The sequence below is a fragment of the Lactuca sativa genome, chromosome 9, assembly GCF_002870075.4.
Source record: "Lactuca sativa cultivar Salinas chromosome 9, Lsat_Salinas_v11, whole genome shotgun sequence".
NCBI lineage: Eukaryota > Viridiplantae > Streptophyta > Magnoliopsida > Asterales > Asteraceae > Lactuca > Lactuca sativa.
In genome coordinates, this window is record NC_056631.2 from 212321923 (window position 1) to 212466101 (window position 144179).

General features: G+C 37.5%; 4 protein-coding genes and 1 non-coding gene across 8 annotated transcripts; 1 reads left to right on the forward strand and 4 right to left on the reverse strand.

Moving 5' to 3' along the window:
* Positions 1–42432: 42432 nt before the first annotated feature.
* On the reverse strand, positions 42433–45232 carry LOC111899042 (serine/threonine-protein kinase PEPKR2). 4 transcript variants are annotated; one of them, XM_023894925.3, is made up of 5 exons: positions 44972–45232; positions 44731–44821; positions 43646–44537; positions 43275–43548; positions 42433–42968 (listed from the first exon to the last, which is right to left on the reverse strand). In XM_023894925.3, the coding sequence occupies exons 3-5, from the start codon at positions 44319–44321 to the stop codon at positions 42866–42868; spliced, it is 1053 nt and encodes a 350-aa protein (XP_023750693.1). In that variant the 5' UTR covers positions 44322–44537; positions 44731–44821; positions 44972–45232; the 3' UTR covers positions 42433–42865. The 4 variants fall into 4 exon arrangements, with proteins under 4 accessions (XP_023750693.1, XP_042753887.1, XP_023750692.1 ...); XM_042897953.2 differs by having other exon boundaries at positions 43252–43548; positions 43646–44366; positions 44972–45226; XM_023894924.3 differs by having other exon boundaries at positions 43252–43548; positions 44972–45225.
* Positions 45233–52085: 6853 nt separating this feature from the next.
* Positions 52086–53177, reverse strand: LOC111899062 (pentatricopeptide repeat-containing protein At5g09450, mitochondrial-like). The gene has a single exon (XM_052767472.1). It carries the CDS (start codon positions 52919–52921, stop codon positions 52304–52306), a length of 618 nt encoding a protein of 205 aa, XP_052623432.1. The 5' UTR covers positions 52922–53177; the 3' UTR covers positions 52086–52303.
* Positions 53178–77684: 24507 nt separating this feature from the next.
* On the reverse strand, positions 77685–79623 carry LOC111899041 (pentatricopeptide repeat-containing protein At5g09450, mitochondrial). The gene is made up of 3 exons (XM_023894923.2): positions 79366–79623; positions 78973–79285; positions 77685–78699 (listed from the first exon to the last, which is right to left on the reverse strand). Exons 1-3 carry the CDS (start codon positions 79401–79403, stop codon positions 77815–77817), a joined length of 1236 nt encoding a protein of 411 aa, XP_023750691.1. The 5' UTR covers positions 79404–79623; the 3' UTR covers positions 77685–77814.
* On the reverse strand, positions 79617–79700 carry TRNAL-CAA (transfer RNA leucine (anticodon CAA)). Its single transcript has one exon. It is a non-coding gene; the product is annotated as a tRNA-Leu (tRNA).
* A 54715-nt stretch (positions 79701–134415) lies between these two features.
* On the forward strand, positions 134416–135897 carry LOC111899040 (pelargonidin 3-O-(6-caffeoylglucoside) 5-O-(6-O-malonylglucoside) 4'''-malonyltransferase). Its single transcript, XM_023894922.3, has one exon. It carries the CDS (start codon positions 134437–134439, stop codon positions 135751–135753), a length of 1317 nt encoding a protein of 438 aa, XP_023750690.1. The 5' UTR covers positions 134416–134436; the 3' UTR covers positions 135754–135897.
* Positions 135898–144179: the final 8282 nt, after the last annotated feature.

Here is a 144179-nt window from a genome sequence, read left to right on the forward strand (position 1 = left end):
ATAGTAAAAAAACTCAAAATTATTAATCAAATATTTAAAAAAAATATTAATTAAAATATATTTTTTAGTTATATAAAATTATAATCATTGATTTAAATTAAATACGTGACATTATACCACCTTATAAGTTGTATTAATTTAATTTTAATTTTAATTTTAATGTTATTAATTTAATGTAATTAGAGTAATAAATTTGAAATTTGAAATTTGAAATGGAGAATCAATATATTGACAAATGACATTATATTAATTAAGAGACATAATAAGGTGATATATGACAAAAGAAGAATAAACATATTTTTTTATTAGAATAGAGAGATGTCACACAATTGTTATAAAAGTTAAAAGAAAATAATTAAAAATAATAATAAAACTATATTCTTTTATTGCAAATTGTTAAAATAGAGAGGTTCAAAATTAGATATATGATTTTAAAATAGAGAAATTAAATATCTTTCTAATTTTGTTTCTAAAACTCTTTCTACCCAATTAAATGATGACATATGTCATTTTAGTATACTTAATTATCATTAAATGAGCATTAAATTTGAAACATGTCATCATTTAATTGGATAGTAAGATTTATAGGAACAAAAAATATAAAAATATTTAATTTTTCTTTTAAATATTTGGAATTTCACATAGTGGATTTTGGTATCCAAATATGTATTCGAAAATATGAATATGTATTCCAAACTTCGGATATCCAAAATATTCAAAATTTAGATTCGGATGATATCTGAAATTCTCTCACTATTAAATATCAATTGGATTAAATAAGCCAATGTTAAGCACTATATGTTAATTTGTTGTATTAAAAAAAACACATCTAAATTTCTAACCAATATATTTTTGGTTAACTAGACCAGTTTTTCAATCCCTTCATTATGACATAAGATATGAGTTCTGACTATAGATTAGTTTCTATTTTTTGCATGTGAAAAAATTGATGCTTCGTGCCTTCTTCATATTACCATCAAATTATATATATATATATATATATATATATATATATATATATATATATATATATATATATATATATATATATATATATATATATATATATATATATATATATATATATATATATATATATATATGTGTGTGTGTGTGTGTGTGTGTGGTTAACTAAACAAGCTTTTCAATCCCTTCGTATGACATAAGATATGAGTTCTGACTATAGATTAATTTCTATTTTTTGTATGTGAAAAAAAGATGGTGCTTCATGTCTTCTTCATATTAGCATCAAATTATAGTCATTTCATATAGATAATATAATTTGATTAAAATGTTAATTTTACTCCAAATTAAAGGCAGAAATAAGTGTGAATGCTTCCATTCTTTATTCCCGTGACTAGCATGCGTGAACTCAAATGCATATATTATTGTACTAAAGGGTTTAACCAATGCACTTTGAATACTTTTAGTTATTAATATAAGATATTATAAGATATATGTCTTTGAAATAATAAATAAATTTTAAAACGAAATCATATTTTTTGAATTTCGAATATTCGAAATACCCAAAACTTCACAAAATTTTATATATATATATATATATATATATATATATATATATATATATATATATATATATATATATATATATATATATTACCAAAAGAAGTATTTGATAGCTTTCCACTATTCATTTTCAGTTGTTATTTCTAAAGTCAAAACACAAATCAACTTATATATCTTTAACCATATAATACACGGTAGAGAAGAGTTTTTTTGAAAATAGAAATTCAGTCTTTAGTCATAGTAAATACTCAAATTTATATTTTTTCTTCTAAGAAATTTTGATCTAATAGTTTTCACCTTTCATAATTTAAAATTAAGTTTTTGGTATTTTATATGTTACGATTTTAGTCCCTTATTATATTTTAACATTAAGTTTTTTTGTTCCTTATGTAACTTTATATACTATTCATTTTTATTAATGTTACTTTTTATTTAAACACGTTATACGATTATGTTGTTTGGATCGAAACTTTATTTTGATATTTTTGTGATTTAGTTGATATGGTATAATCATCACCGTATTATATATAGACTATTGACATCTATAAATCACATTCTATATACAAATTATAAAATAGTTACCATGCTCATTAAAGTTATGTTTTTGATCCTTTGCATAACTTTCTTCTATGGTTTTCGCTTTTATAAATCATATTTAACAAATAAGAAAATCTTTAGAAAAAATCTTTAAACTTTAGTTTTATTTACGAAAAAACTATGATTATTTATTTTAACAGAAAATTACAAAAACCTATGGAATCTTTACATATTTAGGAATTTAGAGGGTAAAAAGTTCTTATCTAATACATGGGTTCTTTTTAAAATAAAATAACTTTTTTATGGTTTTTTCAAAAAACCACAACAAACAATCTATATAAATTGTCTACATGATTTGTTTAATGAAACGCAGAAAACTTTTTTTGTCTATACATATTACGCATACTTTAATGTGCATATTACGCATAGTAACTATGTTGAAAGTTGTTTAAAATTTTTTTTCTCACAAACATTATCCATGTCAAGCTGCATTTTTCAATATATTGGGCTTCCGCGGGATCGTGCGGACGGTTCAAACCCTAGTTACTATCTGAATTCAACTCTTAAGTTTGGAAATCCAAAATTTCATATTATTTGGGATTGGTTTTTTCGGAACTATATACTTTTGAACACCCATTTTTAAAAGATATATAAGTTGATATGCATATACAAGAAATGGAGCATATCATTACATCTAAATCAAGATCAATCCTTGACATATGCGGGGTGTGCGACCACACAAGCCCCCGTTAGGGGGCTCGAAATTTCTTTTACATGCATTAGTATTAGGGAATGATTAGTGACGTCTTACAGACTAGTAACGGATTAGTGGCAATTTTTGTTATGATTAATTTTATAACAATTATCGACTTACCTATAAATTCATTCTTATATTTAAAAAAAAAAAAAAAAAAAACTATATAGGAGCTCGTCTTTATTTTTTTGCATACGGCATTCAAAAGTAACGAATCAGCCCTTCAAAATTATGACCAATGAAAAGATCTTGTTAGTTTTACCATACATGAATGAAGTGAAACATTTTACATGATTGAATTTTTTCTTGGAAACGTTTTTTTATTTAAAGAATAGAACAATATATTGTAATTATAAATGAAAATATTAAACACGGTTGAAAGATAAAGAGACACATAACAAAAATAGTCAATTTTTTAAGTTTTTACAAAAATTACATGATTCCTATTAATGACCACTCGTTTTGAAAATGGCAATACGAAAAATTACATTTGATTAATTTTTTTTTCATTTATGAATAAAGAAAGTTGATAATATAAAAATAAATAAAAAAGAATTATTTTATCTTAAAACTATATCAATATGGATGTCTATTTGTATAGAATAAAAAATTATGAATTTTGATATATTTAAAATAGTTTTATGATAAAAATAGCTCCTTAATAATTAAAAAAAAAAAAAAAACAATGTTTTTGTATATATTAACGTAAAGATTAATATAATTTAAGGAAACATGTTTGGTTGAACAAATGTGTATTCATTTTCCTTTCCGTCGTACGATGGATGGTTTAACGACAAAAATAAATGATTGGATGAAAATAATTCTTCCATTCTCAATTTTTTTTTTAATTTTTTCAATTGAACTTATCTCTCTCTCTCTCTCTCTCTCTCTCTCTCTCTATATATATATATATATATATATATATATATATATATATATATATATATATATATATATATATAGAGAGAGAGAGAGAGAGAGAGAGAGTTATATTCAAAAGTTTTCACTATCTATTATGTGCATTTATGATTGATTCTAGACCAATCATTTTAGTTATCAAAAAAAAAAATTCAAGAACAATTTGTTTTTAAAAAAATGTAGTTAATTATTTGGAAATTAAGTAAACTAAGCACATTCTAATGTTCTTTTAATAACTTTTTTTTTTTGCAAAATAACCACTCTGTCCAGAATTTACCATCGCATACCACAATACACGGCTCAAACCCAATATGGTAGCCCAATGTTATATATATATATATATATATATATATATATATATATATATATATATATATATATATATATATATATATATATATATGGGTCCCACACATAAAAATCCAGAATACGCGTTCGGATTTTGCAATTCCGAAGTTCGTTTTACCTTCATTTCGGACCTATTTTCAGCATGGATTCTTCAATCCAAGTAATTTCTACTCTTTAAATTACTTGCATTTGAGTTTTCAAACAAATGGATGTATTCCAGAATGTGATGAGCAATCCGGAATACGAAGAACGAGTCTGGAATATCCTATATTTGTATTTTTTTTGTTGTACATGTATGAGGTGCATGTAGGTATCGTTTAGTGTGTTTAGGTCCATGTTTTCATTCGAATCTATAACACTTGAATTCGGTATGTCATATTTAACTCTTCTTGTTTAAAAATCATTTCAAATTTTGGTCCTTTTGGCTAGTAAGAGAGGTGTACCATAGAGTACGCTTGGCGAAAGTGCAATGGCAACATCTCAAGGGTTCGGAGTGGACTTGGGAGCCGGAAGATGAGATGAGGGAGCACTATCGAAAGTTGATTGGAGCAGTGGACTTCGAGGACAAAATCTGATTTAAGTAGGGGGAGAATTGTAACACTTAAATTTCGTATGTCATATTTAACCCTTCTTATTTAAAAAGCATTGCAAATTTTGGTCCTTTTGGTTAATACATGGGGTGTACCGTAGAGTACGCTTGGCGTACTAGTTGAAGATTGATTGCGGGCATTGACCACGTATGTTGGGCGTACGTGGGTTACATTGGGCCTACGTTGGCCAAGGGTAAATCCTAATGTTTATTGTTTTTTTCCCTACTTAAGCAACACTAACCCATCTCCTGGACATTTTATACCAGCCTCCACATCCTCAAACCCAAATTTCGTCCCTTAGCCCTTGTGTGGTGCTTTTGAGCTCTTGTGAAGCATTTTGAGTGTGTTTTGTGCATCTTAAAGAGGAAGATTGAAGACTCATCCTTTGGAAAGGAACTTAGATATCCAGCTTTAGCATCTCCATTTCATGGATTTTTGAGGCATAAAGTCCATAGCTTGTTAACTTACTCCCTCCGTCCTAAATTGATAGTCCACTTTTGAGTTTTGAAGTTTCTTTTCCTCAACTGTGACCTTAAGTATTTTTTATTTGTGTTATATATTACTTGACAAAACTTATAAAAATGAAAAAACATTTAAAATACAATCGATTCATATATTTTGCATCAAGTATTGTCTATCAAAAACAAAAATATTTAAGGTGAAAATTGAATAAAAAAGACTTCAAAACTCAAAAGTGAACTATCAATTTGGGACAGAGGTAGTATTTCATAGATCTACTCATTGGCTTGTTTTGGCTATTTTAGTCCCTTATGGTTGATGCTTGTAAGCTAAGGTCATTTAGGGAGTTTAGCCTTTTAGATCTAGACATATTAAGGGTTCCTTAAGCATAAAGATGCAAACTTTATGGTGTTTATGGACTCATTCATGTGTTAAGTCATTTATTAAGCTCTTTTGAGCTCTAGAGCCCCCATTAAACCATGCATGCATGTAAATTTGCCAACTTTACATGATGAGTTATCTTTTGGGTTAAGATTTGAGAGTAGGGGGTAAGGGCTATGGATTAAACACTTTTTTATGAGGGTTAGCCAACTGTGGAGTACGTTGGTGTACAAGTTGGTGTTGGATTAATGTCTAAGTCCATAACTATAATTGGTAAGACTTGACCCGACCCGGCATGGTCCATTTGGGTTGCATACCATCATGCACTTGGATGAGAGAAATAAGACACTTATGGTTATTAATATATTATAAGTTCTAGTATATTAATAATAAGAATAATAAGATTATTTAATTAGTATTGATCAAGAATTAATCTAGGATTAATTAAGTGATCAAAAGAAGACTAATTAAATATATGGGTTGATTGTGTAAATCATCCATACTTGTATAGTGGGCTAATGCTCCATGGATAATCAAGTTGGGCTAAAACCCATAGGATGGTCCATGGATGCTCCATGGTGTATTTGTACCCATGGATCCAAGGAAATGGAAAGTCATGACAATTAGGGTTTGCCCTAATTGTAACACTATATAAAGATCTTATTCTTGACAAAATTGGAACGAGTATTATTCTAGAGAGGGCTAGCCGATTTTGATGAGTGTAGAATTCTCTCAAGTCATTCCAAGTGTTTTGATGATTGTGATTCCATTTGAGGTGTCACACTTGGGGCACTAGACACTCTAGCTTCATGAAGACTTTCTTCTCCAAAGAGGTATGTATTCTATCTTGCTATAGTCATTGTGTTTGTATGCTAGATTAGGATAATACCTTGGATATTCTTATTTGCATGTATAATAGAGAAAACATAGATCCAAGGTATTTAGGGTTGCATGTACACTTAGGAGTGTTAGAATGCTCAAAACCCAACAGTGGTATCAGAGCCTAGGCTTGTTTTCTTGTTATACCTGCAATAGAAGCTGAAAAAAACGAATCTGGTGCTGTCTGGCCATCAGACTCGGCGAGTCCATCAGGAGACTCGACGAGTCCATGCCTAAAAAGTGATGAATTCGATCCAACTCGCCGAGTTTGTTCATGCACTCGACGAGTTGGACCCCCAGACAGCATATTTTCGAGTTTTTTGGCTAGAAATGGACTAGGAACATTACCCTAAGTTGTTTTTGAACTTATAAACTTATTTTTGATGTGGTAATGTTCATGCTAATCCATTTTCAAAGATAATTGTCAATAGATTCATGTTTTGTATTAGTTTAAGGTTTAGACTAATTACATGAAAAAGTTTGATTTGAATTATCTTGTTCTTATTAGTTGCTTAGATTAATAGAAATGTTGAGTGAAATAGTTGTTTTCAATCCATTTTAATCTAAGAGTTGGGTATAAAATGTGTTTGTGTAACTTGTCCTCAAGTTACATGAAGAGTCACATTAAAGACTCATAAAATTCATAAGAGTTGGCAATGGTTACAAAATGAAGAGTCTTGTGTCATTGAATAACTTTTTATGACTCCATAACTTGTCCTCAAGTTATGGAAGTTCAAGAGTCACTTCATTAAAGAAAAATATGTAACCATAATTAAATCCATAAGTTATAAAATAAAGAAAAAGTTAGTTCTTTTATTAGTTTAAAGTCTTCCATAACTTGTCCTCAAGTTATGGAACTTGAAGAGTTTTTGGATTAAAACTACTTTAAACACATAAGTTATGGAATTAATTAGTTTTGAATAGTTTCAAAACTTGCCCTCAAGTTTTGGAATTTGAAAAGTTTTCAAGTATGAATACTTTAATTCCAAGTTAGCCCTTAGAATTTTAAAAGTTAAAATTCAACCCTTATACTTTATAATATTATAAGTTAATAATATATATATGTATAAGAGTAAAGTCAGTCTTACCGCTAGTACGCCTCATTCACGAAGCCGGTCTATAAGGTGGGTATAAGGTTGTTGCCTATAAAATGGCAACTTAATGGGTGTCCACTCTCACCCACCGCTTGCTTGACTGGTGGAGGGTCGTTAGCCGAACGGGTTTGACAGGACTAGAATTCTCCCTTCATTAAAAGTATTAATGAAAAATACTAAGTAACTAAACTCTTAATAATACCCAATCTTAGTTACTTAGGAAAATGTGAATAAGGTGCTAATCCATGAAATTACACTTTACACTTTGTCAAAGTCATTATTGGAGCGTGTGTGGTTAACCGGCACACTAACTTGGACTTAACAAGGTAGGTAAAGGGTGACTTAATATTTATCATAGTATCGATGGAGCGTGTGTGGTTAACCGGCACATCGATTGAGGGGTAATTTATTAAGGGTACGAAGTGATTTGCATGGTTACTTCACACCTTGTTTTGTGATCCTCGGCATCCCAGTCACAAAACCTGAAGGGCACACTCGAGATTGAAACATGCCTTTGAAAAGTTCAATGAATCTCAAAGATCTAGGAGTTTCAAAACCAATTAAAACCTAATAATACATTTCGTTTATCTTGGTGGAAATTGGTGAATCGTCATTCACCTACCTTCAAATATTCTATAGCTTGGATTACGGCATACCTCTTCTAAGTTATAAAATAGTTTGTTGGGTCCTAGCCTTAATATTTCATATTGGGTGTCATATTAAGGACTTAAAATCAACTATCTTGAATATCTCCCAAAAGATGTCTGGTTTAGACACCTATGATCTTCCCAAATCTCTTGAAACAAGCTTTCCTAATGAAGATGATGTCCCAGGGATATCATACTTCTTTCACCTCCTCCAATTATTCTCCCCAACCCACAAGTTCTTGAAAATTTTAAGGTCACTCAGGCCCTATTGGCAAGGCAAGGTCTAGGTGTGGTCACATCTTGGAGATGTAGTCACATATTGACAAGTCGGGAGAGTTGGGTGTCAAAGTCTTGAGAAAGTTGGTGGTTCAATCACTTTCTAAGTCACATAGTGAGTTCCTATGGGACACCTATGAAACAGACTATGACAAGACCCTTAATGATCTTATCTATTTGCTAAGATCAACTTCCTAAAACTTTATGGACATTGACAATGATGACATTGGATATCCAGTAAAGCATTCTCTTCCCAATGGAAAGGGATCAGCCATAGTCAACTCGGTTGACCAAATGGTAAAGAGAAAAGCTAAGTCTGTGATAGTCCCGTGTACCATTACCAAAGGGTCCATATGTTTATATTGCCAAAGGAAGGGACATTGGTTACGAATCTGCCAAATTTACCTAAGGATGTTAAAGTCAATAAGTTTGACTCTACTTCAGGTAAAGTCCACTATCTAACTCTGTTAAGTTTCTATTCTGAGATTCTTGATACATAATGTGACTGGGTCACATGGTGATGTTTTAAGAATCAAAGAAAAGTGTAGAAACTTAAAGAAAGAATATGCTGAATCTGATGGCGTAGATGGATTTCTATCGCATAGTTTGAAGATCGGATTCTTGAGCTACTTCTTAGGAGTTATGAGATATTGCTTAGGAATAGGTAACAACAAGTTTTCATATGGATTGTAAGGATAAGTTTTCCGCAAAGTTTAAAATAAAAGAAAAATTTTTGATTTTATTTATTTTAAAATATCCTTACAATGGCATTTGAGGAAAAATTGTTGCTAATATGATTCCATTAAGAGCAAGAGTGGAAACATGAAATTGATTCTTTCATTTGTGGTAATGTCTATATTTACCAAATAAGGAAAGATTCTCATCACCCAAGTTTCAATTGGACCGGAACTTGGAATCATGCAAGTTGTATAGCATGATGAATGAGAACTTTCAAGTTTTGGAAAATTAAGACTAATTACTTGTTCACATGGATGTGTGAGTCAAGTAAAGGACTAAGGGATCGAGTACACATTCTTGTGCACTGATTAAGTCCACCACAAAAGATTGATAAGACTATTCGTCATAGTTTACTAAAGCTCAGTAAATATGATTATACTTACAAGCTTAAGTGTAATTCTGAGACATTGGAAAAAGGTTCCAATGTATGGCAGAGCGAATAAGAAGAATCAATTTAGGCAGAAGGGTAAAAGTTTCTCAAATCTGAAAAAATGGGAGAGTACTTTAGTATCAGTTTTGTGATCATCTTAATGATTAAGAAACCATATCAAAATTAGTTCTCTAAGGAAATCTTAGTGCATTCTTATGACTAAGAAGAGGGATCTTGAATTGTTGAAATGGTTAAATCAAGAAGATGAGTCATACTTCGTTCCAATACAAGTCTTAGAGTCATACTCCAAGATTGTAACTTGAGTGACATGTCTTAAAGAAGGTTTAAAACACTTGTCAAATGTAAGAGTAAAAGTTTTCTACTCTTGTACATTTGGAATTGGTGAGTTGTGATGTTTTGGATAAAACAAAGACCAACTTAGGCCAATTGTGTGAAGTGTTTGTCTTGATTAGAATCCACACTATCTCTTGGATATTTGACAAGGGAGTCTTATAGGTCAAGAGGACAGTGGGAGTCTTTAAAGTCTTGAAAAGTCTCAAGAACTAATCAAGAATAAAACCTAAAGTTCTTCTCTAGCACACAATTTGAGGTTTATAATCTATTGTGTTGACATATACTGTGCCCATTCCAGTTGAAGTTGGCTTTGCATATGAGTTCTTAGAGTTCTCAATGTGTTGCATAATAACTTGGAAGCAATGGCAGGCCCTTGAGCTGCCAGGTGGCAAGAAATTAAGATTGAGTTCAGTCCATATGAGTTTGGATTTGTCATTATCCTTGTCTTGTGACTATGATTTTGACAATTCACATGGATAAGAACACATACACCAGTAAATCTAAGTGTCATAAGGTTTCTCTCCGATTCATGAAAATGATGGTGAGGAAACACTTTCACTAAGTAGATTTTAGCTAGATAGCAATTGTGATATTTGCATTCTCAAAGTCGTTAGTGGAGCACGTGTGGTTAACCGGCACACTAATATGGACTTGTGAGAAGTGGCAAAAAGGTCTAACCATTATGATTACGGCATACCTCTTCATAATTGTTTAGACTCACAAGTGTGCTATCTAAGGAAAGGTGTATGATTTTGATACAGCTTTATCAAAACAATCTAGCATCAGAAATCTGAACTTTGGTAAGAAAGTCAATGAAGTATTGGTTTCTAGAAGTCCAGTTGATTTCTGAGTACATGTCACAGCTAGTGGGAGCATAAGTGATATGCTAATAATCATCATGTTAGTGGGAGCATGATAATTATGTTAAGTATTGCAAGCTAGCAATGTTAATTATAGAAAACAAAAGTTTCAATTGGGAAAAAGTTGTTTTGCTATAATTAAGGGAGAGGAAATTATGCTTCATCTCAAATCTATAAGCTTAGATTGTGAGGTTTTAATCATTTAGTCAAGGAAATATATATGAATTTCATGTTGGAATGGCTCAACATAAGGAAATTCTGTATATGGGTCCATTATTTGCGTTCTAAAATTTGATTATGATTATGGCATCCCTTTTCATAATCTGAATTATGAGAACTTGGCAAATTGAAATGGACATATTATAGCAAAAGACTGGTTTAGTCTTTATGTAAGACATCATGAATCGTGTCCCATATGCTTCGGATATAGGATCGATTACATGTGCTATAATCATCCGTTCTAAAATTTTCAAAATGCCTGGGGCATTAAGAAGGGAAAAGGTTTAGAACTGGATATGACTAAAAGGATTAAACAATTGTCGAGGACAATCTAAGGTTTACCAAAGATTGGTTGCTCAAGGACAGTTGGAAGTATAGTGATAATTCTGGAAGGACCATATTGACATAGTCTGTAAGGAGGCAACTCTTGTTCAGAAGTGATGGTCAAAATGGAATATGGAAATGTTTCAAAGTTAAGATTTTTCAATCTGTGTAAGATTAAGGAAACTTAATGCAAGAAGAATATTTCCAAGGAGTTGATCTCCTTTGGAATACTTTGTAATGATTGTTGCCAAGTCTTTATGACTTTGTGCATAATCATTACAAGAGGATCAATGCATATAAGTTTAGAATCTAACAGATTTCAGTAAATGGCATGAATTTGGAATTCTTGCATTTGCGGTAAGGATTTGGGAGTGTGAAAAGAGAATCATTGAAGTTATGTTCAATTGATCTAGTTCACAAAGTAAAGATCATAGACAAACATAGTATGCATACTTGGTATGTGGCATGACTATTGTTTAAGAAAACATAGTGTACATGCTTGGAGCATGGGACAACTATTGTTTTAAATTCAAGAATAAAGTTGATAGCTGAAACAGTATACAATGAATAATGTGTAATCATATGGTGATAAATAAAAGGTGTTTTATTTATGTTCAAAGAGTTGATACCATATTGGATTCAATTATTATTGTGTTTCACTTTGCATGTTTTGACTTCCCGAATAAACTAGGTTATTCTTCCGGAATGACTAAGTTATTCAAACCATCCACAGTCGGTCATATGTTGGAAGTAGATATGAATTAAGACTGTCATGGGTTGGCTTGTAGAGGTCTAAGGTGTTGGACAAGGCTACAACACTCATGAGTGCTCATAAGTTCTGAGTATTGGATTCAACCCGCGCTCATTGGAATCACTTCATGGATTTTATCACAAGTGATCATGAGACGATAATATCTTATATTCTTCAAACCTAGAGATATGAGTTGTTACTATGAGTTGATAGTACATTGATTGCACGAAACCGCATTTGGTAACTCGGTGCTATAAAACGTGCCTTTGTGTATGATTCAACAAGTAGTAGAACAAGCCATATGAGTCGAAGTTTATCCATTCCTTTTACCTTCGGGATAAAAGCGATATCTGTGGGCCCCTCGATGATTTGATGATGACAAATGGAAGTGCTCGGCCGGGCCAGGACTGATTTGATTTGTTCAATTAGTCAGTCGTCATAAATCGGAAATCGGGAAACAACAAATGGACAGAGAGAATGATTATAATCCATGTCTCAGTCCATATGATATCTAGAATGGAGGAATATATGATCCCTTATCTAATGGACAAGTCACTGACAAAGGTCAGAGTTTATCTACAAGGTCAGAGTTCGACAGAAACTTTTGAGAGCTACGATTGCCGGTTGGTTCCTGAAGTCATACGCAATAATAGTTTTAGACTTATCCAAGTGGGAGACTGTTGGATTAATGTCTAAGTCCATAACTATAATTGGTAAGACTTGACCCGACCCGACATGGTCCATTTGGGTTGCATACCATCATGCACTTGGATGAGAGAAATAAGACACTTATGGTTATTAATATATTATAAGTTCTAGTATATTAATAATAAGAATAATAAGATTATTTAATTAGTATTGATCAAGAATTAATCTAGGATTAATTAAGTGATCAAAAGAAGACTAATTAAATATATGGGTTGATTGTGTAAATCATCCATACTTGTATAGTGGGCTAATGCTCCATGGATAATCAAGTTGGGCTAAAACCCATAGGATGGTCCATGGATGCTCCATGGTGTATTTGTACCCATGGATCCAAGGAAATGGAAAGTCATGACAATTAGGGTTTGCCCTAATTGTAACACTATATAAAGATCTTATTCTTGACAAAATTGGAACGAGTATTATTCTAGAGAGGGCTAGCCGATTTTGATGAGTGTAGAATTCTCTCAAGTCATTCCAAGTGTTTTGATGATTGTGATTCCATTTGAGGTGTCACACTTGGGGCACTAGACACTCTAGCTTCATGAAGACTTTCTTCTCCAAAGAGGTATGTATTCTATCTTGCTATAGTCATTGTGTTTGTATGCTAGATTAGGATAATACCTTGGATATTCTTATTTGCATGTATAATAGAGAAAACATAGATCCAAGGTATTTAGGGTTGCATGTACACTTAGGAGTGTTAGAATGCTCAAAACCCAACAGTTGGTACACTGCACGTACTAGCCCTAGAGCATGTACACTAAGCGTACAAAATGAGTACCACCAACATACTCATCAGATGGAATTTAGAAGTTTGGGCTTCTCAGTTTGGGCCACATCTAGACTCTAGATGGTTAGGGCCTTGTTGGGTTGTGAGGTCTATTTTGGGCTAATGCTTTTATGCTGGGTTTACTTTGTTGAAGGCCCACGATAGGAATTAGGCCTAATTTGGAAAATTGGGCCATATTTGGGCTTTGGTGGTTATTTTGGAATTTGGGCTTTTTGGACAATTGGATTGGGGCTTGGCCTTGGGCCATGTTGGATAAAGGGTAAAAAGTTCTTTTACCCTAATTTGGACTCTTAGTGTGAGTCAGGATGCAATTATTAATTGGTTGTTATTTTGTGATTGATAGCACGAGGTTTTTACCAGGCCAACCGCTAGAGATTTATTTATGAGATTCAGCAGCCTGAAGTGAGTTTCCTCACTGTGTTTAGCGGGTCGAAGGCACCAATGTCAGCCCATGATTATTATGATAGGATGCTAGATATATGCGTGACTCTTGCATGTGTTATGTGTTGGTATGTATATCGAGCGAGGCTTGATGTCGGGCGAGGCCCGATGACTGTATTGTATGCTATTGTTTTGTGATTATTGCATGTGTTAGCATGATTATATGTTATATGTTTATTATGTGTACCGGACAGGGCCCAATGTCAGGCGAGGCCTAGCGAATGACATATTTGTAATCCAAGCGGCACTCGATGTCGGGTTGGGCCTTAGGCCAAGTAGGACTGAATGTCGGGCGAGGCCCAATGTGGGGTGGGGGCCCAGTATGTGTTTATTTATATATGGTATGTGGTATTTTGGGGAACTCCCTAAGCTATGAGATTACGGTTTTCAGTTTATGTTTCAGGTACTTCAGGATCGAAAGAGAAGAGCCCGGGGTGATTGCAGAGCACACACCACTTTATTCCGCATTTTGAGATTTACTCTGATATTTGTGATGTAGTAATACACTTTGGTCTTTCTTGGTTGTATTACAATGTTTGGATTACTATTTTATAAAATTTAAAAATGAAAATTTTGGGTTATATTTTTAGGATGTTATAGAAACTATGTTTTCTAGGGAATCTAGAATGGTTCCATAGGTGCCTGACATTGTTTAATAACCCATATTAGCCCAAAGACGAGTTTGCGTGGATGTTGTTAAAAAAAGTGGGTTTTACGGACAAAGGAGTTTTATTCCATTTACAGAAGCTTTCAAAATTGCACCCAATAAGGTAAAAACGAGTAAAATTTTGTTAAAATGGTTGGTTTTATGATAATGTGTATTAAAATGTTGTTGGAATTTTGTTTTAAAAGATATCAAACTAGGATGTTGATTCAGAAATTAAAAAAAAAATAAACCAGCAAAGGTGTAACATCCGTAAAATTTCATAAAAATTTTAACGTTTCCTAACCAATAGAAAATCATAATTGTTTACAATGTAATTTCCAAGACATGTTTAACATCAGAGTTTTCCCAAAATCACAAAACACAACATCAGGAGGTGCACGATCAAGCATTTTCCTTCCCACGATCATCTGAAGTACCTGAATCATAATCCAAAACTGTAAGCCCAAAGCTTAGTGAGCTCCTGCAAAATACTAATACACAAACAAATAGCAAAATATAATAACAACATGCAATGGGTCCACAGCTAACAGACTGGATTACCCCTGAGCCTGTAGCATAAGCCAAGATTCCCCTTGGCCTATAGCTTATGTCTGGCTTGCTCTCCAGCCTTATCAATCTTCGGACTGAATACTACTAAGCCCTCAGTACGAGTCTGGCATGCCCTTTCCGACCCTCATCTCGTATCTGGAATGCTCATGAACCCTCAGTATGAGTCTGACATGCCCTCCTCGGCCCTCCGCTCATATCTGGCTTGCTCCGGGGTTTGTTGGCTACAACACAGGGCAGTACATCCTCAACCCACCTCACACAATATATCGACATATAACAGATAATATCATATAGAGATAAACAAACAATATCACAGGTAGTCCTACAAATCTACCAGACTAGCATATCAAACTAGCATGCATATATATTCCATTCTCAACATATCAACAATATCATGTTATAAAACCAATGGGCCGACCTTGGTGCCTTTGACCCGGAATTATAGTGAGGAAAACTCATGTCACACTGTTGAGTCACACTGAAAGCTTCTGGCTACTAGCTTAATAAATCCTCACACTAACACAGCAAAATAATTCCAATTAATAATTGGATTACAATCCTTGACTAATAATCCATTCATAGGGTAATGGCCACCTTACCCTTTCCCTAGATGGGCTAAGACCCAGGGCCAAATCTTGATCCAAAAAGGCCCAAAAATGAATAATCACTAAATGTCCAACTCCTAATTGGGCCTTACTCCGAGGTCCAACACTTCACTTAGCCCAAAACACCCATTTTCAGATGGACCAATAAGGGCCCAAGCATCCAAGCCCAAAAGGTGGCCCAAAGCTTGAAGCCCAAACTCGAAAACCCAATAGGCTGAGTACGCAGGGCGTACCTAGCAGTACGCTCAGCGTACTCCGCATTAACTCAGAATTGCGCCATTGACCACCTATGCCCAGTGTACGCCTTGGTACATCCAGCGTATGCGGTGGCTATGCCAGACTTCGATTAAGAGCTTATCCCATTCAGTCCAACGTCCAACTTTCAGATCCAGGTCCATAAAGGTGTTCCAAACCATAAAGTTTCCAACTTTATGGTTATGCATGTCTTAATAAGGCCCAATACCAAGAAAAAGGACTAAAAAGTCATAATTTCCTGATGGAAAGATCTAAAAGAAAACAAGGCAAGATTGAAGCTTTATACCTTCTGGAGCTTCTCAAGAAGGTAAGAATCCCATATCCACAAGTTGCTCCCTCACCAAGGCTTCTCCAAGAATCTTCTTCTTCCTCTAGCACACCAAGAACACACCAAAAATCACATACTTGAGCTCTAAAATGCACAATCAAAGATTAGGGTTTGCAAAAATGTCCCAAGGGAGTGGAGGCTGAAAGGTGGAAAGGAAATGAGCCAATATGATGCTTAAGTACCCTTCAAACCTTAAAATTTAGGGTTTCCTCCTGACGTGAGTACACCCAGCGTACGTGAGTCTACACCCAGCGTACTAGGGTGTGCCCTAGTACGCTCATGTACGCTTAGCGTACTCTTCCAGCTCATATTACAAAAATGCTACTAGGGTTCCAAGGCATAATTCTTGGACTTGATCAAATTGGCTTATAATTTAAATCCAAGGGATGAATTTGAAAATACTGAAAACCAGGGTGTTACAAAAGGCACGTATAAAATTAAGAAAGAAATCAAAAAGGTGTTGGATTTAGTGTCCAAGACCATAACTATAACTGGGATGTACTTGACCCGATTGTAGTATGGTCCTTTTGGGTTGTCTTCACCAGTGCAATATGATAGGATGGATTTTGAGAATAACGTTATGTATGGTTTATTAATATATTACAAGTATAATATATTAATGTGAAATTATTTAATTAGTGTTGGTCAAGAATTAATTTGGAATTAATTTTGTGGTCAAAAGAGAGTAATTAAATATATGAGGATTAATTATGTAAATCAATGATTCTTATAGTGTGGGCCAATGATCCATGATTATGTAGATGGGCTAAACCAATGAAATAATCCATGGATAGTCCATGGAGGTTAAACCCATGGAGCATAAGAATGTGAAAGGTCATTAAGGTTTGCAAAGATGTAACCCTAGCACTATAAATAGAACCTCATGAACCAAAATCGATTGCACCTTCTTTGTGAACCAAGTAACATATTTTTTTAAGCCTCCTCTTGCATATTGGTGTTTGTGAACCATTAAAGGCATCACACTTGAGGTGCTCAAGCTTTCAAAGGTCAAGAACTCTACCCTTCTCAAGAGGTAAGCATCCAAACTAAGTTTTATATTATACAACTTCATTTGTATGCTAGCTAGAGTGAATGCTTTGGAAAAACAAAATGCATGTGTAATTAGAGAAAACATAGATCCAGAGTATTTAGGGTTGCATGTGCACCATAAGAGTGTTATAGTGCTCAAAACACAACAAAAGGGTGTTAAAGCCTAAACTGAAAGCAGATAAAACTCCGAAAGATAGGATCGGATCAAGTTTAAACAAACCTGTTATTATAGACTAGTTGCAATGTCATTATATTATTTATGGTTATCTTTTAGCAAGTTGGTTTTATTGTTGGATACCTTTATGAAAGTTGTTTTTTAATTAGTATGTTAATATATTTAAAAAAACATTTAATCTCCAACATCTAGTGACTCGATCAATGAGGATAACTTGCCAATAGAATATGATATACTACGTCTTGAAAAAGAGCAACGTCTTTTTGATACGACTGCATTAGAAATGATTTGTGGTTATCAACGTGCGAAACAACGAATGGTGAAATTAGAAATCCCATTATCGCCTTCTACATCCAAGGAGCGGAGAAAACTAGCATTGTTGTAGGGTCACACTTTATGATCCAATGAATCGAACACTGTGACATCCCCAAATTTCACGGCCAGAAAAGACCGGTTTGTTTATGCTTTATTTTAAAATCAGAGTAATCGTTTAAAGAAAACGGTTGCGGAATTTGTTCCCAAAACAAGATATGATAAAAAAAACTTATCAAAACATTTCTCAAAGAGAATGTATTTTCATTAAATAATAAAACCTCCATGTTCCGATACAGACACAGAAGCATAAACAGAACATACATTCATTTACTCTAGTGATTTACATCTCCTTTAATCTCTCAGTGCAAAGCAGCTTCGTATCGATACCTGTGATACAATTAAACTGAGTGGGTCAGGCTTGGGAGCCTTGTGAGCATATAGGGTTTTCAACCCACAATAATATAATTATTATATTTAATTATAAAATAATCAATCCAATTACCCACCCCTTTATCTCCATTTATTTCTTAAATATTTATCCTAAGAACCGATTACCCTTCTCCCATTCATTCCTAAGGATTGCCCTAAGGAATTGGCACAAAGTCTAGTGTTGACATGGTTCTTGGATCACCTCTGGTGAACACGCAATTCACAATAATTAAAGGACACCTAGTTTAAGAACACCTAAAGAACATTTAGTTCCAATATTACCCAATGAACCTAATTATCTAAGGAACATAGAGTATGAAAGCTCTTAATTCAAACAATGTGACAATAAAGTATATCTCGATCCTGCAAAACCACTGATATTATGAACACATATTATATTTCTAAAACAACATATCCCATCCCGTTGATCCCCACATACTGACCCTATACAATGATCTTACGAGATCTAGCCTAAGGATTCGATATAAATAACAACTGACGAAGCTGCTTCGGAAATTCCCTGGCAGCAAACGAGGATCAATAAAGACATCAAATGAGGGGAATGGAACAAGTTTCACCACGAACCTTCGTTCGTAAAAGAAAGAACCACAAGACATTTTAAGTCAGGGGTAGTTATCTAGATAACAATGCCTAGGCGTGGTCTGACTATCATGAGGTATTATACCCCCAGACTCTACCTATCCCAGCAATATAACACCAGACATACCTAGCAGTGGTCTATTACCAACGCACTTTATTAGGTAGTCTACGAAGTTCCCTTAATTACTTCGTGAAAGAAAACGCTGACATATGAAGCTCGGTCGATCACTTCATAAAAGAAACGCTGACTCCAAAGCTCTCTCAAAATAAAAGTATGGGGATAACTAATAGAGTATTCCCGTACGCTCCCGTAACCGACACACAAAATTGTCGAAAGACTTTGTACAAGATAGTACTTCTTGCACATTATAGTACTCTGGTATGCGAAAAAATCGTACCTAAGAACATAATAGTACCTGGCACAAGCAGCACCCAAGACACAGAGCTTTGAAAAATACTTCGTACATAAAATGTACTTCTGTACGTAGGACGTACTCCACCGATCATCAATCTCACCCCACACGTACTCTTAATAAGAGACTACCCAAATCCCAATCCTATTTGAACTAAACATCCCATTTAAGTCTTAACCCATCACTAGGCAAACCTACAATGTTTATAATCAATTTTTTTTGATACTATCTCCGTTTAGGAAACGCTAACTAGTGTATACTTAACACAAGGTTTTTAAGTAATAGTATCATATATACACATCTTAACACATATTGAACCATATATGATTCGCACGTTGTATATTATAAAATATATCTAACACGTATTTCGGACAATGACAAATACTTCACATACATATGTATATTTCATATTATAATCAATACTCGTATTTAAAATCACGATTCCTAAAAGGGACTATACACATGATACCTTATCGAATGAATACGTAGTTCTAAAATACATAATCTGTACTCCCGGATCTTAAATTTTCCTCATTACCTAATCCATATTCCTGGACCTAAAACTAACCTCTTGATCTGATCCATACCCTTGGATCTAAGACTAATCTCCTGCTCTGATCCATACTCTCGGATCTAAAACTAGTTTATCTCTTTATCCTTTTATCTCATGGTCCAGCCCACCTTTTATCACCTACCAACAACCTCATCTACTCGTGTTCTACCAAACATATTTTTAGATACAAAATACATATATAGTTTAACTTATTAAAACTTATATAATTCATCCATTCCACAATCATCTCAAATAAACAACAATATATTATACACATAGCACGTATTTCATAGCAAATACTTAATATTTATGTGTTAGAAGAAAGTGACCACACACTCACTTGATCAGAAGATGATCGGGCAGCACTACGGCTTGTAGAAGTAGTATCCTTCAGTGAAACTGTGATCTCTTCACACACTGGACTTCTCGCGGGTAGAGCTTCGGCTCGAAAACTCTTGTCTTCTCGGGATCTTCGGTGCTTCAGGACTTTCTTCGGGTCTCGGGGTTGATACCGGGGCTTCGGGATATTTATTGCATGCAAATCGAGGTAAAACGGGAGAGAGAAGAGAAAATAGCAACCATAAATGGATGGCCCTTCAAATCTATTTATAGGGCAAAATTGGCCCTTGCCACGTCGTGGCAACCTTTTTCCATGTCTTGGGCTTGGTCGTCATTGCATGCGTCATCGCAAGTTGCATCTGGGGGACTCCCGGAGGTGTCAGAGGACTTGCCACGTCGTGGTCTCTGACAGTTTTGGGGTTTCGCGCCCCGAACTTCAGAAATTCATAACTTTCGCATACGAACTATGTTTTTGACGTTCTTTATATCGACGCGAAGGTGAGATTATGCTCTACAACTCTCGTTTAGACTCCATTGGCTAATTTTGACTTTATTTTTAATATATTATAAATATATTACTTGTATATTATCTTTAGTAGGCCGGGACAGGAAAACTCCGTTCGAAATTCATAACTCCTTCATCTGAACTCCGTTTTCGTCCGTCTTTCCGTTGTTGCACTAATATCGATGAGATCTTCAATTCTCATTTATATCACTAAGGATATATATCTATCTACCTTAAATTCACTATTTACGTCGCGCTGGGTTGTGCCGGTTCTGTCGCGAAACTTCGACAGATCATAACTTCTTCATTATAACTCGGATTTTGGCGTTCTTTATATGCACGGAAACCTTGTGACATATACTACAACTTGGTTAAGATTAATCCTTCTAAATAATCTTCCATCAAAAAGTCATTTTTGATGCTTATCGTCTCTAAATTGACTAGCCCGGATCTACGGGCGTTACAAACACATAACACGTTGTCCACCAGCGCCAGCGCCAATGACAACATGATCTTAATGATCTTAGTGATAGTTTGTATATTTGGTATATATACTCTGTAAATATATAATGGACATTTGATCTGTAATCTTAGTGATTAGGGTCAGACCCTTACATTGATTATAATATATCCCCAAAATAGTGGGATCTCAGTTTCTATAATTATATATAGTATACTATTAGGGTTAAACCATAATAGAGATTTGTACCTAACTTTGTGAGACTATTCTCTTTGTAAGAACCCTTCATAGTGAAAAACATCTTTTTGATCATCCATGTTTTTCTGTTTTTGTTTACTCTTTGTTCTATTTGTTTGTTCTTCATTATTCATACTTGAGTGTATCCGATCAATAAAAACCTTCAATTATATAATATACAATTTCTCCTCATTACGATGTCTGAAGATACATGCTAGTTTATGAACACAATGCACCTCATCGAAGAAGTACGTAGTACAACTCCAACAATAGAAGATCGAGTCCAACTAACAGATAATGGGTCCAACCTAATTGAAACCTACTTGGAATTGTTTGAAAATCATGTAGACACCGCTAGTTTGCACCGGATGCAAGTTACCGGTTATCCTAAAAATGTAATATAAAAATTAAATATTGTAATGACTTTTGAAACTTAAATATGTAAACGAAATGGTAGGGTTGTCAAGAATGACAATGCTTTTCATTAACATAAATACAAACTTCATTACAAATCCTAATACATACTTATCTTGGTGTAACACCTAGTTCCTGGTATGTATTTAATTAAAGATTTATTCACTTTTATATAGAAATTCGACGAGTTGGAGGCCCCAAACTCATCGAGTAGGAATGGAATTGGACGTGGGATGTAAAGTCTACTCGACAAATTAAGAGCCCCAACTTGACAAGTAGGACTGGAAGAGTGAAACCCTAATTTTCAGGGTTTTGCACCCTATTTAAACACCTTAACCTCCAAAGGTTGGCCTCATTTACAGCCTCTAAGTCCCAAACCCTAAATCTCGAAACCCTAATACCTTGTGTGAGCTTGTGAGTCATTTTTTAGAAAAAACTTATGCATTTGAAGCTTATGGAAGAAGAAGAAGCTTAAGGACCCAAGAGGAAGTGAGTAGATCCAGAAACTTCACTCCATTTGTAGCATTTTCTGGTAAACAAGTCTCAAACTTGCTTAATGATTACTTAGATCTCTTTATCTTCAATTTTATTGAGTTTTTGGTCCAAATATCTTGATCCTTGGAAAGTGGACGTCCCAAGTGAGTATACTTCCAGATCTAGGGCCTTGCAGGGATTTCATGGCATAAAGGTGCAAACTTTATGGCCATTGAAGCCCCATGCAAGCTCTAGGTTGTCAATTTGGCCTTTTAAGCTCAAAAAGGCCACGCATGGAGTGAAAGTTAAAGACTTTACATGTTCATGTAGTGTCTACGAACTAGATCTCAGTTTGTATGCCTTATCTTGAAGTCTTAATGGATTTTGGATCAAGATCTTGGTCTTAAAGAGTTAGGGTTTGAGGTAAACCCATTAAGGGAGGATATTAACGGGTAAATATGGAAACTTTACCCTTAAAAGGACATTTTCAATATGTATATGAAGTATGGAGATCAAATATGAAAGATAGGGGCTTAATATATTAAGATAGCTTAACACACTGGAGAACTCGACGAGTTCATAAAGGAACTCAACGAGTTAGGTTGAAATGCCTTGACCTCGTAGAAGGAAAAACTCGACGAGTTTAGGACGCACTCAACGAGTGGAGTTGGAAAGTCCTGATTTTGATGATAGGAGAATCTCGACGAGTTGGATCACGATTTCAGGGTTTTTGATTTACGGAACTCGGCGAGTTGATGGGTCAACTCAGCGAGTCGAGTCAACCCAGAATGTTGACTTTTACCAGGGGTAAAATGGTCATTTTACACTAAGAAGGATTTTTGGATTTTGACTAAGTGTTATTGTGATAATGATAGTCGGGGAGTCATTGGAGCAGCCGTTAGATATTCCTTACCGCGAGATTCCACAGTCAGGTTTGTGAGGTGAGTTTCCTCCTGTAGGAACGGGTCGAAGGCACCATTTCTAGCCCGTTTATGTATGTTAGTATATTTCGGGATAAGGTCCGATGCCAGGCAAGGCCCGATGTAGGTTTATATGTTTTCGGACTTCGTTCTGATGCTGGGGAAAGCCCGAGGAATGTTTGTATACTTGATGTCTTCGTGATTCTTTCATGTGCTTGTTTTATATGTTTCCAGACTTCGGTCCAGTGTCGGGGTAAGCCCAAGGAATGCTTATATGTTTATGTTATATGCTTCCAGATTTCGGTCCGATGTCGGGCAGGGCCTGAGGAATGTTTATTTGTTTATGTTATGTGATTATGTTTATATGTATTTGTTGATATGTTTATATCTATACTAGATTTCGGTCTGATGCCGGGCAGGCCCGATGTAGCGGACAAGGCCCATGATATTTTATTATGTGATTATGTGATTATGTGTATGGTATGTGGTAGTTTGGGGAGACTCACCGAGCTTCGTGCTTATAAGTTTCAGTTATGGTTTCAGGTACTTCCGGTAGCAAGGGGAAGAGTTCGGGATGACTGCAGTGCACACACCGTTTTGTTTAGCATGGGATGTTTTACTCTAATATATTGACATGTGTTGATATGATACTCTGATTTGATACGATGACTTATGTTTTTGGATGAAATGATTTTGGTAACTATGGTTTATTTTATTATTAAAAATGAAATTTTTGGATTGTATTTTTGGGATGTTTCAACTGGTTTCCATAAATTAGGAAATTGTAACGGATACATATTTTGTTCGCGGTTAATAAAATCTCCTCTAATTCTAACAACATATGTTAGACAGTCCCGTTTTTCACAAAGCTTATCAATCTTTGAATTTTCATGTTGAATCCACTTCTTTGCTTCTTTAACCTTTTTCATAGCTTCAGCAACCCATTTTTATTTTTCGTTACTTGTTACACTAGATCTTCTGCACTTTGATTTAGTGTCTGACTTGTTTCAAAATCCATTTCGTTTTCTTGTTCACCGGCCTTCATAGCTTGAAAAATATCATCAAGCATTTATAAGTGAGAAATCTGGGCCTTCTGGAAACGGGTAATATTTAAACAAACATAGCAATCTTCTTCTTCATAATTCCAAACACCAAACTCAAATAAACTTATTATTAACTTATTTCTATGTTTACGATGCATGATAGGTACATATTAATAGTCCAAATGTCGTGTCCGGAATAATTGTTCGAAATGTGATGTCTGGAATCTGTGTCTCCGGAATGTGATGTTAGAAATGTGTTTCCAGAATATACGTTCGTGACTCATATTCGTCCGGAATCTATGACATATATGATTGATTTGACTATACATGAATGATTGATATGACTTCCGGAATGTCAGTCTCGAATGTCAGTCCGGAATCCGGCATGAACCACTATAAATAAGAGACTGGAATTATAGAGCCTTTAGCACTTTGGAATTGTAAACCTTTAGAAGTATGGAATGATAGTAAATCAACACTAGCCATGGACTATACAGGAAGAGATCACGTTCGTTCAGTCGTAGGTAATAATTGAGGATAATTTGGTTTTCCTCATGCTGCAACATCTAATGTACGGATTGCGATGGGCACGCTTGAAAAATTTTGTTTCACTTTAAGTTAAATGTTCCACAGTAACGAACTAAAGAAGAAGTGGAGGTTAAGTTTGTAGACATATGGTTAAAGGTTAAGAATTTTATAAAAATTATCACAAGGTCGACAACGATTTGATGGATGAAGATGAACAAGTAATTTTACAGCAGGAAAGGGAGGAATACAGACAGAAAAATAATGGGGTTGATTTTTCATACGAACATGCTTGGGATATTTTAAAAAATGTCTTGTATTTTTAAATTATGTATTTTGTAATTTTTATGTTTAATAAGGTTATGATAGTTGTAAATTATCCTTTTTTTATCTTTGTAACGTCTAACAAATATTAGGTCAATGATATTATCTTTCATTAATCACTCCAAAAAATGATTATAAACATAATTAGCTGCATATTGAGGCTAAAAAGAAATGTCTGGAATAAGGGACTGAAATAGTAAGTCTGGAATGTGGCTCTGAAATGCATGTCCGAAATATGTGTTGGGAATATATTACAAGTTTATTGTTCGGAATGGTTACACATAGTGCGGCCTACAAATGTCTGTATATAATTAAATTCAAGTATCTAAACTCGATACCCTGTTAAATTTACTACTAAAAATTAATTTCTCATAAACCAAACAAATGGCATACTGCAATTGTGGCGCTCAAGGTTTAATAAGGACATCAAGGACTAGCAATAACCTTGGACGACTATTTTACGTTTATCCTAAAGAGGTATATGGGTTATCATTTCATTATTTTTACTTTGAATTAATATTAATTTACCCAATATACATCATGTGTTTGATATTATATTGTTAGGGACTACAGTTTGGGTTTATCTGTTGGGTTGACGAAGCAAAAGACAATAATTCGTTGATAATTTGTAACTTAATTTGATCGAAGAAGAAGCTTGAAACAAAAAATTTGCACTTGAAGATTACGTTAATTTGTAGTTGGATTTTGGTTTTTGGAATTTTTGTGTACATGTTGCAAGCTTTATGTTTATCAACTAAGTTTATGTAACACTTATTACGTAAACTATGTAACATATGGTGTTTGCTTGTTTTTTGGAATATCATTCCGGATTCATATAATTAATTGCAATTAAATAGACAATACAACAACCATAATTAATTCCCATTCAGATGGATGTGAAAGAGGGTACACGGTTTGTGTCTGGTAGACAGTCTGAAACACATCAGTACGGTAATATATATGAACCATATTGGCTAATTCATTGATGTTCGAATGATGTGATGTCGCAATAACATGACCGCATGCTATACCTAGACTGCGCCATTTCCCACATGAACATGTATTACGGTTTAGCTCTACAACACAATTTGTTTTTTAAATCAAAAACTCGATCAATGTCGGACGGGAACGGAGGCGGGATCTTTGTTGCTTGCCACCAAACAGACTTTTGCATCCTTTTATGAAGCAACATTTCTGCATACAGGGTGAGTACGGTAGTCAACCTACCTAAAAAGTAAATATAATCCAATAAGGTTCAGAATACATATAACGAAGATTAATTTAATATTGCACCAGGTATCTTACCTCCCACTAAACTGCGTTCAACAAAAGTCCATTGAACGTAGTCACAAGTTGCCTTGGTAAGAGTTATTATTGGTACATTATTATCAGTACATTCCATTGATTAACTAATAACACCAAAAAAATAGGGAACATCGATGTTGACTACATTCCAATGGATGCTAGGGAAATAAGCTCTTGCCTATTTCGCATGACCAATGTTGGCAAGCACTTCACGAGCATCATGGGTTAGATGACGGAAGCTTTGTTCAAAATCAGACATAGAATGTCATCCAGAACAAAGGTTCCAATGTTCTTCCAGAGATGCCTCTTGTGTGTATATACTACTACAAACATTTTGTTTAGGTAGTCCCTTCTTAGACAGACACTATTGATGAATATGGCATGTAGCAAGCAGCTTATGAATGCATGAAGCTGTATTTTTTAGACTACATAACAATTAGTTTAGAAGTAGAAACACTATCTATTTTAAATAAGCAATAGAAAAATGGAAAAAAAAATATAACATACATCTAATAGCCGCAAACTAGCGTGGAAATGATCCATCACATCAGTTTTTATGTGAGTATAAGTATGCAAGTTGGTTCGCCTAAGGTTTTGTAGGTAAATAGGTAGATTGTTAAAGCTTTGTTCATGCTCACTCTCTGAGAACCTCATCTTCAAGCAGTTATAAGAGATAATTATGAATTATCGGAGGTAAGGGTCTAAGTAAATACGGATATATATATATATATATATATATATATATATATATATATATATATATATTTATATATATATATATATAAGAGATGAAAACTGAGTTTCTAATCCGGAATATATGTTTGAAACTTGTATCCATGACTTTGAATTATCACTTCAAAGCAAGAGACTGACAATCGTACATAGATTCGTGTTTCGGACTGCCATAGTCCGGAATGGCAGTCTGGCATGTTACGGAGATTCTTATTTCGGACCAGAGCTCTGGAATGAGTACACATACTCCATAATGCCGTATTCCAGAAAGAGTTGTCAAGGAGGGCTCCGGAACGAATTACCTTACTCTGGAATGACCTATTCTGGAGAAAGTTGTCATTTTACTATATATATATATATATATATATATATATATATATATATATATATATATATATATATATATATATATATATGTGTGTGTGTGTGTGTGTGTGTGTGTGCGCGCGCGTGTGTGTGTAATGTGGTTATTATTATAAAAAAATACTCATTTCTAAGGGTTATATTACTCAATTTCCCTTGTGTGGACCGTCGCTACCCCTAAGTGCTTACCTTATTAGTTTAGTATGAATAAGCAAAAGAAATTTTCAGACAAGTCTCAATATATTGGTCCATTTTATGTAAAAAAAAAAAAAAAAAAAAAAAAAAAAAAAAAAAAAAAAAAAACTCAAGATTTTATTTTGTTAAGAAACAAACTCCTGACTCTCGGATAAAAAAATCAAATTAGTTAACTTTTACAAGTAAATTATTATTTACCCGGTTACCTCTAGAAAAGTCTCATTATTTTGATTTAGTTTATGAAAAAGTCTTAATTTTTTTACTTCAACTCCTTTACTATTTCACTAAAAAATTTGGAAATTTCTTGGTTCCGGTTATGAGTTGGAATAAACGTCATTAAACTCCATAAAACTAATAATAAAAGTATTCTATAACAAATTATTTGCCACAAAAGTATGACGTTAACATCATTTTCAACTCATCATCGTCCATATAATCCATTTTTCACAAACATATATGTTACAATGTAACGTTCCAAAATTCAATCCGTTTTTTAAATAAGAGTATTAAATCTTAATCAATCATCAACCAAAACCTTCATTCATAATATTAATCCATTTGAAATCAAAATATCTCATCATAAAACAATCATACTAAACCATCATAATGTAAAGTTCCAGAAGAATAATATTGTTTTGAAAATCAACATATAATAAGATAAAATGTTGGATAAATGTCATGCCCATGAGAATGTCTGGACGTCATAGTCATGCCAGCTCCTTCATCTTCAACAATGATGAGTTATGAAATTAATATACAATTCAATTCATTTAGAATAGTAAGAACACAACATGTATGTAATTTTTTTAAGCTCGTATGGATAAGGAAAGTAGGAAGAGTACAAAGTGATAACTCTTATTACAAAAGAGTTATGAGCGTGTGTGAACGTTGTCGCACCCCCAAACCGGAATGGCGAAAACGTTCGGGGCGGAGGACATCATGCTCAGTATCACAACAAACGTAGAAGAGTAAAACAAGCAATCACAACCATTGTATAAATATTAAAGTGTTTACATGTATTCAATCCACAAAAGATTTACTCCAAATGTAAATAACAAAAAAAGACATGAAGTTATATGCTCCATCTTTTGAATCCCTGAGCGTGTACCTGTCTACTAGTTTCCTAAGAATACAAGTTATTTTGAAAGCGTAGGTCAGCATTTAAGCTGATGAGTTCATAAGTGTTTAGTTATAAAATGTATACTATAAGTTCTTTAGAAAAGTTCGTCTGTTCCTCCAGAAAATTGTATATTTCCTGATATGATGAATGATAAGTAAAAATGACTTTTCAATTCCTTCTATGAGTACTTAATGAGTACAAGTTCTATTAAATCCAGATCAAACCGACAAATCGATTATGTGAATCTGACCCAAGCCCACAACCAAACAAGAAATAGGAAATGAGGCGGAAGTCACACATCCCATTGTTGGTTAGATCCTCATTGTATATAACGCTGACGTATTCACTAGGTGCTTATGAAATTAACTGTAATAGTTCTTTATAATTGATGAAAACATTCCTTAAGAATATAATAAATTTCCTTTAGTAAAAATGGTAACCATAATAGTTCCTTCTATAATCACTTAGTTTATACAAGGTATATATAATCTAATATCGAACGGACAGTTAAATGTGTGAATTTGCCCTAAGCCCACAACCAAACAAGGAACATGAAGTAAGGCGGAAAGCACACATTCCACTGCCTATCGGATATTAATTATATATAACCCTGATGTATAGCTAAGGGATTATAGGATTAACCATTCAAGGTCCTTTATGTTATACTGGTTTAATAATAAGAATTAAACCTTTTACAGATAAGCTTCTAGTTTCACCTACTTAATGTTTTATCCGAAAAGTATGTTTTTGTACTAGAAAGTAGTATGTTGTTCTTGTATGTTATAACCTGACCCATACCTGTTACTCCCTATGATTACTTGTTGTATACGAGTTATATATATAACTAAGATCAACTAGATAGTAGACTGTGGGAGTCTGCTCTAAGCCCACAACCAAACAAGGAATAAGAAATGAAGCAGAAAGCACACATCCTACTGCCTGTCGGATCCGATTAATATATAACCCTAATGTATCTACTGAGGAATCATAAAAGTTAGCATTATAGGCCCCTTTCAAACTGTATGTTCATGTTAACTAGAAAATAGTTTGCATTTCTCCAAGTGAGAAAATCACTACATGAATGTGATGGAAAAATGAAAGTGTACAGTAGTGTTGTATAGAATAACTACTAAAGCACTAGCTACCTTAAAACCAAGTTGTTAATTAAGGTTAAAATGTGATGTGGTTGTAACCATGCTTGATTGACTAGTATGAAACACGACGTTTAACAGACGTCAAAAATGGTATGAAATTTGTCACCCGTAGACCTACAATCCCATTGTAGCTAGCAGCAAGGTGTAGGATGGTCAATACCGTACAGATCTATACACAAACTCACACTCTCCCTCTAGGAGACTCTGGTTACAAAACGCGACATAACAAGTATATTGTTATGTCGTGAAGTATTGGTTTCACATTATTGTTATCTTGTTCTTGTTATAGTATGTTTGGACTGACTCATGCGTGAATTGACTCCCGTAAGAACTGACTTATGTAAGTTTCACTGTTCTGGAAGTAGTAAGTACTAATCCTCTAAACTATACCTATTATAGTTTACTGGTATGTTTAATTGGACTGTTACCGATTTGAAGAAAATACTCAATCATGTACTAAGTTAAGCATGTACCTTAAAAATGGAGTTTTATAAACAACAATCTAACATCTTTTTAAAAGAGTTTTTGAATTGATTTGATCCCATACAAAAGCATAAGAAATACTTTAATGTGATGGTTATCACAGATAAATATTAACACAATACTATTGTGTTCAACTTGCATCCCCCCCCCCCTTTAAACGCATTTAGAACATTTAAAAGATTGATTATAGGGGTATGAACTCACCTTATGTGGGTGATTTAATTGAAGATTCGAGTAAGGATGATAAGTTCCACGAATGAAGTCCCGAGGCACAAACGAGTCCTAAATGACATATAATGATACAAATTTGGCATGTAATTAGTGAATCTAACTACAAAGGTGATTGGGATACAACCTAGAATGCAAGAATAACTCACCAAAAGAGTGTGAGAAGCAAGTTAGAAGGCTGATAGGGTGTTCACGGCCCAAATTGAAGAATGGTTCCGGCCCAAATGATGAAGGGTTCACGGCCCACTTGAAGTTCACGGCCCAAAATGGTCAAGAACACTTGAAGATATTGGTGTTTTGGTGAGTGTTTAAAGATCCTAGTAAGCTTCTATGGAGTAGCAAAGGAAAGGGTGTTTAAGAGTGAAAGATGGTGTTTTTGAACTATGATACTTGAGAGGGAATGGAGTGATTGTGGCCAAGAGAAGAAGAAGTGAAGGAGAAGTGGCTAAATGTAACACCCAAATTTTCAAATAATTTTTCACATTTATAAAACACATTTTCATTCACGATTGTCATAAAAACATCATTGTATCACATAATCAATTCATAACATCACATCCCAAGATTAAAATATGTAAAAGCTCCTCGAGTGTGTACTGATCAAACCGGCGTCTTCCCGCGATCCTCACTGGTACCTGAAACACATAACACACCACTGTAAGCATAATTGCTTAGTGAGTTCCCTAAAATACCACACACAACACATATTAGCCACTCGAGGCTATAACTCTGTTCGACCCTCTGGTCAATGTGTCTCAGTGGGACCCTCCAGTCCCATAACTCTGTGGGCCCTCTGGCCCTAACTCTGTGGACCTTCCGGTCCTAACTCTGAAAACTTTGGCACATACATAGCATAAGTCACATAGAAATCACATCATGAAAAAGCATACAAAATACTCTGTCCCATAACTCTAATTACCACTCTAGGTAAAGTATAGTGAGAAGACTCACCTCGGGTAACTCGGTAAATCTCGAACTCTGAAAAAAAAATCTGATCTAGCCTCCGCCTAATCATATGAAATAAGCACTCTAAATCAATACATCCCTTAAGGCTAGGCTATTCCCTCTCTTAGTACTCTTAGAATGGTGAAAGACCATTTTACCCCTCTCATGGCCCTAAGACCCAATATTGACCAAACCCTAAAAGTCAACAAAAGTCAACTCCTCGGGTTACGTTGCGCATACCACACATGTATGCTGGGCGTACCCGATGTCTACATAGAAAACGGGGTGCGCGACCCCTTACGTTGCGTGTATTGGGATTACACCCCATGTAACTCCCAATTTCAGACTCTAAGCATTTTGGGGTCTTAATCAGTTAAGACCCACGTCCAACTTCTGGATCTGACCATTTCTAACCCTCTTAATCCATAAAGTTGGTGACTTTAAGCCTTTGCAAGGCTGGACAAGTCAGTAACACCCATAACATTCCATTTCCAACTCTAGAAAGCTCCTAACTCAAGCATGACCTCATAACAACAACCAAGATGGCAACTTTATGGATCTATAACACAAATATCACTAAAATGGGACAGATCTAGGTCCATGGAGTACATTACACTCATAAAGTCTCCACCTTTGGGACTTTTAACCCTAGAAATGGTCCATGCAATCATCTAACCAAATAAGGAGGAAAGTTTTGTGATGGGTTTTGGTCATAAGAACATCCTATGTGCTCATACAAACCCTAATGCTTGGATCTAGGTTTCTCTATTGTACATGCAAGTTATCCAAGACTATAAAACCTAGATCTAGCATATGATAATCAATATGACATATAATTAAGGGTTTAGATCATACCTTGATTGTTATGTAGCAATAACAATCTCAATTCCTCCTTGTATTGACTTTAGAAAGCTTAGAGTCACAAATGTCACTCCTCTAATGGTTCACAAACACCAAGAGCAAGAGGATGAGGAGGAGAGAGGATGGAGGCTGCCCTAAAACGTATGAAACCCTAGAAGGATGCTTAGCCACGTTTTTGGGTCATAAGGGATCTATATATATAGGAGGCTATTAGGGTTATCTAACAAGGAAACCCTAATTTGGATGCTTAAGCCCTAAGCAACCCATGGATCCCTTTCCTTAAGGCCTTGGACGATTTCTTATGGGCTTCCCCATAGAATTCGTCCACTCCTTAATATAAGGCAATCCATGGCCCAAATTGCAACTATCTTATAATTACAATTCCAGTCCTTTAAGTTTAATTAATCTCTTTTAGTTACAAAACTAATTACTAATTAATTCTTGACTAATATTAATTAAACAATATGATTTCTCCTTTAATATATTGTTAATAAATCATATTTAATCCTTTCTCTCCATAATTCATCCTATCAAGTTGCTTTGGTGAAGGCAACCCAAAAGGACCATGCACCATCGGGTCAAGTACATACCAAAATAGTTATGGACTTAGAAACTAATCCAACATTTTGAACTTTATACCTCCAAATGCAGCTCCTTCCTCTGTAGATCTCAGATCCAAAATTGCACTTCAAGCTCTAGCCTCCACAAGCTTCTCTGTTTCTTCTTCACTAACACACCAAGAAACTTTTAGCTCCAAAACACTCACTCTCAAGCTAAGGACGATTGGGAGGCTCTCTTAGGGTTTCACTCATTGATATGGAGGCTGAGAAATGAGCCTTAGCATCCATTATATAGTGCACAAGTCCAATATTAGGGTTTGCGTTTGGACCCATTACGCCCAGTGTAACCCTGGGTACGCCCAACGTACCCAGGCGAGTCCACGTCCAAATTAAGCGCATGAGTACGCGCATCGTACTCCCCAGTACGCCCATCGTACTTATTTGCTACAAGAACTCTTTCAAGGGACCACTTTTGACAACTTGACAAAATGGAAGGATATAATAGCTTTACCTGGATTTCGGGATGTTATAATTCTCCCCCACTAGAAGCAGACTTCGCCCTCGAAGTCTCATGCCGAAAACTACTCTGGATGCTGCTCCCACATCTCTGACTCCGGCTCCCAAGTCAGCTCGGACCCCTTCCGATGCTGCCACTAGACCTGAACCAGTGACACCTCCTTGTTCCTCAGAACCTTGACCTTCCAGTCCAACATCGCGATCGGTCTCTCAACATAATTTAGACCCGCGTCCACCTAGATATCCTACAATGGTACCACTGCCAACTCGTCGGCTATACACTTCCTCAGCTGAGACATGTGGAAGGTATCATGAATCTGGCTCAACTCCACAGGTAGCTCTAAACGATATGCTACCCTGCCCACCCTCGCAATCACCCTAAACGGTCCAATGTACCGGGGCCCAAACTTGCCCCTTTTCTTGAATCGGATCACTCCTTTCCAAGGAGACACTTTCAGGAGTACAAAATCACCAACTTGAAACTCGAGCTCGGATTAACGCCTATCCGCGTAACTCTTCTTGCGACTTTGGGCCGTCAGCAACCTCTGTCTAACCTGTTGTATCTGCTTTGACGTCTGAAGCACTATCTCAGTGCTACCCATCACTCGCTGCCCTACCTCTCCCCAACAGATGGGAGTCCGACACCTCCTCTCATACAACAACTCAAAGGGAGGCATACCAATGCTCGAATGGTGGCAGTTGTTATAGGAAAACTCAGCCAAAGGCAGATACGTGTCCCAACTCCCTCCGAAGTCCAACACACATGCCCGAAGCATGTCCTCGAGCGTCTGAATCGTCCGCTCACTCTATTCGTTCCTCTGCGGGTGGTAAGCGGTATAGAAATGCAGCCTACTACCCAACTCCTCATGGAACTTCTTCCAAAACTTGGAAGTGAAACGCACATATCGATCTGACACAATCGAGATTGGCACACCATGTTGCGATACCACCTCTCTCACATACACTTCTGCCAGCCTCTCTGCGGAAGAGCTCTCACTAATAGCAAGAAAATGAGCGCTCTTTGTTAGCCGGTCGATGATCACCCAAATTGCGTCGACGCCTCTCGCAGTCCTCGGCAATTTGGTGATAAAATCCATGGAAATCTGTTCCCACTTCCACTAGGGAACCTCAAGCGGCTGCAACTTTCCATATGGACACTGGTGCTCGGCCTTAACCCTACGACAGGTCAAGCACCTCTCTACAAACCACGCCACATCCCTCTTCATACAGGGCCACCAATAATCTCTCTTCAGGTCCAAATACCTCTTAGTGGCCCCGAGATGGATCGAAAACCTCGACCTATGCGCCTCCTCCATCAAAATGGAACATGCCCCACCCTCAAATGACACCCAAATCCAGCCCTGGAAGGTCATAAGCCCCCGACTATCTGCAATGAACTCTGATATCTGACCAATCACTCGCTCTCGCTTGTGGTTCTCCGGTCTCATGGCCTCCACCTGGGCCTCCCGAATGGTGTCCAACACCGGAGTCATCACTGTCAACCTCATACAAACATCTCGCAAAGGGGCACTCTCTGCCCTACGACTCAAGGCATCGGCTACCATGTTAGCTTTGCCCGGGTGGTACAGGATCCCACACTCATAATCTTTTACCATGTCCAACCATCTCCTCTTGCGCATGTTCAGGTTGGGCTGATCCATCAGATAACTCAAGCTCTTGTGGTCCGTGTATATGGTACACCGAACCCCATACAAATAGTGACGCCAAATCTTGAGGGTGAACACCACAGCCCCCAACTCCAGATCATAAGTAGGATACCGCGTCTCATGAGGCTTCAGCTGCCTCGAAGCGTATGTTATCGCATGCCCTCTCTACATCAGCACCGCACCCAATCCCGATATCGACGCGTCACAATATACCACAAAGTCCTCCATTCCCTCCGGAAGGGCGAACACTGGGGCTTCGCACAATCTCTGGCGAAGTGTCTCAAATGAGGCCTGCTGCTCCGGGCCCCAACTGAAAGCCACGCCCTTTCGGGTCAGCCTGGTGAGAGGAACAACAATCCTAGAGAAATCCTGAATGAATCTCTGATAATATCCGGCCAACCCCAGGAAACTCCTGATCTCTTAAGGGGATCTCAGTACCTCCCAACTCATCACCGCCTCAATCTTGGCCGGATCGACCAATATCTCATTCTGGTTGACGACGTGTCCTAGAAACTGGACCTCCCATAACCAGAAATCGCACTTGGAGAATTTGGCGTAAAGCCTCTCCGATCTCAGAACTCCGAGGATCTCCCTCAAATGCTCCTCATGCTGCTCTCTGGACCTCGAATACACCAATATATCATCAATGAACACGATCACCGATCGATCCAACATCGGCCTGCACACCCTGTTCATGAGATCCATGAACACCGCCAGTGCATTAGTGAGCCCAAAAAGGCATCACCACGAACTTGTAATGCCTGTAACGAGTCTTGAACGCTGTCTTCTGAATATCTTCATCACGCACCCTCATCTGATGATATCCAGACCTCAAATCAATCTTGGAGAACCAAGACGCTCCCTGCAACTGATCGAACAAATCGTCGATCCTCGGTAAGGGGTAACGGTTCTTGACCGTCAGCTTGTTCAACTCCCGGTAATCAATGCACATCTGGTGTGAACCATCCTTTTTCTTGACAAAAAGGATCGGCGCTCCCCACGGCGAGTTACTCAGCCGTATAAACCCCTTCCCCAGCAGCTCCTAAAGCTGTGAGGATAACTCATGCATCTCTGGAGGTGCAAGGCGATAGGGTGCCTTGGCGATAGGCGCTGCCCCCGGATCCGAATCGATACGGAACTCCACCCGCCTCTCAGGAGGCACACCCGGCAACTCCTTGGGGAAAACATCCGGGAACTCACGCACAATCGGGACCTCATCGACCGACCTCGGTCTCTCTGCACCTACCCTCGTATCCACCACATAATCCACATACCCACTACAGCCTAGCTGTAGACTCTGCCTCGCTCTCGCAAATGAACAAAATGCTGACCCGGAATGGGTACCCTCACCATAAACTGTAAGAACTCCCCCACTAGGGTCTCGTATGGTCACCAGCTGTCGCTCGCAGTCGATAACTGCTCCAAATCTGCTCAACCAGTCCATGCCCACAATGACACATACATCACCCATAGCAATCAGAACCAAATCAATCGGAAACTCCACGCCAAAGATCTCGAGTACACATCCTCGAATCACATCCGTGGCATACACTGCTCTCTCGTCCGCTATGGAAACTCGCAAAGGTCAACTCAACGCCTCTCGACGGATAATGATGTGCTGACTAAAGGCTAACGACACAAAAGACCGACTCGCACCCGAGTCAAATAACACCAAAGCAGGTACAAAACACACAGGAAATGTACCTACGCATATCATAATATAAGCATAACATCAGAACTCAAAATAAATAGAAGGAAGAATACACACCAGCCACAACATCGGGTGCAGCGCGGACCTCCTCCGCTGTCAACTGGAAGGCTCTGCCGCGAGCCTTCAGCACCTCAGCCTTCACTGTCCGACTCTCTGTAACTCGAACGACAACATGGGCAGATCCCTATGATGCTCCATGTGCTGACCCCCACAACTGCGGACACTCGGCCTTCTAGTGTCCGGTCTAGTTGCAGTGAAAACAGAATGCAAATCCCTTGGGGCAATCCTTGGCCATATGCCCCTCTTTGCCACACTTGTAGCAAGACCCTGCTCTGCACACCCCCCTCATGACTCTTTCCGCACTTGCCACAAGTGCGGCCCTTCTGGTTCCCTGATCTCGAATCGGCGGGCTTAGCCCGCTTGGCAGCCGGCTGGGATTGTGCCGGTCGCCGATCCCTCCCCTGAGACTCCGCCTCCTCTCTAACCTGAGTCTCCAGCTCTATCTCCCTCTTCCGAGCATTTTCCTGAAGCTCAGCAAATGTTTGGTACGACGAGTTTGCCACAAACTCTCGTATGTCCCTCCTCAGAATACTCAAATACCGACTCATATGTGCCTGCTCGGTAGACATGTGCTCAGGGTAGAACATCGCCCTCTCATGGAACATCCTAGTGATCATAGTAACATACTCGGTACCCTACTTGAGGGTCAAGAACTCCTGGGCCAGACGCTCCCTTTCCACCGGGGGAACATACTCATCACGAAACATAGCGGTGAACCTCTCCCAGGTCACCGCAGCAAGCTCTGCAGAAGAATAGTGCGTTGTCACAAACTTCCACCAGTCCTTCGCCCCCAAGCGAAGCTGGTTCAGCACGAACCGAATTCTCAAATGCTTCGGACATGAACATGTGTAGAAGCACCCCTCAATGTCAGAGATCCACCCCATCGCAGCTATCAGATCCTGAGTCCCATCAAACTCTGGTGGCTTCGTGTTACTGAACTCCCAGTACAGCAACGCGTCACCCCCCTGCGGCCTGGTAACAGCAACTGCTGCAGTGGCTGCAACAACAGCAGCATCAGTAAGAGCAGCATACCGCTCATCAAAAGTCTCAATCAATGTGGTCTTGATAGACCCGAACATCTCTGGAATCTCAGCGCGGATGGCAGCAACCACCTCATCATGAATCATCTGGCGGAGCTCCTCATCGCTCACACCCCCCTCGCTAGTCCATGGCCTGTGGCGTGTCCCAACCATGATGTCTCTCTGAAATTCAACACAAGATATCAAAGACTCGCTCGAGCATACACATACTCGATATCCCATTCCTACTTGATCCCTGGTACCCTAAAGATTCTTACTTGGGCTGCGCACTGATCCGGTGCCTTCGGTAGTACGGGCCCAATACTACCATCCACACCGCATCAATATTCACCCCAAGTCCTCTTCCTAGGATCCCAAGTCCCAAGTACCCTACTCTCTCTATACATAGCCTACTCTCTAGCAAGTCTCTCATAAGCTCCTCGCTACTATCTATTCACTCTCAAGCATCTCCTAGCAGCAAAATCCCTAGGCTAAGGCATCACAAATCAGGCCACTCTAGTCCTAATAAGAATACCTAGCCTACTCTAGCCTGCATATCATATCATAACATATCTCATAACTCATAATGTAAGGGTATTTTGGGAAATCACCGTTCGGGCGCTAGCTGATCGTACACACTGCTCTGCTCTGCTCTTTCAAAAACTTTTTACTCTTGAGAAAATTTTCTGAAATTTTATTTTGAAAATCTCTCAAATCCTCAGTTTGAGTTCAGATACGCCCGAAGGTGCACCCGAATCCCTCAAACCAAGGCTCTGATACCAACTTGTAACACCTAAATTTTCAAATAATTTTTCACATTTATAAAACACTTTTTCATTCATGATTGTCATAAAAACATCATTGTATCACATAATCAATTCATAACATCACATCCCAAGATCAAAATATGTAAAAGCTCCTCGAGTGTGTACTGATCAAACCGGCGCCTTCCCGCGATCCTCACTGGTACCTGAAACACATAACACAACACTGTAAGCATAATTGCTTAGTGAGTTCCCCAAAATACCACACACAACACATATTAGCCACTCGAGGCTATAACTCTGTTCGACCCTCTGGTCAATGTGTCTTAGTGGGACCCTCCAGTCCCGTAACTCTGTGGGCCCTCTGGCCCTAACTCTGTGGACCTTCCGGTCCCAACTCTGAAAACTCTGGCACATACATAGCATAAGTCACATAGAAATCACATCTTGAAAAAGCATACAAAATACTCTGTCACATAACTCTAATTACCACTCTAGGTAAAGTATAGTGAGAAGACTCACCTCGGGTAACTCGGTAAATCTCGAACTCTGAAAAAAAATCTGATCTAGCCTCCGCCTAATCATATGAAATAAGCACTCTAAATCAATACATCCCGTAAGGCTAGGCTATTCCCTCTCTTAGTACTCTCAGAAGGGTAAAAGACCATTTTACCCCTCTCATGGCCCTAAGACCCAAAATAGACCAAACCCTAAAAGTCAACAAAAGTCAACTCCCCGGGTTACGCTGCGCATACCACACATGTACGCTGGGCGTACCCGATGTCTTCATAGAAAATGGGGTGCGCGACCCCTTACGCCGCATGTACTTGGATTACGCCCCATGTAACTCCCAATTTCAGGCTCTAAGCATTTTGGGGTCTTAATCAGTTAAGACCCATGTCCAACTTCTGGATCTGACCATTTCTAACCCTCTTAATCCATAAAGTTGGTGACTTTAAGCCTTTGCATGGCTGGACAAGTCACTAACACCCATAACATTCCATTTCCTACTCTAGAAAGCTCCTAACTCAAGCATGACCTCATAACAACGACCAAGATGGCAACTTTATGGATCTATAACACAAATATCACTGAAATGGGACAGATCTAGGTCCATGGAGTACATTACACTCATAAAGTCTCCATATTTGGGACTTTTAACCCTAGAAATGGTCCATGCAATCATCTAACCAAATAAGGAGGAAAGTTTTGAACTTTATACCTCCAAATGCAGCTCCTTCCTCTGTAGATCCCAGATCCAAAATTGCACTTCAAGCTCTAGCCTCCACAAGCTCCTCTGCTTCTTCTTCACTAACACACCAAGGCACTTTTAGCTCCAAAACACTCACTCTCAAGCTAAGGACGATTGGGAGGCTCTCTTAGGGTTTCACTCACTGATATGGAGGCTGAGAAATGAGCCTTAATATCCATTATATAGTGCACAAGTCCAATATTAGGGTTTGCGTCTGGACCCATTACGCCCAGCGTAACCCTGGGTACGTCCAGCGTACCCAGGCGAGTCCGCGTCCAAATTAAGCGCATGAGTACGCGCAGCGTACTCATTTGCTACAAGAACTCTTTCAAGGGACCACTTTTGACAACTTGACAAAATGGAAGGATATAATTGCTTTACCTGGATTTCGAGATGTTACACTAAAACTCATCCATATAGCATGAGTTCACGACCTAACAAGGGTTCACGGCCTTGAACATGGTCCTTGTCCGTGAACCTCACTTGTCAGGGTTTTATGGCTCAACTGTTGTTCTAGGCTCTTGGTTCTTACGTGGTTCACTTCCTGACACACAATCCTTTAGTGTATTAGGCTTAGAACTCATAAAACGACCCTTAACAAGGCTAAAAGGTAACAGAAACAAGTATGGCTTTCGATTGATTGAACTGACTTACAAGATAGAAATTTCAAGTTGTCACATCATCCCCCTGTTAGATGGAATTTTGTCTCGAAATTAGCTTTCTTAGCAGTACTCCTGGGGTCGTGCTTCTCTGAATGGCAGAATACCCACTCGTAGACCTAAGCAACTCTGCCCTGAAGTTCATGATAGGATTCATACCTGGTCAATCTATCATCACCTCGTGTATACAAGTAATATATAATTAAGATTGGTAAGACGGTCGGATGTGCAACTCTACCCCAGGTCCACAACCAAACAAGGAACAGAAGATAGGGCAGAAACACACATACTAAATCCGCATAATCATAATTATATACCACCCTAGCGTATACACTTAATAGTGATAGGTGGGTTGTATTCGTCCTTAGCCCCTGTGCTTGAACTTGATCTGTTGGACGAGTGATAGTTCTAGAAGGTTTGTTGAGTATACATCGGAAGGGTTTCGGAGGGCAAGGTACTCTTCGCATGAGTACTTCGGGGTCAAGAATATGAGAGAGACAATTTTGAGGTCTGAGTCGGGTTGTCGTTACGAGTGACGAGGTTCGGTTACGACAAAAAGTTTTCAGAGCATATGAAATTGGTATGGTGAGGACCACGCCAATCCATGACGAATGACAACGTCAGAACTCCTTATAGAGACAAATGTTAGGCTGATTTGAAAGAAACGTTTGTTATACGATGGTGCATCCCTAGTGTACTCGACAAATCTACGCTGTGTAGGTTTTCTAGTGCTTTGAGGTTTCTCCTTGATATTACCACTGCCACAAAGCGTAACACGATAAGCGAGTACTAACAGTGAAAGTGCCTTGATAACTAGTGTCGATACTTTATATTATGATCCTCCTCGGTACCTCTATGATCGCTTGGTATACACAAGTTATGTATAATTAGCTAAAATACATTATTGATTTTTTTAAAAAAAAATGCCTTAGCTAAAAGTTTGGAGCTCCGACTCATTGATTTAAAAAAAATGACTTAGCTAAAATACATCATTGATTTAAAAAAAATACAAAATTATAAAAAAAGTTTTTTGTTAAATTTTATTTGAAGAATTGAAGTAGGTTTGGGATTTGAAACTTTTTGTAATAGCTAAAAGTTTGGAGCATGGACTCCAAATAAACCTTTTATAAGTCTTACCAACAAAATATTGTTATATTAAACTGATGAATTATTTAATTGTTTGTTGAATGTTATACAACATGTCAACAATTTAGATATGAAAAGGTCAAAAACATGTGAAAACAAAAAATTATAATTTTTTAATGACAATAGTTAGGATTTAGAAATTTCTTTTACACAAAAAAAATATCCAATAGGAATCGTTATACTCATCGTTCCATCTTTTTGGTAGAACATAAAAATGAGAAATTGGGTAGATTGGAACATAAAAATGAGAAATTATCCAATCTACCCAATTTCTCATTTTTATGTTCCAATCTACCCAATTTCTCATTTTTATGTTCTACCAAAAAGATGGAACGATGAGGATAGCGATTCCTGTTGGATATCTTTTGTAATGGGTATTTTTCTAATATGAAAAACCCGAATTATCCGACCCGAAACCCGAAAAAATTACCCAATCAACACCCCTAGAACATAAGAAGCACAAATTCTATCCTATTCATATTAATCTCAATCTAATTAAATTCATGTCAAACGTTTGAAACTTGTTAGATCATGTAATGTCAATCCATCAAAAACAACATTGCCATAGCATACCACTAAAATATGCATTCTATTTACACAGTTTTTTTTTTCATATTTTCAGTACGAAAGGGTAAAAAACACATGAAAAACAACCCAAATGAACGGGAATTTACAACACAAACCGGCTCAAAAGCCACGTTTTCTAGCAGTCAAAGTCAATTCATCATCCATCACATAGTCAAAATGCTGCACAAAGACTCTTTATGTTAATGTTAGCCGACCGTTCTTGTTGCACGGGATCATTAGGACCACATATCCTGCTTCTCTTGGGCTCTGATATCCTTACACGTGAAATTGCCAATGCAAGCATATCAACCATACAACAATCTTCATCTTCCTCTATGTCATTTGGGAACATGGAAGTAGAGTTGTCATCAAATGAGGTGTTAATGGTCCTCTCATACTCCATTTCCAGCACATCAGTCAGCAATTGTGTAGTCAAGTTTCCACAAGTTTGCACTCGGGAACCAAAAGTTAGAGGTCCTAATGTCGGGTTCGTGTAAAAAAGTATCCATGGATGTCCTATTAAACAAAAAAGAAAATACGTTAGATGAAAGAACAAGGATTCATAAAATAAAATCACTAGGCTCACATCACACCACAAAATAAGTTGTACTCTGTTTGACATGCATTAACTAGAATCGATGTTAATGGGACAAAATTTTCAATTTTTTTGTCCCACCCAAAAAGATGGGAAAAGGGATTCGCTCTGACTTCAATGTCAGTCCAATGTATGTCAAACACAGTATAACCCGTAACGTCCTTGGGGCATAAATGAATGGACAGGAGAGTATCCACAGCTTACGTAGTACTTCCTCAGCGGTGTACCTCTCGGATACATTTCTTGTTAGCATATGTCCAATTAGATCACAGCCAGGTTGAGATACCGTTTCCCATAATTCGCCTTGGAAATCAAGCGTCACGTTCTTGACCGCCTCAAACACCGTATTTACCGAATCGCCACCGAACGGAAGGTAACCAACCAAAACCGCATGTAGGACCACACCCGCGCTCCATATATCCACTTTCTCAGAGTAACCACCCGTCAAAACTTCAGGTGCCACATAAGCAGGACTCCCAACCACACCATATAGACTCTGACCTATTAAAACAAATACTCCTACATGTGAGTAGACTGTAGACAATAGACAGCAGATAGTAGCGTGTCGCCGGTACAAAACAAGTTTTTGAATTATTACCATTAGCAATTCTAGCAGCCAACCCGAAATCAGCAAGCTTAATCGAACCATTAGCCGAAAGAAGGATATTTTCGGGTTTTACATCACGATGAATAACGCCCATGTCATGACAGTATTTAAGAACTAACATCAATTCCTTGATTAAATTAGCGGCTTTTTGCTCTGAAAACAAACCATCTTCCCACATCTGATCAAGCAACCTCCCACCAGAGCAAAGCTCCATAACAAGATGAAAAGATTGAGCATCTTCATACACTGCCTTCAATGTCACAACACCCGGATGACCAGAAAGATGTTGCATAATCTCAACTTCTTTATGAACAATCTCATCCCCTTTTGGTAAAATCTTGCATGCAAATTGTTCTCCGGTGACCTTACTCCGGCACTTGACCACTGATCCAAACTTCCCGTTTCCGATCGTTTCACCTCGTTCGAAATCTTGATCGATTTTCTTCTTTCGACCGGTTTGTGTCAAGGCATCGAGACACCCGATTTTACGTTTTAGACCCCTGCCACGTGGGTCGGAATACACATTGACGAAAGGCGGTGCGGTTGCGATTCCGATTCCGATTCCGATTCCGATTCCGGTTATGAAACGTTTATGATTGGTGGATTGTTTGAAATCAGTTGATTTGTGTCGAGAGATTCCCTTTCTCTTTCTTCCCATATGGTCCATAAGTCAATAAAATCATGAACGATATATTTTTTTCATACAAAATCCCTAAAAATTGGACTTAACTAGTTAGCTATTTTCTAATCAATCGGTAAGATTAAACAACAGGAAGTAGACAATTTCATGTTCCAATATGATATTCTGAATTCTTAGCAGATACCCACACTGAAAAGCTAAAAAACAATCAACGCAAATGAAGTCCATAGATATGGCTACAATCTGCAACATCAAGAAACATAAAAAGAGGGAAATTTGAGACTAAGAACAAAAAAGAGTTAGTCGCGGGTGATTTAAATCGTTTGTAGTTGGTGGGTATCAATGGAAAACAGTTCCGATCTATCGATTACTTCATGTAATTCACATAAAATTTAGAAATAATGGAGTCTAACGCATGTGAGTAGGGAAAAATAACCTGATAAAATGAGAAGTCTCTTGCTCTTCTTCTTCCAACCCATTTCAACAAACGATCCACACATCGGATTGGTTTCATCCAGAGTCTTAATCTGCATAAATGAAAAGGAAAAGAGGGATAGGAAGGAGCAGGATTAGCAAAGATTCTCAAAAACCAGATCGAAATCGAGGAAGAAACTGCTGAAGAAAAAGAGATGGGGCTATCCGATTAGATTGAACAATCGAGAACAGTGGTTAATTACCTTCATTGGAGGAGGAAAATTGAAGGGGAATACTGGGGTGATGCACGTGATTTTGAGTCTTTACAACACAAAACAGTGGTAGTGGTCGCACTGCCTGCCACTGCTTGCCATATTTATGTCTTCAGTCTTCACGCTATCTGCCGTGCACTCAACTCGCCCTCTTTTCCATACGCAAGTGAAGACAGTATTATGTTTCGGAACGTGTTTACTGTTTTGGTTTGCGTAAATGGAATGAAGGTGTCATTGTGTTGGGAAATAAATTAAACAGTAATCTACAGACTACAGTCTCTATGAATTGGGGTAGTAAATTGGAGTCTCTATCAAATGGGGTGGTGTCTATTTATTCCTAATTTTTTTTTTGACTTTCGTAATGGTTTAGTACTTTAGTTCCTACCAAATTTAAAATAACCCTCTAATAGTATGAACAAAAGCCGAATCAATTGAAAAGGCCGTGTTAGTAATTGCGGTTATGGATGTTGTCAACCCTAGTGATATTAGGTACGATTTTTGAAACATCTAAAAAATATGGTCAAAAATTTTAGTTTTAAAAATCATTTAAAAAACAATAATTCCTCATACATCATAATAAAGATCATAAATCATGCATTTCAATTCATCATAATAAAATACTGTATCAAAATATCAGAGTCTAAACATCTAAGGCTGAAGGAATAGTGTGTGCACTGCGATCATCCCGAGTTATTCTTCTTGCTACCGAAAGTGCCTGAAACAAGAACTAAAAATTGTAAGCACGAAGCTTAATGAGTCTCCCAAAACTACCTCATACCATACACATAACATATAATATGCAACTAAGAGGTATGGGCTTCGCCCACCCTCAAGGAGATACGTGCCCCCACCCCCACTCGGCTAACTATGAGATACGGACATCACCCACACTCTGCTAACTAGGAGGTACGGGCCTCACCCACACTCCGTTGTCTGGGAGATACAGTACCCCGCCCACACTTTGCTAACTAAACATGCATGCAAGTATCACGTAGACAACAAGTATAACCATAATCTACTAGTTCATAAACATACTCAGATAATACTAAGATACGGACTCTGCCTACACTTAGCTACTAATCATAAACAAGTCTAAGATACAGGCCCAATCCATACTTTGCTACTAAACATAAATAATTCTAAGATACCGACCCAGCCCACACTTAGCTACTCTACACAGGCCAACATTGGTGCCTTCGACCCGTTTCTATAGAATGAAACTCACATCTCAAGCTGGCTGCTGAAATCTCGTGTGAGATATCTGTGATGGCTGCTCCAACAACTCCCCGACTATCATTATCACAATAATCACTTAGTCAAAAACTGAAAATCCTTCTAAGGGTAAAAGGACCATTTTACCCCTAGTCAAAGTCAAATTTTGGTCAAAGGCAGCATTCTGGGTTGACTCAAGTCATCAAGTTGACATATCAAATCGCCGAGTCCTATAACTCAAAAATCGTGAAATCACGATCCAACTCGTCAAGTCATCCCCTGACTCGTCGAGTTCCGTGGCTACTCATAATTGCGATTTGGCGATTCAACTCGTCGAGTCTCTTCACAGACTCGCCGAGTCCTATCTTGTGCAAAAATCGGGACAACACGACTCAACTTGTCAAGTTCCTCTATGGACTCGATGAGTTCTTCAGTCTGTTTGGGCCTTCTTAAAGAATTAAGCCCCTACTCTTCAGTTCTAAGCTTCTTATTCCTCATGCACCCTGTAAATGTCCTTCTAAGGGTAAAGTTTCCAACTTTACCTGTTAATAGCCATTCTTCATGAGTTTAGCTCAAACCCTAGCTCTTTAGGACATAGATCTTGGTCTAAAAGCCAAAATACTCCAAACTAAAGCATACTAACGTAGATCTAGGCCTTAGACATCATTTGAACATGTAAAGCTCCTAACTTTCCTCCCATGCATGGCCTTTTGGCGCTTAAAAGGCCAAAAGAACACCTTAAAGCTTACATGGGGCTTTCGTGGTCATAAATTTTGCACCTTTATGCCATGAAATCCCTTCTAGACCTCAGATCTGAAAGGTAGATCACTTGGGACGCCCTTATCCCAAGGGCTAAGCTTCTTGGACCAAAAACTCCATGAAATCATAAGAAGGAGATCTAACAAGCTACTAAGCAAGGTTGAGGCTTGCTTACCAGAAAATGAAGAGGATGAGATGTTGCTTCGGGATCTACAATCTTCTCCTAGAATCCTCTAGCTTCTTCTTCTTTTACAATCTTCAAATCACACAAAGATCACTCAAAAATCACTCACAAGCTCACACAAGGCTCTACGGTTTTGTGGATTAGGGTTTAAGACTTGGAGCCTGGAAATGAGACCATAAAGTAGGGATTAAGATGCTTAAATAGGGTGCAAAACCCCAAAATTAGGGTTTCACTCTAGCATACCTACTCACCGAGTTGAGGGCTCTCAACTCGTCGAGTAGATTGCCTAAAACCTGTGTCCCTTTCTTGTCTCTACGTGACAAATTTGGGGCTACCAACTCGACGAGTTTGGGGCTACCAACTCGTCGAGTTGCTCTATAAAAATAAGTAAATTATAATTAAATGCGTACCAGGAATCAGGCGTTATAATTCTCCCCCACTTGTCTTAGACTTCGTCCTCGAAGTCGGCCGTGTCTAGAAACAACTCTTAGTAGTGCTCCCTCGTCCCCTCCTCGGGCTCCCAAGTCCCCTTTGAACCCTTACGGTGCTGCCACTGCACCTTCACCAACTCAACCCGTTTGTTGCTCAGATCCTTCGTATTCTTGTCGAGAATAGCTACTGGTCTCTCTATGTAATTAAGGTTGTCATCAACCTGAATATCCTCTAGGGGACAACCGCTGAGTCATACACTAAGCACTTCCGTAACTGAGAAACATGGAAAGTGTTGTGGATCTGGTTGAGCTCTACTGGAAGATCCAAACGGTAAGCAACCTGGCCCACCGAGGCCAAAACCCTGAATGGAACAATGTATCTGGGACCCAGCTTGCCCTACTTCCTGAACCGGATGACATCTTTCCAAGGTGACACCTTCAGGACTAACATGTCGCCCACCTGAAACTCCAAGTCAGAACACCGCTTGTCGGGATAGCTCTTCTGCCGACTCTGAGCAGTTTGGAGCCTGCTCCGGACCTGTTGGATCCTCTCTATAGTCTTGAGTACTACCTCAGTACTACCCATGACTCTCTGACCGACCTCGCCCCAACAGATTGGGGTCGTACACTTCCTCCCATAGAGTATCTCGAAGGGAGGTCGGTCTATGCTAGCGTGGTAAGTGTTGTTATACGAAAATTATGTTACACACTGTAAGATATTTTTATGTGTAAAAATAATATTTTTTTATTCTTCAAGAATTTTTAGTTGTTCTATAGTTTTGGTGAATCTGTGTAAAAAGAATATTGCATACACTTCAAAAAAAATGTTATAAAGTAGTAATTGATCGTTCTTAAAGAATGATTTTTTTACATATCTCACTAGTTTTATAAGAGTAGTTCAAAAATATTTATTAGTCAATGCATTCTTAAAGAATGAAATGTAATTCTTAAAAAATGAAATAAGTTTCAAGTAAATTCTTGAGTTTTAAAGAATCAAATCGCCCGATTCTTTAATTTGTACTTTTCTGAACATTGTATAAAACATTGTGTTAATATTTTGTAAAACTAATAGTGAAATTGCCTAAATTTTATAGAAAGAAATATGTTATGAAACTAAGTAATTCTTAAACAATGAAATCAATTTCGTTTTATGTGATTATCTTGTAAAAAAATATTGCAAAATTTTCAATACATGATTTTCTGTGATTTGGTTTTAAAAATAATAATATGGATTTTATTAATATATTTGACTTGGTTTCCTAAAATATGGTTACTTCTTTTTTATCTCATATAATAAAATGTCATAATTACTCTTTAATAACCTTAGAATTAATTAATTGTAATTATATAGTATTTGCTATCCTACATTAATACAATGCTCCCTAAAATCATAGTCATTAATTTTTTTTTATCTAATGATCATATTTTGGTCACACATTCACACAATATTTGAAGTTCACATTTAATCATAACCCAATATTTATTCATAGTATACAAATTTTGAAAAAATCTACAAAAAAGTTCAATTATTTTGGAAAAATTAACAATATGGTCGTGTGACCTGCTAAACAGGTCAAATGGCTAAAATAAATAATTTAATTGTTTCTTGGGTTTTTCTATTCAAAAAGTTAAAAAGTGGGGGCTTTTACATGTTTAAAAAATAAAATTTAAGACTTTATTAAAAAATTTCTCAAAATATTAAGATTTTTCAGGAGATTTTATATGATAATTTATGGTTGATATTTTGTAATGCTAACTTTATTTTTTTTTCTCCCACAATGCTTATTTATTATTTTATGATGATTTGAAATATTTTGGGTGTTTACATTGTTCAAGGAAAATATTAATTTCTTGTACTTCACATATATTGAACTTCAATGTACAAGGCTTCATAAGCCTAATATACATATTTTGATATGTATTAAGTTAAAAGACTTGGACAAAGGTTGATGATAGATTAATATTCAACGGTTACATGATGCCTCTCGATGTTAAGATGAATATAAGGCGTGTTCGGCACAGAGCATTTAGGAGCGTTTGAGAGCTTCTAGCTTTTAGTGTTTGACAAAACGCTTCATTTTAAACAGAAAGCCTTGTTCGGCACTACAAGCTTTTAGCGTTTAGTTTAAACAAAACGCTCCATATCCAAATGCTACTTCATGTAGCGTTTAACAAAACGATACAAGCTATAAGCTACCCACTACATGCTACCAGTTAATTTTGCCGAACACGCCCATAATGTTTACTTTCGAACCTTTTTTCTCTTCTATGTCATGTTACACCTCATACGATTTAACATTTAAATGTTTTCCAATGTTAATATTTTACCATTTTATAACCTTTATCTACAAATGACGTTTTAAACTCTTATAAATCGTTTTGAAATTAGCTAATTCAATTGACATGTGGTGTTTCATATTCCTATCTTGATATTTACACCTACAGTAAACATAATAATAATACAAAATTTAGGAAAAAACTGCAAATTTAATCCTTGTGGTTTGCAAAAAACTTTGGATAGGGTCCAAAAAGTTTTCGACTTGAATGAAATGTCCAAAATCAAGGTTTTTCTGTGTTTCTAGTCCAAAAAAACTTGAAATGACGGTTATACCCTTTTACTTTCTTTTTTATTATTTTTTTCTTTTTTTAAATACTATTTTAATTTAAAAAAGAAAATAAAATAACTCTCTCTCTCTCTCTCACACACACACATACACACAACAAACACAAACCCAATTAAACAATAACCAATATTCCCCTTCTTTCATAAAGAATCTGATGATCGAAAGCACACAAAAAAGAAATGCACAATTTCTACATCTAGTTCAAATAAGAAATCCTCCAGTGCTCAATCAAACTATCCTCATTTTCCAAGTATCGATTTTTGTGTTGATTGCAAGGCGAGGAAGGGGCGCTTAGGTTTAAAGTTGCTAAGAAAATTTCAACCAAAGATCGATATACAAAGGTTGATGACTGTGGCAGGATTCGATGTCATATCAGTGATGCCGGAGAAGAAGGATCATCGAAGACGGTGCTGCAAACCCTAGCAACATCCGACGAAGAAAGAGAGACCACCGAAAATCGAGCCACAAAGATGGTGGTTGCCGCCACCGGCCACCACTAATCGAAAATCACCACCAGCAACACATTAGTAGTGGGTGGTAATGAGAGAAATTCTGATTTTATACTACTTCGATTTTTGTGATGCTTCGCTCCAGATTTGTTTTGATAATGCTTTGAACGAGATTGGATTCTATATGCTTTAATCTTGTTCCATTCATGTATACGTATTCTTGTCTTGTGACCCCCTAAAAAGATGAACAATTTCCAGAACCATATTCAAATTCTAGATTTATGGATCTAGAGGGGACGATAAAGTTCGTCGGACTCACCACCATCGTCCTCTAAAACTGTGTTCATATTTTATCCTCACAAGAAAACCAGAGCATGTTTGTTTGATTTCGTCTCCTCCGTCTTGTGATTTTCAAAAATTGATTATCCCATAGCACCTTTCACCCACCATCCCCTTGCCCTCTTACATATCCCTTCTCGGCCAGAAACCGTTCACCAACACTCATTGATACTTGTCACCGGGAATGGGGTTGAGAAGGAGATGTAGGTACAGATCAATAGTTGAAAACCAAAGAAGAAATTGAAGGTTCTGACTCTGAACTCATTTGATCCAATTTGTTTAATGTATTCCCTATGGTGATTCGATTTGGTTAAGGTATTTCCAATTTGTGGCAAGATTTTGTTTGATTTTCAGACCCACACACTAAATCTTTAAGGAGAATTTGGAGTTAACCTTTTGGCTGGGAGGTGGAAGGAGAAACACACACACATAGAGAGAGTTAATTCATTTTCTTTTTTAAATTAAAATAGTATTTAAAAAATGAAAAAAATAATAAAAAAGAAAGTGAAAGGGTATAACCGTCATTTCAAGTTTTTTTGGACTAAAAACACAGAAAAACCTTGATTTTTGACCTTCCATGCAAGTCGAAAACTTTTTCGACCCTATCCAAAGTTTTTTCCAAACCACAAGGACTAAATTTGCAGTTTTGTCCTAAATTTAGATTAAATGACATAAAAGGTCCTTATCATTGTCAAAAGTTTGCACTCCCGGTCTGAGTTTTTTTAAACAATTTTGTACATAACTTCAGAGTTTCTCACTATTTTATATCTGATGACATTTCTATCATTTTCTGATTTTTTTTATACGTAATTATTATTTTTTTTCTAAAATATCGTAATTTTAACTGAAATGGACAAGTTTGTTGTCATTTTCTCAACAACTTTTTCAACATCATTTATTCGAATAAAACCTTTATCCAAACAATGCCTAAATTCAACAAACAAAACTATTATAACATCCCACCGAAACTAGCTTAAGTCTACCAAAATTGTTGTCATAAAATCCACCTGTAATAGTTTGACTATTTTACCCTTACAATCCAAATAAAAACAAATTTCAAAATATTCACCGATTTTAACAGCATTTATCAATTTTGGAGTTGGGAGGAAAAGAATTTGATAAATAGGTAAATGGGTAATGTCTTAACACATTAAGCTAGATTTTTGGCTTAACTCATTAAGTCATTATGACCAAATTAAGTAAAAGAAATAATTTATATTAAACATTTAAATGTTTAACCCATTAACTCAAAAGGAAACAAAATCCCTAACTTAAATAAAGGATTTAAGGAGTTCATAAAGCATTCACCTAAAATTAGCTCAAATTCATTCAGATAGCAATTTATGAAAAGTTTCTACCTTTTCAATCAACCCAACTTCCTTAAACCCTTTAAAAACCCTCTCACATACAGACACATCAAATTCTGGTGTAGCAGATGTCTTCCATTGATGAATAACTTGTCCCACCTCCTTCAAACACCCTAACATCAAATATGCAGAAAGCATACAACCATAGTTTCTACCAATCATTTTCTGATTTGTCATTCTCAAAGACCTCCATATTTGATCAAGTGTATCCTTATTCCCCAAAGCACAATGCAACAAAATAAGAAAATCATACGTTATCCATTCCCTTTTTGTAATAATCTTATTCCCCTTCTCACTTTCCACCACAGAGTTAGAATCTGAATTCACAAGATGCCCAGTTGAAAGATAAATCTTCACAAGATTCACATATCTTTCCCAAATCTCACTCTTTCCATCCTCATGGGAGCTACTCATTTCATCAAGAATGTTTCTAACTTCATCAATCTTTAAACAGGAAGCACATGAACTTATCCAGAGATTGTATGTGTATATATCAGGTGACACGTTCTGGGTTTTGAGTTCTTTGATGATGGAAAATACCTTTTCGACCTCCCCTACTGACATGTATAGTGTCATTAGTTCGTTTTATGTTATGGGAGTTAGTTTTAGGCCGGATTCTTTCATCTTTTCACAGAGTTCTTCTGCTTTTGTGGTTTGTTTTGATGCAACATATGAATGGAGAAGAGCAGTGTAGGATTCTGTTGTTTTGGCATTTGGAGGTAAACCTTCAAAATAGCGTTCAACAACATCTATGCTAAACACTTTGGTCATTAAATCAATGCGGATTGCATAGTCTGAATTAGATAATTCATACTCGCTATGTGAAACCATCCATTCTTACAACTGCAATGCACATATTCTTGCTCGTTATGTTATAATATCTTGTTGATCAACATGAACATAACTATCATTGATCCAATTGGATAGTTATACAACTAGTAGCATTTTATATCCCGATTTGATAATGGAGAATATAGCTTGTTCAAGAGAATAAGCATCATTGGTCCAAATTTAGGGTTTCAGGAAACTCTGTTATGAAACTAGGTATATATTACTTCTCTCATGAAGTTCAATCACGATAACAATAGAATTAGAGAAGAAATTTAGATATCTAACCTCAAGAGCATGCTTGTAACGATGAGATTTACGATGTTCTTTTGATATATGACGGAGATCGTAGCTTGTAATCCGATGGCCTTCGTTGATCCATTTCTCAATAACATTGGTTGCGCTACGTTTCGGGAGTCTCGGACTCCCAAGTCCCCTCTGAACCCTTATGGTGCTGCCACTGCACCTTCACCAGCTCAACCCGCTTCTTCCTCAGCTCCTTCGTATTCTTGTCGAGAATAGATATTGGTCTCTCTATGTAATTAAGGTTGTCATCAACCTGAATATCCTCTAAGGGGACAACCGCTTAGTCATACACTAAGCACTTCCGTAACTGAGAAACATGGAAAGTGTTGTGGATCTTGTAACACTCTAAAAAAAATTCCAACCAATTGAAACTTTTCAAAAACTACTCAATTTCATTAAGTTATTACAAAAAGGTTTTCAATACATTTATTATCAGAGTATTCCCAGAACCATATCATAAGACATAAACATGATGAGTGGTACGATCACGCCTTTGCCTTGTCACGGTGTCCTGAAGTACCTGAAACATTTAAACCACAACTGTAAGCCCGAAAGCTTATTGAGATACCCCCAAAATACCAACCACATATACCATACACATAACATATCACAACATAACAGAACAGAACAGCCATGCACTTCGGGTCTACTGTCTGACTGGTCCGCCGCACCGGGCCTATAGTCCAACTGGTCCACCCTCCGAGTCTAGCTATATACATCGAGTCTACAGTGTGATTGGTTCGCCCGTATCGGGCCTTCAATCCACCTGGTCCACTCTCTGAGTCTACAATATGACTGGTCCACCCGCACCGGGCCTTCAGTCGGCCTGGTCCACTCTCCGAGCCTCGGCACGTCTGGCCCACCTTCTTGGGCCCTACAGTATATCCGGACCGCTCGCTGGGCCTTCGGGATAACCGGTCCGCCCTGGGTATGTTGGCCTACAGCACAAAGCAGGACCCGTCTCAACCCAACCCTAGTCCAACAACCACGTGCACATAAACATATAATCATATATCAATTCACAACTAATCAAACTGATCTTAGCAGATCACATACATAGCACATCCCTACCAGGATTCCGACCTAACCGGTCACTAGCATAGCATCATCCTATAAATGAAGATACCGACCCTACCAGGTCTCTAACATACACCAACCTAATTACCAGGATGCGAACATAACAGAGCAATAACATAACAAACAACTACCCGGAATTCCATCCGATAAAGGGCCGACCTTGGTGCCTTAGACCCTGTTGATATAGTGAGGATAACTCACCTCGCAACTGCTGACTGAAAAGATAAGATCACGCTGCTCCAACCTCCAACACGAACTCCACCACTGATAATACCAAAAAAAAAACTGAACTCAATAAATACCAATAATTACCAAAATACCCCTGGAAGTCAACTGGCCAACTCTTGGTCAAAGTCAAAGTCCTCAGTCAAAGTCAACCTTCCTGACTGACTCTACTCGCCGAGTCAACCCGCTGACTTGTCGAGTCCCTATACTCTGAAAATCCCAATCCACAACTCAACTCGCTGAGTCGCCCCAAGACTCGCTGAGTCAACCCAACTCTGAGTCACTTCCTGCTTAACTCACCGAGTCGTCCCTCGACTCACCGATTCACCGCTCAACCAAAAAGGTTAGGACCTTACGATTAGACTCGACGAGTCCAAGAACAGACTCGCCGAGTCCAAGGCAATCTTCAACAGATTCGCCGAGTTGTTCTTCCAACTCGCCGAGTCCATGCACATATTCATACAACTCGCTGAGTGTACCCATGTGACTCGCCGAGTCCAGACGTGACATCTTCATCCAGACGATTTCAGGCCATTCCAAAGCTTGGATTCCTAGGGCCAGATTCACACGTAAAGTTTCCAACTTTACGTGCATGCAAGGTTCAACAAGCTCTATACAAGCTAAAATGAAGGTTTAAGGCAATGACATTCTCAAACAAACCCCAAAGCTATCACTTTCCAGATTCATGAGTCAAGACCAGTCTAGATCTGTAGTAGCAACCACCGATCTAAACCCAAAACTCGAAAATAGACTCATATATGACAATTTGGCCCTAAAACTTCATTCATGAACAAACTAAGCACAACCAAGCCAAGACAACAACTTTTTACCTTTAATCTAACGCCAACAAGCAAGGAAATCAGATCCACTTTGCTCCTCTATGATCCCACCAACTCTTGCTTCAAGTATCCTTCTTCTCCATGCTCCACTAGACACTTAAATCCCTCTCACTCTCAAATTAGGGTTTGAAAACGATGGGGAAAGCTTCTGGACATCAAAGGGGGTGCTAAAGAGGTTGTGGTGGGGCTTAAGGTTCCTTATATAGGGTGCAAACCCCAGGAATTAGGGTTTCTCATTCCAGCACAGAATCGTCGAGTCCAGCCTCTGACTCGGCGAGTCCGATCACTTAACATGTGCCCGACACCCACTTAGACTCGACGAGTTGCAGCTCCTACTCGCCGAGTTCCTTTCTTCCAACTTACACTTTTACCCCCCTGAACTCTTGATTCTGACTTTGGGATGTTACAATTCTCCCACACTTAAATTAGGCTTCGTCCTCGAAGCCAGCAGTAACACATCCCAGATAAATACTCCCACAATACAGCTCCTGGTCTCAAACGACCCAGGTTCCTCCAAACACTGCTATCAACCCCCTATATAGTCCAACTCTTTCTCACAGGATCTTGACAACTGCTTCAAGCTGGCCACCGGCTTATTTCCCTGACAACAACACTTATCAACCAATGATCACCCAATGATACTTCCATGGTACTAAACTGCTATCCCTTTCCTTGACTAGCATAACCTTTATCGAATTCACTTCTGGAACACATCCCGCTTCCAATCCGAATCCAACTCTTTTCTTTCCGCGCTGACAGGATGACACATCCTTCAGCTCCTGAGCAACTCTCATGAGCTCTCCTCTGCAATCACATACACATGCTGAACCTGCTCCAACATCCTCGGGCTGGAAAACCCGACACACTGACGGTACCCCCAAGCGTCCCCAGGATAAATTACCAAACATACACCACCACCTGATCACATCCATACAGAAAATCCAAGGCTCCATGCTTGCATCCCCTCCGAACTCCTCTGGTTCTACACTACCGAAAATCCTTCCGCAACCTCAACAGACACCCAACCCGGATGTGTTCCCATACCACTGGTACCATTCCAGTACTTACTAACAATAGTTGAAGTACTGCCGATAATCCACTTACTCCACTTCCTCCTCTGCTGGAGTACCCACGCTCCTTCCGGAGCTACATGCCTTTCCTTTTCAGGAAATCCACTCAACAACCCTTACTGCACCTACATGTGCCACTGAGCTATACTTCACTCTATATTATCCACGTAGAGTAACTGCTATCCTTGTACTTCCATATACTCTGAATCTGCTCGCAAGGACTCCCGAGTCCATGCACTGCTTTCCACTAACACGATCAATACCTAGGGCCAGACCATATAAATCATCATTCCCTGGCGACGCATTTCCTCATTCTCCTCATACCGATCCACTAACACATACAAAGTCTTCAGCATGACTAGACCGCCCTTCCAGGCCTTCAATCTATCTAGACCACTCTCGGAACCTTCAGCATGTCTGGACTGCCCTCCTGGGCCTTCAGCCTGTCTGGACCGTTCTCAGAACCTTCAGCATGTCTGGATCGCCTCTCCGAGCCTTCAGCCTGTTTGGACCATTCTTCCGAGCCTTCGACCTGACTGGTACACCTTCCGACCTTCAGTCTTCCCGGACCGCTCAAAATATCATTCCGAATTATTCCTCCTGTGAATCTCTCCCATACATATTGTTCTAGCCCTTTAGGGGTTCCGAACTCTAATTCCATTCCTTATACTCGAATCCCGGCCTATCCCTAGGCCCAACCCTGGTCTGTATCCGCCCCACTTTTCTGCCACTTACTCATACCAGCCCACACTCTTGGCTGACTGAAACACTGCTGAATCCCAAACAGCTAATCAACCTCAAATACTTGTCGATCCTCCTGAGAATTTTCCAATTCTCCCTACTTAGAGCACTGACTACCAACCAACGGTGACCCAACCAGTATCACTTACTCAACAAATTCTATTATACTTGAACTGGTTCTAAACGAGCAACCTCTACAAAACCACGTTCCGACATCGCACATCTCAAACTCTAAGGGAGTTCGACTCCCCGCTAAACACTTCCCAAAACACAATTGCTATACCCGGCAACAAGACCATACAACCAAATTCTGACCATCGATCCCTTGGATGCTAGCCATTTACAACCCCTTGCTACTATCACTTTCAACCAACCCATGAAACGCAGAACGGCGAAAAAGAATAGAACACCACAAAATAACAAGATAAACAGACAACAACAAAACGAAAACATACCCACAACCGCATCCGGCTCTGCCCTGATCACCTCCTCTGCCATAAGCTGAAAGAAACGCCCTTGAGCCCTTGGGGGCTCTTCTCCACTCCGACATCCACCCATAATCCTCAAAGTGGCTGGTACTGGAGCCTGCACCGGTCTTGCAGTAAGTTGTGGACAGTTGGCCCTCATGTGACCAACCTGATGGCACTGATAACAAATCCCCATATCCTGAACTAGGGCTGACTGACGGCAATCCCTCACATAATGCCCCTCTCTCCCGCACTTACGGCACGCACCACCGGACCTACAAACTCCAGTGTGACCCTTCCCGCACTTCCCACAAGTGCGGATGCTCTGATCTCCCAACCTAGAAGCAACAGTCTTAGACTGTTTCGACGTCGGCTGCGACTACACCGGGGCCTGCCTCTGCTCCCTCAACTGAAGCTCAATCTCCAACTCACGCTGCCGAGCGGCCTCCTGCAACTCCAGTAAGGTCTCACACCTCTACGTAGACACAAACTGCCTGATGTCCTCTTGAGCGTACTCAGGTATCGGGACTGATGAGTTATGAATTAACTCTTTGATCGATTAGATCTTTGTAACAGGTAAGTGATGAACGTAAAACAGTAAACAAAACACAAGTATGAATCAAAATGTGTCGAATGATTAGATTACTCGATCCTCAGCAGAGCTCGACTAAGAACTTCCACTGTAGAGGATTCTAGGGTTACAAAATAAGAACGATAAATATGTTGAACAATACTTTTCTAATCGTCTCTCTAATCCTCTCGTTCTAGAATGCATGCAAACATCTATTTATATTAAACCCTACAAAACTCACGGATGGACAGGCCCATACCGGAGATAAACATGGACTAGCTAACGAGCCCAATAGACGCAACACTATACTGACCCTAACAATCTCCCCCTTTGCGTCAATTTAGAGCGAGACTATCGTTTCTTCTTGCTTGGGCCAGCAGCGGGAGCCTTCTTTACTGTATCAAACAGACGTGTGATAAGTGCAAGGATTGTCTATCTGAAGCGAATGTACCATTGAATCATATCATCAAAGTACTTGATATCATCCGCTGTGTTCTGCTTGCATCGATGGATGATCCCTAAAATGTGTTCCAAACAGGCAGTGATGTAGAGATGTTTGTCTGCTAAGGCGAAAAGACATTTCTGTCCTTCGTTCCTAGTAAACATGACGAAGTTTCTCTTTGGGTCAATCTTCCCCATTTGCATCATGTTGAGATCACTGGCAGAGCCAACAGGAGATATGGTAGGTTTCTTCTTGAATACGCTCGCTATCTCCTGATCCATCAAAGCAACTTCCATGAGATAGCAAACAAGCATCCTCTTAAAGTGGTCGATAATCGGACAATATTATGCTTCATTTGTAAGAAGAATGTTGTGCAAGATAATCCAGTCATGGGGATTAAGGTTGGGCAAATCTGCAAGTGAGATGGCATGTTCGGCCTTGGCAGATCCCCGTAGTACCTTGAACCGAACGTTGGTGAAGTTACCTTCCCTGAACGGCTTTAGGACCTGAACATTGATGATTTTCTGAGCGCTCCAAGTTTGGTATTGAGGTTAAGTTGCCCTCAGATAAAATTCAACTAAGTCTCGATCAACCTGTGGATGAGGATGGGGGAACTCAGCAATGTTGTCAAAGGCATGAAAAACAAACGCCTTTCGGGTCAGTGACATATCGAACTGAGAGTCGACAGTGTTAGAACAATCTAAAGAGATCACAGGTTCTAGCCACAAGATACTTGGTGTTTCGATGGCTTCTTTAATCAGCTTCTCAAGAGTCCAAGGAGGAAAAAGAGTTTTCCTGCTCTCGAGAAGGTTGTGGGCTTCTTTCTGTCTTCTTTCGGCTTCTTCAGCCTCTCTAGCCACACGAGCACTGATGTCAGCCTCTTTATCTCGACCTTGTCGCTTCAAAAGGTCGGCAATTGTCTCTTTATCATCTTCATCACTCTCCTCAGCAATATTCTTGCCCTTGTCTTTTACACCGGAACCGGAGGCTTGGCCTACTGGAGGAGGTCCGGTTACTGTTGAAGTAGGAGGCGGTTGAGACATATTCACTTTTTCTCCCCCTTGTTTCGGAATGGACACGAAATCAAGTAGCCCTTCAAGTTTGCTGAGTAGAGAAAGGGCGGGAGTGAGCTTCTCTGCAAGGTCACGCCTCACAGAATAATGAAGGATGGGGTCATGTGCTTCAAGGATGTTTGAGATTGCTGAGTGGACATCCGAAACACACGATTTAACCACCTCTCTCTCAGTCGCATCAGAGCTCAAGTCGTTCGCTTCACTTCGTCAAACAATTTCTGACGACAACTTAGCTTTCAGAACAACCATTGAGGAGCGTCTCTCTAAGCTTCAAGAAGACAGTGAAACTTGATTTTACTGCTTGGCGTTAATTGATGTCGGTGGTCAATTTAAGAAGTCGAGTTCGCAATCGCTAAATGGGGTCTTGCAATTGGTGCTTCACGATCTTCAGGTTCGCTATGTAATGGATCTTGGAATCGGTGGTTAAGTCAAAATCGGAAGTATGATACGAATGAATGAAATCGCGTTTGGAATTTAACTAGAATTGTTTAAGGGTGTTCGTCTTTTCAGTCAAACCTTAAAGTTAAAATTAAGTATCCAACGTTTGTGATTTCAGTGAAACGAACCTGTAATTGGTTCGTGTTTGACTTTGGTTAACGGCGAACCTCTTACCTGTGAAAGTTCGTTGGCAGAGCTTCGTATTGAGACTGAATCTGTTGACTTGGAGCGAACCACAAATGGATTTGGAAATCGGAATGTAATGCTATTCGGAACTCATGGCTGTTGCTCGGTCTCACAAAAGGCTTAATGGGTTTTGCAAGTTGATTCAGATTTAACATCTAATTTTGATTTCGCATATGAAAGAAAATTGATGCAATCATTACCATTACTGGTGTCGCAAGTTGTTGTTGACGTTCATATTTAATCAGATCAAATGGGGAAGAAAGCTAATGTTCTTCAAATCTAGTCCCCTGATTTTCAAAGAAATGACAACATTAGTCCAATTTCCGAGATTATTATAATTTGTGGAAAAAGATATTATAATTTCACTTCTGGTCCCTATTGTTTTCACAGCTTGGCAGTTTTGGACCATTTCCAGAATTTGTTACAAATGAAGGGGAATATGGTGCAGAATTATTAATTTAGCCCCCTGAATTTCAGCAAAGTGAATATTTCAGCCCATTCTTCGAAAATTTTGCAAATTTGAGAGCTGGTGAACAGTTTTGGATTCTTTAATGCACATATTTTTTCGTGAACAGAAAAATAATGATTCCATCAAGTCTTGGCGGTTCAGAAAGTTGTTTATCGTGATAAAGACAAATTTTCACGACTTTTTTGAATTTTATACTTTATTGTGTATATCATTTTGTCGCGGGGGAGCTTAGTAAATTTTTATCCATTCAAGATCATTCTCATGACCATTTGAAGGCTTTATAATCATGTTTTTGATTATAAATCGGGGGAGAATTTGGTATGGTCATTCGAAATTGGATTTGTGACTTTTCAAAGTTGAAGATTTTTGATAAAGCTTGTGGTAGAATTATGAAGGTAGCTTTTACAGCGGAAGTTCTTCATCGAGCTCTGCTAAAGCTTTTACAGAGAAGTATCCTTTACAGCGGAAGTTCTTTATCGAGCTCTGCTAAGGACTTGTTATATCTCCGACTTCTTGTATTTTCTCGATTGAGTGGCGTTACGAATCTTAAAGTTTGGGTTGTTACATGATATTTTTTGATGGCTTATACCATTAGCTTTTTTATAGATCATTGTGACTTGGAGGGGGAGCTCTTCAAAGACTAGAAGTGATTCGGTTTCTTTGTTCTGAAATGGATTTTTATGGCGGGCTTGGTTTTCATGAAGATTTTTTTTTGGGATTACATTCGAAAATGAAGTTTAAAGACATTACTTCAGTGCTAGATTTATATATCCTAGAGCCCGTGTTTGAAGACTATTGAAGAATCAAGATTCGTGGATTGCTTCATCTATTCCTCGTTGCAAGATCTTTTTATTTGCTAGATGCTTGTTTTGGAAGTTAAAGCATTGTCATCCATTCCATACTTTAAGGGGGAGATTGTAGGGTTTCAAAGCACTCCATGGATGATGGCAATGGGCCCCTTTGATGAATTCTAGGTTAAAAGCCCAAGACTTGTCTTTTCCCTATAAATAGTCATGTATTATTCACAATTAGGGTTAAGAGTAAGGCAAAATGTAGCCGCCACGTGAGGTTTCTTATGTAGTGTTAGATTCTTTAGTCTATGCTTTAAGTGTAATTTATTCCTCTTGTTTGAATAAATCGAGTGATCATTCGACATAATCTTCATATTTGTGTTTGTTCTTATTTTCCGCATCTTGTTCATCAAATCACAATTAGGGTTTTCATCCCAACAGGGACATCTGAGCCTGCTCCGAAGCAAACTCAGGGCAAAACATCGCCCTCTCAGTGAACATCCTGGTGATCTCCGTCACCGACTCTAAATCATGCTTCAGCTCCAAGAACTCCTGAGCCAACCTCTCTCTCTATCAACTTGTGGGACATAATGAGTGTTGAACATCTCCCGAAACTGATCCTAAGAAACCGTAGCCCGCTGCGCATCCGAATATGACCCCGTGGTCAATCTCCACCAATCCTTCGCCCCGAGCCTCAACAGGTTCAGAGCACACCTCACTCTCTGATCAACAGGGCATGAACACGTGAAGAAACACCCTTCCACGTCTGACAGCCATCTCATAGCAATAATCGGGTCCTGAAATCCATCGAAGGTAGGGGCTTCGTATTATCAAAATCACGATACTAAAAACCTCTACCGGCTCCTCCCCCTGCCGTTGCTACAGCCATTGTAGCCGCTGCGGCAGCTGTCTCTGTAAGAGCTACATAGCGCTCATCAAAATACTCAACCATGGCGGTCTTGATCGACCCGAACAGTTCTGGCAACTCGGCCTAGAACATAGCAGCAACCTCATCATGCAGGATCTCACGAATCCTAGCATCCAACTCGTCTGTGCTCATCTGACTGATAACCTCGGGTGGTGCTGATCCACCCTGACCGCCCCCTCCTGCTCCCGATCTTGACCCGGATCCGCTCCCAGCATGCCTCGTAACCACCATACTGAAATTACCGCAAAACATCAGATGCTACTCACTAACTCGAGAACCAGCTCCCAACCCAGCCCTAGGGGTTGTGACTTCCTTGATACGCGTATGGGTCCTGTGCTTTCAGTAGTACATGCCCATATTACCTTCCACACCTACCTATATTTGTATCAAGTATCACCACAATACCCTAGTGAAGAACATACATAACAAGCACTCAACCCTCACTCCTAGAGGAACACTGGAAATCTCATACAGAAAGAAACCCTAGGCTAGCAGGCATCATAAATCAGGAAACTTTATCATGCAATTCCTGAAGATCCCTAGCCTAGTACTAGCATGATGGGTTTAGTACAAACAATCCTATATGTGCATGCAACCCTAGAATTGGATCTATGTTTTCACTATTAGATACACAACATTATGAACACATATAGAAACCATAATACGCCCTAGTATTTTTGAAATACACATAGAAGATTAGATCACATACCTCTTGTTGTTATATTGCAATAACAACTCAAATCTTCAAATCCTAAGTCTTGAAAGCAAGTACCACAAGTGTAGTACCTCTAATGGCTCACAAACACCAAGAGCAAATGGAGAGGCAATAGAGAGAGAGAGAGAGACAGAGGAGGTATGAAATCGGCCCTAAGAACCCTTTAGGAAGGCATGGACGAATTCTTTTGGCCTTAGGGGTCTTTATATAGGTGTAGAGATTAGGGTTTCAGTCCTTATCCTTATCTAGTTGCTTGCCCACCAAGTAACCATAAGATAAGCCTTGAAAACCCTTATCCTTATCCTTTGGACGATTTCAATTACAATTCTATCACATAATCATTACCATATTTTGTAACTATCACATAATTACAATTCAGCCCCTCTAGTTTAATTAATTACACTTGATCACTAAATTAATTCTCAATTAATTATTGACCAATATTAATTAAACAAATATGATTTCTCCTTTAATATATTATTCTTATAAGATATTAATAAATCATAATAACCTCTTTCTCTATTATTTCTCCAGTCAAGTTGCTCTGGTGAAGGCAACCCAAAAGGACCATGCACAATCGAGTCAAGTACTTGACAAATATGGTTACGGGCTTAGACACTAATCCAACAGTCTCCCACTTGGATAAGTCTAGTAACTATAATAGTAAGTACAACCCGATTAGCAATCGTAGCTCTCAATGACGCTGTCGAACTCTGATCTTATCAGGAACCTGTCCTTTAGATAAGGGATCGTATATTCCTCCATTCTAGATATCATATAGACATGAGACATGGATTGAAATCATTCTCTCAGTCTATGTGTTGTTTCTCGATTTCCGATTTACGACGAATGACTAATTGAACAAATCAAATTAGCCCTAGCCCGGCCGAGCATTTACGTTTGTCATCACTAAATCATCGAGGGGCCCACAGATATCGCTTTTATCCCACTTTGGGTAAAAGGAATGGATAAGCTTCGACTCAATGTTTGCTTGCACTCACTCACCAAATCACACACAATAATAAGTTTTATAACACCAAGTTACTGGTGCGTTTACATATTATCAATGTGTAACCGATTCGCAAGATACAACTCACACATCTCGGTTTCAAGAATACAAGATATTATCGTCTCACCAATCGCTCGTGATAAAATCCATGAAGCGATCCAAGTGGACGTGGGTTTAATCCAATGCTTAAAATCATATTCATAAGCACTCATGAACGTTGCAGCAAACCTTTGCTATGTCTAATACACTTTAGACAATCTACAAACCAATTCATGACAGTCTTTATTCATACCTACTTCCAACATATGAACGATTGTGGACCATTCGAATAATTTGATTATTCTGAAATAATTAATTATTTAGGAAGTCAAAACATGCAAAGTGAAACACAAGAATAATACTAATCCTATATGGTCCCAAACCTTTGAGTATAAATAAAACACCTTTTATTTATCACCATATCGATTACTCATTATCCATTGTTTAATGTTTCAACTTTATAACTCGAATCATAACCACAATTGTCCCATGCTCCAAGCATGCACACTTTGGTTTCCTATGGTTCATACTTTGTGAAATAGATCAATTGAAACTTTTCAAATGCAACTCATTTCACAATCCCCAATCCTTATAATTAGTGTAAGAATACCAAATTCTTGCCACCTTTTAGAATATGTCAAATTCTAATATTTTATGCAATGATCCTCTTGTGAAGTCACGGCACAAAAATCACGAAGAATCGACCAACGAAATCACAAGGTACTCTATCAAAATTGTTACAGAACAATTTTATAGATGTGATGTCTCTCACTCAAAGTACATTCCTTTGAACATCCTTTTAAATAAAATTTTCTAATCTAGACATAAATTCTTAATTTTCAACTCCCAATTATGGAAACATTTCCATATTTACCATATGACAACTCATTCTTAATAGAATCTTATCTATTCATAATAATAATATCGATATGGTCCATTCAATACCATACTTCCAACTACTCACAAGCGACCAATCCTCATCGAACTTTAGATCGTCCTTTGATAGTTGTTTAATTATCTTAGTCAAAATCGATTCTTGTCCTTTTTCCCTCTTAATGCGCTAGACATTTGGAAAAATTTTAGAACGGTCAAATATTATAGCACTTGCAATTGATCCTTTACCCGAAGCGTATGGGACACGATGCATAATGTCTTACATAAAGATACGATACTCTATCAATCTTCTGCCATAATATTTTATGTGTCACGTTCTTACAATTCAAATTATGAAGAGGGATACCGTAATCATAATCGAAATTTGAGAAGACACTATGTATCCTTTGACTAAATTTATTAAAATTTCTCAATCTAAGCTTTAGATTTTGAACGAAGTACAATATTCTCTCCCTTAATTATAGAAAAACAACTTTTCAACTCTTACAACTTTGCAAAGTATAACTCTTGTTTTCTATAATTAAAATTGCTCACTTGCAATAATTACCATAATAATCATGCTCCCACTTACATGATGATTATTTCTTTACTAGCATAACACTTATGCTCCCACTAGCTTCGACATGAATTCAGAAATCAGCTGAACTTCTAGAAAACAATTTCTTAAGTTCATATTTCTAATACTAGATGCTTCGATAAGACTTTATCTAAGCTTCTCAACCTCATACACTTTTCCTTGGACATCTTATATGTATATGTCTAAACAATTCTAGGACTCATATCAACAAGTCTAAAATGTTCAGACCCATTTGCCATTTCCCACAATTCGAACTATGAAAAGGTATGCCGTAATCATAGTTGAATTTGAGAAACCCAAATCACATAATTCTATCTTCAAAATCTCTCTTAGTGAAAGCGTTTCCTCACAATCATTTTCATGAATGAGAGAAACCTTATGACACTTAGATTTTGTGGTGTATACATTCCCATCCATGTGAATTCGTCATAATCATAATCACAAGATAATGTCAGTGACAAATCCAAACTCTTATGGATAGAACTTGTTCTTCATAATTTCTTGCCATCAAGGGTCCCACTATTACTTCCAAGTTATTGAGCAGCCGACCCCTTCATTTCAATGTACTTTCCATTGAACAAGGTGTGTTGCCCCTATACAATCCATTGAGAACTCGTAGAACTCACATATACAGTAAACTCAATTGGAATGACACAGAAAACAAAATAGTGTCAACACGATAGGTTGTAAACCTCAAGTCGTGTGCTAGTGATGATTGGTAAGGTTTATTCTTGATTTGTTCTTGAAACCTTTCAAGACCATTAAGACTCCCACTGACTCCTTGACATATGAGGTTCTCTTGTCAAGAAACATTTCTTGACAAACAAATATTCAAGAGTTAGTGTAGTTTTATCAATACAAAACATTTCACATGATTGGTCCTAGTTGGTCTTTCTCTTATCCAAGACATCACAACTTACCAATTTCAAATGTGCAAGAATAAGAAAACCTTTTACCAAATTCCACATTTGATGAATGTTATAAACCTTCTTAAGACTTATCACTCAATTCACAATCTTGGAGTATTACTCTAAGACTTGATGTTGGAACGAAGTATGACTGACTTCTTGATTTAACCATTTCCATAATTCTCGATTCCTCTTTTTAGACATACAAATTGTACTAAGACTCACTTAGAGGATCAATTGAGATATGGTTCTTAATCATTAAGTCCTATCATAAAACATAATAAAAGATACTCTCCCTTCTTCTTAGAAGAGAGAAACTTTTATCTTTCTGCCTACTTGATTCTTCTTATTTGTTTTGCTATTGATTGAAACTCTTTCAATCAACTTAGAATTATACTCAATCTTATAGGTATAACCATATTCACTAAACTTTAGTAAATCATGACGAATATCTTTGTCACTTTTGTGGTAGACTTGATCAACGTACGACCTAATGTACTCGATCTCTTAGTTCTTAAATTGACACTTTGTCAAAAAATTAGTCTAAATTTCCCAAATGTGAAAGTTCTCATTCATCATACAATACTTGTTATACGATTCGAAGTTCCTATCCACTTGAAACTTGGGCGATGAGAAACTCTCCCTATTTGGTAAACTCTTGACACTTCCACAAATAACCTAATTAAGAATCAAATCCATTTTGGTGATAATAGAAGTACACAAACATCAATTTTTCATATATGGCATTGTAAGGATAAACAAATAAGATAAAACCAAAATTTATTTTATTCATACAAGCAGCGGAAAACATGTCCTTACAATGCAAAATTCGAATGAAAAACTATGTAATCAAATACTCCTAACAAATCTATCATAACTTCCTAAGCTCAAAATCTTATCTTCGAATCCATGCGATCGTAATTCATTTCTTCGTGATCAGACTCATCTGGTTCTTCCATCAAACTTCCTCTCTTTTCTCTAATCCTGCAAAACATGCAAATGTAATCTTATCACATTATGTATAAAGAATAGGAATTTAAATGGAGTTAGATAGTGGATTTTATACCTGAAGTAGAGCCATACTTCTTGACTCTTCCATCTCTTAGACTCTTCAGGTCCTTTGGGCAGCTTCGTATCCATTGCCCCTTCTCTTGGCAGCAGAAACAGGTGGGTTCTTCTAGAGTGTCCACAGAAGCATGGTTGGTTGAATTATCAGACATATATGCTCCATTACTTCGCCAAATCATTTCTGATTCAGCAGCAATAAGCATGTAAGTTAAGTCAATGAGGGTCGCGTCAAGATCCATCATATAATACTCTCTTATGAACTTATTATATGATTTAGGGAGTGACTGAAGAACCCAGTCCACAGTCAACTTATTGGGGAAAGACGCACCCAATATAATCAACCTATCAATGTGTGATTTCATCCCTAGGATGTGAGCACACATGGGTTTACCATCTTCATGTTCCATTGCCAATAGGGTTTCGGTGATCTAGAACCTTTCAAATCTTCAATCTTGTGGGTCAGGGAGAACAACGGGAGAAGGAGGAGGGAGTGAGAACAAGCTAGTCTACATTGATCCTTCACTTTGGAACAAGTTTTCACTTTCAACAGGAACACCTTTTCCTTGGGATTCAGGAAGACCATGGTTAGAATCAGACATCTACAAAACGGGAGAAATTTCAAGTTAGTTGATTGAATCCTTAATGAAACACCCAAATGAGACATTAAGGCTAGGATCCAACAACATTATTTACACATTAGAATAGGGATGTCGTAATCCAACATGCAAATAATTCGGAGGTAAGTGAATGACGATTCACTAATTCTTCACCATGAAAAACATAAAGGCTTAAGTTTAAATGTATTAAGAATTCCTGGATTTCCTTTGAGATTCATTGAACTTTTCAATGGCATGTTTAAATCTCGATATGCCCCTCTCGTTTGTGACTGGGATGCCGAGGATCACAAAGTGGGTGTGAATAACCATGCAAAGGTACATGGTTCCCTCATTGTTACAGTCACCTATTCGATGTGTCGGTTAACCACACACGCTCCATCGAATTATGAAAAACATTGAGTCACCCTTTTCCACCTTTGCTTAGAACCAATTAGTGTGCCAGTAAACCACACACGCTCCACTAACTTCTTACCAAGGGTGCAAAGTGCAATTTCATGGGATTGCATCAATTTCACTTTTGCCTAAAGTAACTAGGATTAGGAATTTGCAAAAGCGTTTAGTTACTTTACATAGATTCATTATACTTATTAATGAAGAGGGGATTGCCCTATCCTACCCGTTCGGCTAACGACCCTTCACCAATCAAGGAAGCGGTGAGTATGAGTGGATACCCATTAAATGGCCATTTTATAGGCCATAACCTTATACCCCCTTATAGACCGGCTTCGTGAATGAGGCCTACTAACGATAAGACTAGCATTTAAGTTATACATATATAATATTAGACTTTTAATGTTATACATAATATAAGGGTGTATTTTACACTTTTAAAATACTAGGTGGTTTAAATTTTATAAATTACACTTAAAATATAAACTTTATCATTATGGATTTATTAACTCTCTTTTAATCATACACTTAATTAATTTAATAAAACCATAAGGGTGTAATTTGAACTTTTCAAATTTATGGTTTTAGAATCTAACAATTTTCAAAATTAAACTTTTAATCAACCAATTTAAATTCCAAAACTTGAGGGCAGGTTTTGAAACTTTTCAAAACAATTAGGTTTTAATCTCACTTTAAAATTTTCGAATTCAAGACTATTTAAATTAAAATTTTAAATATTAAATCTCTTGATTTAATAATTATCTTGAATTAAAGTATTAATTTAAATTATTAAATCATAAGGGATTATCTAGATCATAAAGGATAATTACCAATTAAACAATTAATTTATCCTAATCCTTTTAATCCCTCTAAATTTTGAAAATCATGGGATAGGATAATTCAAAATCTTTAATTACCATATATTACCATTAAAGGATAATTACAAGATATAGGATAATCCAAATCCCTAAAATTTAGGATCTTATCTTGGGGATGAGGCTAATTTCAAAAATCATGGGGTTTTTCAAACCCTAGATTTTGAAATCTTGAGGCTTAAGGAAGGGATTTGAAAACCCTTTCAAAATTTCACAAATTAGGGTATAGAAACCCTAATCTCGAAATTTCTAGCCTCTTAGTGTTTATTGGCTATAAACCCTAGTATGTCAAGTTCATACAATTGTATAATACTAATTGAAAACAAGTTAACCAAAGGCCCTGATACCACTGATGGGTTTAGTACAAACAATCCTATGTGTGCATGCAACGTAGAATTGGATCTATGTTTTCACTATTAGATACACAACATTATGAACACATATAGAAACCCTAATATGCCCTAGTATTTTTGAAATACACATAGAAGATTAGATCACATACCTCTTGTTGTTATATTGCAATAATAACTCAAATCTTCAAATCCTAAGTCTTGAAAGCAAGTACCACAAGTGTAGTACCTCTAATGGCTCACAAACACCAAAAGCAAATGGAGAGGCAATAGAGAGAGAGAGAGAGAGAGAGAGAGAGAGAGAGATAGAGGAGGTATGAAATCGTCCCTAAGAACCCTTTATGAAGGCATGGACGAATTCTTTTGGCCTTAGGGGTCTTTATATAGGTGTAGAGATTAGGGTTTCAGTCCTTATCCTTATCTAGTTGTTTGCACACAAAGTAACCATAAGATAAGCCTTGAAAACCCTTATCCTTATCCTTTGGACGATTTCAAGGATATCTTATCCCTTGAATTCGTCCACCCTATATGTAGGATAACCATTACCATATTTTGTAACTATCACATAATTACAATTCAGCCCCTCTAGTTTAATTAATTACACTTGATCACTAAATTAATTCTAAATTAATTATTGACCAATATTAATTAAACAAATATGATTTCTCTTTTAATATATTATTCTTATAACATATTAATAAATCATTATAACCTCTTTCTCTATTATTTCTCCAGTCAAGTTGCTCTGGTGAAGGCAACCCAAAAGGACCATGCACAATCGGGTCAAGTACTTGACAAATATGGTTACGGGCTTAGACACTAATCCAGCAGTTCTATCATATCTCATAAACAAATAACTTGTATGGTATTTTGGGGTTACTTACTGGCTCCGGCCGATCGTACCTCCGCATCCTCCTTTACTCATTTTTAAAACCATTTTAAATTCTCTTTTTGAAAACTCTCCTTGATTTGAGACTGGATTCACACGAATGTTCCTCCAATTCACTCAAACCAAGGCTTTGATACCAACTTGTAACACTCTAAAAAAAATTCCAGCTAATTTAAACTTTTCAAAAACCACTCAATTTCATTAAGCTATTACAAAAAGGTTTTCAATACATTTATTATCAGAGTATTCCCAGAACCATATCATAAGACATAAACATGAGGAGCGGTACGATCACGCCTTTGTCTTGCCACGGTCTCCTGAAGTACCTGAAACATTTAAACCACAACTGTAAGCCCGAAATCTTAGTGAGATACCCCCAAAATACCAACCACATATACCATACACATAACATATCACAACATAACAGAACATAACATCCATGCACTTCGGGTCTACTGTGTGACTGGTCCGCCGCACCGGGCCTATAGTCCACCTGGTCCACCCTCCGAGTCTAGCCATATACATAGAGTCTACAGTGTGATTGGTCCGCCCGCACCGGGCCTTCAATCCACCTAGTCCACTCTCTGAGTCTACAATATGACTGGTCCACCCGCACCGGGCCTTCAGTCGGCCTGGTCCACTCTCCGAGCCTTGGCACGTCTGGCCCACCTTCGTGGGGCCTACAGTATATCCGGACCGCTCGCTGGGCCTTCGGGATAACCGGTCCGCCCTAGGTATGTTGGCCTACAGCACAAAGCAGGACCCGTCTCAACCCAACCCTAGTCCAACAACCACGTGCACATAAACATATAATCATATATCAATTCACAACTAATCAAACTGATCTTAGCAGATCACATACATAGCACATCCCTACCAGGATTCCGACCTAACCGGTCACTAGCATAGCATCATCCTATAAACGAAGATACCGACCCTACCAGGTCTCTAACATACACCAACCTAATTACCAGGATGCGAACATAACAGAGCAATAACATAACAAACAACTACCCGGAATTCCATCCGATAAAGGGCCGACCTTGGTGCCTTAGACCCTATTGATATAGTGAGGATAACTCACCTCGCAACTGCTGACTGAAAAGATAAGATCACGCTGCTCCAACCTCCGACACGAACTCCACCACTGATAATACCAAAAAAAAAAAACTGAACTCAATAAATACCAATAATTACCAAAATACCCCTGGAAGTCAACTGGCCAACTCTTGGTCAAAGTCAAAGTCCTCAGTCAAAGTCAACCTTCCTGACTGACTCTACTCGCCGAGTCAACACGCTGACTTGTCGAGTCCCTATACTCAGAAACTCCCAATCCACGACTCAACTCGTCGAGTCGCCCCAAGACTCGCCGAGTCCAACCAACTCTGAGTCACTTCCTGCTCAACTCACCGAGTCGTCCCTCGACTCACCGATTCACCGCTCAACCAAAAAGGTTAGGACCTTACGACCAGACTCGCCGAGTCCAAGAACAGACTCGCCGAGTTGTTCTTCCAACTCGCCGAGTCCATGCACATACATATTCATACAACTCGCCGAGTGTACCTATGTGACTCGACGAGTCTAGACATGACATCTTCATCCAGACGATTTCAGGCCATTCCAAAGCTTCCAATACATAGATCTGGACTCCTAGGGCCAGATTCACACTTAAAGTTTCCAACTTTACGTGCATGCAAGGTTCAACAAGCTCTAAACAAGCTAAAATGAAGGTTTAAGGCAATGACACTCTCAAACAAGCCCCAAAGCTATCACTTTCCAAATTCATGAGTCAAGACCAATCTAGATCTGTAGTAGAAACCACCGATTTGAACCCAAAACTCGAAAAGAGACTCATATATGACAATTTGGCCCTAAAACTTCATTCATGAACAAACTAAGCACAACCAAGCCAAGGCAACAGCTTTTTACCTTTAATCTGATGCCAACAAGCAAGGAAATTCGATCCACTTTGCTCCTCTATGATCCCACCAACTCTTGCTTCAAGTATCCTTCTTATCCAAGCTCCACAAGACACTTAAATCCCTTTCACTCTCAAATTAGGGTTTGAAAATGATGGGGAAAGCTTCTGGACATCAAAGGGGGTGCTAAAGAGGCTGGGGTGGGGTTTAAGGTTCCTTATATAGGGTGCAAACCCTAGGAATTAGGGTTTCTCATTCCAGCATGGACTCGTCGAGTCCAGCCTCTGACTCGGCGAGTCCGGTCACTTAACATCTTTCCAAGGTGACACCTTCAAGAGTAACATGTCACCCACCTGAAACTCCAAGTCAGAACACCGCTTGTCGGCATAGCTCTTCTGCCGACTCTGAGCAGTTTGGAGCCTGCTCTGGACCTGTTGGATCCTCTCTGTAATCTTGAGTACTACCCATGACTATCTGACCGACCTCGCCCCAACAGATTGGGGTCCAACACTTCCTCCCGTAGAGCATCTCGAAGAGAGGTCGGTCTATGCTAGCGTGGTAAGTGTTGTTATACGAAAATTATGTTACACATTGTAAGATATTTTATGTGTAAAAATAATATTTTTTTATTCTTCAAGAATTTTTAGTTGGTCTATAGTTTTGGTGAATCTGTGTAAAAAGAATATTGCATACACTTCAAAAAAAATGTTATAAAGTAGTAATTGATCGTTCTTAAAGAATGATTTTTTTTACATATCTCACTACTTTTATGACAGTAGTTCAAAAATATTTATTAGTCAATGCATTCTTAAAGAATGAAATGTGATTCTTAAAAGATGAAATAAGTTTCATGTAAATTCTTGAGTTTTAAAGAATCAAATCGCCTGATTCTTTAATTTGTACTTTTCTGAACATTGTATAAAACATTGTGTTAATATTTTGTAAAACTAATAGTGAAATTGCCTAAATTTTATAGAAAGAAATATGTTATGAAACTAAGTAATTCTTAAACAATGAAATTAATTTCGTTTTATGTGATTATCTTGTAAAAAAAATATTGCAAAATTTTCAATACATGATTTTCTGTGATTTGGTTTTAAAAATAATAATATGGATTTTATTAATATATTTGACTTGGTTTCCTAAAATATGGTTACTTCTTTTTTATCTCATTTAATAAAATGTCATAATTACTCTTTAATAACCTTAGAATTAATTAATTGTAATTATATAGTAATTGCTATCCTTCATTAATACAATGCACCCTAAAATCATAGTCATTAATTTTTTTAATCTAATGATCATATTTTGGTCACACATTCACACAATATTTGGAGTTCACATTTAATCATAACCCTATATATATATATATATATATATATATATATATATATATATATATATATATATATATATATATATATATATATATATATATATATATATATATATATATATATATATATATATATATATAAGTACGGTTATTCATAGTATACAAATTTTGAAGAAACCTACAAAAAAGTCCAATTATTTTGAAAAAATTAACAATATGGTCACGTGACCTGCTAAACAGGTCAAATGGCTAAAATAAATAATTTAATTGGTTTATTGGGTTTTTCTATTGAAAAAGTTAAAAAGTGGGGGCTTTTACGTGTTTAAAAAAATAAAATTAAGGACTTTATTAAAAAATTTCTCAAAATTTTAAGATTTTTCAGGAGATTTTATATGATAACTTATGGTTGATATTTTGTATTGCTAACTTTATTTTTTTCTCCCACAATGCTTATTTATTATTTTATGATGATTTGAAATATTTTGGGTGTTTGAAAATATCAATTTCTTGTACTTCACATATATTGAACTTCAATGTATTAGGCTTCCTAAGCCTAATATACATATTTTGATATGTATTAAGTTAAAAGACTTGGACTAAGGTTGATGATAGATTAATATTCAGCAGTTACATGATGCCTCTTGATGTTAAGATGAATATAAGACGTGTTCGGCACAGAGCGTTTGAGAACTTTTAGGTTTTAGCGTTTGACAAAACGCTTCATTTTCAACAGAAAGCCTTGTTCGACACTACAAACTTTTAGCGTTTAGTTTAAACAAAATGCTTCATATCCAAATGCTACTTCATATAGCGTTTAACAAAACAATACAAGCTATAAGCTACCCACTACACGCTACCAGTTAATTTTGCCGAACACGCTCATAATGTTTACTTCGAACCTTTTTTCTCTTCTATGTCATGTTAGACCTCATACGATTTAACATTTAAATGTTTTCCAATGTTAATATTTTACCATTTTATGACCTTTATCTACAAATGACATTTTAAACTCTTATAAATCATTTTGAAATTAGTTAATTCAATTGGCATGTGGTGTTTCATATTCCCATCTTGATATTTACACCTACAGTAAACATAATAATAATAACAAAATTTAGGACAAAACTGCAAATTTAATCCTTGTGGTTTGCAAAAAAACTTTGGATAGGGTCCAAAAAGTTTTCGACTTGAATGAAAGGTCCAAAATCAAGGTTTTTCTGTGTTTCTAGTCCAAAAAAACTTGAAATGACCGTTATACCCTTTTACTTTCTTTTTTATTATTTTTTTCTTTTTTTAAATACTATTTTAATTTAAAAAAGAAAATAAAATAACTCTCTCTCTCTCTCTCTCTCTCTCTCTCACACACACACACACACCAAACACAAACCCAATTAAACAATAACCAATATTCCCCTTCTTTCATAAAGAATCTGATAATCGAAAGCACACAAAAAAGAAATTCATGATTTCTACATCTAGTTCAAATAAGAAATCCTTCGGTGCTCAATCGAACTATCCTCATTTTCCAAGTATCGATTTTTGTGTTGATTGCAAGGCGAGGAAGGGGCGCTTAGGTTTAAAGTTGCTAAGAAAATTTCAACCAAAGATCGATATACAAAGGTTGATGACTGTGGCAGGATTCGATGTCATATCAGTGACGCCGGAGGAGAAGGATCATCGAAGACGGTGCTGCAAACCCTAGCAACATCCGACGAAGAAAGAGAGACCACCGAAAATCGAGCCACAGAGATGGTGGTTGCCGCCACCGGCCACCACTAATCGAAAATCACCACCAGCAACACATTAGTAATGGGTGGTAATGAGAGAAATTCTGATTTTATACTCCTTCGATTTTTGTGATGCTTCGCTCCAGATTTGTTTTGATAATGCTTTGAACGAGATTGGATTCTATATGCTTTAATCTTGTTCCATTCATGTATACGTATCCTTGTCTCGTGACCCCCTAAAAAGATGAACAATTTCCAGAACCATATTCAAATTCTAGATTTATGGATCTAGAGGGGACGATAAAGTTCGTCGGACTCACCACCATCATCCTCTAAAACTGTGTTCATATTTTATCCTCACAAGAAAACCAGAGCATGTTTGTTTGATTTCGTCTCCTCCGTCTTGTGATTTTCAAAAATTGATTATCCCATAGCACCTTTCACCCACCATCCCCTTGCCCTCCTACATATCCCTTCTCGGCCAGAAACCGTTCACCAACACTCATTGATACTTGTCACCGGGAATGGGGTTGAGAAGGAGATGTAGGTACAGATCAATAGTTGAAAACCAAAGAAGAAATTGAAGGTTCTGACTCTGAACTCATTTGATCCTATTTGTTTAATGTATTTCCTATGGTGATTCGATTTGGTTAATGTATTTCCAATTTGTGGCAAGATTTTGTTTGATTTTCAGACCCACACACTAAATATTTAAGGAGAATTTGGAGTTAACCTTTTGGCTGGGAGGTGGAAGGAGAAACACACACACACACACACACACACACACAGAGAGAGAGAGAGAGAGAGAGAGAGAGAGTTAATTTATTTTCTTTTTTAAATTAAAATAATATTTAAAAAGTGAAAAGAATAATAAAAAAGAAAGTCAAAGGGTATAACCATCATTTCAAGTTTTTTTGGACTAAAAACACAGAAAAACTTTGATTTTGGACCTTCCATGCAAGTCGAAAACTTTTTGGACCCTATCCAAAGTTTTTTGCAAACCACAAGGACTAAATTTGCAGTTTTGTCCAAAATTTAGATTAAATGACATAAAAGGTCCTTATCATTGTCAAAAGTTTGCACTCCCGGTCCGAGTTTTTTTAAACATTTTTGTACATAACTTCGGAGTTTCTCACTATTTTAGTTCTGATGACATTTCTATCATTTTCTGGTTTTTTTATACGTAATCATTATTTTTTTTTTCTAAAATATCGTAATTTTAACTGAAATGGACAAGTTTGTTGTCATTTTCTCAACAACTTTTTCAACATCATTTATCCAAATAAAATCTTTATCCAAACAGTGCCTAAATTCAACAAACAAAACTATCATAACATGACACCGAAACTAGCTTAAGTCTACCAAAGTTGTTGTCATAAAATCCACCTGTAATAGTTTGACTATTTTACCCTTACAATCCAAAAAAAAAACAAATTTCACAATATTCACCGATTTTAACAACATTTATCAATTTTGGAGTTGGGAGGAAAAAAATATGATAAATAGGTAAATGGGTAATGTCTTAACACATTAAGCTAGATATTTGGCTTAACTCATTAAGTCATTATGTCCAAATTAAGTAAAAGAAATAATTCATATTAAACATTTAAATGTTTAACCCATTAACTCAAAAGGAAACAAAATCCCTAACTTAAATAAAGGATTTAAGGAGTTTAGAAAGCATTCACCTGAAATTAGCTCAAATTCATTCAGATAGCAATTTATGAAAAGTTTCTGCCTTTTCAATCAACCCAACTTCCTTAAACCCTTTAAAAACCCTCTCACATACAGACACATCAAATTCTGTTGTAGCAGATGTCTTCCATTGATGAATAACTTCTCCCACCTCCTTCAAACATCCTAACATCAAATATGCAGAAAGCATACAACCATAATTTCTACCAATCATTTTCTGATTTGTCATTCTCAAAGACCTCCATATTTGATCAAGTGTATCCTTATTCCCCAAAGCACAATGCAACACAATAAGAAAATCATAAGTTATCCATTCCCTTTGTGTAATAATCTTATTCCTCTTCTCACTTTCCACCACAGAGTTAGAATCTGAATTCACAAGATGCCCAGATGAAAGATAAATCTTCACAAGATTCACATATCTTACCCAAATCTCACTCTTTCCATCCTCATGGGAACTACTCATTTCATCAAGAATGGTTCTAACTTCATCAATCTTTAAACAAGAAGCACATGAACTTATCCAGAGATTGTAAGTGTATATATCGGGTGACACGTTCTGGGTTTTGAGTTCTTTGATGATGGAAAAGACCTTTTCGACCTCCCCTACTGACATGTATAGTGTCATTAGTTCGTTGTATGTTATGGGAGTTAGTTTTAGTCCGGATTCTTTCATCTTTTCATAGAGTTCTTCTGCTTTTGTGGTTTGTTTTGATGCAGCATATGAATGGAGAAGAGCAGTATAGGATTCTGTTGTTTTGGCATTTGGAGGTAAACCTTCAAAATAGCGTTCAGCAGCATCTATGCTAAACACTTTGGTCATTAAGTCGATGCGGATTGCATAGTCTGAATCAGATAATTCATACTCGCTGTGGGAAACCATCCATTCTGACAACTGCAATGCACATATTCTTGCTCGTTATGTTATAATATCTTGTTGATCAACAGGAACATAAGCATCATTGATCCAAATGGATAGTTATATAACTAGTAGCATTTCATATCCAGATTTGATAATGGAGAATATAGCTTGTTCAAGAGAATAAGCATCATTGGTCCAAATTTAGGGTTTCAGGAAACTCTGTTCTGAAACTAGGTATATATTACTTCTCTCATGAAGTTCAATCGCGCTAACAATAGAATTAGAGAAGAAATTTAGATATCTAACCTCAAGAGCATGCTTGTAACGATGAGATTTACGAAGTTCTTTTGATATATGACGGAGATCGTAGCTTGTAATTCGATGGCCTTCGTTGATCCATTTCTCAATAACATTGGTTGCGCTACGTTTCGGGAGTCTCAGCCGTAAAATTCTGCTCTTCAGATCATCAACGCCACCTGAACCGCAGTCGGATTCATCTTCGGCTGCCGAAATCGGTGATTCGTCGTATACGATTTCCAATTTGGAAGCCGTTGAAGACAAAGGCGAAGAAGACAAGAACCTCAGTGAACCATTAGTCCTCATTTGTCTGCTGTAATTCCTAGGGTTCAGAAATTCAAAGCTTTAAGATTTGCAGGGAGCCAGAACTCAAAAGGAGGTAAAGTGTATGAGTTAGCTTACCGGATGAGTCCAACAAAGATTGAACGAGCTGCCGCCATGTTTAAACACTGATTCACCAACAGATCTTCGTCCTCTGTTGATAATGCTTACAAACAGAACAAAATCAACTGTGGAATGAAAAGTGAATCAGCAAAAAAGCAAATAGTTCTAAGTTCTAACACCGATTCGCGTTCAGATTCCTCGATCTTCGCTGAAAACGCCCAAAAACGAAATCAGAGAGACAAATGATTTAACCAAAAAAAAAAAAAAACTGTCAGAAGTGGGATTTGAACCCACGCCCTCTTTCGAAGACCAGAACTTGAGTCTGGCGCCTTAGACCACTCGGCCATCCTGACAACTTGTTTGTGAAGCGTTTTAAATATATATATATATATAACTAGTTTATTTAACTTATTAGTTTATTATAGCTTCGTATTACATTGTTAGTAGCTTATGTTACCATTTTCTAAGTGAATTATATTACCTTGTTTTAGACTCAATAAATGTGTTAGGAAGTTGTGAGACAAAGAAACTATATCACTATATATGCAAGGAGGTGTGTATAAGTTGATTTTAAGCATTTATTTGAACATTATGTACACACTACAGTTGATAGAAATAAAACATGTATCCATGATATTAAATGGTGTATGGAATCTTCATAAAAATGAACATTGTGTAGTGCATTATGTATGCAACTTTTGTAAAACGATTTGTGTTCATCATATAAAACACACTAAGTTTTTGCTAACCCTTAAAACATAAAACCTTGTTCAACGTTATGGAACATGCATTGCACAAAGAAATCTAAATAGTTCTTTCAATCCTTAAAAGTGTGAAACCATGTACAACACGTATAACTCAATGGATGAGTGATAGTAATGTCATTGATGCTTGCGTATTGAAACCTAATTTTGTAAAAATACTTTTTTTTGTTTTGTTTAAAAAAAGCATTAACACCATGACATGCATAACATTACTAAAGATTTGGATTTATCGATAATTATTCTTGTTTAAAAACATATTGTGTACAGTATACCTTATAAAGCCTTTTAAAGAACCAAAGCTAGTGGCTAGTATATATTCTTTTGGTTTAACGTAAAGCTTTTTAGTTATCTTTGTATCTAAGGGTACAACCAATCAACCATCACACGATTCTGTTATAACTTTTAACAATGCTATGTAGTTAAGCATTATCTTATTTTTTGTTGTATTATATTTTCTTAAAAATGTCAAGTTAAAGGTAAGGTTTTCTTATTTTGATGCCTTTTTATATTATTGAGCTTGTTATGTATATGTATAGTTGGAAATCGGGTGTTAGGAGATAATATGAGCTAAGGTGAGCATAATGTCGGTACCCGGCTAAATTGCTAGGAATCGGCGAATCTTGAAAGGATGAAGTGCTCACAAAAGGTTTTTTTTTCTTTGGAACCGGTTCTAGAAACCTTTGGAACTGAGAATTGAGTAGGAGTTGCAGTTTTGTTAATTTTTTCAAATTTAAAAGAAAAAAGGTAAAATGCATTATTTGGATACTAAACCGGACTCATCATGTGATAGGTAGATTGTGGCTAACACAATGTTTTGAAATTTGAATGTACCAATGTTTAAACTCTAAATTTCAATTATAAAATTATGTGCCTCAGACGTTAGGTACTTAGGTTCCATCTTGTGCCTTGGTTTTCTAAAATGTAGTTGTTAGAAAATTTAAAACTATTAACCAACCACTAGTCCATCAAAAAGTATGAACCGAAAACATTCCACCATTATAAATGATAAACACTAATCATATTAAAGGACAAAAACCAAGTAACTAACCAAAAAAATTTGATTGCTATAAACAGTATCTAATCGTCCAATCCAGAAAACTGATCCATCCAAAACATGAAAAAGCCAAGATTCATGCAATGTATAAAATTAATTAATTGCTAATTAGTTGCGCTGCATTTCAATATTTTTTTTGAACGACACATATATTATTAAAAAACTAGTAAGAAGTTAGAAAAGACTCGTTACAAAAGAATAAACGCTAAAATAGGATTGTGAAGGCAGATACTTTAACCAATCTTAGCTTTAACCGGTTAACCAATGTTGGATAGACCCAACAATTCAATACACAACACGACACTACAAAACACGGCACATGTTTTTTGTATATGGGTTTTGAAAATTCATGTTTTGTGTCTATTTTTGTGGACGCATATTTCAAATTCGTATTTCCTTCCTTACACGGACCATACACGAATTTACCAATTTAAACATGTATAAAATCTGATAAAAGTCATGTGACATGCAACACGTATCAGACACTGATAATACACAAATTAATATCTTTTGACATGTTAGTTTTTGCTTCATATGCAGTAGTTTAAGGTAAATTCTTTTGTAATTGTGTTAAATTCATGTAATATGGTTAAAAACATGTTGTGTTTGTGTCATGCCATGTCTTATACAGATTAATTTTGTGGATGCGTTCGTGTTTGATATACATACACGACATGTAAGTTTGTGTCTGACCCGTGACATGATACAATGACACGAACATTCAATGCGAAAATCATGTGTGTGTGTGTGATGCGCTGCTATGCTGCCGACTCCTTTCCCTTGTATGAAGAGGTACCTGAAACCAAAACTGAAACTGTAAGCACAAAGCTTAGTGAGTTCCCCCATCATACCACATACTATACAATCATACATGTTGCTGGGAAATTTTGGGGTGCCCGACCTACCCATGTCAAGCCATTCTGGGGTGCTGACTACCTGTGTCAAGCCATTCTGGGGTGCTGACTACCCATGTCAGGCCATTCTAGGGTACCTGCCTACCCTCCGGTCTATCTTACTCGGTCACAGGGACTATTTCACCCATACTACTATCATATAATAACATATCATAAACATGTTGTTAGACATATCTGGAGTGTCCGACCTACCCTTCGGTCCTAACAACCGATCGGGGGACTAATCCCCTCCTCCTACGACTATCACATAGAACATAACATACTGGCACATAGAACATATCAAGTAATATCAAGCCAGACAATTATCACAGAGACAATCATCTCAACTGTAATCAACTACTAGTGGGTCGACCTTGGTGCCTTAGACCCACTTCTATTGGAAGGTAACTCACCTCGTAAAATGTGTGTCGAAACTCGTGGAGGAAATCTCTAACAGTTGCTCCGATGACTCCTGGCTATCATAGACACATAACACTCAATCAGAGTCTATAACACTACTCAAGGTAAAATGACCGTTTTACCCTTTGGTCCAATTGGGACATACTTAAGTCCCGATTCTAGCTTATCAAGACCAACTCTCTTACGGCCCATTAAGGATTCCCTAAGTGCCCACTCATTGTTCAATTTTTGAATTAGACCTTATTTTCCCCAAATGGGCCCAAAAATCCCCAAGTTTTTTTTTTCAAATTAAATTTTAATTATCATCGTACAACAAGTAAAATGGCAAACGGGCAACAAGCTGCACCGCTAAGCCTTTTTGTATAGCAAAGCTCAATCTTTTAAAGACTACATTCATAGAACTATGGGATATACCATTGCAATGCATGATCCGTTGTACTCTATTAAGAAGCTCTACTGCATCCGGTGTGAGGAAACCAAACGTATCAAATGCAAATGGTATGAACACGTGTTGATTTTCCATGCACGATTTCTCATGTTTGGTGACTTTGCCTGTACCAGCTTTTAAAGTAGCCAGTCCTGCCGTGAAACCCCCCGCCCTCAAGCCCACGAGAGGGGATACCCCTGTAAGGTCCACATATCCACGAGAGGGGATACCAAGTCCAATATAATAATCCTCAAGGGTGCAATCTTGGCCCCAAAAGGCCCAACACCCAGGTTCCTTATTCCTACGTCCAAAATGATACTTCATAGTGGGCCATGGGGACCAAAAGTCCAGACCCATCCACTTAGGGCCTAAAAGCCCAATTTTCCCAATGCGCATGCGTACGCGCGGCGTACTCGGCACGTACGCCCAACATATGCAGGCCTTGACCAAGACGGGGAGTTTGACCCAGTACGCGCGACGTACCAGGGAGTACGCCCAGTGTACTGGCTAGCTTCTTTGGGACTTCATTCATGACTTAATCCGTTAAGTCTTTACGTCCAAAATGCAAATCCAGGTCCTTTTAGACCTCCTAAACCATAAAGTCACGAACTTTATGTGCTTGCATGCAAGGTTGAGGTCAAAACATGCTTTTGGTCCTTTTAACAAACTTTAAGACCCACAAACACTTGCATGTTTGTGGCTTAACTGTTGGATTAATGTCTAAGTCCATAACTATAATTGGTAAGACTTGACCCGACCCGGCATGGTCCATTTGGGTTGCATACCATCATGCACTTGGATAGACTATAATGAGAGAAATAAGACACTTATGGTTATTAATATATTATAAGTTCTAGTATATTAATAATAAGAATAATAAGATTATTTAATTAGTATTGATCAAGAATTAATCTAGGATTAATTAAGTGATCAAAAGAAGACTAATTAAATATATGGGTTGATTGTGTAAATCATCCATACTTGTATAGTGGGCTAATGCTCCATGGATAATCAAGTTGGGCTAAAACCCATAGGATGGTCCATGGATGCTCCATGGTGTATTTGTACCCATGGATCATGGAAATGAAAGGCCATGTCAATTAGGGTTTACATGGTCTAACCCTAACTATATAAGCATCTTATTCTTGACCAAATCGGCCACTAGTGTGAGAGTAAGAAAGGGCTAGCCGATTTCATGAGTTGTAGAATTCTCTCAAGTTATTCTAAGTGTTTTGGTGATTGTGATTCCATTTGAGGCTTCCACACTATTGGGGCTAGGCACTCAAGCTTAATGAAGACTTTCTACATCAAAGAGGTATGTATTCTATCTTGTTACACTCATTGTTTTTGTATGCTAGATTAGGATTATACCTTGGATGTTCTTATTTGTATGTATAATCGAGAAAACATAAATCCAAGGTATTTAGGGTTGCATGTACACTTAGGAGTGTTAGAATGCTCAAAACCCAACAGTGGTATCAGAGCCTAGGCTTGTTTTCTTGTTATACCTGCAATAGAAGCTGAAAAAAACGAATTTGTTGCTGTCTGATCATCAGACTCGGCGACTCCATCAGGAGACTCGGCGATTCCATGCCTAAAATATGGTCAATTTGATCCAACTCGCCGAGTTGGTTCATGCACTCGACGAGTTGGACCCCCAGACAGCATATTTTCGAGGTTTTTGGCTAGAAATGGACTAGGAACATTACCCTAAGTTGTTTTTGAACTTATAAACTTGTTTTTGATGTGGTAATGTTCATGCTAATCCATTTTCAAATATAATTGTCAATAAATTCATGTTTTGTATTAGTTTAAGGTTTAGACTAATTACATGAAAAAGTTTGATTTGAATTATCTTGTTCTTATGAGTTGCTTAGATTAATAGAAAAGTTGAGTGAAATAGTTGTTTTCAATCCAAATTAATCTAAGAGTTGATTCTAAAATGTGTTTTTGTAACTTGTCCTCAAGTTATATGAAAAGTCACATTTAAGTTTCATAAAACTCATAAAAGTTGGAAATGGTTACAAAAGATGAAGAGTCTTGTCCTTAAGTTATGAAGGTTCAAGAGTCACTTCATTAATAAATAAATAAATAAAATATGTAACCTTAATTAATTCTATAAGTTATAAAATGAAGAAAAGTTAATTCTTTTATTAGTTTAAAGTCTTCCATAACTTCTCCTCAAGTTATGGAACTTGAAGAGTTTTTGGATTAAAACTACTTTAAACACAGAAGTTATGGAATTAATTAGTTTTGAATAGTTTCAAAACTTGCCCTCAAGTTTTGGAATTTGTAAAGTTTTCACTTATGAATACTTTAATTCCAAGTTAGCCCTTAGAATTTTAAAAGTTAAAATTCAACCCTTATACTTTATAATATTATAAGTTAATAATATATATATATATATATATATATATATATATATATATATATATATATATATATATATATATATATATATATATATATGTATAAGAGTAAAGTCAGTCTTACCGCTAGTACGCCTCATTCACGAAGCCGGTCTATAAGGTGGGTATAAGGTTGTTGCCTATAAAATGGCAACTTAATGGGTGTCCACTCTCACACACCGCTTGCTTGACTGGTGGAGGGTCGTTAGCCGAACGGGTTTGAAAGGACTATAATTCTCCCTTCATTAAAAGTATTAATGATAAATACTAAGTAACTAAACTCTTAATAATACCCAATCTTAGTTACTTAGGAAAAATGTGAATAAGGTGCTAATCCATGAAATTACACTTTGCACTTTGTTTAAGTCGGTTAGTGGAGCGTGTGTGGTTAACCGGCACACTAACGCGTATTTAACAAGGTAGGCAAAGGGTAACTTAATGTTTATCATAGTATCGATGGAGCGTGTGTGGTTAACCGACACATCGATTAAGGGGTAAACACTTAAGGGTACCAAGTAATTTGCATGGTTACTTCACTCCTTGTTTTGTGATCCTCGGCATCCCAGTCACAAAACCTGAAGGGCACACTCGAGATTGAAACATGCCTTTGAACAGTTCAATGAATCTCAAAGATCTAGGAGTTTCAAAACCAATTAAAACCTAATAATACATTTCGTTTATCTTGGTGGAAATTAGTGAATCGTCATTCACCTACCTTCAAATATTTTATAGCTTGGATTACGGCATACCTCTTCTAAGTTATAAAATAGTTTGTTGGGTCCTAGCCTTAATATTTCATATTGGGTGTCATATTAAGGACTTTAAAATTCAACTATCTTGAATATCTCCCACAACATGTCTGGTTTAGACATTTATGATCTTCCCAAATCTCTTGAAACAAGCTTTCCTAAATGAAGGTGATGTCCCTTGGAAATCATACTTCATTCACCTCCTCCAATTCTTCTCTCCAACCCACAAGTTCTTGAAAAATTTAAGGTCACTTAAGCCCTATTGGCAAGGCAAGGTCTAGGTGTGATCACATCTTGGAGATGTAGTCACATATTGACAAGCCGGGAGAGTTGGGTGTCAAAGTCTTGAGAAAGTTGGTGGTTCAATCACTTTCTAAGTCACATAGTGAGTTCCTTTGGGACACCTATGAAACAGACTATGACAAGACCCTTAATGATCTTATCTATTTGCTAAGATCAACTTCCTAAAACTTTATGGACATTGACAATGATGACATTGGATATCCAATAAAGCTCTCTCTTCCCAGTGGAAAGGGATCAGCCATAGTCAACTCGGTTGACCAAATGGTAAAGAGAAAAGCTAAGTCTGTGATAGTCTCGGGTACCATTATCAAAGGGTCCATATGTTTATATTGCCAAAGGAAGGGGCATTGGTTGCGAAGCTGCCAAATTTACCTAAGGATGTTAAAGTCAATAAGTTTGACACTACTTCAGGTAAAGTCCACTATCTAACTCTGTTAAGTTTCTATTCTGAGATTCTTGATATATGATAGGTCACATGGTGATGTTTTAAGAATCAAAGAAAAGTAAAGGAACTTAAAGAAAGAATATGCTGAATCTGATCGCGTAGATGGATTTCTATCGCGTAGTTTGAAGATCGGATTCTTGAGCTACTTCTTAGGAGTTATGAGATATTGCTTAGGAATAGATAACAACAAGTTTTCATATGGATTGTAAGGATAAGTTTTTCCGCAAAGTTTTAAAATAAAAGAAAAATTTTAGATTTTATTTTTTTAAAATATCCTTACAATGACATTTGAGGAAAAATTGTTGCTTATATGATTCCATTAAGAGCAAGAGTGGAAATATGAAATTGATTCTTTCATTTGTGGTAATGTCTAAATTTACCAAATAAGGAAAGATTCTCATCACCCAAGTTTCAATTGGACCGGAACTTGGAATCATGCAAGCTATATAGCATGATGAATGAGAACTTTCAAGTATTGGAAAAATTAAGACTAATTACTCGGTCACATGGATGTGTGAGTCAAGTAATGGACTAAGGGATCGAGTACATAGTCTTGTGCACTGATTAAGTCCACCACAAAAGATTGATAAGACTATTCGTCATAGTTTACTAAAGCTCAGTAAATATGATTATACTTACAAGCTTAAGTGTAACTCTGAGACATTGGAAAATGTTCCAATGTATGGCAGAGCGAATAAGAAGAATCAAATTAGGCAGAAGGATAAAAGTTTCTCAAATCTGAAAAGATGGGAGAGTACTTTAGTATCAATTTTGTGATCATCTTAATGATTAAGAAACCATATCAAAATTAGTTCTCTAAGGAAATCTTATTCTTATGACTAAGAAGAGGGAACTTGAATTGTTGAAATTGTTAAATCAAGAAGATGAGTCATACTTCATTCCAATACAAGTCTTAGAGTCATACTCCAAGATTGTCATTTGAGTGACATGTCTTAAAGAAGGTTTAAAACACTTGTAAAATGTAAGAGTAAAAGTTTCCTACTCTTGTACATTTGAGATTGGTAAGTTGTGATGTTTTGGATAAAACAAAGACCAACTTAGGCCAATTGTGTGAAGTGTTTGTCTTGATTAGAATCCACACTATCTCTTGGATATTTGACAAGGGAGTCTTATAGGTCAAGAGGACAGTGGAAGTCTTAAAGGTCTTGCAAGTCTCAAGAACTAATCAAGAATAGAACCTGAAGTTCTTCACTAGCACACGACTTGAGGTTTATAACCTATCGTGTTGACATATTCTGTGCCCATTCCAATTAAAGTTGGCTTTGCATATGAGTTCTTAGAGTTCTCAATTTGTTGCACAATAACTTGGAAGCAATGGTAGGACCTTGAGCTGCCAGGTGGCAAGAAATTAAGATTGAGTTCAATCCATATTAGTTTGGATTTGTCATTATCCTTGTCTTGTGACTATGGTTATGACAATTCACATGGATAAGAACACATACACCAGCAAATCTAAGTGTCATAAGGTTTCTCTCCGATTCATGAAAATGATGGTGAGGAAACACTTTCACTAAGTAGATTTTAGCTAGATAGCAATTGTGATATTTGCATTCTCAAAGTCATTAGTGGAGCGTGTGTGGTTTACCGGCACACTAACCTGGACTTGTGAGAAGTGGCAAAAAGGTCTAACCATTATGATTACGGCATCCCTCTTCATAATTGTTTAGACACACAAGTGTGCTATCTAAGGGAAGGTGTATGATTTTGATAAAGTTTTATCAAAACAGTCTAGTATCAGAAATCTGAACTTTGGTAAGAAAGTCAGCTGATTTCTGAGTACATGTCAAAGCTAGTGGGAGCATAAGTGTTATGCTAATAATCATCATGTTAGTGGGAGCATGATAATTATGATAAGTATTGCAAGTTAGCAATGTTAATTATAGAAAACAAAAGGTTTCAATTGGGAAAAGTTGTTTTGCTATAATTAAGGGAGAGGAAATTATACTTCATCTCAAATCTATAAGCTTAGATCGTGAGGTTTTAATCATTTAGTCAAGGATATATATATATATATATATGAATTTCATGTTGGAATGGCTCAACATAAGGAAATTCTATATATGGGTCCATTATTTGCGTTCTAAAATTCGATTATGATTACGGCATCCCTTTTCATAATCTGGATTATGAGAACTTGGCAAATAGAAATGGAAATGTTATAGCAAAAGACTGGTTTAGTCTTTATGTGAGACATCATGAATCGTGTCCCATATGCTTCGGATATAGGATCGATTACATGTGCTATATTCATCCTTTCTAAAATTTGAGAAATGCCTGGGGCATTGAGAAGGGAAAAGGCTTAGAACTGGATATGACTAAAATGATTAAACAATTGTCGAGGACAATCTAAGGTTTACCAAAGATTGGTTGCTCAAGGACAGTTGGAAGTATAGTGATAATTCTAGAAGGACCATATTGACATAATTTGTAAGGAGGAAACTCTTGTTCAGAAGTGATAGTCAAAATGGAATCTAGAAATGTTTCAAAGTTAGAATTTTCAATCTGTGTAAGATTAAGGAAACTTAATGCAAGAAGGATGTTTCCAAGGAGTTGATCTCCTTTGGAATGCTCTGTAATGATTGTTGTCAAGTCTTTCTGATTTTGTACATAATCATTACAAGAAGATCAATGCATATAAGTTTAGAATCTAACAAATTTCAGTAAATGGCATGAATTTGGAATTCTTGCATTTGCAATAAGGATTTGGGAGTGTGAAAAGAGAATCATTGAAGTTATGTTCAATTGATCTAGTTCACAAAGTAAAGATCATAGACAAACATAGTATGCATACTTGGTGTGTGGCATGACTAGTGTTTAGAAAACATAGTGTACATGCTTGGAGCATGGGACAACTATTGTTTTAAATTCAAGAATAAAGTTGATAGCTGAAACAGTATACAATGAATAATGTGTAATCATATGGTGGTAAATAAAAGGTGTTTTATTTATGTTCATAGGGTTTGATACCATATTGGATTCAATTATTATTGTGTTTCAATTTGAATGTTTTGACTTCCCGAATAAACTAGGTTATTCTTCCGGAATGACTAAGTTATTCAAACCATCCACAGTCGGTCATATGTTGGAAGTAGATATGAATTAAGACTGTCATGGGTTGGCTTGTAGAGGTCTAAGGTGTTGGACAAAGGGCTACAACACTCATGAGTGCTCATAAGTTCTGAGTATTGGATTCAACCCGCGCTCATTGGAATCACTTCATGGATTTTATCACGAGTGATCATGAGACGATAATATCTTATATTCTTCAAACCTAGAGATATGAGTTGTTACTATGAGTTGGTTGTACATTGATTGCACGAAAACGCATTTGGTAACTCGGTGCTATAAAACGTGCCTTTGTGTATGATTCAACAAGTAGTAGAACAAGCCATATGAGTCGAAGTTTATCCGTTCCTTTTACCTTCGGGATAAAAGCGATATCTGTGGGCCCCTCGATGATTTGATGATGACAAATGGAAGTGCTTGGCCGGGCCAGGACTGATTTGATTTGTTCAATTAGTCAGTCGTCATAAATCGGAAATCGGGAAACAACAAATGGACAGAGAGAATGATTATAATCCATGTCTCAGTCCATATGACATCTAGAATGGAGGAATATATGATCCCTTATCTAATGGACAAGTCATTGACAAAGGTCAGAGTTCATCTACAAGGTCAGAATTCGACAGAAGCTTTTGAGAGCTACGATTGCCAGTTGGTTCCTGAAGTCATACGCAATAATAGATTTAGACTTATCCAAGTGGGAGACTGTTGGATTAATGTCTAAGTCCATAACTATAATTGGTAAGACTTGACCCGACCCGGCATGGTCCATTTGGGTTGCATACCATCATGCACTTGGATAGACTATAATGAGAGAAATAAGACACTTATGGTTATTAATATATTATAAGTTCTAGTATATTAATAATAAGAATAATAAGATTATTTAATTAGTATTGATCAAGAATTAATCTAGGATTAATTAAGTGATCAAAAGAAGACTAATTAAATATATGGGTTGATTGTGTAAATCATCCATACTTGTATAGTGGGCTAATGCTCCATGGATAATCAAGTTGGGCTAAAACCCATAGGATGGTCCATGGATGCTCCATGATGTATTTGTACCCATGGATCATGGAAATGAAAGGCCATGTTAATTAGGGTTTACATGGTCTAACCCTAACTATATAAGCATCTTATTCTTGACCAAATCGGCCACTAGTGTAAGAGTAAGAAAGGGCTAGCCGATTTCATGAGTTGTAGAATTCTCTCAAGTTATTCTAAGTGTTTTGGTGATTGTGATTCCATTTGAGGCTTCCACACTATTGGGGCTAGGCACTCAAGCTTCATGAAGACTTTCTACATCAAAGAGGTATGTATTCTATCTTGTTACACTCATTGTTTTTGTATGCTAGATTAGGATTATACCTTGGATGTTCTTATTTGTATGTATAATAGAGAAAACATAGATCCAAGGTATTTAGGGTTGCATGTACACTTAGGAGTGTTAGAATGCTCAAAACCCAACATTAACCACTAAGGTTCGATTTTTATGACTCTTAGTGCCTCTAAAAGCACAAAAGGACAGCTATTATGGTATGAAATCATTAAGATGCAAGAAGCCTCAACAATGGAGTCCATAAGTAACTTTAAACACCCCTATAAACAAATCTAAGAATATAATGGCCAAGGTTGGAACTTGATACCTCAAATAAATCAGAAATGGTGCTAATCTTCTGGATATACAAGCTCTTGGTGGATCCTTGCTCCTTCTTCAAGTTCCTTCCTCTTCCAAAGCACCAAAAACTACACCAAAAACTCTTAAATAGCTCCCAAATCACAAGAACACACAAAAGTAGGCTACGGTTTTTGTGGAGGCTGTATGAGGGTGAAGGGAGGCTGAACCACATGGGTAATGTTCTTTATATAGGGAGTAAACCCTAAATTTTAGGGTTTAAAGAGCTGCACATGTACGCTGGGTGTAATCCTAGTACGCTGGGCGTACATGCTTGGGCTCCGCGCTTCCTTTCCACGAGTACGCTCGGCGTACACGGCAATGTGCGCCCCCCGTATGCAGCTTCCTCAGCCCACTAGCAAGGCCTAAAGGTCAAAGACCAAACCAAACCACACCACACTTCAATTAGGATGAATAATAATAATACCTGGAAAATCTTGGATGCTACATGTGTAGATGACATAACCTGAAGGGTTTGAGCATTCCAAGTACACGAATAAAATGTGTAATATTAAGAGGTCCATCTGTGGACTTAAGACCATAATTAATTGGAAATTATGTAACATCCGAGAGTTGAACAAGTTGACGGTCAAGTACCGTTATCCACTTCTAAGGATTGATGATTTATTTGATCAGCTGCAGGGGGAATCTTGGTTGTCCAAGATTGATTTAAGATCCGGATATCACCAGATGAGAGTATGCGATGAGGATATTCATAAGACGACCTTTAGAACTCGTTATGGGAATTAAAAGTGCGTAGTGATACCTTTCGAGCTCACCAACGCACCGACAACATTCATGGATCTCATGAACCGGGTGTACATGCCTATGTTGGACCGGTCGGTGATCGTGTTCATCGACGATATCTTAGTATATTCGAGATCCAGAGAGCAGCATGAAGAGCATCTATGAGAGGTCCTTGGGGTTTGAGGTCGGAGAGGCTGTATGCCAAATTTTCCAAGTGTGATTTCTGGTTACGAGAGGTCCAGTTCTTGGGACATCTCGTTAATCAGAACGGGATATTGGTCAATACGGCCAAAATTGAGGCGGTTATGCGATGGGAGGTGCCGAGATCCCCATCCGAGATAAGGAGTTTTCTGGGATTAGCCGGCTACTATTTGAGAATTGTCAGGGATTTGTCCAAGATTGCAGTTCCTCTCACCAGGTTGACCTGGAAGGGCGTTACTTTTGTTTGGGGGCCTGAGTAGCAGGCATCATTTGAGACTCTTCGCCAGCGATTGTGCGAAGCTCCGATGTTAGTCCTTCTGAGGGAGTGGAGGACTTTGTGGTCTATTACGATGCGTCTATCTCAAGGATGGGTGCAGTGTTGATGCAGAGGGGTCACGTGATAGCATATGCGTCGAGGCAGCTGAAGCCTCACGAGACGAGGTATCCCACCCTTGATTTGGAGTTAGGGGCGTTAGTGCTAGCCCTCAAGATTTGGCGCCACTATCTTTATGGTGTTTTGTGTACCATATACATGGACCACAAGAGCCTGAAGTATCTCATGGATCAGAACAACCTAATTATGAGACAAAGGAGGTGGTTGGATGTGGTGAAAGATTATGACTGCGAGATCTTGTATCATCTGGGCAAGGCTAATGTGGTAGCTAACGCTCTGAGCCATAGAGAAGAGACTGCTTTGATCCGAGATGTGTGTATGAGGATGATACTAATGACTCCATTCTTGGATACCATTCGAGAGGCCCAGGTGGAGGCCATGAGACCGGAGAACCGCAAGAGGGAGCGGGTGATTGGGCAGGTGTCCGAGTTTACGACGGATAGTCGAGGGCTTATGACTGTCCGAGGGCAGATTTGGGTGCCCTATACTAGCGAAGCTCACCGTATTTTGATGGAGGAGGCGCATAAATCGAGGTTCTCGGTGTTGGATTAGTGTCCATAGCCCAAATTGCAATTATCTTATAATTACAATTCTAGTCCCTCAAGTTTAATTAATCTCTTTCAGTCACAAAACTAATTACCAATTAATTATTGACTAATATTAATTAAACAATATGATTTCTCCTTTAATATATTATTCTCATAAAATATTAATAAATCATATTTAATCCTTTCTCTCCATAATTCATCCTATCAAGTTGCTTTGGTGAAGGCAACCCAAAAGGACCATGCACCATCGGGTCAAGTACATACCAAAATAGTTATGGACTTAGACACTAATCCAACAGTCTCCCACTTGGATAAATCTAATAAATATTATGTGTATGACTTCAGATCCTGATCTGCAATCGTAGCTTTCCAAAGCCGCTGTCAACTCTGATCCTATCAGATACGCGTGTCCTTTAGATAAGGGATCATATATTCCTCCATTCTAGATATCGTAAGACATGATTTATAATCATTCTTTCTGTATTATTTCTCGACTTCCGATTTATGACGACTGACTAATTGAACAAATCAAATTAGCCCTAGCCCGGCCGAGCATTTACGTTTGTCATCACTAAATCATCGAGGGGCCCAAAGATATCGCTTTTATCCTACTTTGAATAAAAAGGAACGGATAAACTTTGATTCAATGCTCGCTTGCACTCACTCACCGAATCACACACAACAATATGTTTTATGACACCAAGTTACTGGTGCGTTTACATATTATCAATGTGCAACCGATTTGCAAGATACAACTCACACATCTCGGTTTCAAGAATATAAGATGTTATTGTCTCACCAATCACTCGTGATACAATTCATGGAGTGATCCAAGTGAGTGTGGGTTTAATCCAATGCTCAAATCATATTCATAAGCACTCATGAACGTTGCATCAAACATTTGCTTATGTCTAATACTCTTCAGACAATCCACACACCAATTCACGACGGTCTTCTTTCATATCTACTTCCAACATATGAACGACTGTGGCCCGTTCGAATAATTTGACTGTTCTTAACCAATTAAATTATTCAGGAAGTCAAAACATGCAAAGTGAAACACAAGAATAATACTAATCCCATATGGCCTCAACCTTGAGTATAAATAAAACTCCTTTTATTTATCACCATATCGATTACTCATTATTTTTTGTTTCGGGTAATCAACTTCTTACTTGAATTATTACACTTGTCTCATGCTCTTATCATGCACACAATGTTTACCTATGGTTCTTACTTTGTGAAATAGATCAAATGAACACATTTCCAATCATACTCATTTCACAACTCCAAATCCTTTTTCATAAGTAAAAGAATATCAAATTCTTTCCACTTATAGAATATGTTAGATTGTAACATTTTATGCAATAATCCTTTCGTAATGTCATAGCACAAAAGTCACAAAGACTATTGCCTACGATATTACAAAGTCCTCTATCGGAGATTGTTACAATACAATTCCTTAGATATGATGTCTCTCACTCAAAGTACATTCCTTTGAACATCCTTTTGCATAAAAGTTTCTAATCTAGACATGGATTTTCAATATTCAATTCCCAATATGGATACGTTTCCATATTTTTTCATATGACAACTCATTCTCAATAGAATCTTATCTATTCATAATAATGTCGATATGGTCCATCCAATACTATACTTCCAACTACTCACAAGCGACTAATCCTAGGCGAACTTTGGATTGTCCTTTGATAGTTGTTTAATTATCTTAGTCAAAACCGATTCTTGTCCTTTTTCCCTCTAAATGTGCTAGACATTTGGAAAATTTTAGAATGGTCAAATATTATAGCATTTGCAATCAATCCTATACCCGAAGCGTATGGGATGCGATGCATAATGTCTTACATGAAGATTCAATACTTTATCAATCTTCTGCCATAATATTTTATGTGCTACGTTCTCAAAATTCAAACTATGAAGAGGAATGCCGTAATCATAATCGAAATTTGCGAACACACTATGTTTCCTTGACTAATATTATTAACATTCCACAACCTAAGCCTTTAGATTTGAAATGAAGCATAATATTCTCTCCCTTAATTACAGCAAAACAACTACTCAACCTTTACAACTTTGCAAAGTATGACTTTTGTTTTTCTATAATTAATATTGCTAACTTGCAATACTTTCCATAATAATCATGCAATCATAACATTTATGCTCCCACTATCATGAAGATTATTATAAACATAACACTTATGCTCCCACTAGCTTTGACATGTATTCAAAAACTAGCTTAACTTCTAGAAAATCAATACTTATTGATTTTCTTAAGTTCATGTTTCTAATACCTAATGCTTTGATAATCCTTTATCTAAGCTTCTTAAACTTATACACCTTTGCCTTAGATAGCTCATATGTGTGTCTAAACAATTTAGACCAATTGCCAAATCTCACAATTCGAATCATGGAAAGGGATACCGTAACCATAATCGAATTCGAGAATTCAATTTTCACAGTCACCATCCTTTTAAAATCTCTCTTAGTGAAGCATTTTCTCATAATCATTTTCATGAAGGAGGGAATCTTATGACACTTAGATTTTAATGGCGTATGTGTTCCTATCCATGTGAAATTGTCAAAACCAAAGTTTATGACAAATTCAAACTCATATGGACCGAACTTTCTTAATCTTGATTTCTTGCCTTATGGTAGCACGGCTGCCCACCATGTCTTCCAAGTAGTCAAGCAGCTCACCTTTTCCTATCAATGTACTTTTCATTGATCAAGGTCCTTGCCTTTTATGCATTCAAATGAGAACTCATAAGGCTCACATGCATTATTAACTCAATTGGAATGGCACAGAAACAATATAGTGTCAACACGATAGGTTGTAAACCTTAACTCGTGTGCTGGTGATGATCAATAAGGTCTATTTTGATTTGTTCTTGAAACCTTTCAAGACCATTAAGACTCCCACTGACTCCTTGACATATAAGATTCTCTTGTCAATAAACATTTCCTCACAAACAAATATTCAAGAGTTAGTGTAGTTTAAAACACTTCATAAATTGTTCCTAGTTGGTCTTTGTCTTATCCAAGACATCACAACTTTCCACATTTGATGAATGCTATAAACCTTCTTAATACTTTTCACTCAATGTCACAATCTTAACTCTAAGACTTGTTTTGGAACGAAGTATGATTGACTTCTTGATTTAACAATTTCTTCAATTCTTGATTTCTCTTCTTAGACATACAATTGTACTAAGACTCATTTAGAGGATCAATTGAGATATGGTTCTTAATCATTAAGACCTATCATAAAGCATAAAAGGTACTCTCCCTTCTTCTTAGAATGGAGAAACTTTTATCTTTCTGCCTACTTGATTCTTATTATTCGTTCTGCTATTGATTTAAACCTTTTCAATCAATTCAAAATTACACTTAATCTTATAAGTATAATCATATTTACTAAACCTTTAGTAAATCATGATGAATGTCTTTGTTACTCTTGTGGTGGACTTGATCAACACACAACTTTGTGTACTCGATCTCTTAGTCCTTCACTTGACACTTTGTCAACGAATTAGTCTAATTTCCAAATATGAAATTTCCCATTCATCATGCAACCAAGTAGCGTGATTCCAAATTTCTGTCCAACTGAAACTTGGGCGATGAGAAACTCTCCTTATTTGGTAAATTTTCGACATTTCCATAATTAAGAATCAAATCCATTATCGCTAATAATAGAAACATTCAAACATTAATTTTTCATACACGCCATTACAAGGATAAATAAATAATATAAAATCAAAATTTATTTTATTGCAGAAAAAATTTGTCCTTACAATGCAATTCATTGAAAAACTATGCTAATACATATTTCTTAGCAATCTAATTCTAACTCTAAGTAGTAGCTCAAGAATCTAATCTTCAAGTAATGCGATCGAAATCCATTTCTTCACGGTTAGATTCTGCTCACTTCTTCCCTTAAGCTTCCTCTCTTTTCTTCGATCCTACAAAACATCAATTGTAATCTTATCACATTATGTATTAAGAATCTAGAATAGGAGCTTAAAAGAGTTAGTCAATGGTTTTTGCCTAAAGCAGAGCCATACGTTTGGACTCTCCCATCTCTTAGATCTCTTAGGTAAATAGGGCAGCTTCGTCTCCAATGCCCCTTCTCTTGGCAATAAAAGCAAATTGACTCTTTTGGAACAGGACATGGAACTACTTCAGACATTTCCTTTCTCTTATGATCAAACTTTTCGATCATAGCATGTCTTTCGTTGCCATTGTCTATATCCATAGAGGTCTTGAAGGCAGATTCACCAATCAACTTTGCTTTTCTTTTGCGCCAAACCATTGTTGATTCAGCAGCAATAAGCATATAGGTGATATCTATAAGGGTCACGTCGCAGTTCATCATATAGTACTCTCTTACGAACTCACTATATGAGTTAGGAAGTGACTGAAGAACCCAATCAACAACCATCTTCTCACAGACAACGGATCCCAACATTCTTAACCTATCAATGTGTGACTTCATCCCTTGGACGTGTGCACACACTGGCTTTCCTTCTTTATGTTTACTTGCCAAAAGGGCTTGAGTGAGCTTGAACTTTTCAAGCCTTCGAACTTGTGGGTTAAGGAGAATAATTGGAGGAGGAGGACAAAGTGAAATATGATCTCTTGTTCCTCGATCAAATCGTGGAATATCATCTTTATGTGAAATGCTTGTTCCACAGGATTTGGGTAGACCATAGTTGTCGTACTTTGACATCTACAAAACGGGAGAATACAAATTCCAGTTAGTTGATTGATTAAGTCCTTAGTAAATCACCCAAATGAGATACTAAGTCTAGGACCCAACACAATGTGCTACAACCTAGAAAAGGGATGCCGTAATCTAGTTGCAGAATATTTGAAGGTAAGTGAATGACGATTCACTAATTTCTACCACGAAAAACGAAAAAGAAATTTAAGTTTTAAATCTATGAAAACTCCTAGATCCTTTGAGATTCATTGAACTTTCAATGGCATGTTTAAATCTCGATATGCCCCTCTAGTTTGTGACTGGGATGCCGAGGATCACAAAGTGGGTGTGAAGAACCATGCAAACTTACATGGTGCCCTCACATGTTATAGTCACCTATTTGATGTGCCGGTAAACCACACACGCTCCACCGAACTATGACAAACATTGAGTCACCCTTTGCTACCTTTGCTTAGAACCATTTAGTGTGCCGGTAAACCACACACGCTCCACTAACGTCTTCACAAGGGCACAAAGTGTAATTTCATGGAATCGCATCAATTCACTTTTGCCTAAGTAACTAAGATTGTGAATTTGTAAAACATTTAGTTACTTTTGTACTTCATTATACTTATAATAGAAGGTTTTTTTATCCTACCCATTTGGCTAACGACCCTCCACTAGTCAAGAGTGCGGTGGGTAAGAGTGGATACCCATTCAATCGCCATTTTATAGGCAATTTCCTTAGACACCCCTTATAGACCAGCTTCGTGAATAAGGCCTACTAACGGTAAGATTGACTTTACTCATGTATGTATATATATATATATATATATATATATATATATATATATATATATATATATATAATGTTAGACTTTTAATGTTATATATAGTATAGGGTGTATTTTACACTTTTAAAATATTAGGTGGTCAAATTTAACGATTATACTTTTATTTCAATTAAATTGTAAACCTAAACTTTTATGGATTTATTAAACCTCTTTTAATTATACACCTTAATTAGTTTATAAAACCATAAGGGTGTGATTTGAATCTTTTCAAAGCATGACTAGGGTTTTAGAATTTAACATTCCAAAATTAAACCTTTTAATCAACTTTTAAATTCCAAAACTTGAGGGCAAGTTTTGAAACATTTCAAAACATTTAGGTTTAGAATTTAAATATACATCAAAATTAAACTTTTAATCAAAATTTAAATTCCAAAACTTGAGGGCAAGTTTTGAAACCTTTCAAAACACTAGGGGATCAAATAACAAATAATTCTAAATTAACATTTAATCACATAATTATCCATATTTGATTTATTTAATGATTTCTTGCAAAACAATTTACCAATTTAATCAAAATAATTAATCAATTATCACATAAGGAAATAAATATTTTATTAGTTGATAAACATCTTCAATTAGATCAAGAATATACTCATATATATATATATATATATATATATATATATATATATATATATATATATATATATATATATATATATATATATATATATATATATATCATAAAATCAGATTTATATTGATCTAATATGATTAAGGCAAGTATCTCAAAGATAAACTGCAAGAAATCCCGATATTTTCTCTTTCTGACGATCGAACTCGCCGAGTACCCATATGGACTCGCCGAGTAGGGGCCTACTCGCCGAGTCCACAATGGGACTCACCGAGTCCATCAGGTAGGGTCACAAAAAACGAATTTTTCAAGCATGAACAAACATACAAAACATCAATACAATAGAAACCAATCTAGGCTCTGATACCACTGATGGGTTTTAGTCATAAGAACATCCTATGTGCTCATACAAACCCTAATGCTTGGATCTAGGTTTCTCTATTGTACATGCAAGTTATCCAAGACTATAAACCCTAGATCTAGCATATGATAATCAATATAACATATAATTAGGTTTTAGATCATACCTTGATTGTTATATAGCAATAACAATCCCAAACCCTCCTTGTATTGACTTTAGAAAGCTTAGAGTCACAAATGTCACTCCTCTAATGGTTCACAAACACCAAAAGCAAGAGGATGAAGATGAGAGAGGAAGGAGGCTACCTTAAAACGTGTGAAACCCTAGAAGGATACTTAGCCACGTTTTTGGGTCATAAGGGATGTATATATAGTTAGGCTATTAGGGTTATCTAACAAGGAAACCCTAATTTGGATGCTTAAGCCCTAAGCAACCCATGGACTCCTTTCCTTAAGGCCTTGGACGATTTCTTATGGGTTTCCCCATAGAATTCGTCCACTCCTTAATATAAGACAATCCATAGCCCAAATTGCAATTATCTTATAATTACAATTCTAGTCCCTCAAGTTTAATTAATCTCTTTCAGTCACAAAACTAATTACCAATTAATTATTGACTAATATTAATTCAACAATATGATTTCTCCTTTAATATATTATTCTCATAATATATTAATAAATCATATTTAATCCTTTCTCTCCATAATTCATCCTATCAAGTTGCTTTGGTGAAGGCAACCCAAAAGGACCATGCACCATTGGGTCAAGTACATACCAAAATAGTTATGGACTTAGACACTAATCCAACAAAATCATCATATCCAATTACTAGGTTTGATGTCAACCCAAAAAGACTTTGTTAATAATTCAAGTAAATACCAATTTAGTTATTAGCTTAGATGTAACACTCAAAATCAGAAAGGCCAAGAAAGGAAAGAAAACCCTAAGTCAAAGGGTCAACTCGTCGAGTCCAGGGAGGAACTCGACGAGACGGAGCGGGATCCCGGGGATCGATTAAGTAACCGACTCGGCGAGTCGGAAAAGAGGACTCGACGAGTCCGGTCTGAAGAGGGAAACCCTAAATTCGAGACTTTATGCACTATTTAAGCATCTCATTCTCTCCCTTAGGGTTCCTTATAGCCTCTCTTATCCAGAATATGAAACCCTAAGCTTCCATTGTTGCACATTCAAGCTTTCTTGCCATTTTGGGTGATTTAAAGGAAGAAGGAAGAAGGGAACCATTGGGGATTCAAGGATTGGCAGTAGATCTAGAGTTTGTGGGATTTTCCAGAGCATTTGAAGGTAATGAGTCGCTACCTTCACTCTTTTGCATATAGATCAACCTTTCACATGAGATTTGGGGCTTTTAGGGCAAGCTTAAGAACCATTTTGAATTAGAAGCCCAGATCTGAAGTTGCTACTTCAAATCTAAGTGTATCTTGGCCTAGAGAATCATAAAGCATCTGTCTGTGGGTTTATTGTAAAGCCTCTTTGTCTTAAACCCTAGTCTATAGTGTTTTGAGCCTAGATCTCCTTAGCTAAACATAAAGTTTGCCACTTTATGTGAGGAATAGGCTCTAGAAGAGTGGATCTACAGTTTGGAGTCCATGCATGACTCAAAAGCCTCTGAATATATGAAGGACTGTATAGACTCGGCGAGTCCTTCAAGTGGACTTGGCGAGTAGTAAGAAGATGGAGATGAACTCGACGAGTTGGATGAACAACTCGGTGAGTCTGTTGAAGATTGCCTTGGACTCGGCGAGTCTGTTCTTGGACTCGGCGAGTCAAGTTGAGAAACCCCAAACCCTTCGAGTTAAGACTCAGATCAGTGAGTTGATTGAGGAATCAGTGAGTTGGTCAGGACGGGACTCGAAAATTAGTAGACTCGGCGAGTTAGGGGTTGACTCGGCGAGTTGAGTCGCGAATAAAAGGATTCTGAGTGTATGAACTCGACGAGTCGTCGAGCTGACTCGGCGAGTAGGGTCAGTCAGGAAGGTTGACTTTGACCAGGACTTTGACTTTGTCAAGAATGGACTTAGTTGGCTTCTAGAGTTCTGTTTGGATCTAAGTGTTATATGTATTGATATTGGTAGCTCGGGGAGCTAGTGGATCAGCGGTTCAGAGAATTATCGGTCAGCAACAAGAGGGTTATCAGCAAGTTCTGCAGTGCAGGTGAGTGTCCATTTGTGTGAATGGGTCTAAAGCCACAATGCCAGCCCATGTAGATATGAATTGGAAGAACCAGGGGTTAGCCCTAGGCACTGTATTCCAGTATGATATTTAGGACCAAGGTCCATTGATGGCAGGGCGGGTGCCCAAGGAATGGTTTGCATGAGGGAGTATACTTGTTGTCTGTGTGATACTTGTATGTGCCTAGTAGGGAGGTGAGTGTGGGCGAGGTCCCGTATCTCACCAATAGAAGAGTGTGGACGGTGTTCCACATCTCATTAGCAGCAGAACAGGGGCGAGGCCCAAGTTAGGGAAAGAGTGAGTGTGGGCTGGGCCCGTATCTCACTATCAGTAGGAGCGTGGATGGGGTTCCATGACTCATTAGTAACAGGACAGGGGCGAGGCCCAAGATAGGCGAGGCCTTAGGACAGGATCCATTAGTATATGATTAGCTTATGTGTTGCGATATGTTTATGTGCTATTATATATTAGCGGGTGAGGCCCAATGACAGGCGAGGCCTAAGTGAAACAGATCTGTATTTGAGCGGGGCTCGAAGCCAGGTGGGGCTTGGAGTGGCGGGGCCGTTGTAGCGGGCGTGGCCCGAAATAGCAGGCGTGACCCAGTATGTGTTGTATGTGTTGATGCAGGGTATGTGGTAGGTTGGGGAACTCACTAAGATTCGTGCTTACGGTTTTCAGTTTTGGTTTCAGGTACTTCCGGTAGCGGAGGTAAGAGCTCGGGGTGATCGCATGACACACACCGTTGATTAGTCAGCCTGGGATGTTATACTCTGATAATGAAAATATGTTTTGGAAATGATACTCTAAATTCATGTTATGACTTATGATATGTTCTATGAATATGGCTTTGGTAATGATTTAAAGAAAAATTTTTGGTATGGATTTTTGGGACGTGACAAGTTGGTATCAGAGCCTTGGTTTGAGGGATTCGGACTTACTCTCGGGTGTGTCTGAACTCAAACTAAGGGATTTGGTCTAAAAGTTTTCAAAATGAAAAGGCAGATTTGTAAAAAGAGTATTTTAGAAATGAAACAGTTTTAGAAAAGCGAAAAGAATTTAGAAAGAAAAAGATCTTTGATAAGAGAAAAGGGTGTGGTGCATGCAATCAGTCGAGCTCAAGTAAGTACCCCAAAATACCCATAAAAGTTTATGTTATGATTATCAGTTAGTAGAACAACATGCTAGATTAGGACTAAGGATCTAGGGAGGATGACTTATGTGCCTGTTATATGTGCTTTGAGCTGCATGATAGTGCTGATTAGATAGTAGCATGATAGCCTGTTTAGGTTATGCCTGAGGTTATGAGCTTTTGTTGCATGCTAGTACAGATTCTTGATATGAGGTTATGATTGCTTGAGTATGTTATGGTTAGATTTTCCCTTGTCTGAATGCTGCTTGCTTTGTGCATTGTGGGATTCTGAGTGATGGGAATTAGCCATTAGGTGAATACGTCACGTCACATGTGATCAGGGTTGAATAATCTCAGAGTGCTGGATTAGCCCTATTGCGCAGCTCTTGTCTGAGTCCAACCGTTGTAGAGACAAGTCTTTTACTCGAAGGATTATCTGAGCCTCGTCATATGTGATTGTATTCAGGTAACAGCTAATTGGCATTACAAGGAGATCTTCAGCAGCTGAGGACTGGTTTGGGTTGGAGATTTCCCTAGGGTAAGCCTAGGATGAGTATAGTGCTGGGAGCAATAGTAGTAGTGAAAGGGACTTGGTGGAACCGAGGTTACTCTTGAGGAAAGTACAGATAGATGTGGAAGGTAGTATGGGCCCGTACTACTGAAAGCAGAGGATCCGTACTTGATTCAAGAGGGGCCGAAGTAAAACCAGGAAACTTGTAGTGTGTGTGAGATCCCTCAACAGTGAGGATTATTCTGATAGTTATGTGTTATGTTTGTCAGCATGGTGACATTGTGCGAGAGACCAATGGGCGGATCAGGCGCCGGAGAGGGATCAGGCTCAGGTTCAGGAGCCGAGCAGCTCGAGGAGCGGATGAGGGAGTTGACATCAGCTGAGGTTATGCGCAGTATCCTAGACCAGAATCCTAGGATCTTTGGCACGGTCAAGGAGGGTATACTATAGATTTTAGATGAGAGGCTGGGAGCCTTCCGTACAGAGATGATGGCTTTGATGGGAGCTCGTACTTTGACATTTTAAGAGTTCAGAGCTTGCGGAGCTCTAGATTATCATGGGGCTAGGGACCCCCATCGCTAGCAGCAGGTGGTTAGACGATGTTGCCAACGCATTCCGTACGGGCCGGTGTCCCGAGGGGTACAAGGTTAGACTCGCCTCCTGTCTTCTGAAGGACAGAGCGAGGGATTGGTGGGAGGAGGTTGGTCATGCCATTGGTGATGATCCCGCGTTGGACGCGATGACATGGAGCGATTTCTTAGCCAGGTTTAGGGCTGAGTTTTCACCGATTATTGAGGTGCAACAGTTGGCACGGGAGTTTCAGGATTTGAAACAGACCACTTAGACCATGGCAGAGATCACCGCTAAGGGAGAGGGCTCTTCTTGTACCGCAGTATGTCGCGGATGAGGAGATGAAGAAGGCCCAATACCTCGAGATGTTGAGGAGTGACATTAGGGAGTTTGTGAGTAGGTCCGGCTGCAAGACGCTGGAAGATATGATCTCTCGGGCTAGAGAGAGGGAGATTGATCTAGAGCAGATCCGGAAGAGGAAGCCGGATGAGGTTCAGGTAGCCACAGGTTCGGGAAAAAGGCCCAAGGGGTCAGATTCGAGATCGAGGGATTACCAGAGCCGCGGCCGATGCGGGAGGTGCGGCAGGACGCACGAGGGTGCGTGTAGGAGTCGTAGTGGTGGAGATTGGGGTTGCTTCAAGTGCGGCCGGACCGGTCATCTTAGCAGGGATTGTACTGCTACCACCACCCAGGGATTAGAATTGATATGTTTCCACTGCAGTCAACGGGGCCACAAGAAGGCCCAATGCCCCAGTCTGTTTTCGGCAGGACGGGTGATAGCACCTGCCCCTACAACTCTGAGGATCACAGACGGCCGTCAGGGCCGAGCAGAGGCGCCAGCGGTAGGAGGCAGGGATTTTTAGATGACTATCATGGAGACGCGAGCAGCTCCGGACGTTGCAGGTATGTGTCTTCCATTTTTTGCTTTCTCTGTTCTTGATTATATTGTTATGGTTCTGCATCGTATGTGGTATAAGTAATTTAGAATTGAGCGGCTTGCTTGCGATTTAGTTATATGCCATCTGCATACCCTGGATAATAAAGTGGTAGTTAGGGAGTGGTGCCTTATGGAAGTAGGTTACTTAGGACGCAGCAACTATAGTATGCTTGTGTGGAACTCAGTAGTGACCTGCTGAATTCAGAAAGGTGTTATTGAGTGATGGATCGGTTAGATCCCTAGCTATGGCAAGCTTGGTTCTTCAGTAGATTGTTTGCGGTATAGAAGAGAAGATTGGGAATTCTTCTCAAGCATTGAGCATTGAGGTATAAGCAGGATCAAAGTGGGGGAGAACCCTTCGAGTGTTCTAGGGTAAGAGCACGCAGATCCAGAATGAGTACTCGACCTCTAAGAAGGAAAAGAAGTAGCACAGCGATGGATGGGTTGATGAGTTCAGGGTTGGGAGTTTGAGAAACTTCCCAACAGTTAGTTCATGTAATCAAGATGTTTGGTATCTGGTTGGAATCTCAGGATGGAGGATCGCCTGCAGGACTCGAAAGAGTTGGAATGAGGATCTTGAGAACGGTACCATGGGATGCTTTCGTGTTAGTAGTCAGTGGCAGAGACATCATGTAGAGCATGGTAGAGCGGCGGGAGAGCCGCAACATTTTGCGTCAGCATGCCAGAGGTAGGAAGTGTTGTAAGACTACGGGGTAGCCGTAGCGTTCACTAGCAGTCAGTGAGTATGGAAGGTGTTGTAAGACTACGGGTAAGCCGTAGCAATCTCTAGCAGCTTAGTTAGCGGAGTGTGGGCGGAGGCTTGTATCTCGTAGTTAGCGGATTTTGGGTGAGGCCCTTATCTCCTAAGTGATCAAGGTGGGGATCAGGAATGGGTAGTAGATGAGAATAGTATAGTCGGGTGAGACCTGTGGGAGTGGCCCGCATGAGAGCAGCAGTATAGGCGAGACCTGAGAGCAGGGTTGCTCAGTAGTGTAGTCGGGTGGGACCCGTGGGCGTGGCCCGTGAGTATTAGTAGCACAGGTGGGACATGGTAAGGACCTTAAGTTCGAGTTAGGGGGATCGAGGATCCCAGGACTTGTAGCGCCAGAATGGCAGAGTAGAGGGGGCGGTATTAGGTAGCCTATGTTTCCTCGGAAGTTGCTGGGACCGACTAGAAGTTTGTGTTGGGACTAGCGACCGGTGGGAGCCGGTAATCCAGATATTGATAGATCAGTAGGGACCAGGGTGGTATCGGTTTATCCGGAAGGCAGATAAGGGACAACAGAAATTTTCAGTCAGTGGCAGTGATGGTAAGCAGTCTATGGTGGAATACAGTTAGTTGATCGAGGGGTGCTATGCACATCACAGCAGGTTGGATAATCTTAGAGGGAAGGGTTTGACCCTGTTGCGCAGCTCTCGTCTGAGTCCAACCGTTGCAGGGATGAATCTTTTACTCGAAGGATTATCCGAACCATTCGCTAGGAGGGGTGCTCAGCACTAAGTTATAGTGGTGAGAAGTGTCCAGTGGATACTAGCAGTAATGACCCGTACTGGAGGTAGCGAGGGTAATGGAGTTGGTGAAGGATAGGACCTTCACAGTGACAGAGGAAGTAGTTGGTTATGGAACGTTGCCTTGGAAAGGCCAGAAATTGCACAAAGAAAGAAAGGGGTGAACCCTTTAGGTGTTCAGCATAAGTACTCGGGGAGTATCAGAAGGTTTGTCAGTTGAGTAAGTTGTGTTCACAGAATGTTCAGGGTCAGGGTTGAACCAAGATTATTATCCACAAGGATTAATGTTAGTCAGAATGACCGGGCAGAAGGCCAACAGAGGTAGCCAGCGGGTGTTAGGTTCTCATACAAAGTGTTGGAGGCAGATCATAGGTCAGTTGGCCATAGCGAACTTCGAGGACGATGTTTAGTTTAAGTGGGGGAGAGTTGTAACACTCAAAATCAGAAAGGCCAAGAAAGGAAAGAAAACCCTAAGTCAAAGGGTCAACTCGTCGAGTCTAGGGAGGAACTCGATGAGTCGGAGCGGGATCCGGGGGATCGATTAAGTAACCGACTCGGCGAGTCAGCAAAGAGGACTCGACGATTCCGATCTGAAGAGGGAAACCCTAAATTCGAGACTTTGTGCACTATTTAAGCATCTCATTCTCTCCCTTAGGGTTCCTTATAGCCTCTCTTATCCAGAATACGAAACCCTAAGCCTCCATTGTTGCACATTCAAGCTTTCTTGCCATTTTGGGTGATTTGAAGGAAGAAGGAAGAAAGGAACCATTGGGGATTCAAGGATTTGCAGTAGATCCAGAGTTTGTGGGATTTTCCAGAGCATTTGAAGGTAATGAGTCGCTACCTTCACTCTTTTGCATATAGTTCAACCTTTAACATGAGATTTGGGGCTTTTAGGGCAAGCTTAAGAACCATTTTGAGTTAGAAGCCCAGATCTGAAGTTGCTACTTCATATCTAAGTGTATCTTGGCCTACAGAATCATAAAGAATCTGTCTATGGGTTTATTGTAAAGGCTATTTGTCTTAAACCCTAGTCTATAGTGTTTTGAGCCTAGATCTCCTTAGCTACACGTAAAGTTTGCCACTTTATGTGAGGAATAGGCTTTAGAAGAGTGGATCTACAATTCGGAGTCCATGCATGACTCAAAAGCCTCTTAATATGTGAAGGACTGTATAGACTCGGCGAGTCCTTCGAGTGGACTTGGCGAGTAGTATGAAGATTGAGATGAAATCGACGAGTTGGATGAACAACTCGGAGAGTCTGTTGAAGATTGCCTTGGACTCGACGAGTCTGTTCCTAGACTCGGCGAGTCAAGTCGTGAAACCCCAAACCCTTCGAGTTAAGACTCAGATAAGTGAGTTGAGTGGGGACTTAGTGAGTTGGTCAGGACAGGACTTGGAAATCAGTAGACTCGGCGATTCGAGTCGCAAATAAAAGGATTCTGAGCGTTTGAACTCGACGAGTCGTCGGGCTGACTCGGCGAGTAGGGTCAGTCAGGAAGGTTGACTTTGACCATGACTATGACTTTGTCAAGAATGGACTTAGTTGGCTTCTAGAGTTCTATTTGGATCTAAGTGTTATATGTATTGATATTGGTAGCTCGGGGAGCTAGTGGAGCAGCAGTTCGGAGAATTGTCGGTCAGCAGCAAGAGGGTTATCAACAAGTTCTGCAGTGGAGGTGAGTTTCCTTTTGTGTGAATGGGTCTAAGGCCACAATGCCGGCCCATGTAGATATGAATAGGAAGACCCATGGGTTTGCCCTAGGCACTATATGCCAGTATGATATTTAGGACCAAGGTCCATTGATAGCAGGTGGGTGCCCAAGGAATGGTTTGCATAATAGAGTATACTTGTTGTTTGTGTGATACTTGTATGTGACTGGTCGGGAGGTGAGTGTGGGCAAGGTCCCGTATCTCACAAATAGCAGAGTGTGGATGGTGTTCCACATCTCATTAGCAGTAGAACACAGGCGAGGCGCAAGTTAGGAAAAGAGTGAGTGTGGGCTAGGCCTGTATCTCACTATCAGTAGGAGCATGGACGAGGTTCCATGACTCATCGGTAACAGGACAGGGGCGAGGCCCAAGATAGGCGAGGCCTTAGGACAGGATCCATTAGTATATGATTAGCTTATGTGTTGTGATATGTTTATGTGCTATTATATGTTAGCAGGCGAGGCCCAATGACAGACGAGGCCTAAGTGAAACAGATCTGTATCCGAGCGGGGCTCGAAGCCAGGCGGGGCCTGGAGCGGCGGGGCCGTTGTAGCGGGCGAGGCCCGAAATAGCGGGCGTGGCCCAGTATGTGTTGTATGTGTTGATGCAGGGTATGTGGTAGGTTGGGGAACTCACTAAGCTTCATGCTTACGGTTTTTAGTTTTGGTTTCAGGTACTTTCGGTAGCGGAGGGAAGAGCTCGGGTTGATCGCATGGCATACACCGTTGATTAGTCAGCCTGGGATGTTTTACTCTGATAATGAAAATATGTTTTGGAAATGATACTCTGAATTCATGTTCTGACTTATGATATGTTCTATGAATATGGCTTTTGGTAATGATTTAAAGAAAAATTTTTGGTACGGATTTTTGGGACGTTACATTAGACACCTAATCCAACAAGATGTTGGGTCAGATATGGGTAGGGTAAAATGGTCTTTTACCTATTAGAAGGATAAGATATGGTTTGGACCTTGGATTTTGGTAAATGACCTTAATTATTGATTAGGGATATTTTGATTGTGTTCAATGTGAGGATTCCAGTAGCAGCTGTGTGTGTTTTGGTTATCTTGGACTGAGGTAAGTCTCCTTACTGTACCCATGGGTCGAAGGAACCAATGTCGGCCCACTAGGATCTGTTATGTTAGTTGTTTTTGTGACTCTTGCATGGTATGTTGGGCTAGGCCCATTGTATGACAGGCTAGGCGCATTTGTATGCTGGGCTGCGCCCATGGACCAGGAAGGCTAGGCCCAATTTATGTTATGTAGGATGCTAGCTATCTCTGTGACTCTTGCATTTGTATGATGGGATGGGCCCATTGATTTGGAAGGGCTACGCGCATTATGGTAGGTTGGGACCAATGTGCAGGCCATGCCCTGTTATATGTATGGTATGTGGTATTTTGGGGAACTCACTAAGCTTTGTGCTTACAATTTTATGGTTATGGTTTCAGGTACTTCCAGTTAGAAAGGGAAGGGACCGACTTGGTAATAGCGCATCCACCCATGTTTCTGCAACTTTATGATTTTGAAATTGTACTATGAAACTATTTTACACTAATATACTTTTGATTGATTGAAATGAATAATTGTTGTCTGTGGTTGAATTAAAAATGAAAATTTTACCTTATAATGTTTAGGACATTATAGAGAAGGTAGGATCTGAGCCTGTGAAGAGGCTAAGAAAGAGTAAGGAATGAAAATAAAAGAGAAGAAAAGAGTACAACAGAGAAATAATTGAGAAATATGAGATTAAGAATAAAGAATACACAAATAAAAGAGGATATATGATAGAATATGTAAAGACGAGAAAAGATAAAAGAGATAGATGGATGAGAAAGAATAGCAACGTATGCTATGAAAGAAAGATATTAGATGTAGAGTAAGAGAAAGAGGAGAAAAGAAAAAAAGAACAGATAACCATGAAAACGTAATAGAATATAACTCACCAAGGTGTACTAAATGTTTCCTGTTTTTTGTAGGTTCAGGTAGTAGTCGTGGTACGTCAAGTAGACTGGAGCACAAGGACTTAGTATAGAAGAATAACTTTATTAATTTGTGTTTCCTTGTTGTTTAAATTTATTAGATAGATTTTATTGTAAACCCATGATTTCACCTGGAATTTAAAGTGTTTTAATTTGAGTAGTGTTCCAAACTTTGTAGACAAATCCATGATAATTCCCCTAGATAGATGAGTAGAGAATCTGGATTGTTACAAGGATGATTCATGGCCGTCTTTAAGTTATGATTGTGTAATTAGCACCTCGAAGGTATATATTCTTTATATGATCTACACTCACATTTATTTTTAGGTTATTAAAGTAATTGGCGATATACGTTAAGCCTAATTATATAATAATAATATCCACTTTAACAATTATAAAAGAGAGTATGCTGCTATCTTATGGAATTTATATTTACTATTAAATTCTTAATCACTGTAACAAGTTGTACAACTACAAGTTTGAGATTACAATATAAAAGGACGTTGTAGCGTTTGTTTTAAATATGGAAACTATTAGGGCAAGGATCCTTATAACATTTAGGATCCTCAAATATCCAAGATGCTTAGCTATATCAGGATCCCGGCTAATTATCGTTATTATTTTTATCAATATTCATAATGGTCATATTTTGTCTATAACTAACACGTGTACAGAAGCAGTCAAGGGAAGACCCATTCTCAATGAAGAAGCGTTTCAAAAATGCAAAAGACCCGGCATACTTGGTCAAAAACGTTCATGAAGCTGGTCAAAGAGGATCCCGAAAATATTGGACATCTTGTTAGCTAGCTTAGAGTATACAATGACACTTGTATTCTGCACACAACACACTGTTCTTCAACTTAAGCTTACTCTACGAAATTCTCTACTCATTCTTACTAAGAACTCATTGTAATCTTTACTTTATATCAATAAAATCATCAAGGCAGGTGATCATTATCACCTCCCAAGGTTTTATGTCGGAGATCCTAGCAAGGATCAAGGGCTTTCCTTGTAAACCATCGTATCATTTTTCTTTTACTACTTGCTATTACAATATTTGGACATCGCAGCCTCTCATTCAATTTGGTTGATTAGTACTTGTGCAATTTTTGACCAAAACAATTTGGCACCGACTGTGGGGGGCCGTGATGTTCAAAATCCTCGAAAAAAATCATGTCTACACAAACGATCATCTCTTAGTCCTCTGCTCCTTCCATCCCAACCAAAGACCTACCACCTCCTCCGAGTGGACCCCTAATAAGAGGAAAATGCCTAATACTTCCAAGAAAAGCATCCCCACAATCACTAATCCAGGAAGTTTGAGATCCTCAGGACTCCAGGACCCAACTGCCTCAGTCACTATTGCATAACTTTTCACTATGATGGGGAAAATGATGCAACAGGTGACCCATCAACAGGAGGAGAATAGATCACTACTTAAAGAAGTGGAGAGGGTGAAGGCAGAATTTCAGAAATCCTAGGAAACTACGCCCACATTTGTACAACCAAGGATCTTGGACTTCAATAATGCAAGATCCGCAGAAAATCGCCAGAAGGACACAATTCCAACCACTGTGGCGTCACCTTGGGGGCAACAATGGAAAACCGAGCGTCCATGATCAATGATCTCAATGATCCTTTCAACACTCCTAGAAACCTTGACTCTAATAATTTCTTAAACAACAATACTACTAATACTAACTACATTAATGTTGATACAGGAATAAACCCAAACATGGCCAATGAACTTCAGCAATTAAGACAAATGATCTCGAGTGTACTCGGAGTGGTCCAACCAATACCAGATGCATTTCCTACAAGCCATAGGATCTCTAGATTTGCTCCTGCGATAGCCGATACCGAAGTTCCTAAACGCTTCCAAACTCCCTACATGAAGCTGTACGATGGAAGCACAGATCTTGAAAAGCATATAACCCAATACAGAGAAAGGATGGAGATCATTCCCATCCCAGGGCACTTGAAGGAGGCTTTCGTATGCAAAGGCTTTGGTTCGACCCTTACAGGATCAACCCTCAAATGGCTACTAAATGTTCCCCCATACTCTATTACTTCTTTTACAAACTTAGTTAATATATTCAATAACCAGTTTTCTTGCAGTAGAACCTTTGAGAAGATCACTAGGGATCTCTACCGAGTGGTTCAGGATCCAAAGGAAAAACATAGGGACTTTGTCAATAGGTTTGGTAGGGAGGCTCTGACCATCCCCAACATTGACATGGCCACCGTTGTAGAAGCATTTAAAATGGGACTAAGAAAGGATTCACCCTTCTACGAAGACCTTGTGATGAACCCATGCAAAAGATTAGATGAATTCAGGTGCCAGACACTGAGGTTCATAAGGCTCGAAGAGGATAGAGAGATCCAAAAGAGAAGCAACCCTTCAGACCAGTATGAGAACCCAAACACGAAGGCCGAATCCTCGACTTAGAGATCCTACAAATCGAAGCCCTATTCCAATCGGATCATCACAAGGTTAATTCCCTTGAAGATGGAGGATAAGAAAAAGAGCTCCCTAAAATCACTGACTATTGTTTTTCTGTGGATGTTTCAGGTGTGATTCATGCCATGCATGATCTTAAAGAAAAGGCAAGATGGCCAAAGAAGGACATCGAGTCCACCGCATGGAAAAATAAATCCATATGGTGTGCTCACCACGAAGACTTTGTCCACATGACGGAGAAATGCATAGCCTTATGAAAAGAAATCAGCTACCTCCTTATCAAAGGACACCTCAAAGAGATTGTCGAGAGAAAAAAAGAGAAACCCAAGGAGAACGGCCAAGATGATCACAGGATCCCGTAGAAACCAAGATCTCCACCCTTTAACGCTAATATAATTAACGTTATCTTAGGTGGATCTAACATCTGTGGTAACTCTTATTCTCAGGCTAAAAGACACGCCAAGGTCTCCAAAACAGAAAAGGAGGATAGACCACGAAAGAATACCATGGCCAGCAGTGAAAATGAGATCACATTCGACAAGACTGACAAGGAAGGAATCCAAGATCCTCACCATGACGGACTCATGATAACATTGTACATGGCCAACCATTTCGTTAGAAGGATCCTCATTGATGGAGAATCCTCGGTCAATTTCGTACTCCTAGACACGCTGAAGAGAATGAGCATCCTAGAATCAGAGATAGTCTGGGGAAACAAAACACACAGTGGGAGAAATAAAGCTACCAATATACATCTATGCTATCAATAGCGCGCTATAGCGGTGCTATAGCGACACTATAGCGTTTTGCGGTGTTACTGAACCGCTATTTTGAAATAGCGTTTACAAATAGCCGTAGCGCTATTAGCGACGCTATTAACCGCTATTTACCGCGAAACTCATCAGCGCTATAGCGACGCTACACCCGCTTTTACAATTCCGTACATATTGGACTACTTTGACAAAGTAAAAAACGATTGTGTGTTATTTCAGTATTAAATCTTTATTTTTTATACTAGTCCACTACACTTTCTGTCTTAATAAGTCCAAATAATAAATATAATTAATTACAAACTACAAATCAACAAATGACAACTTCCCTTTCTCGTATGTTTAAGTACTTAGAAACCACGAACGATTTTAGCTGTAATGACATTTTGACACTTTTTAGTTTCCATATAACTATATTAAAATATTATATATAGATTATGTTATGTTTTTATATGATTTTTTATGATTTTAATTCCATATAGTATTAATAATCTAATATATAATTTTTTTATAAATATATAATCTAAATTATACATAATATTAAATAACCGCTATACCACTGCTATACCACCGCGATAACCACGATTTCAAATAGCGGCATGTGACCGTTATTGAAATTTGGACTGCGATAACTGCTTAGATATACATAGAAAGGGTAAACTCCATATAGAATTTATGTCTTATTGACACCCTGTCTTCTTATAATGTGATACTAGGTAGACCATGGATCCACGATATGAAAGCGGTTCCATCGACATACCATCAGTGTGTGAAGTTACCCACTCTTCGGGGGATAGTGAAGATCATGGGAGACCAACAAGAATCAAAAGAATGCTACAAAACCTCTATGAAATCCACGAACAAACCCCAACAAGAATAACAATTAAGGCAGGGGCACGACATGTTCTAGAGACAAAGGAACAAGACGTAAAGGAAGTGCCCCTGGGCATCGAGGATCTTGAAGCTAAAGTCCTCATAGTATCCTTAATGCCTGAGCAGATTGAGCAGGATCTACTAAGTTTATTAAGAACCAAAATCAAGATATTCGCATGGAAGCACGAAGATATGATAGGTATAGACAAGAGTATCATTACTCATAAACTTAATATTGATCCTTCTTTCAAACCAATACACCAAAAGAGAAGGAAGTTCGCACACGAAAGGAATCAAATCATCCAAGAAGAAGTAGAGAAGCTCCTCAAAACAAAGATGATCAAGGAAGTAAATTTCCCAAGATGGCTAGCTAATTTGGTCGTTGTACAAAAGAAAAATGACAAAAGGAGAGTATGTGTAGATTATACGGATCTCAACAAGGCTTGTCCTAAGGATCCTTTCCCTCTACCACATATTGACTCTATGATAGATGCTACAACTGGCCATGAGCTTTTGACCTTCATGGATGCTTCAGCAGGATTTCAACAAATCCAAATGGAACCATCAGACCAAGAAGATACTACATTCATAACACTGACATGTATATATTGTTACACCGCAATGCCTTTTGGTCTTAAAAATGAAGTTGCCACATATCAAAGATTGGTGAATCGGATGTTCAAAGACAAGCTGGGGGACACCATGGAAGTCTATATTGACGACATGGTAGTGAAGTCAATGAAAGCCGAAGATCACCTTAGAGACCTCAAGGAAGCGTGTGACATCCTGGACGAATACAATATGAAGCTGAACCCACTTAAATGTCACTTTGGAATGAAGGTAGGAAAGTTCCTTGGATACATGGTAACCAAAAGAGAGATAGAAGCAAGCCCAGAACAAATAAAAGCAATCAAGGAACTAAAATCCCCATATTCAATAAAGGACATCTAGAGGCTAACTGTAAGAGTAGTAGCACTCAATAGGTTCATTTCAAGATCCTGAGAAAGGTGCAAGCCATTTTACGATATATTGAAAAAGAAAAAGAAATTTGAATGGAAGGAGGAACACGAAAAAGCCTTCCAAGAACTCAAAACATATCTAAGCTCTGCCCCACTACTGTTGAAACCTATAGATGGAGATCCGCTTATTCTCTACCTCTCAGTATCCTCAAACGTGATAAACGCCATTCTGGTCAAGGATCTTAATGGGGATCAACATCCTATCTACTATGTAAGTACAAGTCTCCTAGATTCTGAAACCAGGTACTCTCATCTTGAAAAATTAATTCTTGCCTTAGTAACTGCTTCCACCAAATTAAGACACTACTTTTAAACACACAATATACATGTAAAAACTAACTATCCTATCAAGAATGTCATGAGAAAACCATCAATGTCTGGAAGGATGGCAAAATGGTCGGTGAAGTTCAACACATTTGACATCAGATACGAACCAAGATTCGCCATAAAATCACAAGCATTACCGGACTTTGTGGCTGAATTTAGTTATGATCTAAAAAACGAAGTAGACATGGAAGCCAAGTGACTCCTAGAAGATGAACACCTAGGAAGATGGACGCTGTTCACAGATGGAGCTTCAAATCAGTAAGGAACAAGCCTTGGGATCATACTAAAGTTACCATAGGGGGGCATCATACCCTAGGAAATTAGTTGTGAATTCAACACAACTAACAACAAAGCAGAATACAAAGCACTCATCATGGGACTACAATTAGCTAAGGATCTTCAAATCAAGGATCTTCAGGTATTTGTTGATTATTTGTTACTAACCAATCACTACAATGGATCTTACGCAGTGAAAGGTGAAAAACTAGCATTATACCTAGAGATCCTCAAAAAATTAGCTTCTGACTTCGAAAACTTTAGCCTGACCCAAGTTCCTAGAGAGGAAAACACAAAAGCAGATGCACTAGCCAATTTAGGATCCTCCCTTAGGATCCCACTAGAGACGAACATTCCCATGACTCACATAATAAACCCAACCATAGAAACACTCTCCGACAAGTCAGAAGATCCTAAGAGTTTGACAAGCATAACAGCTATTGGAGATCCTGACCCTAGGATCCTTCCTCAAAGAGATCCTGACGAACAGGATCCTCAAAGAAGTCCACAATCATGGAACCAACCAATTATGAAATATCTCTAAAATGGCACAATCCTAACAGGAGAAAAAAGTGAAAGAGCATTCAAGACAAGAGTCTCAAGATTCGTGTTAATCCAAGGTAAAATTTACAAAAAATCTATGGCAGGTCCATACCTAAGATGCTTGGAAGATCCTGAAGCAACGGAAGCCTTAAATGATATACATGAAGGAGATTGTGGAAATCACACTGGGGTTATATCCTTATGCTCCAAAATATTGAGAACAAGATACTACTGGCCAACCATGAAGAAAGACTCCTTTCTACTTACTAACAAATGTGAGGCTTTCCAAAGACAAAGCAACATCCTGCACCAAACGGCAGAACATCTACATCCTATTATCTCCCCATGGACATTCATGAAATGGGGGATGTATATTGTAGGAAAATTGCTAGTTGCCCCAGGAGGAAGAGTCTTCATGTTGGTGATGACTGATTACTTCTCCAAATGGATCAAAGCTGAAGCTTTCATCCAGGTAAGAGACAACGAGGTAGTATCATTCATTAAACGTAATATCTTGACTAGGTTTGGGATCCCGACTGAGATCATATGCGACAACGGATCCCAATTTATTAGCAAAAGAACAAGAGTCTTTTGCAAAAGCTGGGGGATCAAAATGATAATGTCCACTCATGTTCATCCCCAAGCTAATGCTCAAGCGGAATCCAACAACAAAATCATAGTCAACAATTTGAAGGAAAGGCTGGACAAAAAGAAGGGAAGATGAGCAGAAGAACTTCCTTTCATTTTATGGGTAGATAGAACCACTTCTAAAGTGGACACAGGTCAGACCCCCTATTCCTTGGTGTTTAGGACAAAAGCAGTAATCCCTACTGAAGTAGTGATCCTAACGGCAAGATACTTGCTACAAGACCAAGAAAATAATGACAGGATCCTAGCACAGGATCTTGACACTAGTGACGAGCTTCGGGATCTTGCCAAAATATGCATCGTTGCTCACCAAAAAAGAATCACAAAGGCTTACAATAGGAATATAAAGGTCAGAAGGTTTCAAATAGGAGACTTGGTATTAAAGAAGACATTCCAAAACACCAAGGATCCTAGTGCAGGAAAACTAGCTCCCAAATGGGAAGGACCATATCTTGTAGATGCTGAAGTAGGAAAAGGAGCATACTGGCTAGCAACACTCGAAGGAGATGTTCTGCCATGATCCTATAATTCCATACACCTCAAAGCATACTACATGTAAGTAGGATCAAATGATCCACAACAAAACCAAGGTACACATGTCCTTTACCTTAAAACTTTTATTATCACTGATTTTCTCCTCGAATACATTACTAACTTAAGCATCGAAGGGGCGTTAGCTAGACTAACGCCCACTCTTAGCTAATGTTTGTTATGCAGAACAACATACAATTAAGGATCCTCAATATTGAAGATCCTAAAACATCAGGATCCTCACAATCGAAGATCTCGGAACGTCTGGATCCTCAAGTTGAAACACCCCAAAGCACAAGGATCTTGACACAAAGATCCCAATACTTGGTAAAATCCATTATGTTTAACAATATAATCCCTAAACTATCATGTACACAAGCTAGAGACTAATCATATCTCCTACGCCTAAGGGTACTAAATGCCCTCTAAGGTTTAAAGAGCTAATTACCTCTTTCACACGAACTAAGGTTTATACTCCTCACTTGGGCGCATGATATCTAACTGTCGGATATGGATAAGGGGATCATTTCACGATTTAGTGTCTTGGCAACCCTTTTATCTTTGAACACAAGTTGAGATACTTATGGTTTATAACATTTTCATGTTATCCAAAAATCGGGATCCTAGCCCAGTAATTACTCTAGGTTTGTAACATTTTCATGTTATCGGGACTTTGCCCCAGTAACTACCTAAGGCTTATAACATTTTCATGTTATCAAAGATTAGGATTTTACCCCAGAAATTACATAAGGTCTATAACATCCTCATGTTATCATACGCTGGGAATTTTCCCTAGAGAATACGATCAAATTATAACATTTTCATGTTACCTATCCAATGGATTATACCGCAAATGGGATCCTCCCCAGAATATAACATTAGCATGTTATCTAGTTTCTCTAAACCTATAATCTAAATAGGTTATCCTAAGGAGAAATTTCCTATATGCGATCCTTATATTCAAAGGATCTCTTGCGGTAAGGATCTTTGCCCTTAAGGATCCTCATCAACCTTTGTTGGTTAAAAGGCCTTATTCTCGGAAAAAAACCAGAGTTATCTCTTAAGCGAGAATCTATCCTTGATAAATTCTGAAATTCAAAGACTCATGAAGCTTAAAGAGAAGATTGAAGCTAATTAGGATCCTAGCCATGCAAAAGCCTTAATATTGTATTATGCAGAAAACATGGAAAGACAGAAGAAAGATTAACCATAATATTCAAAACAAAAAGGCATACAACCTTAATAGAGTCATGCGTTAACATTAAAAGGTTATACTGCCCTAAACACCTAAAAGGCCTAGACCTTATCCTGGTCATTATCAGCCTTCTTCTCTTCCCCCTCGGCCAGCTGCAGCACAAGATCCTGACTGGTGGTAGCAGGCTTGCCAGTTAATTTGGTTAATGCCTAACGCCAACCAACCACGTCCCAGGATCATGCATTTTTAAGATCCTCAGCTAGACGAATCTTGGCCTCCCAGAAGGCCACTGCAACACTGACCTTTGAGTCAGAAATCACCTCCTCCATATCGCGTACGAGATCCTCCTCTCTCTCAGCCTTTTTCTTGATAAGCAGCTCCACCCTCCTCAGAAGATCCTCGTTGGTCGTCTTCTACATCCTCTCCTATCCCTGAAGGTCTTGTTCAGCCCTCTCCACCCGGATCCTTAGATCAGCGGAAACATGATCAGAGACCTGTAATGAAAATACGGTAAGTCAGCAAAAAATTAAAATGAAGAGTGGAGCGATAATGAGATCAACACTTACATCCTGAGAGAAAGAGACCAACTTTTGGAGCACTTCCTCAGCTCCAAGGCCCTCCAAAGATAAACTCGTAGATTCAAGAGTATCCTCTTCCGGGATCCCGGAATTTTCACTATCAAATCTATGGTCGACCTTTTAGGAGGAAGGGAGGACGAACTCTTCTCCTTCTTCACTACGGGATGATCTCCTTACATATCCATACCAAGATCAACAAGAGTGAAGCAAGCACTGGAGCGAGTGACCTTGGATCCTGTATATAACAAAAGATTATTAAAGATCCTCATTATAAACAGGAAAAAACTAAGGATCCTTACCCTTCAACATGAGGTTAGTAGTGGGGAAGCTTTACTGTGGGAGGGCTTGATCGAATCAGAAGGATCTCTCAACTTTTGATAAGGCCAAGAACTTCTCAATCTTCTCCTCTAAATCCTCAGCAGTGGGGACACGTTCCCCGAACTTGAAGGCTACAAAGGAACAAAAAAAAATAAGAATAAGTTCCCAGGATCACAAGGTAAAGCATTGAAATCCTACCCTTCTTAATCCAATCTATGGGCAAGAGATCCCCATTAGGAACAGAGTCGCACCTCACAAAGATGTATCTCCCTTTCCAAGCTCCATCATTGTGCTTGGTTTTCAAGATTAGAGAAGATCTGATGGTTTTGACCTTAAGAAGGAAACAAGAATTCCCAAAGGTTGTGAGATTGTATGTACAGGCCAACTCAGAAAGGCCTATGCCTAGACCCTTTGATTGATTTATCTGGTCGACCCAATAAAGGATCCTCCAGACAATTGGCATGACCTGGATATACAAAATCCCATTCGCCTTCAAAAATTCGGAGACCATCCCAGGGAAAGGATATCTCAAGCCTAAGGAGAAAGTGTTGGAATAGTGTCTAAGGCTGCAACTATATTAGGCAAGTATTTGACCCGGTTGTGCATGGTCCTTTTGGGTTGCCTTCACCATAGCAACTTGATAGGATGATTTATTATGAGAGAGTAAATATTATTAATATATTATGAGAATAATATAAAGAATAATATATTGTTATTTGATTAATATAAGTCATAGAATTAATTGGAATTAATTTGGTGACTTAAAGAGATTAATTAAATAAGAGGGTATAAACTGTCAATTGTTTGATAGTTAAGCTTTAGACTGTAAATCCATATAGATATACAAGGGACGGATTCTAGAAGCTAGGATAGCTTCAAAATCGTCCATGACTTATCTATGGAATGGATTTGGATAGCCTTAAGAGAAGATTATCCAATTAGGGTTTAGGCTGTAACCCTTAAGGAGTCTACAAGTATAAATAGACCCCATGGCTAAGGGAAATCGGCACCTCACCTAAAGTAAGAGAACCTTGGCCGATTTCCTCCCCTCTCCTCTCTCCTAAATCATCTTTCTTGCTATTGGTGTTTGTAAGCCATTAGAGGAGTGACAATTGTGACTCTAGAAGCTCCAAGACAACAAGATCAACAAGGAATTCAAAGGTATGGTTCTAGATTTGTTTCAATGTTGTTATTTAACCTAATTAGTCATTAGAAGTCTTGGATTCAAAGCATGTTTAATTAGAAAGCCTAGATCCAAGCATTAGGGTTTTGCATGCGCACATAGGAAAGTTCTTATGGTTAAAACCCATCAGTGGTATCAGAGACTAGCTTGGTTTTCATTAAATTGTTGCTTGATTAACTGAAACTAAACTGCAAAATTCGATTTTGTGTTTCTGAGTCATGGACTCGGCGAGTTCCAAAGTGGACTCGGCGAGTTGGCCTGACTCGGCGAGTCCCTTTGTGCACTCGGCGAGTCCAGGTGTCAGGAATGGCCAGATTCGGGATTTTTTCATAATTATCTTATGGAAACTTACCTTAATCATAATAGATCAACCTAAATCCGATTTTTTGATATATATGACTATTATCTTGATCTAGTTAAAGGTATTTATCAACTAATAAAATATTTAATTTCCTTATATGATAATTAATTAATTATTTTAATTATTTTGGTAATTATCTTTCAAAGAAATCTTGAATAAAATCAAATATAGATAATTAGGATATTAATTGTTAATTGGAATTATTTATTATTTGATCCTCCATGTTTTAAATGTTTAAAACTTGCCCTCAAGTTTTGAAATTTATATTTGTGATTAAAAGTTTAATTTAGACAACTTAAATTTCAAACCCTAGATTTTAAAAGGTTTAAAATACAACCCTATACTAATATGATATTACTAGAATAATATATATATATATATATATATATATATATATATATATATATATATATATATATATGTATGTATGTATGTATGTATGTATGTATATATGTATAACTAAATGCTAGTCTTACCGTTAGTAGGCCTCATTCACGAAGCCGATCTATAAGGTGAGTATAAGGTTGCGGCCTATAAAATGGCGCTTAATGGGTGTACACTCACACCCACCGCTTGCTTGATTGGTGGAGGGTCGTTAGCCGAACGGGTAGGATAGGGCAACCTCATCCTCTCATTAAAAGTATAATAAGTAATACAATGTAACTACACATTTTTTTTTAAAATTTCCCAATCTTAGTTACTTTAGGAAAAGTGAATTGATTCAATCCCATGAAATTACACTTTGCACCATCGCTAAGAAGTTAGTGGAGCGTGTGTGGTTTACCGGCACACTAATTGGTTCTAAGAAAAGGTGGCAAAGGGTGATTCATTGTTTATCATAGTTTGATGGAGCGTGTGTGGTTTACCGGCACATCGAATAGGTGATTGTTACAATGAAGGCACCATGTGAATTTGCATGGTAATTCACACCCGCTTTGTGATCCTCGGTATCCCAGTCACAAACAAGAGGGGCATATCGAGATTTAAACATGCCATTGAATAGTTTCAATGAATCTCATCCGAACCTAGGAATTGTCAATACACTTAGGACTAATAGTTTAAGTTTTGTGATGGAGAATTAGTGAATCGTCATTCACTTACCTTCAATTTATTTGCATGTTAGATTACGGCACCCCTTTTCTAGCATGTAAATGTTATTGTTGGATCCTAACCCTATTTTTTCTTATTGGGTGATAATTAGGGATTCTTATTCTAATCTATCTTTGTCCTTGTTCTTTTGTAGATGTCGAACGCAAACAGCGCTGCTGCTAGTTCTTTCACGTTGATGAGCCTTTGCCAAAAGGTCACCTTCGATGGAACGAACTTTAGCGAATGGATAAGATACATTTGCACCATTGCTCGCTATGAGGATAAGGAGTATGTCCTCGATGAGAAGCTCGAGAAAATCAACCCTGAAATCGCTACTCCGGCCGAAATCACCGCTTTTGAGACTCATGAGCGAGATGCAATGAAGGTACATTGCATCATGATTGCCACCATGAACTCCGAATTCCAAAAGTCCTACGAGGACATGTACCCGTACGAGATGCACCAAGACTTATTGGAGAGATACCACCAGAACGCGAGACAAGAGCGTTATGAGATTTTCACTAACATGATTTCCGCTAAGATGGGTCATGGAGAATCTCTTACCGTGCACCTGCAAAAGATGCAAAGGTATGTCGACCGGCTTCGCAAGTTAAATGTTGACTTTGGGGAAGACCTGGCGATCGACATGGTGCTTCACTCTTTGCCTCCGATGTACAACCAATTTAGGATGACCTACCACATGAACAAAGAAGAGGTCACCCTTAGCAAACTCCAAGGTCTCTTGAGGGTTGCTGAGAGCAACTTCAAAGACAAGTCTGTTGCACCAACTCCCAATCCGCCTGCTGCTCCTGTCTTGGCTATTGGTCAAGGAAAGGGAAAGAAGAGGAAGGCCTCATCGAAGAACTATCGCAAGGTTAAAGCCCGAGATGGTGCCTCTTCTAGTGGGACCAAAGTTGATCCCGCTAAGCCCTGTCCTAACCCGAAGGAGACAGAGTGCCACCACTGCCACAAGATAGGACATTGGAAGAGAAGCTGCCCAGAGTACCTGCAAGCAATCAACGAAGGAAAGATCAAGCCATCTTTCGCAGGTATATAAACAATTAAATCTAACGATTCTAATCATGCTATTTCTTGGGTTCTTGATACCGGTTGTGGTTACCACATTTGTTCTAATGTGCAGGGACTAAGAAGAAGTAGAGATGTGGAGCAAGGAAGGATCAATCTAATCATGGGGAACAGAAGATCGTCGCCTGTGACCAAGATTGGAGTGTATTCTTTAGTGCTTAGGAATACTTTGTTTAGATTTGAACAATTGTTGTTATTCGCCAGAATCGGCTAGAAACATCATTTCATTTCATGGTTTATATAGACAAGGATTTAGATTTTCTTTTAATAATGAGAATGGTTCTATTTTGGCTTATCTAAATGGTGTCTTTTACTTTGAAGCTATACCATGTAATGGAATATATGAAACTGTTATGATTGTTGATAACCTAGGAAATGATGTTTTGAATATAGATTCTTCCACTAGTATGGATAAAGTATCCTTGTGGCATTGTCGTCTTGGACATGTCAACAAGAAACGCATAGCCCAACTCCAAAAGGATGGAGTGTTGGAGTCATTCGACCTTAGGGAAGATGACACATGCGAGTCTTGTTTACTTGGAAAGATGACCAAATCACCCTTCACGAGTACGTGTGAAAGGGGTGAGGGTCTATTGGACCTAATACATACCGATGTATGTGGACCGTTTAGATCAACCACGAAGGATGGGAACCGCTTCTACGTGACTTTTACCGATGATTATAGTAGATATGGGTATATCTACTTAATCAAGCAAAAGTCAGAAACCTTTGAAAAGCTCAAAGAGTTTAAGAATGAAGTGGAGAATCAATTGGGCAGGAAAATCAAGATGCTTCGATCCAATCGAGGAGGAGAGTACCTAAGTCTTGAATTCCACGATTATCTCAAGGAGTGTGGAATAGTTTCGCAATTGATGCCTCCTAGGACACCGCAGTTGAATGGTGTGGCAGAAAGGTGTAATCGAACCTTATTGGATATGGTTCGCTCTATGATGAGTCGTGCTTCACTACCTATCTCTTTCTGGGGGTATGCCTTAGAGACTGCCGCCCATATCCTTAACCGAGTCCCTACCAAGAAGGTTGCCAAAACACCTCACGAGATGTGGACAGGGAAAGCTCCCTCGTTGGCACATATCAAGGTTTGGGGTTGCGAGGCTTTCGTAAGACGAGATACTCACGACAAGCTCGAACCTCGAAGTGAGCGATGTATTTTCATCGGCTACCCACAGACATCCTTTGGATATCTCTTCTATAGACCGAAGGACAATGTTGTCTCCGTTGCGAGGAGAGGAGTTTTCCGAGAGCGAGAACTCATAAGCCAAGGAGACAGTGGGAGGCAAATCGAGCTTGAAGATATTCAAGAGTCGATAGATGAAGGAACCTCTACCGCTGGCACTCAACCCGAGGAGGAAACTCCAGTTGAACCAATTGACGATTCCTTACCTCTTAGACGTTCCGATAGAGTTAGAGTTCATCCCCAGTTTTATGGTTTTCATATTACTACCGAAGGGGACACGTATATTAGTGATGGTACACTAGTAAATCTTGATGAACCTAATAGCTATAGGGAAGCCATGGCAGGCCCCGAGTCTGCGAAATGGAAAGAGGCAATGGATAGCGAGATCCAATCCATGTATGATAACCAAGTTTGGAATTTGGTTGATTATGTGCCCGGACGTAAGACCGTTGGGTGCAAATGGATCTTCAAGAAGAAGACCGACGTGGATGGAAACGTACACACATATAAAGCGCGATTGGTTGCGAAGGGCTTTACTCAAACTCCCAGAGTTGACTATGATGAGACCTTCTCACCAGTTGCGAAGATAAAATCTATTAGAGTGATGCTAGCTATTGCCGCATTTCATGATTATGAGATTTGGCAAATGGATGTCAAGACCGCTTTCCTCAACGGAAAGTTGGCTGAGGATGTTTACATGGCTCAGCCAGAGGGGTTTGTAGATCCGAAGCATCCAAATAGAGTGTGTAAGCTTGAGAAGTCCATTTATGGACTTAAGCAAGCATCTCGCAGATGGAATCTTTGCTTCGATGAGAAAGTCAAAGAATTTGGATTTGTACGAAGCGAAGATGAATCATGTGTATATGTCAAAGCCAGTGGGAGTATAGTAAGCTTCCTCATTCTATATGTCGATGACATATTACTCATAGGAAACGACATCCCGACTCTGCAGGAGGTTAAGTCCTGGCTCGGGAAGTGCTTCGCTATGAAGGACCTCGGAGAGGCTTCTTACATTTTGGGAATAAGGATAGTAAGAGAAAGAAGTAAGAGACTAATTGGACTTAGTCAGAATACTTACTTAGAGAAGGTACTAAAACGTTTTAGTATGGAAAACTCAAAGAAGGGAGAATTACCGATACAAAGTAATGCCAAGTTAAGTAAGACTCAAAGTCCGAGTACCGAAGCTGAGATAGCGGAAATGAGCCGAGTACCATACGCTTCCGCAGTTGGCTCAATCATGTACGCTATGACTTGTACTCGCCCTGATGTAGCCTTCGGTTTGAGCATGGTTAGCAGATATCAAGGGAATCCTGGCAGAGCACATTGGATTGCGGTGAAGAACATCCTTAAGTACCTTCGGAGGATGAAGGAATGGTTCTTAGTCCTCGGAGGGAGTGATGACTTGAAGGTGCGAGGGTATAGTGACGCCAATTTTCAGACCGACAAGGACAACTACCGTTCGCAGTCGGGCTGGGTCTTTACCTTAAATGGAGGAGTAGTGACATGGAAGAGTTCCAAGCAAGAGACCGTAGCTGATTGAACATGCGAATCAGAGTACATTGCAGCGAGCGAAGCGTCGAAGGAGGCAATATGGCTAAAGAACTTCATCGGTGATCTTGGAGTTGTACCTGCCATAAAGGAGCCCATAGAGATTTTCTGTGCTAACGAAGGAGCGGTTGCCTTGACCAAGGAACCGATGGATCATGGTAGATCAAGACATATCGACAGAAAATATCACTTCATTAGACATCGTGTTGAAGAAGGACAACTCGTAGTGAAGAGGATATCATCAAAAGATAACCCAGCAGATCCGCTTACGAAGGGACTGAGTAGGGTTAAGCACTTGCAGCATGCTAGGAGTATTGGGCTGAAGGATGATATTAGCATAGATTAGATAGTATTAGAAATGTGTAATAGATAAATGTAATTAACATTTGATGATTAAATAAAGGAGTTTTATTTATGAGTAATGTTACTGTCTTATGTTAATTGTTTAACTATTGTTTCAGTTTGCATGTTTTGACTTCCAGAATAATTGAGTTTATTAGGAATAATCGAATTGTTCAAATTGTCCACAATCGTTCATATGTTGGAAGTAGATATGAATGAAGATTGTCATGAATTGGTGTGTAGATTGTCTAAATGGTGTTAGACATAGCAAAGGGTTGCTGCAACATTCATGAGTGCTTATGAACTAGTTTTGAGCATTGGAACAAACCCGCACTTGCTGGAATCACCTTATGGAATACGATATAAAAGGTGATCGCAAGACGATAATATCATATAGTCTTAAAACCTAGATATATGGTTTGTTATTTGTTAATTGATTGTACATTGATAATGCGAAAACGCATCAGTAACTCGGTGTTATAAAACGCATTGTTGTGTATAGTTGGTTAATGAATAAGTAAATGCATATAAGTCGAAGTTTATCTGTAACTTTTATCTAAGAAGGTAAAAGCGATATCTCGGCCGCTCGATGATTTGATTTGACTTATGTGCCGGGCCCGGTCAGAACTAAATTGATGTGTTCGATTAAGTTCTATGTCAAATAAATTAGAGATCGAGAAACCTAAATTCTTGACTAACCGGTCCATAGGATTGTCAGCATGATATCTGACAGAGGATTGTACGATCCCTTATCTAAAGGACAAGATTGATTAGATCAGAGTTTGACAACGTCTTTGAGAGCTACGATTGCAAACCGAATTTTACTTGTGCATATAGTTACTAGACTTATCCAAGTGGGAGACTGTTGGAATAGTGTCTAAGGCTACAACTATATTAGGCAAGTATTTGACCCGGTTGTGCATGGTCCTTTTGGGTTGCCTTCACCATAGCAACTTGATAGGATGATTTATTATGAGAGAGTAAATATTATTAATATATTATGAGAATAATATAAAGAATAATATATTGTTATTTGATTAATATTAGTCATAGAATTAATTGGAATTAATTTGGTGACTTAAAGAGATTAATTAAATAAGAGGGTATAAACTGTCAATTGTTTGATAGTTAAGCTTTAGACTGTAAATCCATATAGATATACAAGGGACGGATTCTAGAAGCTAGGATAGCTTCAAAATCGTCCATGACTTATCTATGGAATGGATTTGGATAGCCTTAAGAGAAGATTATCCAATTAGGGTTTAGGCTGTAACCCTTAAGGAGTCTACAAGTATAAATAGACCCCATGGCTAAGGGAAATCGGCACCTCACCTAAAGTAAGAGAACCTTGGCCGATTTCCTCCCCTCTCCTCTCTCCTAAATCATCTTTCTTGCTATTGGTGTTTGTAAGCCATTAGAGGAGTGACAATTGTGACTCTAGAAGCTCCAAGACAACAAGATCAACAAGGAATTCAAAGGTATGGTTCTAGATTTGTTTCAATGTTGTTATTTAACCTAATTAGTCATTAGAAGTCTTGGATTCAAAGCATGTTTAATTAGAAAGCCTAGATCCAAGCATTAGGGTTTTGCATGCGCACATAGGAAAGTTCTTATGGCTAAAACCCATCAGAAAGGATACTCAGGAAAGCACACCCAAGTAGGAGAGATGAAATCGGGCTGAATCAGAGGATCGAAGGGCTTGAAAATGGCAGTGGGAGGAAAAGCCTCATTGAGTTTTAGAGACTCAATGTCTTCATTGCCAAAAGAGCAGGTCTCCTCATAAGAGAGGATCCCTTGGTTAGTAAAATCATCGTCGGGAATACGAGAGACGACCATTTTTCGACCCATGATAGTGAAATTAAAGGTCTATTAGAAAATTACCTTCTAAATCGCAATATGGAACGAGAAAAGCAAAGAGGAATGAATAAGAGAATATGAAACTGATCCCTCATATTTATACTGGGCTAGTGAATATGATTTGACTGCTAACGGCTAGTAAACTATCCGTTGGAATTTAAATCACCTAGCCGTTATGGGTTAAAACTAAAAATTACTACTCCCCTTCTTCTTATCTATTTATTTTAAGTTATTCCTTTAATATTTACAAAACTAATCCCTTTATTTTCAGGAATAACTTGGGGGCAATTGTTAGGACCAGGATCCTTATAACATTCAGGATCCTCAAATATTCAGGATCCTCAGCTATATCAGCATCCCGACTAATTACCGTTATTATTTTTATCAATATTCATAATGGTCATATTTTGTCTATAACTAACACGTGTACAAAAGCAGTCAAGGGAAGACCTATTCTCAATGAAGAAGCGTTTCAACAATGCAAAAGACTCGGAATACTTGGTCAAATAACGTTCATGAAGTTGGTCATAGAGGATCCCGCAAAAATATCGAACATCTTGTTAGCTTGCTTAGAGTATAAAATGACACTTGTATTCTGCACACAACACACTATTCTTCAACTTAAGCTTACTATATGAAACTCTCTACTCATTCTTACTAAGAACTCATTGTAATCTTTACTTTATATCAATGTTGTAAAAATCCCGATTAGGTCCCGATTAATCTCTAATTAATCCCTAGGCGCTACTTGATCGATTAGAGAGCGCCTAACGATTAATCCATGCATACAAAATGACTAAAACAATAGAACCCGATGAAATTTTAACACTTTGAAGAAGTTATATCTCAATAGAAACTATTTGAGGTATGATTAGTGTTGTATTTATCATATTAACTTATTTTGTTATGATATTAGTGCTATTTATGAACTTTTATATGATATTTGTCATATTTAATTTTTTAAAATATAACAAATTAGCAATTAATGGTCCCCGATTAATCCCCCGATTAATCTCCGCCTAGCCGATTAATCCCTTGACCCCAGTCCACCGACTAGCTAATATCGAGCGATTTTTGCAACCTTTCTTTATATCAATAAAATCATCAAGGTAGGTGATCATTATCACCTCCCAATGTTTTATGCTGGAGATCCTAGCAAGGATCAAAAGTTTTCCTTATAACTACTTGCTATTACACAATCTGAACATCATAACCTCTCATTCGATTTGGTTGATTAGTACTTGTGCAATTTTTGACCAAAACAGAAACAATGTTGTATATGTACAATGATAAATGTATTGTGATTAGGTTTGTTTGTATTAATTTTATCTCTTTATATGGTTTGTTATATTTTTTAAATTAAAATGACTTATTAAGAAAAAACAGGAAGTACGTTGTCATATTAGAAAGAAACAAACATAGGATTATATAATATACACCTGTATGAAAATATGTTGGTATTTGTTACATTTCTTTCTTTATGAATAATGTTTTCAGTTAAAGGTTTCAATGGCGTCAACACTAAAGCATGACAACTTTGAAGAATGAAGAAGGTACATATTTATCTCTTTTAATATGTCAAATGTCGTATTCATTATTCGATTTTCTATCAATATTTTTTAATATAAAATACTTGTTGGTCAAAATTTTCAAGGAAATGTTGGATTTCAAAAAAAGTGGTAATATAGTTGTCACTAATGACAAGGTGTGTTCAATATTAGATGTTTATACTTGTTTTATAGTGAAATGTGAATTAAACATTTAAACTAATTATAATTTACTTAATTAACATTTGTTAGGTGGTTTGTGTCATATAATCTTGTGATTGTATGAATAACAAATAGATACTTATAGTTCAAGTATGAGAGGAATGAAGATTTAGCTTGCCCTTTATGTATATATATTGGAACAACAATATAAAATCACCTCAAATCAAAAGCGAAAACATAACTTTTGTTGACCAATTGACTAGACATTAAAGATAATAGGAACTATGGGTTGGAAACCAAGAAGAGACATATGTTACTAATTATATGTAAGACCCAACAAATTAATGCAAAATACACCAAAAGTTTTTCATTTTTTAATTACAAAACATATCGGTGTACATTTATTTAACTATTTTTATGCAAGTACTTACCATAATGATTGTATATCACAAAATAATATGAAGATTAAAAGTTGGGCGTTACCATTCATATAACAACCCTTACTGGGTTTACCTGATTCTAAAAGGCGCAACATCAAATAAAGATGAAGCTACGAAAGCTTATTGAGTAAACTACTCGTAACACACACAACATATCTACAATAATTAATAGTACACATTAAATCATCAACCCACATAATATTACATAAATACTTTCAACTAATTGAAGAATTATCAATGATGAATCTTTCCATAAAGGATCACCACACCAATGGGACTTGCCAAGAGGGACACCATAACAAGATGTCTTGCCACGAAGGCTTACCAAAACAAAGAGCCTTGACACGAAGCATCACCATAAAGGCTACTATTATGCTTTAACAACATCCACTCGTGGCATCGCGAACCAAAGGCTACCATTATGATTTAACGACATATAACAATGTTTATCTAACTATATAAGCTTCCCATGTTATTCAACAACAATCAACTATAGTTTCAACTATACATAAACTCTATCTAACAGCAACAACGAGTCAAAAATTCAAATATACATGATTTATATATCATTCAACAATGACCAATAATAACTTTATCTACACAAGCTTTCTATATCAACCAACAATGACCAAATATAACTTCAGTCGTACAAGCTTTCTTTATCATTAAATAATGACCAATAATAACTTCAACTAATAAACAAGTATCTAACACTCTAATTGTTCTAATTTATCAATTACTTCATTGTTCAAGAACATATAAGATTTAGGGTTTATAACTTCTTAAACTTAGCAATAAAAGTAAGAATCATGAAGAAATAAGAGATTTTGTCGTTACTCCAGTAAGGAACACCAATCCTTGTGTTCTCTTCTGATTTCTGCTTCAAGTCTCTTCAGATGGATTTTAAGCAACCCTGTAGACATTTACTCTTACTTATAGAGCTTTTAAAAGATGTTGGGAGTGCTTATAATAATATAGAAAAAGACTCACAAATTCATTCAAGATATTAAGAACTCGACCAAAAACATGGCCTATGTTTTCCAAAACACAATAGTTTTGGTCAATTTTGTCCATTTTAGGCGATGTACTTTTCCAGCTTAAGTCTAGTTCAACCACCAAACTTCAAATGTCGATACCTTCCTTATACATACTTCATTTTACATTAGTTAGACAACACATGGCCTCCCTTCTTATTTTTTTGTTAGATTTTCGATATAGTTTGAGCACTTGACAACTTTATCCCGTTCCAACTGTGGAGGAATGTTAATGTTTATATTTAGTTGGATGTATGGGTACTCTTTGTAATTACCTATTTAGGGGGAGCTTGGGATTGCTTATTAACAACTTATGTTTTTTTTTATATATAAATGTGTTTTTTGCTTATCTGGTGTCAAACTAACGCAGTTTTATAAAAAAAATATATTTGGATTAGTTTTTTCGATAGCAAAATGTAATAAGCTAATAAATAATTTTTGGCAGATTTTGATTATAAATATAAAATGACCAAAAAAACACCTTATACTTTTTTAATCTATGTTTTCTTTTGCCATTTATAATAGTATCTTTAATAGAAAATGAATATATTAAAATTGGTGCTACTTATCGGTTAGGATCTATTCTCATGTGCCTTTTTGTGATGCATTTCATTTGAGAAACCAAACGGAATACGCAAATTCTTCCATAATAGATGACTCGTGATATTCTTGAAAAAAAAATCAAAATCGTCTGTCATAGCCGTGATTATCACGACCCTCAATATATATCAATATATATGTCCCTAGCATATATACATCCACATTCATGAATATATCCACCACAACCATTCAATTCAAAAAAAAAATCTCTTTCATCATAAATGATGCGTACCTAACTAAGAAAAACTCAAGACAAAATCGGCCTTTGATATCAACCGGTCGTCATCTCTATTTTTCGTTTGCATTTGAATATAATCTTTCGTCTTTAGTGAGCAACTGATTAGGAGAGACTACCATCGAGGTAGTCAACATCTTTGATATTATCCGTGATACATCCCTATATATATATGGAATTGAATAGGTTTCTTAAACTAAGGCTGATGGGTGTGGCTGTGGTATGAACCGCAGTTTGCCACCTCATCTCAGGCACACACCGTGCCGGGTGCGTGGTTTGAGCCCGGCTTTGCGAGAATTAGCTGTGCTTCCTTCTCTCTCTCCTTCCTTTTTTTTTCTTGGTATACCAAACCTAGTATATGACAAAGATCATGGTAGGTGGAGAGGAAGAAAGATGATGAAGGCTGTGGTAAACTCGGTACCATACTCTCCTAAGAAGTTTGTGGAGCATGTGAAAACATGTGTACATATCTACCAGCCACGAGGTTTATGGTCCTACATATAAATATAACATGCATTATTGGCTATGACATTATGATTTTTCAAATAGGAGAACAAATATCAGCACAATATCGAGTCGCATGAATCAAGATGTACAAGAATCAAACTGCTCTCAAGTAAAATATTTCAGTTATATAGACACATATTGACTAATATCATAATTTTTGTTTTTTGTTTTGTTTTTTTTTAATAATAGAATATCTGTTGTTCAATCTTAAAAAGGTAAAAAATATCATCATAATGAATAACTAATTTGTATATGATTATATAAAACTAAACTATGTATTAACAATAATAATAATAATAATAATAATAATAATAATAATAATAATAATAATTGCATGCGCATGTATGCAAATCATGTGCTTCAATTCCTCAGTCTCTTGTGAAACATCCAAATTACATTTTTATAAACAGTGCAAAAATTTGTCATGTTAATTTTTAGACCGGAGTTGTATAAGGGTTTAATTGAATAAATGTGAATATAATATAGAGGAGAGAGAATGTGGATTTGAATGGCCGGAATGAAGTTGTTATTGAAAATTTATTAATTTTTTAAGAATTAAAATGAATGTTTATATTCTCTTTCCTAGTTGGCAATTCATACAATTCTTCATGTGTTTAATCTATTGGAGATGATTTTAATTTATATTAAAATTTTGATACGTTAAAAAGTTTGAATAAAAAGTGACCTCTTTTATATGATTCTTTTTGAAGATCTCTTTTCCGCCCTAAACAATGGCCTCAACAAGTGTCAATATGAAGTATCCTTTCGTGACCCTGGAAGAGGAAAAAGAAAACAGGCGACATCCTCATCGGAAATAGAAACAAGTATCCAAATGGAATGTACATGAGTACCCTATGGACTCGGAGAGAACTAGAATATGTACAGGACCACTTTACTTAATATTAAAAAAAAGATGTTGCTATTAAGATAGCTTTAGACAACTAGATACCTTTAGACAATTATAGATAACTAGTTATAATTATATTTTTCAGTAACCAATCTAATTTTAGCTAATAAAAAAACCTTAAAAATCAAATAGGGATTTGAAAATGGAAAAATAAAATGTGTTTTTAACCGACCCATTAAAAAAATACAATTAATGGCTGACATCACATATATGAATCAATTTTACGTCACATATTGAGAACTAACTTCGCTATAAATGTGGACCATACGATGATCAAAAACCTGTACTCGAGAAATGGAGATCATAACCTACTCATCAAAGCTCGTGAAACCCTCCACACCAACTCCTGCCATCCATCGTTTCCACAAAATTTCTTTCACTGATGAACTAGCCCCGACAATAAACGTCCCTCTCATTCTCTACTACCCTCCACCAGCTAAAGGAGTGAACAATCAGTTTGAAAATATGTGTGACCATTTGAAGGTTTCCATATCAAAAACCTTAAGTGACTTTTATCCATTGGCGGGGAGATATATTCGTAAGCTTTCCTTGATTGATTGTAACGATCAAGGTATTCGTTATGTCCAAGGCAAAGCGAATGTCAGACTCTCAGAGATTTTAGAACCCGAAAAGGGATTCGAATCAAATGTAGTAAATAATTTCCTCCCATGTGAGATTGGAGAGGCTGATGAAGTTGATGATCCCATGCTATCTGTCAAAGTCACCACCTTCGAGTGTGGTGGTTTGGCTATCGGTATGTGCTTTCCACATAGGCTCTCAGATATGGGAACTATGTGCAACTTCATTAACAACTGGGCTACTAGAAGCAAAGGCGATTATGAATCTGGAAAATACTCCCCTATATTCAACTCGACGTTTTACTTCCCACAAAGAGGTTTACCAGAACTTGACCTGAGAATACCTAGGTCAAGTGCTGGTGTGAAGAATAAGGCGCGAAGGTTTCATTTTAAAGGGGATGGAATAAAAGACATGAGAAAAAAGGTTGGATATGATGGAAATGGGTCTCGAAAACCATCAAAGGTCCAACTTGTTGTTGCGTTATTGTGGAAGGCCTTAGTACGCATAGATGAAGCAAACAACGGGCAATCTAAGGCGTCTTTTCTCATCCAACCAGTTGGATTGAGGGATAAAATAGTCCCTCAGTTACCTACAAACTCATTTGGGAATTATTGGGGACTCGCAGCATCCAAACTCGGGCCTGGTGAAGGCGAAAAAATCGGTTTTCAAGATTTCTTCAAGACTTTGTGTAACTCGGTCAAGAAAACAGCTAAAGATTGCGCTAAAATACTCACACATGGTGAAGAAGGATATGAGGTTATAATCAATCCCTATTTGGAGTCAAATAAAAATATAGCTGACAATGAAGTGAACTTTTACTTGTTCACTTGTTGGTGTAAGTTTTCATTCTATGAAGCTGATTTTGGTTATGGTAAGCCGATTTGGTCAAGCACCGGTAGCTTTCCAGTCCAAAACTTGGTGATCATGCTGGATGATCACAAGGGTGATGGTGTCGAAGCATGGGTTCATTTAGATGAAAAAAGCATGAAAGAATTAGAACAAGATTCTGATATTAAAGCCTATGCACTGTAATCGTTTTGAAAATTGAATGCTTACTGTTTGTTGTTTGAAGTTTCTATTTGTATTAATTATGTAATATGAAGTAAAATAAACGTTTGTGCCCACAATTTTTCATGAATGAAAGGTTGTTGAATCGAACTTTGGTGGTTGTTTCCACTTTGCCACCCCTGATAAACAATTACTCCCTCTGTCCCAATATTATTGTCCACAAACAAAAAACACACATATTAAGAAAATCATTAATTACCACTAACTTTATATAATAAAATGACAGTTTTGTCTTTATTTTGCATTTAATGTTTCATTAAATGCTTAGTTGGTTAAGTAATAATGAGGGGGTATTTTGGTAAAAATATTATTTATTTTTAGAAGTGGACTATTATTTTGGGACAAACAAAAAAGGAAAGATGGACTATAATTTTGGGACGAAGGGAGTAACATCTAAAATCTTGTGTTGCTATTTATATATGTTAGTGGACTCAATTCATTCTTGCTTACATGTATAGTCTAGGGGTCTTTGAATATTAGGCCCATCTGGCCCTCTTGTATGTATATATTGGTGACTCTTGTACATGTTCTTTGGACTGGTAATGAGAATGATTATCAATTTCATGGTATTAGAGCTCTAAATACAAAATATTTTTCATGTCATGATTTATTTTTATTATTTTCAAGTACTTTTTAAAATAAATATAAAAATAAATAAAATTTTCTTCATACATAAAATTTAAATTAACATAATATTTAAATTAAACATAACATTAAAATCCTTTTTTTTTATTTTAAAAAAGACATTACAAGACAAAAAAAAATACATATTATATTTTTCCTAAATATGCTACTCTTCGTCGCCATTGCCATCGTAGATACAATCAGTCAAGTTTTCTCGAAGTTGTCTGTCTTTTTATGCTTCTTGAATATCAATGATTATGTAAATATTTCAATGTACCTTGTTGAAAATGCATGTCTGCTTTCCGTAGACATATATACTTTGTAATATATCGACATTTATCTTCAATCACTATGTTATGCATTATAATACAAGCTATACATAATATATTGTAGTGTTTTTTTTTATCTCATATAGCCACCGGTTTAATTGTCACAGCCACAACAGATTTCGACAACCATGTGAATCCTCGCCTACCTCTAGCATCATATCTCATTTGGAAAAACGTATACTTAAACATATATTTAATATGTGAAAAAATATATTTATTTTATCAAAAAGCTATATTTAAAATGTACAAAATTTTAAAGTAATGATACTTGCTTGCTAAGACATTTGCTATCCGTACAAACACATTTTTTTTCGTAAACGAAACCTTCTTTTGAAATCTCTTGGCTGGTAGATACAACTATACGCAAAATAATCGCAAACTAGATGTCCATGTCCTTATTCACGATTTATGTTTAATATTACATGCCTTGCTAGTAGATAAACAAAATCTAGTTGCAGTAGTTCGTTCCTGTAATAATCATACATCGTATTGATAAACATATCATCATCTTCATCGTAGGATGCGTCAAACCGATCCATAATTTGTTGTTAGGAAGTATTGATATTTTATAAAATATAAAGAAATAGAAGAATGATGTGAATGAATTTAAGGTAGAATGTATGTATTTATAAGTAAAAAGTGATTTTTTTTGAAAAATTGACCATTAGTTCGTCAAAGGTATCAAAGACAATTCATTTTGATTGGATGATGTACGCGCTGTGAGCTATTCTCATGGCAACGATAGATATCATAACATCTTGTTAGTAGATGTGTAATATCTAGATTTCTAGGTATAATATTTTAATATTTAAATTGAGATTTGTGGAGTGACTCAACGAGTTGGTGCCTTAACTTGTCAACTAGAGTCGCGACTGGTGACGTGGATTAATGAATGGACTCGACAAGTTCGTGAGCCGACTCGCCGAGTGATAGCTGTAGAGGGAAACCCTAAATTTTCGGGCCCGTGGCCTATTTAAAGGCACTTATATCGCTCCTTTGGTGGCCACACTTCACTGAGAGAACCCTAAACGACCTTAGAGTTCCTAGAGAGAGAGAGAGAGAGAGAGAGCTAACTTGGAGATCTTTGGTGCATTTTTGGAAGGAAGAAGAGAGTTTTCAAGCAAGGAACAAAGGAGGGGTGTTCGATTTGTTAGTATTCATCTAGGAGCTTCAATTAGAGGTATCAAGTTCGAATCTTTCCTTCTTATTGAGTAGATTTCATTTTTTGGAAGATTAGGGCTCCTTTTATGTATATAGTGAGATTTTGAGGATTTGGGGTTCATGTGGGGGCTTGAACTCCCGATCTGGATCTTAGGGAGCCCCTAGTAGCTAAAGACTCCTGCTTTATTCTTCCTTAGTGGAATCCTTGAGTCAAAAATCAATTATAAATCTTATTCTTGACATTTCATGCTCAAAATGTCATGCATGGACGTAAAGTCTATAACTTTACGTGATAAGTGAACCTTTAGAGTGTGGATCTGAAGTTTGGGAAAGTATCCTGCCTTAAATCCATCTGAATGCAAGTTGGATCTGAATGGACTCGCCGAGTTGATGAGCCGACTCGGCGAGTAGACTAGGGTTGTCCCGATTTAGCTGGATCATGAGAGAGCTTGAAGAGTTAGGGGTTAAATCGACGAGCTATTTGAGACCCTTGGAAGAACTCGGATGATACACGTGGACTCGACGAGTCACAAGAGCGCACTCGGCGAGTCAGGTTAACTTTGACCGTCGACTCATATTGACTTTTATTGACTTGAGAGTGGGTCAATTAGGAACATATGAGACCATGGAGGGTTAAAATGGTCTTTTATCCACCCAAGAGATTAGAAAGAGTAAAAGAGGAATTTAGGTGTAAATGAGGAAAAGAGGGATATTGGGTTAAATGCTTGTCTAATGTGTTAGGCGGAGGCTAGTTCGGGATTCTCGAGTGCGTGTCTATTTCCTACTAGCTGCTAGGTGAGTCTTCTCACTATACTTTACCTAGAGTGGTAGTTATGTGTGACCAAAGGGTTTTATGTGCTTACTTTAGTTGTGCATTATTTATGTGATATGTATATTTGTGCTATATTATGTGATGCTGAGACCGGAGAAGAGGGTCCAAGTAGCTATGAGACCGGAGGGTTCTCACTTAGACCGAACAAGAGGGTCCAATGAGCCATGGGACTGGAAGGTCCCAACTAGACCGGACTGGAGGGTCAAATGAGCAATAGGAATGGAGGCCCCCACTGAGACACATAGACCGGAGGGTCTTACAGTATTATAGCCTCGAGTGGCTAATGTGATATGTATAGTATTTTGGGGAACTGACTAAGCATTCGTGCTTACCGTGTTATGTGATTATGTGTTTCAGGTACTTCCGAGGATCACATGAAGGCACCGGCTTGATTGTACACACACACACACACACTTGAGCTGGAATTATATGTTTTTATGGATCCTGGATGGTGATAAATACTTTTGAAAACTATGTTGTCAAAGGATAATTAGTGTTTTTGAGATATGTGACATGTGTTTTATTATAATTAAAAAGGAAGATTTTGTTTGAAAATTTAGGTCGTTACAAGTTAGTATCAGAGCCTTGGTTTGAGGGATTTCGGATACACCTTCGGGTATGTCTGAACTCAAACTGAGGATTCGAGAAATTTTTTCAAGAAAAACGATTTTTCCTAAAAACGAGTCAGAGTTTTTAAGAGAAAAACGGAAAAGAGCAGTGTGTACAATCAGCCAGAGCCCGAACGGTGATTTCCCAAAGTACCCTTACTTTATGTGTTATGAGATATTATGAGATATATATTATGAATGCTAGAGAGTAGGCTAGATATTTCATATTTTAGGACTAGAGTGGCGTGATTTGTGATGCCTTAGCCTAGGAGTTACTGCTAATGTGAGTTCCTTTGAGTGCGAGTAGATAGCAGAGAGGAGCTTATGAGAGGTCTACTAGAGAGTAGCCTATGTTCGAAGAGGCATAAAGTACTTGCGATCTGGGATCCTAGGTGGAGGACTTGGGGTGAATACGGATGCGGTGTGGAAGTTAGTGTTAGGGCTAAAATGTTGTAATAGTCAAAGGGCCAGTTTGATTGTTACGAAGTATCTGTAGTCTTCGTATATGTAGGTCTTCGGATGTATTGTTATTTTACTAAGGCATTATAAAGTCAAGTCTTAACTCTTAGTCCTTAGTACTGTTATGCTTCTGTTCTCCTATAAATAGGGGTCTGTAATAGTGATCTGCAAGGTCTTTTACAGAGATTTACAGTTTAGTCATTGTATTCTATAAACTGAAAAAACATAATACGAGCTGAACAAATATTCTATTTACTCCTCTGTTCATTGTTTTAAATCATTTACTCAATTCATACTTGAATTACATTCAAACTCGATTCCAAATCTCTTCAATTGGTATCAGAGCAGGAATCCTTTATGTGATCTGATTTTCATACATTCAAAAAGATTTTTGAGTATTTTGTTTGATTCAAAAAGTTTCCGTTCTTTTTATATGTGAAAATTCTTCTTGATCTAGGTCTAGGATTTGATTCTGCAAATATTTTTGTGAATCGGTTGTTCGTAGTGTGATTCTAATCTGAAATATACAATTTGATTTCAAATTCTCAAAGTTTTCATATTATTGTTGAAGTTTTGTTCCGTACAACAATGGCATCATTCAATCTTAACTCAATGACATCATTTTCTCATTTACTTGGATCATCCACAAAGATTCTGATGCTAATTCCAGAATATTACGATCAGTGGGCAGATCGTATGCAAGACTACTTGAACGGACTGGATGAGGATTTATGGAATTGCATTTAGGTGAAATAAATCCACCTGCAACAGTTCAGTCAATCGGTGCATCTTCAAGCAGTTCAGAGGTTGAAAATCAATCCAATCGTTTAAAACAACTGGAGAAGAAATGTATGAGGGAATTAAGAGGTGCTTTGCCTCCTGGTGTGTACAATTATGTCAGGACATGTACAACAGCTAAAGAAATCTGGAACAATCTCAAAGACAAATTTCAAGGCAGTGAAAAGACAAAGATCACATCTGTGAAACAATGTCTAGTGGAACTCAAGGATTTCAAACAGAAGGAATCTGAATCCATTGAAGTTTACTATGATCGATTCAACGAGTTAATCTACCGTTGTAATCGTTATGGTATCATAAGGTCATCAATGGAGTTCAACTTGATTTTTGTAATGGGACTTCGAAAGGAATGGAGAAGTGTAAGTATGATGGTGAAAAATCAGCAGAGTTTTGACACTTCGACATTAAATGACTTGTACAATCAGTTGAAATCTCATGAAAATGAGGTTAATGAAATAGCTGAGGAAACAATGGCAAGTCTTGGTGGACCATTGGCACTCATTTCGAAGGGTTCAGAAAGAGAGAGTGAAAAATTGAAGTCTGATGAAGAAGAAGGTTTTTTGATGAATTCTGATGATGAGGCTGTTGCATTTTACTCAAACAATCGAGTAAAGAAATTTTTTAAGAAACCTTTTAATACAAAGAACAAGTCATCGGATTCGAAGGGTAATTTTGAAAACAAAAACAAAGTGGATGAAAAGCTAAAAGAAGTAAAGAAGGATTCGAAGAGAGAAATGGAGAAAATGGAAAAGATGTTAAAAGGTGATACGAGGATTAATTGCCATTATTGCAATGGTGCTAATCACTTGGCAGTAGATTGCTTGTTAAGAAAGAAGGAAGAAAAGAAAAATAAAACACAGGATGAAGCTTATTATACAGAGAAGCTGGACGAAGTGAAGTTAATGGCAAAGAATTTGTCTCTAGTAGCTCATGGAGAAACTGAATCAGATAGTACATATCAAATATGGTCTTCAGGTTCTGACGATGAAGAGATGAAAAATCCATCACATGGAGCCATGTTTGCAAAGATGGAAGAGGATTCAGACGAAGAACAGACTTACGAAGTGCGTGGGAAATGCTTCGTATCGAAGTCTACTGACAAGTCACCGATGACAACAAAGGTACGTAATATTCTTGAATCCTTTAATATTCCTGTTTCTGCATATAATTCTGAATTAATATCTTTTGATGAAACTGTTACTCACTTTGATTCAATTGTTGTGTCTGCTATCAATGAAGCGAAAAAGTTAAGTGATCAATTACTAGAGACAAGAACGAAGTTAGATTCAAAAGTCACTATGATTGATTACTTAGAATTGCAAGTATCGAATATTATGGCAGATAGGGAGAATTTGTCAAAAGAAATAAATTTGTTATTAGCTCAGAGAAATATTTTTTGTAATTCTGCAAAAAGATTATATGGAAAATTAACTGAATTACATCATTCAAGTGAGATAAGTAAGGAGCAACATAGAAAATTGCTACCATTTTTAGCTTATGACAGAGCTAAGGTAGATAGTATTTCATATGATTGTGAAAAAGAAATTTCTGATTTTAACAAAGTTCCAGATGATAGGTTTAGATATGAAATTGCTAAAGTCGAAGATTGTCTTGATGCTAATGATTTAGTAAAAATTGTGAATGAAACCTTAACTAAATCTGAACAGATTTGAATTTTGAAAAAGACTGAGAATTCTACATCTAATTCAGAATCTAATTTCGTTGATATTGAAGATAATTCTGATAATATTAGTGAAATTAGTGATTTAGAGGATGTAGATTGTTCTCAATTGTCTGTAATAAATATAGCAAATTCTTTTAAAGGGAAAGAAAAATGTGAAGATTTATTGGTAAAAATTGACACTGATCAACCTTCAACTTCGAAAGTTTGTGATATGGAATTTGTGGAAATACATGATAGTCAAACAGATGATAGTGATAATGAGGAAGAAAGTACAAATTCGAAGACAAATAAAAGTTCCAAAGAAGTTGAAATTCCTCGAGTGGTTGTTGATCAAGTTTATATGGATTCACAAGAGTTTGAGAAAATTCTTAGTGAAAAAGGTGCTCATTATCTTGAAACAAATACCGTGGTTTATCCAATCTTCAAATGCACTGATGATATTGTATTCCCAAACCAAATCTTCGTAACAACAGGTAATGTTGAAAATATAAAGCCCGAATTCAAAAATTTGGTAGAGGAAGACAATAAGAAAACTTCTGATGAGGATTTCTTTTCGAATCAAAGCACAGTTGAAAACAATCTAACAAAGAATTCGTATATCTTTCAACGTCAAAAATAAAACAAATATGGGTTGAAAATTCGAAACTTGAAAAGAAGATAGTTAACACAACTGAAAATGTGTTCACAAAGCAAGACAATGTTAAACCAGAAATTAAAGAAGTCAACAAAGCTATAAAACTAAATTCAAAAGAGTTTAAAGCACAAGTTGAAAAATTCTCAAAAGAAAATAATATTTCTAAACATCAAGCGAGAACAACAAGTTTTTGGCAAACTATTGAGTCATTAAATTTTTCAAAAGGAGGAAAAGTTTTTAGAAGACAATCAAAGACTCAAATTTTTGAAAAGAAAAATACCTCATTTTCAAATATTCAAACAAACTTTTCTAAAGAAACAAAAACAATACTTCCAAGAAAAAGTTTTCAGAAAAAGTTGAAAAACAGATTTCAAAATCACAAATCAATACGTCTTATCATGAATCATATCTTTCAAAACCAAAAGTGGATTATGTTCCAAGTTCAGCAAAATGTTATAATCCTTCGAAGAAACAAGCTGACAAAGTATCATATGCGAAGGGTATAACAACTAAAAGAAATATTGATCATTGGTTGGAAGGAAAGGGAAAAATGATCAATCAAGTAAGTTTTCGAAAGAACAGATACATGAGGCGTATGACAAGTATGCAAATCCTTCAATGAATGGCAGTTCATCATCCAAGTAATCCAACATTACAGTTAAAGTCTGGAAACCAGTCACAAAAGCGAAAAGTGACATATCACAAACTCTACATGCGAAAGGGAATATCAGTGAAAATTTGAAAACAATAAAAACTCATATATCTGATCCTTTGAATGAAAATGTTAAATTTGTTGACAGTTTCAAAACAAGAGTTTGTGATTGGGTTAATGGTTGTACTTTACAATTGAAAAAGACATCTAATATGAATGGACCCAACAAGTTTTGGGTACCTAAATTTTTTCAATAATTGCAGGTACTTTGTGACGAGTAATGTGATAACAAGTGGTATATTGATAGTGGTTGCTCACGTCACATGACTGGGAACAAAGAAAACTTACGTGATTTTCGAAGTCTAGAGAATGGTGGAGTGGTTAAGTTTGGCAATAATCACAAGTGCAAAGTTAAAGGTTATGGAAAGATAACGAATGGAACATTCACTGTCAATCGAGTTGCATTTGTCGAAGGCTTACAACATAATTTGATAAGTGTTTCACAACTTGTTGTGGGCACTGGAAATCAAGTTCTTTTTAATGAAGAAGGCAGTGCCATTTCGAATGTTGAGACAAATGAAGTTTTACTCAAGTCAAAACGAAAAGGTG

Excerpts from the sequence above, each read along its gene's own strand:
- LOC111899042 (XM_042897953.2), bottom strand. The coding sequence starts at position 44,321 with ATGGACCATATGGGAAGAAAGAGAAAGGGAATCTCTCGACACAAATCA. Across the intron at positions 43,549-43,645 it reads GGCTGCTAGAATTGCTAATG|GTCAGAGTCTATATGGTGTG; the intron begins GTAATAATTCAA and ends TTGTTTTAATAG. Across the intron at positions 42,969-43,251 it reads CACCGCTGAGGAAGTACTAC|GACATCCATGGATACTTTTT; the intron begins GTAAGCTGTGGA and ends TTTGTTTAATAG.
- LOC111899040 (XM_023894922.3), top strand. The coding sequence starts at position 134,437 with ATGGAGATCATAACCTACTCATCAAAGCTCGTGAAACCCTCCACACCA.
- LOC111899041 (XM_023894923.2), bottom strand. The coding sequence starts at position 79,403 with ATGGCGGCAGCTCGTTCAATCTTTGTTGGACTCATCCG. Across the intron at positions 79,286-79,365 it reads ATCTTTGTTGGACTCATCCG|GAATTACAGCAGACAAATGA; the intron begins GTAAGCTAACTC and ends TCTGAACCCTAG. Across the intron at positions 78,700-78,972 it reads GTTACAAGCATGCTCTTGAG|TTGTCAGAATGGATGGTTTC; the intron begins GTTAGATATCTA and ends TGTGCATTGCAG.
- LOC111899062 (XM_052767472.1), bottom strand. The coding sequence starts at position 52,921 with ATGACACTATACATGTCAGTAGGGGAGGTCGAAAAGGTATTTTCCATC.